This window comes from Drosophila rhopaloa, unplaced genomic scaffold (genome assembly GCF_018152115.1).
Source record: "Drosophila rhopaloa isolate 14029-0021.01 unplaced genomic scaffold, ASM1815211v1 contig_2, whole genome shotgun sequence".
NCBI lineage: Eukaryota > Metazoa > Arthropoda > Insecta > Diptera > Drosophilidae > Drosophila > Drosophila rhopaloa.
In genome coordinates this window covers 25,377,304-25,521,482 of record NW_025335083.1, presented here as the reverse complement: position 1 = coordinate 25,521,482, position 144,179 = coordinate 25,377,304, and the positions used below count along the sequence as shown (strand labels likewise).

The window sequence follows — 144,179 nt, the reverse complement described above, 5'->3', positions numbered from 1 at the left end:
TGCGCATCAGCATCAGTGAACAGCGTTGTAAAGGCATAAACGTAAATTTAAAACACAGAGCATTTATTATGCAATGAGCGAATCCACACGGAAGAAAAGTATCGATTGGTTGATAATCACCGAATTTATTTTTAATGTATTAACGTTATAGTCGAAAAACAAATTTAGATTTTATTTAACGTAATTTTTTATTATACTTTGAGTTTTTCTTCTCTTTTCTTTACCCCCCATCATTCACGCTAAGAAAGAATTGAGGAACATGTTATAATGAAAGTGTATTCCGACAGCTTTGTCGCTCTCTGTTTAAATGACCATAGAATCTGAGTATAACATTTCAATTAAGTAGCCATTTCGCTTTAAAGTTCAAGTCTCGCTTGGAATTAAGTATACGCCATGAGGGCTTCGGCGTGTATATATAAGCATGTTGATTGTTTTTAACAGGCAGCAGTAGCCGCAATTTTCCCTGTCCTTTTTTTTCGCTGTACTGGTTTTTTTCGATCTCCCCAACAGCTGTCGCATTAACCGATGTCCATTTTGTAGCCCGTCAGCCATTGTACTTCATTTTCCAGCGGCCTCATCTTCCCTCTCTTTAACATTGGCTCTAGCCATCTCTTTCGGTTTGGCTCTCGCTATCTCTTTTTAGCTCTGTCGCGACGTCGTCGTCTGCCTGTTATTAAAATACATAAATAATAAGCGGCATGTCAGCGGCGGCTTTTGTTGCTATATAGTGTATTGTTATGACTCTGGCAGAGGCACTTAAGCGGTCGCATCCTGCAATCGAGAATCCAGCGCTTTTCTCCGCGAGACTTTTCCGCTTTTCTGCTGACCGCCCCTCGATCTCGATTTATTTTCCACCGCCTTTAAAAGGCACGCAAATTAGCCATAGATAGAGAGCCACATTATCTTGATGACCGTCTACGGAAGTAAACATTATTTTATAGGCAGTTAAACTATGAACTATAAAGACGTACCTGGACATGAATCTTTGGGCAGTTTTGTCCTATAAATTATTAAGGAAAAGCAAATGGTAACTAATAGTTGATAGGTGTGCTCTCGAAATAACTTAATTTAATTGTGTGAAGCACAGAAGGAACGGTTTATTAAGAAATACCTACCAAAAATATTTATATTTAAGGATCTATTGAATGTATTCATTTTTTGATTTTTTAATTAGTTTTCATTGATGAGAACTTGATTGCGCCACTGGCGTTTTGCACAGTTCAAAAAACCGCAGAAAAATGGTTTTCAATCATGACGGGGAAAAAAACCAGCTAGGACCCTCGAAAATAATATTGAGCACCTCTCAGCTCGCACTTGTTTTTTTTCATTGCCAATATATTCATTTACCACCCACGCAAAACATGTATTTTTTCATTCATTTTATTTTTGGTAAAATATTTGTATTTATCCAAGCCCGAGCTTACATTTTTGGAAGATATTCTGTTTTTCAACCTACTTGGTGTTGTGAAATAGCCCTTGATTGCAATATGTAATTGATATGGATGCTGAAACTTTTAAGCAACAAAATCTGCACCTTATTTAAATTGTCCTTTTATTATATGTTCAGTGAAAAGATTTCAACGCCGTGAAGGGCACATCACCAGGTGAGTCAATCTAGCCATGTCCGTTTGTCAGTTTCTATGCAAACCCTCGAATGCAATATGTAACTCTTATGAATACTGAAAATTGGTGAATTTTATGGCCATCTTTTGACTTGTCAATTCTTGCATTTCATCTGATGACCTCATTTAGCCACGGTCGTGAAGTTGGCTAAGGACTTCTGCGCCACATGAAATTTCTGGTTTTTGATTTTTTTGGCACATAATCGACATGTACATCAAATTTATGGTTTTCTTATTTTTTTGTGGGACCAGACATTGGCCATTAAAGCAAAGTACAAGGTCCTTCATCTAGAAAACTAAGCATAGAAAAGGGGATGAGGGAGGTGGTTGGCGAGTGGGCGAGACGATGAAGCTGAATCAACTCTTGGCCATAACATTTAAAGTCAAATTACGGCAAATGGTCGCAAAGTGTGTGATTTAAATGCACTTGGGCGACACTTTAAGACGCTCAATTGCTCGCTTTATTGTGTGGCCATAAAAAGGCAGCCCCCACTTGCCGCTCCGAATTTCAACGCTTCCTCGGCCCACGATTTCCCGGATTTTCCCGGGTGAAAGCCGAGCAATTGTCGCTTGAGTCACGTTTGTCACATAAACTCGGCGCTTGGCTGCTAGCGGTCAAACTGAACAAGTGAAAAACTATTATTATTTGGTGGCATTCTCTTAGACAGCCACCAAACCACCGAGTTTTCCACTTTCCCACATTTTACCCCCGCCCCTTGAAAAATGGTTCTGCTCTGTTCGTAAATACATCAGCTTTATGTTTTTTTCTTTCTGTTGAAATTTTATATGTCGAAAGTTTGCCGCTCGCTTCCTGGTTTTGGTTTCTTTTCTGGATTAAAGCTTTTGCCTTGCCGACGCTGCATTTTTCTCTTACTTTTTTTTTGCTCTAATACTTATCTTATCGCTTTCTACAACTTCTTTGGTCGAATAGAGAAAATTAATTTTATAAATAGTGATCCTATTATGACATATTTGATTGAAATTGGTATTAAATCATTTAAAAGCTTTAGTTTTATCAAGGCCATACGAACCTTTTCTGAACTTTGTGTATTTATATAAACGTCGTTCAATAAATACCTGTAAAAGAACAGAACATAACAACGTAACGTATAATATGCATTTTGATATATAAGCAGTGGTCAAACTGGGCTTAATTCATTTTTATGTTAACATTTACATAAAATTGCTCCCATATTTTATTCACCAGCAACTTTTTAGTCTTATTGTGGCGTTCTGAACTGTCAGTTGCTAATTTATGCGAAGGGCTTAAAAAATGCGCAGCAGCTTAAGCCGTTTACATAATTTATTGACCGTATTGCTGAGGTTATACCTGAACCCCTCAAAGTAAATAATAATCCAGAAGGGTTTCGAGAAACTAGAGGGGGCAAAAAAGGTGGGGCGACTGGAAAATGTAGGTGAGCGAGGTACCAGGCGTTAATTGACAGTAATTTTATTAGGTAAATGAAGCCGCTGCGAAAATATAAAGCGGATCCAGCGGCCAGGACACGCTTAACAAACTCGTAAATATTTAACAAATTATGCGATTTTAATGAGCTGGAAAAGTGCAAATCACTGGCGGCTTTTCCCGCGAGTTGGCAGTATATATCCGCATGTACAATATACATATTAATTGAAATGTGGCAGCGGTTGAAATCAATTCAATGCCAGAGAGTGTGGAGTGCATAATGGATGGAAACAATCAAGAAACAAGAAGTGGCAAACACAGTTTCCACCATCCAATTAAGATACCAACAAAAAACATAAACAAAACCAGAGACCAAAATAAGTTACCGAAAGTCTGTTTGTGGTTCAAAAGCCCAACCATGTGGTATATTTTATTATTTAAGATAGTTTCCAATTGTTTGTAGTATATTTATTTTATTTATAAGCCCATAATTTAAAATATTATCGCACTAAGAGTACCGATAGATTAAATAAAAATTAGTTTACTGTCGCCTTGGCTATATTTATAGAAAAATTAAATTTAAAACATGTTTGGGTTTTTTTTATTTTCCCATGCTAAACTTCGTACTTTTAATTAACTGTTCACTGCCATAGAGCTGTATGGTGTCAGAAATGTACTTGTTTCGAAAAGGGTTAATCAAAATGTTTTGCCAACAAGTTTTTCGGCGGGGTGACAGCGATTGCTAGTCCCAGTTGTTGTCAGACATTTTCATGCGAGCTCATAACATTTTATGGACAAAATAAATTTGCATGTTGCACTTTTGAATAATCGCACGCCGCTGACAAACAACTGGATGCCAAAATCGTTCGCCTGGAAATGTAGTCCCCTCAATCTGCTCACTCAACCCCTTAACCCTCGGGGAAAATCCAAAGAGAGGAACTTTCCTGGCCAGCCGCCAGTTGGCAAAATGAAGCCGCTTTTGGAAGAAAGGAGTTGGTACACGGCAAAGGAGTCTAGCTTTGGTTTGTTTTATCAGGACATAAGGCATGTTCAAAAAATCTTTTAGTTTAGACGGAGCATTTGTGCAGTCAAATTATCTAGTTTGTACATTTTTTTTGACATTTTGTTTTTTAATATTAAAAACTATAAGAAATATTTCGTGTGTAGGAGTTGGTTTAGGAGCAGTATCTTTTCGCCAGAGGCGGCCAAACCAGACACGTAAATTCGGGACAGACAACGACAAGGACAACGACAGAAAAAAGACAACGATGAGGACGACATCCTTGCATGAATGAAATCGAGCTGAGGCGGCAGCAGCCCCAAATGAAATGCCATTAATTTGGCAAATGAATGCGGTTGCGTTGGTTGTTTGACTGACTAACTGACTGACTGGCCGAGTGACAGAAGGAGGCACCGAACCCAAAACCAGACACTCCACTCCACTTCGCAGCAATTACCCAACAAGTGTAGGCAAATTTGAACTCGAGACAACTCGACTACTGCGGCTAAAACAACAACTGGGGAAATCTTTAGTTGGTTAAATATTATTTTAGTTCGGCAGAGCTGTCGGGGATGGATTTTTAAATTTATTTTCGTTAAATTTTCAAGCAGATTTTTAGGATTTTTTTTTTGGTCTTGGGAAAACTATTGTTCAAAATGGCTGAAACAATATAAATACACATTACAAATATATACAAAATTTATATGTATTCAACACTTAAATCGGGTAATATTTCCTCCTCTTCTCGCAAAATGTTGATAATGTCGTTACTATTGGTGCCTGGTACGTGGGTACAGAGGAATTTAATACGATTGATCTTATTGCGGTAGAACGCCACTTTTCCCCCTATTGATTGAATAGTGTCGATCTTATTTCGGATGGCTTTTATTACCAGAGCGATCGATTGATCTAAATTCTCAGTATTGGCATTATCCCACTGATCATCGGAGGAAAAGTCTTTATTCATTGATTTAGAGGAAGTGTTCAAGGCGATCGCCTGATCTAAATTTTCCTTGTTATTGTCCTTATTCCATTGATCATCTTTCACTGAATCCGACATACTGGGTACTTTTCCCTGCCTGGTCCAATACTTCCAGGGCTTTATTTTACTTTTCAGACTGCGTTTACGTTTCTGAACACCTCCATAGCCTGGGCGACGATCGTTCTTCTTTGAGGTTTTCTTGTAGAATTTTTCACCCCAAACTTTTCCAAAATTTTCAGAGTGCAAATTCGAATTCAAAGGTTCTTTTTTCCCTACATCGCCTTTTATTGCGGCTAAGCCAACCAGATCTGTTTTATGTAACTGCTGGTACTCTTGGAATCGACTTCTAAGGTCCATTATCTTGGATTGAACAATATTTAACTTGCAATGCAACTTTTTGCAGTGCTCGATAAACGGGTCATTAAACATTTTGACCGTTTCGACCATGTTTTTTTTTGCAAAGTCTTTGGAAATTGATAATAAGATTGGTAGGTTTTCTTCTCGAGATCTTGGGACAGTTTTGATTTCCCATTTTGAGTTTTGACATCTGCGTTTGGTTCGATTTTCGTTTGAATGTTCGCTAGACTGAATTTCGGAATTTTCAGTAATTAGTAAAGCAGGACATTCTTTAGTAAGTCCTGGTGCTTTTAGAAAATAACTTTGATCCTGCTTGCTTGGTTCTTTAGTATCCACAACACTGACAAATGGAATTTCAGTTTTTACTAAACTTACTTCTTTTGGTTTCAGGTTTTTGGCTTTTGCAGAACTGTCTTCAGGAAGTGGTAAAACTTCAACTTTCATAAAAGATTTTGGTATGGTTTGAAGAGAATATTTATCATTTGCTGTTTGTGAGCTTTGAAGATTGCTTTCGGGTATTTTTAAAGAAGGTGTTTCCAAATGATGGTCTTTCCAATCGACCAAATTATTTTTCGCCTCTTCGGCCGAAACACATCTGCCCGTCAAAAGTGGGGATATGGGACACTCACTAGCCGACTTTGAAGACCCGTTATCAGTTGTAGATGGAATATCTACTACTCCCAAGCCAAAATCGATTTTATTCATATCGGGGGTCAATATAATTTCCTCCAATAAGGGGACAGCTTCTTGATTTAGTGGTAGTTCTTCGGTAGCACTGTTATCCTCCACCTTTCCTATTAAATTGCATTTTGAACCTACTGAATCCGCCAATTCAGTTTTATCCCATTTCGGAGAAGTTTCCGATTCCCACTGCTTATTGTTCGTCAGACTTTTCATTACCTTAAAACTTAAATATTTTTTAAGTGTTGACAAAACTTCAGTTTTCTTTTTTGTTGTTACGCCTTTGGAGGTAGATGCCGACAAATTCAATTCTATTCCATTAAAAAGTACACCCATTAGTTTCTCGATCGTTTCATTTAAAGAAAGTTGTTGTGGGAAAAGGTCCTTGCTGGAATTGTTGATCAAAGGAGTGGAATTCGTTTCTGCGTTTGGAGAACTTACATTCATTTGTGCACCTTTGAGAGCATTGCATTTCCACTTTATCGCCTCTTTGACAAAAAGCGATTTAAAGATCTTAGCTTTACGACGTGGTCTGTCGGAAAATTGTTGAACTGGAACCTCTAAAATCCAGGCGCCTATTTGAAAAACGTTGGGAACCCTCTGTCGTGAGCACTTTAGTATTGGTGAAGAATTTCCCGAACCGAAAAATTCTCTTAGACGGAACCGCGTTAAAGGAATTGTGCGTTGTTTTGCGATCTTTCGCCCCTTTTCACATGTCCTGCATCCACAATAGCTTTCAAGTTCTATTGAATGTCCACTGGAATCACTCTGGCTTTCTTCCAACATTCTTGAGTACCCATTTGAGTTTCTGGAACGTCTTCCATTCTCTTCTAAAAATTGTATTTAAATTGGAGTAGTGTAATCAGAATTATGTCATACAATTACCTGAATTTGAAGTAAAATCACTTGAATCATTGCTGCCCACACTTGAATCATTGCTGCCAACACTTGAAATGTCACTAAGTTCCGTGGAAGTCCCGCTGGTTTGTTTTGAGTATGATCCTCGCATCCTTGACCGGGCATTAGGCTTTCTTGAAGCTCCATTAGCATACGAACATGAATGTTGTTCTCTTCTGGTCCTTGCGCTATCCTCAGAACTTTCAGTAGAATCATCACTTTCTGTGAAATGTTGTTCGGCATTGGTATTCTCAGAAATATTTTCCAAAATTTCATTGGCTTTTTTCATGGGTTCCTTCTTGTCAGAGGATTTCCTCATTTGGGATATGTTACGTGGCTTGACCAAGACTATAACACCATCCTTTTTTTCTTGGACATTTTCATCCTTCAGCAGCAAGTAGTTGTGATCGTAGAAGCTCTTGAACCACTGGGCAAACTCTAGGTTCTCGCGGTAACCACCATCAACTAGGCGATAAATGGGTATTTGCTTCTTCACGCCCTGACTCAAAAGGCTCTTCTGCAGCAACTTCATATTGTGGATAAAGCCACGCTGGGCTTTTGTGGACATCAGGACCTTCTTCAAGTTAATAGCCGAAGGACGGAGCTTGTGGAGCAGCCTGCAATATTCCGCACCGGAACAGAGGTCCTCCAACCGCTCGACATTCACGTCAAGGCTTTTATTCACCCAAGCAAGGATCTCGCGACGCGAAGAACTGCACGAGTTTTTCCCGCTTCCCGTGCGATATACGTTTTCCATTCGTATCATGATGAGTTACAAATTCAAGCCACGAGCACTTGGTAATCGATAGCTGACACAAAAGTGAAATTGCGTATAAAATTATAAGAGTAAAAACTACTTTTTGTTTTTAGGGAGCGTAGAAAATAAACGTGTTAGTGGGAGCTCTTGGCACTCACAACTGAGCAAAGAAAATTTATTTCGAAAATGGGCTTGACTTTTAGAGTTTCCAGGCCGCTCTGATCTCGTTTTTAATGTTCCACATTATCTTTAGATCTATAGCAAATTCAGACAGTAAGTAAACCTAACCACTTATATTAATATTATTTTTTCCCAATAACTAAAATGCAATTTTTCTGTTAATTTAAGATGGTATATATTTTAAATCAAACTTGATTTATTTGTAAAAATTTAATTCGTAAATTTGTTATTTATATGTGAGCTTTTTAAAGCGTTCAAGAAGGTAACATTTCAAGTTAGCGCCACTAATCTAGATTCCAGCTTACTCCAGTAAGTCCCTTCACGAACCCCTCTTACCAACGCTTTTGATCTGATTAGTGCTGGCACCAAATTGGTTGTTCCTGTGTCATCTGGCCATATTTCAGGCAGCCTTCACTTAACTTCGCTCCACTTCATGTGGGGTCATCTATCAAGCAAGTGCTGCAAGTGCTGTATAATATTTCTGTCATTATGCTTAATTATCTGGTTCCTGTGCAATGCGTCAACGTTGACCTGACCGCTGACACGCCCCCGCCCACCAGCTTTTCCCGCCCCTCGTTCTCGCGTGCTGGATGGCAAGCTCCAATGTAAAATTAGTTGGGGCAGGTCACTTCAACTTCAGTCTTTTCACATAAGATTGAGGTTGAGGTCACATTACATCGCGTGTTGTGAGCAGGCGGGCCATAAATGAAATCTGCTGCCACTTTGTCGCCCATTGTTTAATAATGAAATTAAATCGTTTTGGCCGACAAATTCTACACAGTAAAAAAAATATTGAAGGCAGCTTAATAAGTGAAGAATAACTGGAAGAAAGTGGACAAATGGGAAAGGAATATTTTTAGTGAAATAAATAAGTGCATGTTTCGGTTCTGTTCATATGTTATAAATAATATAATCTATTTATAAGTCAAAAAGGCGTTGCTTATATTGAAAACCAAAGCAGGGATTTTATTATTTTCATACTTTGAAATTCTTTATCAAATTTTACAAATAATTTTTCAGATTTATAATTTGAAGGCTCCCCTGATTTGTTCTCTGTGTATAGGCTCGGAAGCTAGAAACTAAACCCCAATCCCCAAGGAAGCTTACCCCATCCGCTTTTCACTTGTCAGCGCTCTTGTGGACGCTTGACAAATGACTTTGGGTGGGGATTTGCCCCTTTATTTCTTCTTTTGATTTACTGCCACATTTTGTATACACATATATTTTTTTCCTTTGTTTGCCAAGCAGCGTGAGCGAACTAAGACTAATTCAGAGCGAAATGGATGTAAAAAGTGAAATGTGTTGAGGTTGGCTAAGTGAAATGTCAGGCAATTGTTCAACGTCCAACCGAAAACCTCAAACCGTTCCGAAATTGCATGCGATGGACGAGTTATGTGTGTTATAACTGCCTGTTATTTTCCCAAAGTGTACATGAGCTAAGGATTTACACCCTGTATCTTGCCCAAACCATGGAAATGTAAAAAAATATGGTTTTAATTTAACTGTTTTTCTCTACTGTTTTGATTGTATTTAAATCACTATTTTTATTTTCTTTGGATCAAGCAGTAATGGTCATTTTGAATTTTTAATCGCTAATATATATTTTACTTTAGTGTAAATGAAATAAATAAGTAGTGTAAATGAATAAAATAAAATACAATTTTATAATTAAAACCGAATGAAAGGGACATTTTATTTATTGCTTAGCCATGTCCATAGTTCTCATAATAATTTTTTAAAAAACCATGTAGGGTATTTGCATGCTTTCCTTGCGTGCTACCATTTTTGAATTTTTTGCGGTTCCTGGCAGTTTTATTATATTTACTTTTTTCACTATTTCCACTGATAATTTGCACGCTTGTTGATTTGGCAGCTAATTACATAGTTGTTGCACTTTACGTTTTTACATTCAACAATTTTATAATTTTACGAGTTATTTGTGTTTAATTTAATGTGCAATTTGTTGGCGGGCAAATGGCGCTCGGGGCTCTCAATGAGTTCACATGAAAACATGGAGGAAAATGTGAAGGAAAGTTCAGAGGAAAATGAGGAAAGTGACTGCAAAGGGAGGGGAAGGGAAGAATTAAGCCAAAGGGCAACAGTTACTGGCCACTGGCTGTTGTGTCAAGTGCTTAAAGTGCCCGAAACAGTTGCGCTGCGACATAAAATAACAATTACGCAATTAATTGCAGCATTTCAATAATATTTAATGAAGCGTAAACAAAATTAAATGACAGCGGTACAAAGCCGGGGCCAACATGGCAAAATAATTGCAAATGACAAAATGGGAAAACAAATTTCACATATTACTTTATGTAGTATTATAGATAGGCGAACGTGCGTATTATTTTGTGTACACACTTATTAAAATGGAACCTCGAATTTATGTATTTTGCCTTTTATATGCAAAATTATGTGCGTAGAGATGTATGGGTCTTCAAATTATAATGCTAATTAAATGTTTATCTTACGCATGGATTGAATCAGATTGAAATTATTCCTAGGATTTTTATAAGTTTATTTAAAATATATTTCTTAAGGATAACACAAAAATTTTAATTCCATTGATGATGAAATCAATGTTTCAATACGCCTAATATATCATTAAATTGTTCATCGTTAAAAGATTGGTAAAAAATCTGTGTAAATACAAATTATTGATATAATTAAACTTATTTTTCTATTTATTAAACTTCTTGAGTAAGTAATAAATTTTGATCTTACTTATAACAGCCATTGCTGTGGCTTTTGATAAACTTTGCATATTGAGTCAAATATTAATAAAAAATAAAAAAAATTTAAATGTAATTAAAATTTGCAATGCACACATACGAGCAATTGGAAGAACTCGTTTTCCGATACTGGCACATGAAAACTAAAAGGATTTTCCTGACTCGTGGCCATATTTTCACTCCTGCTGGCGGCGGTCACATAAATCTCAGCCACTTAATAGACGACTGCATAATTTAACAGATAAACAAACAGGCGAACGAAGCGACGACTCGGCAGAATGCATGTGCCAATGAGTGGAAGAAAAATGCTTGGAAAAAAGCAGAGGAAAATAGAAAATGAAGTCGGCCAGAGAAAGGAAGAGCCGAAAGCAAAAGCTAATTGCCAAATACTAAATTACCCATTCAGCAGTAAAAACATTCCAAGCTCAAGCGGCCCGTTGAAAGCCCCGAAAATGTGGTGTAAAACGTGGCTGGAAAGGAAACCAGTCGGCCAGTGGGCAAATATATTTCGAATTTGCTGTCAATGCGAAAAAACACTCCACACAAATACACACATACTTCCTATGCACCGCCAGAAAATATAAGAAATTCAATCAATTTAATTTAAATTTGAAAACATATTATCATTTGGATTTAAGAAATAAAATATTGTATATTTCATTTTCTGCTATATTTTTTGTTCTAGAATATTTAATTTATGGAATCAATTTTCATTGCTTTTAATTTAATTTTTGTAATAATCCTAAAATGTATTATTAAAATTCTTAATTCAAAATACTGGTTAATAAAGCTTAAGAACTAACAGTTTAAAATTAAACTTAATTTTATGGCTCTCTCGTTTTTCAAATACTGAAGTATTATATTTGAAATGGAAAATTGTGGTTTAAAACTTACTCGTGATATTTCGTAGTGTACATACATAAAGAGTGAATCCTGTCGAAAGAGCCCAACGAGCAGGGCGTGTTATTTGGAATGGTATGGGCTTGGATTTGCTGATATGGAGTAAATGGCAGTAACTGCGGAGAGTAGCCAAAAGAAATGGCCCCAAAAGGGGGAAACTAGGAGTATAAGGACGGGATTTGGCGAAGTGTTGAGCGCACCCATGGTTGACCATGCGAATGCGCTGCTTCGACCAAGAAATTAGCCAGAGATTTTGACTCGAGTGCCTCGAAGGGATGGGCAAATATGTGCTCATTGATATCGATGTTTTATGACTTTTTTATGGCCAGTAGCAGGGGCATAAAAAGTTGTCACTATCGAAATGATGTGGGTTCGGTATTTGCCAAGGAATTGAATATATATATGTATTAACTTAACATTAATAGTACACATAAATAATAATAAGTATTTGATAACAACTACACGCTATCTTTGTCGCTGGTAAAACGGGTAAACATTTATTTTGACAAATTATTTTTTGGGATAAGCTGTTACTGTGATTTTTTTTATATTTAACGCTTTATCTTCAGATAAATATTAAATATTATACAATGTTTAACCCTCAGCTGTGCTTAAGCCTTGTAGATGAAAAACTAAATTTGGGGTTTGGTTTGATTTGGGGGATACATTTCTAAATGAATTATTTTTAGGAATACTATAACTCTTATAGTTTATTATTCAACTTTATATTCTACAGAGTTTCACTGAAGTGCCTCAGCTGAGAAGCCACTAGAAAGTCTCAAAAGGGTATTTCTGGGGGATAATCGCTCGTTCGATGGTCGTATAAGTAAGCACATACTTACATGGGAAAGTAGTTCAAAGTGTAGTTTTCAAATGTAAAATTATAAGCAATGGCTATGCCATTTCGGTCATATCCGCTTCCTCCCGCTCGTCGTCCCTCTCTTAATGTATTTCTGGCACCCCTTTTGAGCCCCACCCCGCCCCTGTACAATCGTCGACCCCTTTTGCACTCGGCTCGTCGCTTCCGTTTGTCAACGAGTTCCGGAAATGATGATAAAAAATGGTTGCTGCAGCTGCATCTGCTGTTCAGGACTTTCTATCTTTCCCTCTCCCACTCTAAGTGTATTTATGACATCTGTGTGTGTGTGTGTGTGTGTGTGTGTGTGTGTGTGTGTGGGAGAGTGTGTATGTGAGGGGCGAGTGGTTATGGTGTCATTGTGTATGCAGAGAAAAAAAATGTGGGATACTTGGACATCAACTGGATACATTTTCTGATAATGCCCATACTCAATTCAAATATTCTGCAAATATTTTTTTTTAACTCTTGCTAGACATTTTACTTTTTTTAACGTTATCAAATTTGTAGACAATTTATAAAAATCTGCATTTAATTAACATATTTTAATTAGATTTAGAACTTAGATCACATTATTAGGTATGTAATTAAACATTACTGTCACCGAAATAAATTTGATTGACTGTAAATTGATTTATAATTTCTGTATATTTTATGTTACCTTATGCTATTTTTCTATGTGTTCATGTGGGTTTGACTTAGTAGCTGTGCTCGAAATGCCAGCTGAGGTACTAGCTAAAATTTCATTGCACTCGACTGCTGTGACTACTTAGCACAAGTGAGCCCCCGAAGGCATCTGGAATTTGTGGGGGTATAGGGTTGGACCTGGCTTAAACTTGAACTGGTGCTTTTTTTTTTTTGCTTGCCATCGAGGAAAATTGGAAGAAAGTCAGGGGGAGAAAGCAGGCCAAGACAGCTGCTCATTTCCGCACGCTCAGCGACGATGACTAGGCAATGGAAAGCTGAGAAGAGGGGGTTGCATAATAAGCAACTAAGAAAGCTTAGAACTGTGGCCATGTCCTGCTCTTTACAGCATGGAGCCCACAGCCACCCCATGACTTTTTACAGATGACGACAGACTTATAGTTGTGTCAACATATTTTAGGGTAATAAATAAACTTGCTTCTCTTTAATTTTCATAAACTCTAACAGCCAAAAAATACTGTATATTGCATTTATGTATTCAAGAACGACTCCTGATTTTAAAAATAATAATAAATGGAATTATTTAATTATGTGTAAGTGTAAAGAAGCATCATAGCCTACAAAAAATGTTATCATTGTATAGTTAATTCTAAATCAGCAATTGATTTATCCATTGATTTATCCTACTTTTTGTAAACATTTTTTTTTTGTTAATAACGTTTTCTTTAAAACAAAACCAATAACTATTAAATGAAGATTTACATGTGATTTAAATATTTGTTGAAAAAAATACATAATCGAATACATTTTGTTTGAACCTTCTTATGTTTTGTTAGTTGTTGGTAATGGTTGGGCTATTTTAGATCGTTATGTTTATCGTTTGTTTACCCGCTGCTGTTTAAATGCTTTCGGTTCTACTTTTGCTTTTTTTTTGCCTTTGCCGTGACAGGCACTTTCGGATGCATTCCTCCGCCTTCAGATCTCGCATCCTCGACTGCCACAATAAATGTAAAGTGCTGCCAAGTGTCGGCTGAGTCCACAACCCCCCTCTAAGCCTTCTAGCCCTCTTTCAACGCCCCTAGTCCACCCACACATGCATAGATTATTACCTGCCACTTGCCACTTGGCACCTTCCCTTTTTTTTCACAACTTTGAAGGAGTTTTCTTCGACATTTTTCTCTCGCCTTTCGACCAAAAAGCTGCCAACACATGTTGAAAACTTTTCGCTTCGTTTTTCCATTTTTTGTGTGTGCGACATGAAAATGCTTTGAATCCATTCAGCAGACAGACAGGAAAGAGCGGAAAAGCCAGGGGAATGGGCTTGGAAAATTAAATTTGGCAGCTGCTGCAAAACTCTGACTAATTGACATGTTGCATGCTGCAACTCCAAGTGAGAAGTAGTGAAAAGGTGTCGAATGGCGAGACCCCGAAAATGTATTTAAACATTTCTTAGCATTTCATTTTGAAATCTCTTTTGCTACCGCAGACGCATAAAAGGTGAAAGGGGAAGGCTGGGCTCACAGATTTGACTTTGAATGCCATGTTAATTACAAAACACTAGGCAACTGAACTCAGGCACGCCGTTCAGGTCGACACTGGAGAAATACTTTGGGTATAAAATAAGAAAAACATTGAATGGAGCAACAAAAATCGATCTTTTAAAATCTTAAATATAAGATTATTTTATTAAAGTCTTATGAATCCTTTGTATTATTATTATTTATATTTAAAGAATTGTCTTATCGTAGCTTTTGCTTCCCTTTAAAAATATTAAGCTATGACAGTCGATTTTAAACTTTTTGCTAAATAGATTTATTCTTTTTTCTCGCTTAGTGTACACCAGTTGAGTGTTCAAGCTGCAACACAACTTGGGTTCTGAGGTTTGAGCTTTAGCATTAGTCTACCACTAAGCGGAAACACAATGCACTTGGCCACATATCCACAGACAGTTCTCACACATCCGAGAACCGAGAATTGCGAACCCAACACATGCAATAATGTTCAAGGCTTCTAAAACACTCCCAACAACATCGGCTTGAATTCAAGTACTTTTGGGGGAGAGTGAGTGGCAAAAAAAATGTTTATTTGCCAAATTTTTCTTTGGTCTGCCTACAACTCTAAAGCTTATTTTAAAATTCAGGAAAAATGTTGTAAGGTTTTGCTCTGGGAAAAATTAAATCAGGTATTTGGTTTGGGGTTATTTAATTACCTAGAGCCTTAATAAAATTTTCAAGCAGGTTGTCGCCGGCGTTGTTTTTTTTTTGTAGCAAAAAAAATTAAATAAATTATGAAGACTTTCTCTAATATTAGTTTCATTCTTTCCCTTTTATTTACATACTTCTTCAAACTTTTGACTAAAATCCCTTCCCTTTGCTTGTATACACTATCTTCGTGAGCTCTTTGATCCTATTTAATCCCTGCTATCCTCTTTGATCGCCCAGTTGTCTGGCTCGTTTAAAAGAGTTTTAACAACATTTTGATGGACCAGAAACAGGAACATTATCACAAACCAGCTGCGAAAGCTGAAGGCTCAACACCTGCTGGAGTCTTTAGCTGGCAATCCTTAAAGCACCCCTGAAACTTTTGCAATGTTCTGCGGGTTATTTATGTCCACAGCTTGACTTAATGACCTCCACTGAGGGAAAATAAGGTCAATAGTGCAGGGAAAATAAAGTAAAAGGGGGAAAAAAGGCAAGACAAAGCGAGCGGTTAAGTCAAAAGGCGTTGAAGGCACTTTATGAGCCGGCAATCGGCTGAATCCCAAATCCTGGTCAGTTTCCATGGACTCCGGACTGTGGACAATCACTGAGCAAATCCCGGCCATTGAAATCAATAAAACTTAACGGCATCGGACGTCGCAGGACGATGACTACGATTGATGTGCCATAAAAGTCGCAATTGAGTCGCACGCCCGCAGAGAACGGCTTCGGTTGACCATCAGCTGGAAAAGTGGGGAAAGCCAGGAAAAGTACGGGAAAAAAGGCAGAAGACCGTAGACAGACAAGGATTCGCAACTGAATCAGAAGAGGATGGATAGGGAAGCGACCAAACGGAAGGGCGTCATCATAAAAAGCTTTCACGGCTCCTGAATTGCGCCAACTGCTTATTGTGGCGCATAATTTATCATTTAACTGCCCTAATAGTTCCGCTTTATTGAAAATCTTCCAGATTTGGGGGTGGAGCGTAGAAGGTTTGGGTTCTGGGAGCTTTATAAACTTGCCCCACAGAGGGGTTTTGTAATTATTGACTTTATATATGCCGAAAACTTTCCCTATGAGTTTTATATACTGCAGACTATAAGGTTTAAAGGATTCTTTCAAGTCTTAACTTAATATCAGTAATCCAAATATTTAGAGGTCTTCAATGAGATCATAGCAGAAAAAAGACAACGTTGTGTACAATCTATAAATGCTATGTAATACTTGTCCTCTTTCTACCAACGAATCTCTTTTATCCTCTGACCACTATGCCATTCTGTATTACAGCCTCGTTCGTCACTCTTTTGACTAATGACCGAGCAAGTGGTTGTGGACATAAAGCCCAGCGATTGGAAGTTTGGGGGCAACCTGACAAATTCACCTGCCAATCCCTCTGATATTTATGATTTTAACCACAAGATGACTTTACTATGTAGTGCTGCTTCTTGGAATTCATTGATTTTTCTGGTCAGCATCTTCTGGAATGGAAACGCTTTTTGTGCTATGCTGTGTTGTGTAATCTGTGAGCAGGCGACAAGTCAATTTCTGGTGACTTCCCACTTTGTTATTATGGCAGTTGACGAAATTTATGAACTACACATCCGTTTTGCTGTTGCTTTTTCTGTTTACTTGGCAACTCCAATTTGAGCTTAGTCTTCTCCCTGTTTTTTGTGTATTACTTTTTTTTAAGAGGAACTTAGCACGTGTGCCAAATGGTAAACGAAGGATCTCCCGACACCTGTATTTACATTCATCATGTACATACATCATGTCTTTAAAAATAGCTCTTATATTATTTGTGTTGAATTTTGAAATTCATTTAGTTAACCTACAACAGTTAAGCTATTAATTAAATACGTATATGTAGAAATGTTTGCTTAGCTTAAATTGTAGAAAAGTGGATCCTAGTAGCCCGCAGGTTCTTTCGGTTAGTTGGGCAATCCACTGCTGGCCGGAATTCACACAGCCACAAGGAAACCAAGGCAACAGTTCGGCCAGAGACACAGAAAGAAACATGAAACTCGAGACATGAGACAGCCCCAAGGACATTCACACCCACTCATTGATAAGGCAAAATCAGCTGCGTATGTGTGCGTACGTGTGCAGCCCATTTGATTGCGGAGATTTACGACATAACAATTTATGGAATGACGAAATGATTTCCTGTGTTTTTTACGATTCCAGCAGGGAGAAATATAACTGAAATGCCATAGAGCTGAAGGGAATCGCTGAGCCTCAAATCGCCAAAACATTTACAGAGAGATATATATGCATGACAGGAAAATAGTTTCATAATTTAAATTTAAAAAAATCACAAATATAACAAATAAGATAATAACAAACCTCGAAGAGTTTATAGTAAGAATTTAAAATAAAATACAAATAATATAGTACCATCAGTTTGAACAAAGTATATTTTTTTCAAAAATACCAGTTAGTATTTTAGAAATTTTTAAACATAATATATCATAAAGTAAAATATTTGACTTTCTTGCAATGTATTCACACGCCTATGCCTTAATCATAGCCATATCACGCCTTTGCCATATCATTTCAATCGATTTTGAGTCAAGAAATTCTTTTTTTGCAGCTCTCTCTCGTTCCGGAACAGTTGGGGGAATCGAATAAAATTAAAACGTCAGCGGCGTTCGAGATTGGGAATGTATTTCCTCTGTGTGAGTCGGTGAGCGGATGGGTGTATAATGATATACATGCCACGTATGCAATCCAGGGTCGTGCCTAGTCCACTACTGCCTGTCCCTGCCCCCTCCTCTCTTTACCCTGCCTCTTTTGATAGAAGGCAGGAAGTTCCATCGAATTTCAACGGAAATTGCCGACATTTCATGAGGTGTGAAATGATTTTATTACATCATTACGTGCAGGGAAAGGCAGAGCTTAGAAATCTCCTGCCCATTTCGCTTAAAGAACCTCTTTTTTCAGCTGTTCTAGTTCTCTTTTCCTTGCATTCCTTACTTTCCACCAAAAACAAATCCCTGCTGCCTCTATATAACATACTTTCCAGCGCTGCGTTGCATGTCGACATTTAATTATGGCCACGTACTGTCCGCGGAGTGTTGCAAATGCTGCACACACGTACACGTACACATTACCAATACAACCAGGGCAAGGGCACACACAAGAGGTCTGTGGAAAGTACAGTGGGAACTGCGTCTATTAGAAATATCAAGCTTAAATGTTTACTGATTCTTTCCTTTTTCTTAAAAATGTAAACGTATATAAGATGATTAAATACTCTGAAATTCCCTTGACATCTTTACTAATAATTTTGTATGCACTTAATGCATTTATATATATATTGGCAATAGAAAAATTAAACAATTTGGTTAAACCTTTTTGTACTACTTTATGTTGTATATGTTTTATAAATTTAAATTAAATCAAATTCGCATACTCTAAATTTCATTTGTTTAATTTTGGTATTGTAGGCCATGAATCGCATGCTGCTACATGCTATGCAGTTCAACAAATTGCAGTTTTATATATTCAATTAACAACGTTTCGCTTGCCTAGAATTTGCTTTTCTGCTGGGGAAAAACAGGAAAAAATACGTCAAATACAGGACCGAGCAGATGTGTAAATACACGTCAAAATTCTTTATGCTATGCCGCAGTCGAATATTGACACACCAGCGAATATTGAATAAATCGTAAAAACTACGGAATTCAGTTCTATTATAATCATTTTTATGATTTGTACACGGGAGTATTGCTCGTGGTCAATAAGTCTTTTAGAAAAACATTATTTACATTAGAATAATGTGTGACTTTGCTTGCTGTTTAGCAAAAGGAGTTTGATATTTTCCATTTTCCCCAGTCAATGAACTAAGAGAGGCACTAACCGAAAAATTTCCAAACCTTCACCTGAAATCCGGACCCGGATTCCGGATGCCACATTATTCACACATTCGGCTCAACTAGATTCTGGCATTATTTTTGGAGAGCCCAGAGTTCGCCCAACCGCAGTCACTTTTGCAATTAGAGCGTAATTATTTAATAAACCAAATGTGTGTGCATGTGGCTTTTGTCGAGTGTTTGAGTGTTGGCTATTCAATGAATCGAACTGCAAGCATTTGGTCGAACAGTTTGAATGCAAAGTGGGGAGCACTTGGCAATCGGCAAATGTGACTGAATGCGTTCAAATGTGACTTAATGACAAAGTATCCTGTCTACGAAGCTCCGGAAATGGCTGTCATTTGCATTGAGTCCTTGTGTGCCTGTATTAGTGGGTTAGTCATCGGCCTTCACGTGTAAATATGGCGAACTTACATTGGATATAGTAGTCAATTTTTAGCTTTTTCACAATTAAATACAGCTGTGTTAACTAGATTGAAATAGTAGTTTAATTGTTAAAAACATGTTTATTTCATAATTTACAAGCAAATCCATTGTTTTACATGTGTACATTTAGATTGATTTCAGTTGTTAAAAATCATTTAAGGCACCTTTAAAAAAAAGAAATGTTGAATTAAAAAGGGTAAAATAATGATGGTAAAATTAATTACCTTAAAGACCTGGTCGTTTCAAGATTAAATGTTAATTTATTTAATATATTTCGCTGTGAGTGAATAGCTTATTCTTCTGAAGGATAATGTAATTTCGATTCCTCTTTCTCCGGATTCGGAAATGCATCCCCTGATTGGCATTCCATTATCTGCGTCTCCTCGAGCATCTCCATTACAGTAGGATCCTTCATTATGCTGATTCCAGAGTACGAGTGTTGCGTTTTGGGTAAATCGTTGAAGGTCGCAGTAGGCGTGTCACAGGGGGCGAAAGGGGTGGGGCTGTCCTGTGGGTTGGCAGCCAAGTCTCATGTGCATAATTCAAGTTGTTGCACATGCCACACACGCGGGACTCTCGAGAGTCCTGGGCTGTGAGTCCCGGGCTTCGAGTCCTGCGCTGCTAGGATGCCAAGTGTCCTTTGGCAGGCGCAAGATGAAAGCAAAAGGCGGCTGAAATTAAATTAAAATGAAATGCATGCAAAGTGCCACGGCGACAGCGGCAAAAAAAAGGAAGAGAAATGACAGCAGCTGTATGGCCTTCGTCCTTTCTGTATACACTGCAAGAAACGAAGTGTACCCCAAAAAGTCACGCACTTGGTTGAAAAACCTTAAATGACGGCATTTAAGTTTTAATACTCCCAAAGCGTACATGATTGTTTTGATTTGAGTGCTGAATACATGTGCAACATACTCTGGAGTGTAGGCATTTATTCTCTGTGTAGTCGAGAGTCCTGAGTGTGTACTTTAAGCTTGCAATTAAATTGCAGGGCGAGTCGCACGGGGACTTGTGAAGGAGGTAAAGTGCGGGCAATGCATATGCATTGCAATTAAGCAATCAATGGCATAATTATCGACACATGAGAGTCACTCAATTTATTAACACGCCCCGAGCAACGTGCTGCAGCAACAACGAAAACAACGACAATCGATTGGCAACTTGTTCAATTTAAATTCTCGGTAAACAAAAGCCACAAAAGATGGTGTTTGCAAGGAGTGAAGTGAGGGGTTCCCAAGAAGCCCCAGCAGAAAATTTTACATTCATTAAACAGCCGCAGGCCAGACAAAAAATGTCGCGACGTGAATGCGGCCAAAGAAGTGCTGGCCTAATGCTAAGAAATAAAAGTTTGGGAAGTCAGCCGATATTAAGTGCAATGTCCTTTTGTACAAATTAAATAGCTTTAAATGCCAAGGAAATTTAAAGACAAAACAGTCGCAAACTAATAAATATTCGTGGTTTCGAGAAGCAAGATCTTTTTTTCAAATACCTTTAAAAGTTAATAAACACAATTTTATTTTGTTTTGTTTAAAAGACTGTAGGTAAGGACGAAAAAATCTAAAGTACGAACAAGTTTCCCTTTTAAGCAATTGAAGAAAAGTAAAATTTGAGAAATTTTGTAAAATTTGTGACTCAAACTTAAAAGGTTGAATAAACTCTGAGCACTAAATTAAAAACGTTTACAGTTTTCTAGAATTATATTTCAATTTAAAAAATTGATTTAATGACTTAATGAAATATTTAATATTATAACATCAATAAACATTTTTTATTAATAATCTGACGTATATAGTTTATCTGATTTATGTGTTAGATATTAGACAAATGGTACCCGCATTTCATAACCATTTCGATCCTTTGGCTTAAAACCTGCTAAAAGAAGGATTTGTACCAACGAACAATTGAACCTTAAAGCGAGACCTAAATTCCTGCTTTCCACGGTCACTTATTCTGGCTTACTGGGGCATTAAGAACCCAAAGGCAACATTAAGGGATCAAAAATATCCAGCCATCTGTTGGAATTGAATTCGAGTTTAAAGTCCTAATGGCTTGGCTCTTATCTCTGCTAATTACAAGAGAGCAGCCACCAGGACTTGACCCAAATGCTGGAGCAGCAGCGATTGATTTTGTAGCTTTCAGCCAAGAGGAAAAGGGGTTTTCAAAGTCCCTCCCCTTTCAAAAGCCATAAATGATGACAATAAAAAAGAATATACCAGGCAGCCACGCGTTGCAGCTTAGCTGGCGAAAAAAAGATGATAGCTAGAGCTTTCAATTTGATGACAATTCCGCAGATGATTTGACGGTTGCCTCAGCATTTGGCATTTTTTAATATGATTCTGCTGGTATTCCAGCTTCTGGGTATATAAAAAATCGGACGACGACAGCTGAGCTCATCTCTTTCTCGGATTTCCTCGCTTTTCGCCCCTTTTGATGTTCAACAATAACAGTTTCTGGTGTGGTTTAAGTTCCAACCCCCTGAAATGCATTCTGCAACCCTCTGCTTTTATTTCATATTACTCGTATTCTTAATCGCATAAATCGTCAAGTATGCGTAATAATCTAATCGTCGTAATTCCTTTTTTGCCGGAAAATCTCAGCAGGAAAATGCGAATATATTTCCCAGGGAAAAGGGGGATTGGCCTTAGCCTACTTATGACTTGCGGTCCTGGCCAAAATTGAATTATTCGCCCATCTTGTATTTCGCATTTTGCAAATTTTAAATGCTTTTGATGACATTCTTATTTATACGTTGGATGTGTGTGTACTTGTGTGGTTTCCTTTATTTATGTGCGAGATTTTTTTCCCCCGCTTAAGAGTCTTAAGTGCCATCTGGGGAAATCATTGCGAGAACATACCCGAGGTTGGTTTAAATGGAAAATGGCTCTCTGGGAATTCACGGATAATATCTTTAGTCTTAACGGATTCTTTCGTGGGATAATGAGTTAAGATAATCCTCGAGGTGTTTATAATTAGCAAAGAATAAAAAATATAAAGATCAAAAATACATTTCATAAGTTTTCTATATATAATATCCAATAAATTCAATCAACAATTTCTTAATTTGTTGATTGTTATTGTTATTTGTTTTAATAAATATTTGTAAATCTATTTGTTCGTTACAAAACACAACAAAATCGATATTAAATTTGAATAGATTTAATTTTTTACTCCAGCTTTAACGTGTGCCAAATTAAATTAATGTTATCCAATATTCGAATTTAAAGCATTTTCCCATAATTTACTGCCTTTGCCTCTATCTATCCCTTTCTGTCCCCATTTGATTATACTGCTCTTATAGATTATTCATCCTTTGTTTAAACTGCAAATGATTTCTTTGCCATGCTTTATAATTAATTGTAAAACGTTCGATTTGCAACGCTAATTGCAACTTTGTGTCCATTATGCCCACAGGGGCGTGTTGAAAAGGGGACCAAATTGGGCGGTGTAAATGCTGCTGATGATGGGTTACATTTTCCGACTGATATTCTCGGTTCTCAGTAACAAAGTAAATGAAATTTAGAGCACCAAATGTGAGAGGCCTCTGGGCGTTTGGATACCCATGTAGATGCTTTTCCGATTCCACACTTTTACCCCCGCAAAATAGCTCAATGACATCTATTTGCCTGTCACTATTTGAGTTGCATTGATTTGTTGACTTTGTCGCTTGCTGCTAATCGAAAACAAATGCACAAAAACCAACCACATTTCTCTAAGGGCATTCGAAAGACAACTAAGGGAAGTTTAATATATAATTAGGAAATTGTATATAATTTGCTTATATCGATTCACTTTTAGTCTCAAAGTTTGACTTTGAACTTCATTTCACAGAAATGTACATTTTTAAATAAAAATGTATAGCTGCAGTTTTATGAATTAAACTTAAAAACTATATCTTTGTTATCAAATTTTAGTTTACGTTTATATGAATTAAAGAGTGGCAATTGTGTATCATAAACTCAATTATTTTTCACGTTTTTATTGATTTAAAATTGTTTTGGAAATAATTGCTAGCTCTGCTATTATTCCGACCGCAGTTGTTCATGCATGATGTATTTGTGAAAACAAAAGAATTTTTGCCACGCGTTGATTTTGGCTCATAATTAACGCAGGACTTTGGCAAATTGGCAAACAGGACAGAAAGGACATTTCGAATGTCCAAGACAGACACGCCAAATGAATGACAATTTCCTTTGTTGTGCACCTGTGTGCGATTGCCGATGGCAATAAACAGGGCAAAGAGAATGCTGTTTTTCTCACTGCGGTTTGCCGATTGCCAAACGGGATGAAATATAAATGTTCCAATTATGTTTCGAAATTACACAAAAGGGCACAAGAAGGGACTTGCGCGGCAAAGTGTATACAAATCGTCATCCAAAATAGACAATATGACAAAAACAAAAATTCAATTAATATGCTAAATGTAAATTGATATTCTACATTGCAATGATTACACTTGTTCGTGCTTGTATTTTTAATCATAATCATTATGTGGTCCATAACACAGTTTAATGCGCCGCCGAGGACAATGGTCCTGATGAATATAATACGCTCAAAAGCATATTCAAAGCTTTGCCAATGTTGGCCACTTTCGGGCGCATCGAATTTTAATAGAATTAAGCTAATTGCCATAGAAAAGCCGCTTGCCCCGGGCCCAAGCACAAAATGCCGATGCGAATGAATCAAATGAAATGGGCAAACTGATTGAAAACTGATTGAAATTCGGTAATGGCGAAATTTTGGCATGTTCTGCAAGTAAATTCCCCAAAAACGCCTTTCAAAAAATGTAAAGATTCATATATTTTAAAGTTTGTAATGAAGAAGGTGCTGAGAAATTGATGCTTACAGATATAATCCGTAATCAAAATACTGCATTTGGTTTTGGAAATTAAAGAATAAATATAATTCACATAATTATTATTGAAGTTTGAAGGCTGTAAAACTGTAATAGTTTTAATGGTCAAAACCTTGAGCTTGAATGTTTAAAAACCTCATCACCCGAAAATCTTTTAACATATTTGCGAATTGAACTAAAAAATGTTTAGGGGAACTCCCCGGTTAGGAAAAACATGCATGGGCTCAGCAGAAAAAGAAAAGCCATTTTCCTTCAGCCAGTGCTATTTTCCGAACATCCCCGTTCGACCCTAGATTTTATTGAAAGCAAATATTTTTGCAAATTACATTTTGAAGGCTGAACCGGAAAAGACGCGGCTCCAATAACCAAATTCTCATTTCGCTAACGAAATAGAAGAGTCAGAGATCCATGGCAGAAGCAATTTGTTTGATTAATTTGAACGGCGGGAAAGGGGAGTTAGGGAGCGACCTTCATTATGTAAATTGTATGCGAAATTTAAATAATCATCTGCAATTTAAATGCACAACAACACTTTGGGCCGAGCCCCGACAATTAATCGTCGAAAACTCCCCTTCGCCCCATTATATCTCTTCATAAAATATGCCAAATGTGCGCCTTATGTTCATTTTCTATTTTAAGACAGATAATATATATTGCCTCCTGTTAGCATTAACTGCCTCGTATGCCAGTATCTGTTTCTGCTGTCTGTGTGGGCCATAAATAATTATTCATATTTGTATAAAATACACACAGAATTTAATTAAAAATTGTTTTGCTCCGGCCGAAAAGGGGAATCATCTCATCTTCAATTTCATTGGCATAATTCCCTTTGTTTTTGGACACTTCCTTACACTTGTTTCCCCCTTGTTTTTGTTTGCCAGAGAACGATGAAGTTGGTCCAGTCGAGTGCCATTGCCATTTTTGCTCATAATAAAATTAAAACGAAATGAAACGAGATGAAAAAGTAATAAAGTCCTTATGGAAAATGCCAGCCAAGATGGTCAAAGCTTCTGTTTAAGCTTTCACTTCTGTTTCCACTGCCTTTTCCACTTTTCCACTTCTGTTTCTGTTATTGCCTTGGCTTTGGCATCAAGTTCTCCTTCTGTTTCTGCCATGGCTACAAACATTGAATAGATGAGAGAAAAGCAACAGACGGTAATGATAAATATCTGGGGAGAGATGTCGAACAGACAACCAACCCATCTGTTGCTACCCAGTAATCATAATTGGAGTTATACGGAATGAATTGAATCTGACACAGAGGAAAAATGAATTGCTGTAGCTGGTTGCAAAAAATATATATTTTTCCTTATATTCCCAATAATTTCTAATAGTTGGGGAAAAGCCAATCCTAAGTTTTTTATATTAACATTTTATGGTTCTTGCTCCAAACTTGTTGATATTAACTACCTGGTAGTCTCTTTTTTCGAGGGTATGTTATGTTTTTATAGTCCCTCTTCTCATACACCCATTAATAATTGTTTGTTGCTAGTTAGGGCTTTAACTTGTCTTTGAGCTTTCGTGCACAACATTTTTGAAACGCCGAACCGTGTCCTTCACTTCAATTTTGTGTCTATCTGGGGGGATTCCTCTTTTTGGTCCTGGTTTGAGTTTGGGTCTCGGTCTAGCTTCTGCCTGCGCATAATTAAGCGGGAATCGCACTCCATTGTGAATTATACTTGGCCATTGCATTTAAGTGTTTTGCTCGTAAAAGCTACGAAATGGGGATCCGAAACGGAGAATTCCCGGGGAGGGGAGGCCAGACAGTGAATTCATTAAACCATTAGGCAGACTCCGGCTGAAATGGATGCGATTAACGAAAGACGCTTTCCGGCAAAGAGCTCCAAAACTCTGCGAACAAATCAAACGGAAATCAAAACCCAAACAAGTAAATCAAGCAAATCCAAAGCTCCAAACTCGGCCCTCTGAAAAGGGGCGGGCTATGGAAAAGGGGGCGGAACCGGCAGACACACAGACTGCGTCATCTGAAAATTGTTGCAATTACGTCGTAGTAAGCAACCAACAATGAGTGGAAAGCGAAATGGAAAGGGAAAACATGGCAGGCTAGGGAAAAAGAGAAGCTGCCCGGAATTTCCATAAACACAATGCCAAAATGATGCCCCCCAACCATTCAAATTGGAATCGCCCAGGGTTTCGAAAGAAGCACTCTTGTCAAAGAGTCCCCATGCACCGCGAAAAAAAATTAAAATGTTTTCCGATTCTTGCAACGGCATGTAATGTGTTTGAGGATAAGAATGTTATTTGACATCAGTTTTTAGTTCGAATACAAAAAGGTTGAGACCAGTATGAAAGTGCTATTGCTGATAGCTTTTCCTCAGTGTATTTTCAGAACCACAGGCAATGGCATAAAAGTGCCGTTCGCTGCCAGTTGTTGCTACGGTAAATATGGGTGGTTTTGGGAGGAGGGGGGCGTGCCAAGGGGTGCATACATTTGCGTGATTTACGAGCTGTCTCATATAGGCCGAAGGATCGCTTGGAGATGACGATGACGACGACGATGACGACGACAATGACTGTGACCAAACTCAGGGATCAAAGAAAGCTGACCGCATTGAATGGAATAATCGGCGTGACCCAAGCTGATTAAAAAGGGGAATTACTTAGATATGTATGATTGAAAACTATCAGTCATATTGTAGTGGCTTTTTATATTTCATAAATATAAGACTACATATTCCAAAGATACCTAACTGACTAGTCCGCTAATGAAACTTGTGTATTTTGACGGTATTTAATATTATGATTTTTTGTAAAATTAAAGAAAATATTTAATAAAGCTGAAATAGTTGCTTAGTTTAGCTCCTCAAGGATATTTGGTAAAAATATGATCCTATTAAAAACCTCCTGGTTTTTATGGGTCCTGCGTGATGTGATTGGCCCATCTCTATTTGCGTTATGACCTGACACACAATGGCACAATGTTGTCAACGCAATCAGCAGCCCACACAGTTGTTGCTACTCATGTTGTTCGCCCCTTGTGTTAGTTGGTGCAGAACAGAATGGGACAAGTGGACAGAGGATACTATTCCTCATCGAAGGAGGAGCTCTGGACATGAACGAATGCGTCATGCTGGCCGAATATGGCTGTGGGTGGTGCAAGTGGGTTACGAGTCTCAAATTGAATTGTTGGCAACACGTGACCGGGCGGGCGCCCCGTCAATAAAGTCGGAGTGAATGACAGGCCTACAAACAGTCTACAAGTGGCCACTCCCCGCATCCCGCATCCCGCATACCCCATCTCGCAAATCGCCTTGATGAATGGCATATTAAAAACTCTATAGCAAATGGTTTTGCCTTTTGTGGTTTCTACCGCAGGGTTTTTCGGGGTTGACCGACCAGCGAAACGCAAAATGTAATTTGCGTAAAATGAGTACGGAATTCTGTGGGAGAGAGCTTAGCTAGTTGATGTTTAGGGTTCGAGGTGAAGGAGTGGTTTTCCTATTTCAACCGAGTGCCATACACTGCTGGAAAATAATATAATAATAATATAACAATAGGTATTCATTTGCAAGACCACTAAATTTAAAACAACTTAAAGATTTCGACACAGTTTAAAGTTTTTTTCAGAAGTAAAACCTAGGAAATAAACACGTTTTAAAAACCACTTTAAAATATTTTATTTCGTATAAAATAATACTTTTTAAGTTATTTTATGTTTATACAAAATACCATCTACATTTGTATTGCACTTTGAACTTGTATTTTTCCACTTTTTGCGGTGCAGGGGACTGCACGCATTTGTCGAGTGCCTGGCGCAATCAATTCCCAAATCGCATTATGCCGCTGCCAGAAGTGAGAGTCCTGAGGAAAATTGCTCGGTGGCTTTTCAGGCAGTGGCGAAAGTGGGGAAAGTGGGGAGAGCTGGGAAGTACTGGCGACGCGGGGCAGTATCTAAAGTAGGAGGAGCACTGCCATCGACATCCTTCACAGCATTTGGCATTTTATGTGCGTCAACATCAGCAAGTCGCCAAGTGCATTGCGTGCCAAATAGTTTACGTGTCAGTGGCGACAAGAGTTCTCGATGGGTTGGGTGGTTTGGAAATTGCTGGTGGTGCATCTGCGATGTTGTGTCATTGTGGCTCTCTGCCCGTGGCAGATGCATCCCAATCCCACTACTTTATGGCATTTTGTTGCCCGTTTCTAGTCATCTCGGCATTGTCCACACGGCAATATTCCACCCAGCATGCAAATGCGATTGCCAAGCAGTCAAATCTTTAGATCGAAGACTCTTTAGTTTTCGACTTTGTTGTGTCCACAAAATCGTGGGCGAGAGGAACTTAGTTGCACAGTTGTTGAATTGAAATAACAGCTTATGATTATTTGATTAGTTTTACTTCACGTGGCATTTGTCTTTTGCAGACAAAGTTAATGGGTAAGAAACTATCGATGCTACTTTGTCTATCTTTGTTACTCTCTTCTTGTAGATTAAAGTAATTCTGCTTGATAATGGAAAAACAGAATCTTACAAATTTAATTTAATATACCATACAATATTTAGAGTACCACCGCATGAGAACAACTCTTTAAACAAAAACCCGTAAGAAAAGGAGGTGCTGGGCACGCACCCGAAAACAAACACGGGGCGTATACTTAACCTTGAACTTATGCAAACTTTAGATCGGCTGGGCGCTATTAATAGGCCGCAGGTGAATGCGATCGGAACCAACAGTGGTTATTTATTTTTAACTACAACTTAAGGGAATGGAACTGACTATAAAACGGGATTGAAGAGCCGAAGAAAGGCATCAGTCAGCGGCTCAGCGATTCCAAGTGAAGTTAGTTGCACCACCAACGTAAAATAGGAATCAACATGAAGTTTACTCTTTGTATTTTGATTGGTAACATTTTATTTGGCACCACTTTTACCCTCATAATATAACTATAATTTTGTTATAAAAGCGAGTGTTCTGGTGATCGGCTGTTCGAGTTCGCCTTCAGTTCCAGGATGTGGATGCACGGAAACAACAACCACAACAACAACACCAGCCACTACCTCTTGCACGACCACCACAACAACGACAACAACCCCACGTCCACCAACCACTACCTCTTGCGCGACCACCACAACAACCACAACAACAACTAAAAAGCCAACAACAACCACAACAACGACAACAACTTGTAAACCAACAACAACCACAACAACGACAACAACTTGTAAACCAACAACAGCCTCAACAACAACAACAACCACAACAACAACAACCACAACAACTCAAAAGCCAACAACAACGTCAACAACTTGTAAGTCAACAACAACTACAACAACAACTAAAAAGCCAACAACAACTACAACAACAACTAAGAAGCCAACAACAACAAGTTGCGCCACCACCACAACAAAGAAAACTACCACCACTAAGAAGCCCAAAACAACTACAAAGAAACCAGTTACAACCAAGAAGCCCAAAACAACTACAAAGAAACCCGTTACAACCAAGAAGCCCAAAACAACCACTAGAAAACCTGAGACAACCACCAAGAAGCCATCAGGTGGTTGCAAGGCATGTGGTCCCGGTGGTGAACCCTGCTCAGGATGCCCGAGTCGGGAGAATCTGTGCCAGGAATTGACCAACCTCATAAAGAATCTAGATCGCAAGATCAAGCAGTGCGTCTGCGGAGTGCCTTCGTATTTGCTGTAATGAAAAACACTACCAATTGAAGGTAAAACCACCAAAGTTTGAAAGATAGTGACCTAGATGAAGTTCCAAGGATACTGATCACTGATCACCTGAACGGATTATTGTTTTGCTTAGTTCTATTTTTATTGATTGAATAAATTTTTACATTTTGCATATAAAGTTGATGGTTTTCATTAGGTGTAAATATATTTATTTATAATAACGATTATCACGATTTAATAACGATTATCACGATTTAATTACGATTATCAAATGCTTAATTTGGCTATTTCTAATAACATTTGTGGCATTGTATTTTTTGGTAGATAAAGCCTTGGTTATGAAACATATTTTATTCTCATTCGCACAATTTTTAAGCTGTTCACATATCTACTCCCATCTCTTAAAATAACTGCTAAAAATAGTGCTTCTCACATTTGCCCCTTTACTGTCGCATTTATCGAAGTATTTCCGTTTCCATTGACATCTGCGCGTTTCCTCTGCTCAAACACTTTCCAAAATCCATCATCATTGAATGTGACATCACCATCATCATCATCATTGACATCTATTCCGTAGATCCCCATCCCCGAATCCATCTCTATTCATCTGTCGCCTTCAGTAAGCGTGCACGTTTTATAATTCATTTGCAGTTCCTTCAACAATTTCGTGAATATTTCATTTGGTTTCGTGTGGAACAATTTTTACAGCTCGTTTGTCACTTTCCCACCTCGTATCTCCCACTTTTCCCCGCCTGAGAACCGCATGCAGCACTGCATGAATAATGCAGTGATCCGATCTGTGGGCGGAATCTGTCACAGATACTCCCTTACCCACTGAATCCCGAACATATGCATACTTATGCATCCGACGGATACATTTGAATTGACTTGGTTTATTCACCGGCAAGAAGCAAAGACGATTAGCTAATTGACTAATTGTAATTGTATTCATTAGGGGGGAAGGGGGTTAGGTATTAGGCATTCATAATCTATCATTTAATTAGGATTCTGGTTGGGTTCATTGATTGAAGAATAGGGAATCAGTAGTGCTAACTATTTAATAGAGTTCTATTGTACAATAATTAGCTTACATATTTTGTGGAATACCAAGAAAAGTTCGAAAGTAATGTTTCTTTGTTTTATTATTCATCGAATTGAAATAAGTAATTATATAATTACAAATTTTTCAGAGCTTCACATTTTGGACTTCCTTAATCAGCCAGCGCGCAAAGGCAAAAACCAGTTCAATTCATTAGACTACCACTTGCATAAATAGGTTCCCGTTCATAGGCCTTTGTTGGTCCTTTCTACAATATTGAGCCCAAAACAGCAGCATTCAATCAGGCTCGGATTATTGCGGAGTGCAACACACTTCTGTGATTTCTGAGCCAATCACAGTGGCAGATGCACAATCCCAGACTCTCGAATCGAGCCGAACCAAATAAAGCCCCTTTGCCGTTTTTCCTCTTGCCATCAATAGCCTTCTTCCCAAACTTTTCATCTTGCTACTAATATTCAACACTAAAAAAAACAAATGAAGAAAAAGTTTCCATAAATCATAAGAACATCTCATACATACATTGTGTTCATCAAAGCATTCGTGATATCTACTCCTGTAGATTTAGGAAGTATACTTAAAGAATATTAGATACTCCGTCTTGTACTTCATATTTTCAACATTTAACTTTAAAAAAATATATTTAACGTAAAAAGGTCATTAAAATTTTAGAGAAGATTTACAAATTTGATTAAAGAAATATTTTAATTACGACGTTCTCCTCTATTTATAAAATTTAAAATTAAAACATGTTCTTAAAACACATTTTTCCTTTCCAATAAGTGATAGATCGCAAGAACAATGGTTAAATAATTCACACAGAATTAAAAAACATACTTAGTATTAAAATTACATAATCGTTATATAAAGATTATTAAAAACATAATGGTCATTTTTTGAAGTGCACTTTCCTTTCACTGTGTCCCAAAGTTTCCCCTCTTACTTTTAATTCCGAATGTTGGCTAAACACAAAGTTTGTCATGGCTTGCCAAAAGGCTTCTTCCTGAATTTCCTCCTTTGCCACCTCCATCAGAACTCCCAGAGTTTTTGGGGGTTTTTGAGGTTCATGTATAATACATGTGGCTGCAGAGGACCAAAAACCTCCAGCAAATGTCGATGGCTGTCAACGCAACTTCGGTGCGGAGACAATGTAACTCGAAGCTAGACATTGTGTTGCTGGCTTCAGGGCGGGTAGAAGGTGGCTAAGGGGGGTAAAAAAAGGGGGCCCTGTGACAACAACAACCAACCCGTCGAGTTGTGCAACAGAAACTGCAATGACTGAACGATTATGCCAATGGCAGGCCATGTCTAAAGCAAACGATTTGTCACAGTGCCAATGGAGTTGAGTCGAGTTCTCCGGCGTAGTTCAGTTCCGTATTTCGGGGGAGTTGGTAGCGGGGTGTCGGTTTTATTGCCAATAACAGGGGGTGATGTGGGGGGAAAGGAAGGCAGAACCGCAAACACTTTACCCCAAAATGTGGCAGAAAGAGACGTTTCTCCTTGGGTCCTAAATGGCAGTAAAGGCAGCTTGCACTTGAGCAACAAGAGGTGGACTTAAATATTAATTGCTATTTTTTAAAGAATTCTTACAAAGATGCAAATGGTGAAAAACAGCCTTGTATGAAGTTTTTAAACTGAGAAGCCTATTTAAAATTTTTAATTTCATAATTTTACCGCTTACAACAAACGCGGTCGTACAAAATTAAACCAGTCAGAGTGTAAGCAAAGCAAAACAAATAAAATACTGTCAGTACACTTAAACAATGTTATTTTTGACATTCGTTCCATTTTGTCTTAGTGTATTCCGTCCAGCAAGTGGGCGGGTTTTTGCTGAGTGGCCAGCCCGCTTCGATTTCGAAACTCCAGCTGCGACAACTGCAGGGGAGTCGTTCGTCCTTCGTCCCTTGTTCCTCGGCTTCGTCCTTCCCTTGACTCCCCTTTCCAGCTACTCGAACATGACACCAAGTCCAAAGTCGTTGGCTGTTCATCCTTTTCATCCCGCTGCCACTCCTACTTTTCCATCCCCTTTTCCCTTTCGGTTGTCCTTGCCTTTTGCCCAGCTGCAAGTGACAGTAATTGTTTTATTGACATTGATTGACATGGCAGGGGGGTAAAAATGGTTAAAGGAGGTTGTGCAATGGAGCAGGCAGCATCCTGCCGGATCTGAAAAGGGAAGCAAGCAGCCAAGTCAAGCCAAAGACAAACTGCAATGCCAAATGCGAATTCCAATCCCAATTTTTGTATCTAGCTACCCGCCCCAAGTATCCCTTGTCTCCCTTGTCTCCCCATTTGAGCAGCTCAAAAATGAGCAAAAGATTTCAATTTCATTTTGATGGATCGCATTTACCCACCCACTTTTCCCCGATTCATGATGCACTTTTTGACTCTTGCTTTTGTTTACCCTTGTAAGCCGCTGATTAAACCATGCAATGCTGCAGCTTTTTTGGGTTCCTGGGTTTCCCCCCAGATTTTCCTTCGGATTTTCCAACTTCTCCAGCAGCTGGTGGCTGATGGAAAAGCAACACATCAATTTCTGGGCGAACCAGCACAATGAATGTTGTGTGTCGTTGTAGCAAAGACAATTGTTTGATTTTCCATAGGTTTTAAAGAAGTTGCATTGGGAAAGTGACATTAATATCAGTCGTTGTTGGTATTTTTGACTATTTTTTGTCATAATTTACTGTAAAGTCTTTATTTAATGAAGTTGTTTCGATTTAACAGCGATTGCTACAATCTAAGTATATATTAAGCGAATGTAAAACTTAAAGCTTAAACTCCTTGAGTGCAAAGAAAGTTTGCACACAAAATTGTTTTAAAAAATTATTTTAATGTACATAAAAATGAGTGCAATAAAATACTTCTTTCCATCTAAAAAAAATTTGCCAAACTTTCTGACTTGGCTGCACTTTTCATTCGGCTGCGAATGCGGATTAGTTCTTGTGTAATGCACATCAATCCAAGAGCCATATCCTGAAAATATTGAAGTTTTCTTCTGCACTCCTGCCATTTATTTTCCCTTTTCATTTCCATTTGTTGTCATGGCAGCTATGACTTTGCTTCTCCTTGTTTCTCCTCTTGTTTTTCATATTAATTATGAAAGCGCATTTGGTGAACGGGAAATTTATTTGGCTTATATTTCGATTTCGGTTTTGTTTTTCTTTTCCTCTGCTTACATTTTTTGCCATATTATTTTTGGCAGCATACTCAGGGGCGGATACTCAGGGGAGCGAGAGGTCGAATTGGATGTGAAATGTGATGCTTAATTAGTTTTTATGCTGCTACTGGTGATTACGGTGATGATCCTGATCCCGATGATGACGGTGATGAAAATAGGAAGTGGAAAGCGGTAATCGGTAAGGAGAAGCTTAGTTTCCCTGTTTCATTTGGCTTGGCCTGAAAGCGGATTTCAAACCAAATTTGTGAAAATGAGTAAAGAATTTTGATTGATTTTAAGAGTAACATAGAAACAATTTTTTTGAAATATTATACATGGCGATGTAAACTACTTAATATCTATAATACGACCTTGATGAAAAGTTTGCAAAGTTGGAAATACTCTTTCTACTTTTACAATACAAAGAAATATATATTTCAGTGGTATGTGTAACCACACATTAAAGAAATCGTTATAGCTAGATATTTTGTAGTATTATTTGGATTTGCGATAAAGTTTAAATGAAAACGGCGGCTTCGCTTTTTATTACTTTGCTTTTCATTTGCAACAATTGCCTTAGTCAATACAAGTTTTTATTATTTCTTATTTGGCCAAAAAAAACACACATCCACAAGTTGGTCGAGAAGAGCCATTGCTAGGCAACGAAATTTTTTTCCCTGAATTGCCTTTTATGGTGTACATTTTACCAAAAACGACTCATAACTATCGGAGAACAGAATTCACTCGATTCGACTTCGACATTATTAGTTTTAGCCTTACATCGATAGCTAAAACATTATTATTTTTCAGTGTTTTTTTTGTCAACTCGGTCATGTCCTAAATTCCAATATTTAATTGGACAATGACACTTGCCCATTATTTGGCAAAGAATAATTGGTTAATAATTACCTTAAAAAAGTTCTGGTGTGCAATGGAATTATCAGCAACTTTTATTTATAGTTCAACTTTCCCAGCTATTAATAAGGGCATTTTTTCTAGTTTTCCCTTTGTGTGTTTATTTAAATGTAGTCACAGTCTTGTGCAAAAATACTGCCTGACACACACAAGAAGTGCAAAAAGATCTGCAGTCGACAACAACTTTGGAAAACTGATAACGGACGGCAACAGGAAATGTCGAGTCCAGGCAACAACAACTGCAGTAAAAAGGGGTGGTAGAAAATCGGAGAGGAAACTGAAAACTCTGGTCAAGCTGGCAAAAGAAAATCCAACAGAATACAGCGAAAAAAACAAATTATTTCATATTGCCTTATCGAAATTTCTATCTCTGTCTTATCTTAACCCTATATTGTAGACAATTTTAAATTGTTTTTAATTTGTTTATAATCTTATCTATAATAAATATTGAGCATTAAATGGAGCACCGAAATTGGTATAAAAATATAATTTAAGATAGAGAAATGCATATGATTTTCTCTATAATAAATTGTTTGAAAACAAACAATGAAATTTAACTTAATAGTTGAGAAAGCAAAAATGCCTTGTCATACATTAAGCTTATTTTCATAAGAATCTGTGTCCATCTATGTATTTTTACTTAGAGTGTAAAGGCCCAGTCCCAACGATAAAGTTGCAGTCTGGTCCGCCATAACTTGAGTGCATAAATCTTGGCCAGGTTTTGTGTTGTGCCAGGCGCACCCCCTGCAAGCCAGTACGGCCCCCTTTTAGCCCCTTAAACCCCCCGAGGCCCAACACAAGGTGACATCTTTGGTGACTGGCACGTTAAAGTAGCCGAATCTCAACTCCACTCCACTTCTACTTCCATTGACCAATGTCCAGACACTGCATAATAAATTGTAGCCGTAGTGTTATAAATATTCGGAGGCCCTCGAGTCCCGTCTTCTATATTCCCCCCTCGATTGGGATCTTAGGCACAAAACTGAAATGCTGACGCAGCTGATAGAAATAAGAAAACAATAAAAACGTAATGCAGAGACATTTTATGTCATGGGGAATATTGAGGAATGACATACCCTACCTTTAAAGGAAATAGCTGCAAAGAAGTGCACTGAACGGTCTAAATAATGAATGATTAAATACAATTTTAAGTTTTATGTTGGTGAATAAACATTTGTTTTCTTTTTGAGTGTCAGTACAGTTTTCAACGATTAGTAGATTTTTATTTTTGATTAACAAAAAATATGTTTGAAATAAAAGCACAATTTTGTATTAATTGAATGCCAGACTGTTTCAATATATCAAGACAAAATATCAAGTCTTTTCCTATATTCCAGAACAAAAGGCGTGTTGCAACTTTTTCAGGTTGGATATCGGTATCCAACACAAAAGTGCTAACTGAAAAACAATAATAATGCAGTTGCCGTCGTTTGTTTTTTCTTTTTTACACCACTTAGTGGTCAAGCCCATTAAGGGAAAATGGGGCTGAGTGGGTGTGGATTTTCCACCGTGCCGCCAAATATGCGGCGAAAACAATAAATTAATGCGATTTATTGCCGCGATAAGAACGGGACAGTAAGAGGCCTAGGGACTTGGAAGGGAATACAACAGGGTGTCAAGGGTGCGTCCCTTTTTCAGCTACGTGTGTGGGCTTGTCCGGAATGCGATAGATAAGGGACACCCCTTAAGCCCCACATTACCACGCAGTTTTCCCTGCAAAATTTGTCCCCTGAAAAATTTACGATGCAGCGCATATATACATAGATAGATCCCTTAACCATCTCTAACCCCTCCAGTTTGCAGATAAGTCGGCTTACTTACCATTTAATTAGGGCCTCAATGAGCATTAGGGTAAAAATGCGCCAAAAGCAACTTAAGGCACGCCTCCTGTCTGGCCCATCAAAATGCCTTTTTAATTAAAATCCAAAGAGGAATAAAAAAACGGAATATTCTCGCCGCCAAATGATGTGTGAGAATTCGATAGAGAGCGACGGCAGGCGTTAAATCACAATGGCAAACAGGAAGTCAGGAAAATAAAAAGTAAGGGAGAAAACCCAAAAACCGACAAGGGTGCATGCAAAACGCTGCGGAAAACTCAAGGCTGGAAAATCTTGTGTGAAAATTTGTTGAGCGTGCAAACTTGGTATTTCGTTGAGTTTCGATGGGGCTTTCGGTCTGGGATTCGTCTGGTCCAGAGGCAATAATTGCATGAAATGCCCAGAAAAATATTTCTGCTGAGAGCGGCACAAATCGTTCTTACACGTTAAGAAATTTTAATTGGGCTTTAAATAAAAAATTCAGAATTGCAGTTTTGGTTGTAAGAAAATGATATGTGAAAGTACTTTTTGGCTTTTCTGTGAACTTCATTTTTCTATTCTTAGCAAAATGTTTAGTTAATTTAAAATGAAATCAGGTTTCGATTGTAAAATGTTAAAGTTCCATCTTTGATTTTATTTATTTATTTCTGTGTAGAGGAAGGGAGTGATGGAGGTTGTCTGGTTACTGGTTGTCTGGTTACTGGTAACTGGTCTCGTGCCAGACGCTAAGCTGCCACTAAATCACAACCGAAAGCCGCTGTTAAAACACGAGCCTGCCCCCGAAAAACTCGGAAAACTCGGTTGGTGGTTGCTTTGGCTTGGGTTTTGGGTTAGGTTATTGGGTTCCTGGGTTCTGCACGTTTTTTTCTTTCATTTGGCAGCAGTCGGTGGTTGCAACAGCCGCTGGCAGGACACGTGCAACACCCAGATTCCAAGGAGAGGGCAGTGAAAATAGAGGTTATGGGGTTGACTGACTGATGGCAGCAGCAGAATCTGCAGGAGAAGAAACTGGGACTCACAACCGGAGGCTATTCCCAGTAACTGAGACTTCCCACAATATTTGATTATAGACGAAGTCTGCGCTACTACTACGAATCTCGTTAAATGCGTCCAAATATGTTTCATTCCCGAGGGTAAGCTTCAGCCACTTCCCACCTGCGTTTTGCGCATTCAATCTTGCTCTTTCATAAATACAATATAACCTAATTTGATTGGGTTATTCATAGTTATAATTGGAGGAAAGTCTGATATAAGGCCCAAATCTTAGGGAGATTATAATGTGTACTTTAAAGATGAAGAACTTGATTCTAAATTTGCATGTGAACTGCATCACATTAGATGCTTGCAAATTCATTGTAAATCAAAGTTCTTCTTCAGAGACTGTCTTTACTTACAATCTGTTTGGTTCTCATTCTAATAGGAATCATCCCTGTCCATATAATGAAAGTACTTCCGAAAGTGATAATAGTTGCTTCATTAATTCTGCACATTTGTTAACATGATGTCAAGGAAAAGGCACCAACTTCTCCCTTGAACGAACAAACGAAAGTTTTGCCCTTCACCAAAGGGGTTCGTTATCATTTGTTATAGCACTGCTTCAAAATATTTGTAATGACTTAATGACCCAACGCGAAGTATTAAAAAAACAATTTGATCTTCATATTTCAATATTAGATTAAATTCAGTACTTTTAAACACTTAAAAAAATAGATTTAAATTTTTCGTATTTTAAATATATTATTTTTTTTACTTTCTTATATAAATAATTTGTTGGGCACTAGCAATTCAGATAGGGGCCTTTCAGTTCCTCCGCTATCGGTACATTTTTATGACCCGCAACCTCACATCCATCGGTTCCATTGGACATTACAATGGCCACGCCCATCTTTTGTTTATATTTCCCTATATAATAGGCACTTAGATAGGGGTCCTTTGGTCCCCTTTCTTATTGGTTATTTGTACGTCCGCACCCCTATAGATCGGACCCATTGCGTATGTCCACGCCTGTTTCCTCAAAATAATCATCGTCGTCGTTATCGGTATCGCACAATGGGTGCTCCATGTTGTTTGTGTTCCGATTCCGCAAATGGCCTCTTCGTTTTCTCAGACTTTGCATAGCCTTCTTGAAAGTTACGGTCGTCTCGTTGTGGGGTCTGGTACCACCGTTTGGGATTAGCCAGCGATGTGTGATATTCCCCAGAACAACCACAAGGACTACGCCGACAAGTAGGTACAACGCTATTAAAGCTGGGTTGGGTGTATTCTCGTTAGTGTCCGTGTGGCCATCGATGTCCTGCGGATCAACCTTCCAAGTGATGCGCTTCCTCTGTGGTGGCGTTGTGGCGGTTCCGATTCCTGGTCGATTTTAAATGTTATTTAGAATTCACATTTTAATTTTTCGAGTCATATTAAAAAAATTAATAGATAATTAAATTTCTATTCTTACCAGCAATCTTTGGGGAACTGGAAGTTGAAGGCGTTGTTGTTTTGGTTGTTTTCTCTGTTGTCAACACTTTCTTTGTAGTTGTTGTCTTGGGTGTTGTCGAAGTCGATGTTGTTGACGTGGTCGTTTTCCGCGTCGTTGTTGTAGGTTTTTTAGTGGTTGTTGCTGTTGTTGTAGTAGTTGTTGGCTTTTGTGTTGTTGTTGTAGTTGAAGTTGTAGTTGGCTTTGGTGTTGTTGTTGTAGTTGTAGTTGGCTTTGGTGTTGTTGTTGTACTTGTAGTTGGTTTTGGTGTTGCAGTTGTAGTTGTTGTTGATGTCGTTGTAGTTGTGGTTGGCTTTGGTGTTGTTGTTGTAGTTGTTGTAGTTGTTGTTGGCTTTGGTGTTGTTGTTGTGGTGGTAGTGGTTGGTGTTGTTGTTCTTCTGGTTGTTGTTGTCGTTGTTGGTTTCTTTGTGGTGCTAGTGGTTGCTGTAAAGCTCACTTCTTCATCAGTCGTTGTGTCGAGCCCATTAACACACTCGTCCAAATAGTTTAGGCAACAATTGTCAATTAAGAGACAAGAATCATCGCAGCCACAACTCAAGATGGCATGTCCATCGTTAAAGGTGGAACCAAAATTCGTGGAACCGCATCGACCCGTACAGCTCATCATATCCCAAACCAGTGGCATTTCGCTGCTGGCTGTCGGTGGTGCCGGTGGTTCGGTAGAGGTGGTAAATCCATTTGCCCCACAATCGCTGCCTGTCATCAGCTTTACGTCATCGATGGCAATGTCTCCGAACTGCGCTCTCGCATCCGTGGCTGTGAAGATCACCTGGAAATCCTCCTGCATCTCATCTATGGCGATCGTGTGCTCTATCCACTGGGTTCCCTGTTGCCCTTCCACCTCGAATTTGCTGAAACTGGGGAGAAGAGAATAGAATTATTGGGTAAACGTTTTTATAAGAAAAGCGAGAAACTCTATTTACATTTGGTTGGCATAGAGCATTAGCTTTTACAGTTCACAAGGTCTTAACATCAAAAATGTATTTTTCTCCCAGTTTCGGGATGAATTACATCAAGAGAAGTTGATAAAAGCAAGCAGCAAGAACTTTACAGCTAAACTCGATCTTGTCATGAAATGAAAATAAGTTCCCCCCTTTTTATCGCTCTGCATGCCACGCCTTTATCGAATTGCGCATCCGGTGCGGAGAAACTCACTTGGCCCTGAACCTGTTCCACATTTCGGTCATTCGCATCGAGACGGGTTTCACGGACACCACCAGACTGCCCACGCCCGCTCCGTACATAAAGTAGTGGAACCGGAAGCAGCAGGCGGTCTTCAGACTTAGGGATCTGGGATAGATCGGCGACATAAAGTGGTAGTTCCCATAGGCCCCGCTCTGGGTCTCCATGCGCATATAGTGTCCGCCGGAGTGGCTTCTGAAGGTGTGGTCGTGGTGGGGTCCGGTTTTCAGAGAGTGAATATCGTTCACCGCGCTGACCCGCCGCCAAGGTCGCCGGAAGGTCGCCTCCGCCTCCCAACCGCACTGATCATCGCTCTCAAAGTCACAGGAATGGTCCCCTGTGTAATTACTTCTCCGACAGGTTCCCAACTGGGTGTTCCACACTTCTCCATCGCAGTAGGCAACTCGATTGCCCACCAACACAAAGGTATCTCGGCACATGACTTCCGAGCTCAAGCCACTAGATATAACAACTCCATTCTCCGTCTGTTGAATACCCACGCAACCATCCCCTAAAAGATGGAACATATGAGGGATATCAGTAATTTGCATTTAGTCTATCAATTCAATATGTCATTAAAACTTTTTTATATAGCGCGCCTGTTAATTTTAAACTCTTATTTTAATTTACCACAATTTTTACAATAGATAATGTCTCATACATAACATATCTGCACGGTGTTGCTATTAAGAAATGTTTCAAATTTTTTCAGGATTTCTTGATCCTAAAATTATTTTTTGTTTTTGATAAAATATTAACGATTTTTTTTAGTTCGTTACATTTTAAGCCGATTTGTTATAGCACTTTTGGCACTTACTGGCACAGTAGGGTTTTTCTCCTCGAACTCGGCCATCACGGTCGCAGCTGTGCAGCGGACTTCCTTGCAGCGTGAACCCGCGATCGCACCGAAATCTAATTAAATTCCTCAATCGATAACTGGTGGAGCCATTTTCTAAATTTACACTTCTTTCACATCGTCCATAGGACTGATCTATAATATATATCAAAAGCAATGGCAGAGTCCAGAAAAATTCCATTGCTGTGAATGCAGTTGATATTTGTATTAAAAAGTTGACTGAAGACTGAGCGGCGATCGAGAGCTACTAAGCAACTGTTCGTTACACTGAACTGTTGAATCCCCAGAACTGATAATTCTCGAGTAACGATGGCCGTTGAGAGGCTCAGCCCTCTGGAGCTCTCATAAGAGCGCCTGAAGATAAGCACTTTATCGTTCATTCATTAAACTCGCTTTTATTCTTTGTTGTAGTAAGACATTTTTTTGCCACTTTTTTCTTGGAATTGTGTATTTATTATTTCGAAATGTTTTGAAATTGATTAAAAAATGTATTTTTTATGTTCAGCCACTGCTGCCCCCGCTCCTTTTGACAAATAAATTTAAGTTTACTGTTAAGAAGTGTAAATTGAGATTGTGGACCTTATGTCACAAGAGATCTAAGTCTCACAAGAGATCTAAGTCCCCGAGATGGTTTAAAAAATCATCGTTTAGTTTATTCCTACGATACTTCACCAAACTGGGATTGCAGTTTCGATTTGAGTCGCTATACAAATGCAGTTATGCGCATCTCCTGTCAGAATGGATTGCGGGGAGCTGGAACTAAATGGTAGCAGCTTCTTCCTGTCGCCTTGCAGCCTAAATTATGGCCATATCCTGGAAAATCCTGGAAATAATTGCCGAGGGTGGGGTCCTTTGCTGTGATTTATGTTTACTTCCGCTTAAGTCTCAAACAACTCGCAATCACAACGGTCGCCGTCTCCGCATCTCTCTCAAAATCTCCCCCACTTTCGCCGTGTCGAGATAATCAGTCAATATTGACAACTACTTATTGGCACTTCCGATGAGCGCGGAATGGGGTGGCGAAGGCCACGTGACCGGGGATCAGGAGCTGCCACGTGTCCGGCAAAATGCAACGGAAAGTGTAGAGAATTCCCGTTCTCCGTTTCCCCGATTCCCCATCAGCAATTCAAATTTCATTCATAATTACAATCAGTGAAACAGGAAAGTGGATGGTGAATGGTGGTGGAATCTAAGCGAGGTTTCTAGGCATCAGACTCTTAACATCGAAGGGTAACTCACGGACACATAGAGAAAAAAGATAAAACTAATATGGAATTGCTTTACATAGTTGCCTTTCATTTAATAATATTTATTTTGTTTTATATTATCACTTCCAAGTGTTCATAAGAAAGCCGTCACCATCAAAATAAATTAAATATATATATGTTATTATTTATTTAAAGTTATCACCATTAATTTATAAACCACATTTATTTTTGCCCACATACTTCCTTTGGTTTATGTAACAAGATATCAAACAAATATTTATATGAATTTTATAAAATTATGAATAATTTGTCTCGTTTTTTTACATGTAGGAAGATTGTGAGTTCCGCCCTCTTAGTGTTGCCGCTTCTCTGATAAGTTTCTGGCTGCTTAAATATTTGCTCATTATTATTATTATTCTTTTATTTGCGGCTCCAGCCACTGTTGCCTTGCCGGTGGTTTTGAAACTCTAATATTTGCGCTCAAATTACGGAACCCAACCAGCGGCCGGTTGGCTGTCTAGTTGCCTAGCAATGAAGGTGGTTCGGATGGTGGGTATTCCTTTCAGAGGTCCAAAGAGCCCAATCGGTGGCCAGGATTAGCAGCAAATGAGCAGCTGTTGTCAGGAAGGGTCCGCCAATAAGAAAAATGGTCCCGAGGCCAGTTTTTTAATGGTTTTAAGTTCCGGAAAAAAGCCTCACATGGCAAAACAGTTAGTCAATTAAATCCGTTACTGTGGAAACAAACATATATTTTTGTAATATTTAAATACATATGTACTATGAAATTAAAAATCATTTCAATTCAAAGTTTTAAAGAACGTGTAATGAATAAATGTATCTGAATAGGATACTGTATAGTATAAGTACAATTTAGCTGTTTATTATGATATGGCGACCCTGCAGTTGGGCCTTCGTTTGGCTCTCCATTTTGGTTTGAATAGCTATCTGTCTTCTTCGAAGTCTTTCCAGCCTCTTTATATTTTCATTTATCTTTGAGAGATCAAAAAAATTTGACCGCTCCTGGTGCTTGTGAAAATGTTTTTTTCGCTGCCTTTAAACAAGACATGCAGTATTGTTGATAAGTCCAATGTTCTTGTAATAAAAAAATATCATTTACGCATTGGCGTATTTTTATAGTTATTTTGTTTTTTTGCAAACAAGTTTGATTTGTGTAAGAAATTTCCGGTTTCCAAATTCAGATCCGAAACCTAAGGCCCGTTTTCTCGTCTTTACGCTTATCTAAAATGTAAAAGGTTAATTTTAATTTTAAAACCTTCTCTTAGAGATTTACGCCACAAAACAACTAAATGAAATATTAATTCAATAAACCAGAACTTAACTTTCTCATCAGCTGTTCATTCCGTTTGCATATGCCACAATATAATTGTGTTTTATCGCAACTTTCGCCCCAAGTTGAGTAGTAGAATTTCGCGCCAAAAACTGGCACACACGTTCAAGTTAACGCGATTAATGGAGGCGCCTTGTTTCTGAGTGATGTGAGGCCCCAAATGTGGAAGTTCTGCAGGAGTTAGGGCGCCAAACTTCAAAGATTACGTCGATAATTAATAAAATTAAACACAAAAGCACTCAACGAGCTGTCTGTTCCCCTCACATGCCTCTTTATCCAGGGAGCACGACCGCAGACGGCCGGGGGACTCTTGCGATTTGGTACGGCTTTTGGACCCCTGCAACATTAGGCGGCCGTAGGCGTGCCAAGTCGCTCTTTGGTCAGCTTCTGGTCGCATTAATTACAAACCAATGACCACAGAACACAAACAAACATAATGGTCGATGGGGGGATAGGGCATTCCCTCTCGATAGGGCTTCAAACAGGAGTCTATAAGGTTACAGAAGAATTTTTTAAAGCAGTCTTTAAAAAAAACATAAATCTATATATAAATCCATTAATAAATAATCAATAAATTGTTATTTTTATTCGTACAACTTATTTTAGACATAATAATAACAGTCCCCAATAAAAAATATGAATGCCATTTTATCATTTTATTAATGTTTTGTAAATGTAATTAAACAGAAACAATGTTTTACAAATAATTCAATCATTTATTGTTAAATTCTATTTTAAAACTAACAATTTAAAAACTAACAATATATGTTTACTTATCTAATGAAAGGCACAATTCGAATATTCCTTTTCGACACCTCTGATCGTGTGGAATCCAGGTAGCATCCACTTACGTTCAAGGATGACTACTCATCGGGTCTTTAATTTGCGGTAATTTATGGAACTCATTATGTCCGCGGGCGTGCTTTTGGCTGCAATCGTGGGATTCAGTTCCTACGCCGCCTGGCGATCTCTTGAAAAGTTGCCATTTCTGACGGCAGTCCGAAAGTTTTCGCGTAATTTCATTTAAAGTCCTTGAAAGTTGCAATTGTTGCTGTGGACGAGGAGGCATTAAGCTTGTGGTTCTGGCTGTTTTTCCCGCGTCTAATGGCAGCAGTTCCTCGCTCATTATCCTGCTGATTTTTAGCACGACTTTTCCGACAGCCCCGCAATTCCGCGAATTTACACCTACACACATAAATGTGGCATAAATCCAATTAGGCGCTGCCGGTGCGCTTTAATTGACGGCGGTTGCCGCCTACGTGCTGGATGAGCCACCCTTGGTCACGGGCGGGTTAAGGGGGCGGCGGCCGCTCAGGGGTTAAGGATGGAGCCGAGCGGAGTAAATGAATTTCCATACGCCGCTTTTGTTTTCGCCACCGAGATATGAATAAATGAATGAGTGCGGTTCGCTTCAGTTCAGTTCAGTTCAGTGTGGTGCGGTGGCAGGGTGGTTCCCTGGCTCTTTGTGGGCTTATATAGGACAGGTGACAGCTCCTGTTCTTGTTCCGTGGCCCATATTTTACGAATTGCAGCTAGATCACAACCGCTGGCAGGGACTGCGAGAAAAAATGGGTTAAAATATTATGAAAAATTTTAGAACAATTTTAAAAATTTCAATTAAGCTTAAGTAATTCTAGAAAGCAGGAACATATTTTTATTGCCTGGATGTTAAGTAAATCTACTTTCTTTTTTTAAATACCTTATCTTCTTGTTCATTAATTGACTTAAATGGTTCTTAAGCATATCAATGGATTGAAAAGTTTGGCTATTTTTTCATTTTCTAAAAATCGAGCTGAGTTTTTCCGGATCTTGGCCATCAAAGAAATATATTGAACACACATTTTTTAAGCGTTTTTTGTTGTAATTTTGCCGAAATAAGACGCACAGCCAAGAGAATGACTGTTTCGTGCAGCTGAGAACCTATATAATCAATTCTAGGTTGATTTGACAAATTTTATTTTTTTTACCGATTTTCGCATTTTTCATAAGGGGTAACACTTGATTTTTTTTTGAAATTTGGGCCGAAATAAAATTTTTTTGCTGATAATACCGGTAAATGGGAAATTTTGTAACGAATTCAACGAGGTATGCCATTCCAAGATCTGCCCATTATTTCCAGGGGTTTTGCTTAAAAAACTGAAAAATCGAGTGGCATTTTTCCGGATTTTGGCCATTAAAAAATATATTAAAGACACATTTTTAAGCGTTTTTTGCAGTAATTTTGCCGAAATAAGAGGTACAGCCAAAAGAATGACTGTTTTGTGCAACTGAGAACCTATACAATCAATTCTAGGTTGATTCGGGAAAATTTATTTTTTGACCGATTTTCGCATTTTTTATAAGGGGTAACACTTGATTTTTTTTGAAATTTGGGCCGAAATAAAATTTTTTTGCTGATAATACCGGTAAATAGGAAATTTTGTAACGAATTCAACGAGGTATGCCATTCCAAGATCTGCCCATTATTTCCAAGGGTTTTGCTTAAAAAACTGAAAAATCGAGTGGCATTTTTTCGGACTTTGGCCATCAACAAAATATATTTAAAACACCTTTTTTTAAGCGTTTTTTGTTGTAATTTTGCCGAAATACGACGCACAGCCAAAAGAATGACTGTTTCGTGCAGCTGAGAACCTATATTATCAATTCTAGGTCGATTTGACAAAATTTATTTTTTGACCGATTTTCGCATTTTTCATAAGGGGTAACACTTGATTTTTTTGAAATTTGGGCCGAAATAAAATTTTTTTGCTGATAATACCGGTAAATGGGAAATTTTGTAACGAATTCAACGAGGAATGCCATTCCAAGATCTGCCCATTATTTCCAATGGTTTTGCTTAAAAAACTGAAAAATCGAGTGGCATTTTTACGGATTTTGGCCATAAAAACATATATTTAAACAGCTTAGAGCCTACAGGTGAGAACTTACTGCTTAAACCTCTCTGTTTATTGCATTGTTAATGGCTGCAAGAAAGTTGTATAATTTTGGGCAGAGGGTGGTTGGTAACGTGGTTGATGGTCGCATTCAAGATAATATTGAGCAAGGCCGTAGCCCTAACACTATAAAAAGTATAAGTACAGATATAGTAAAAGTAAAAGTAGTAAATGTATTTTGCTGTTTGGCCACGATTTAATTCTTAGAAGTAAAAAGTAAAAGTTATTGCCCGCATTCAAAATTTTATTTACATTTTACAATTTCAGAATCAAAAGGTCTTAAAGGGTCTGCTGTTTATAATCTGCAAAGAAGCGCTCTACGCCTACTGGAATTTCAGCCGCGACTTCCGGACGATATTGCTTATCATCATCATAACATCATAACAAAAGAAGGTTGAAATGTTGCTGGTGGCGAGCACCATCTGCGAGCTGATCTTTCAAGGCCACCTACTTCGGAATGATGGTGCAGTTTAACATCACTGAGCAGAAGTGCATTGGCCAGCAAATGTACTAGTACTTCGCCGATTTTCGATATATAATAAATGATTGAGCTTAGGTTAGCTAAAATAAAAGAAAAATTTTCATTAAATTCCTAAACTTGGCAAAAATATGGACGTTTCATTGGGCTTATGGTTTCTAGCTTAAAAAACATAACACTAATGCATACTTTTAGGCATGATAACTTAATGCCGCGTTACGTTTGTTTTCCAGTAAGAGTTGCTATTGCTATGGATTATGATCGCCTAGTATATGAAATCCAGAAATCAAACAATTTGGCAGAGAAAAATGATGTGTGGAAGTCCATTTTGTCGAGCTAATTGGGATATTTTTGATTCTAAGCACCAGGCGAACATGAGCATTAAAAGGTGGCAAAAAAAAATAACTGTTGTTTTTGGTAATCTGTAAGCTAGCTTAAATAAATTCTTAAAACTAAGCAGCTGCTTACTGGGATTTCTGTTCGCCTGGTGTAAAAAAAATGAAATTTGAAATGGTTACGCCTACTAAAATAGCCACGCAGGATCGCAAGCAGCATTCCAATTTTATTGCCTACATTTAAGGGCAGCTGGGCTCTGAGTTTGCGCAACAACCTGCTGGAATTTCTGATAGCCTGTTCTTGAGCTCCAGAAATGCCAAAATGACCGACAAATTGCGAAAAGTGGGACACAACTCAACCCCAAATAAAACAAAGGTTGCTGCAACTTAATGAAAATTTAATAAAATTGATTAAATTTAAAATGTTACTTACGCTTAAGGACCATTTAAGCCATAAAATGCAGATAAGAATATTATAAAATATCTATACTACTCAGCAAAGTCAGCATTTGATTTCGAGCTGGATGGGAGGCATTTCGCTCCGTTTTTTGCAGCTGTCAGCGGTAGTCGAAGTGGCCGACTCCTTTCATACGCTTAACTGCCAAAGTGACATGAACAGGAAGAGAAAATGGTTGAGGGGATGGGGATTTGGAGGTCCTGCGCTTGGCACTAAATTAAAATGTCAGTGTCGTGTTACTTCCGGCGCCAGGGTTGCCCACCAGAGTTGCCAGAGTGCCGGAGTGCTGCACTGCCACTTAAGTCGAATTGCATGCTATAAATTTGGTGCCAATCAACTTAAACATGGCACATTATGCAACGCCTGCAGCTGCAGCTGGTGCTGGTTCTTTGTTATTAATGCTGATGTCTGCAGGTCCCGTTTTTGGGGGAGCTATCCACAGAGAGAAAAGATACAGGTAAAACAATATTTTCTTTTCAAATTACCGAAGCCATTTCGACAACATTACCAATTAAACTAATATCTGCACCAATCCCAGCCAATCAGAACGCAGGGCATTTAATTTAAATTCTTTGTTTTTTGATGTTTTGCTTTATTTTTACCTTTCGTTTTAAAACTGAATAAAAAAATATTATATGTTTTGTTTTTATGTGTGTGACTGCATAAGAGTGTTTGTGTGTATGCATAAATATTTTAGCTAATGTTTTCTTTTCCGTTCTGTGGGGTGGCAATTTGTTGAATTGAATGAAATCAGAAATGCATACAAAATAGTTAACAAAGTGTTTTATTGTTTGAACAGCCCGAAGGCCTACAATTCTGTCTCTACTTTTTCGTTCATGTTTTTATCGCTTGTGTTTTTGTGTGCCACTTCCACTGCTGTCAGTCAAATTGCAAAATATATATTTAAAAATATTTTTGCTAAATAAAAAATCTGCTTTGATTTTTGTTTCTCACTTTTTTGTAGTGTTTGGAAATATATTTTTAATGGATTCCGGTTCGTTTTGCGCTTTTAAATGAAAAATTATGCTTTACTTATTTACAAATAATAAGTAGATGTAAATGTACGTGTATATGTATATATATATATAATGTATATCCGCTTATCTGGTTTAGAGTGTATAATTTATATAATAAAGATTCTCGTTTTCGCTCGCTTGTTTTTACTTTGTTTTGTTCATTCAACGAGATTTGTTTCTTGTTTGTTTAAGGTTTCTTAATTCGTTTTATTCGCTTTATTTTGTGGCATTTGCTCTTAAACACTTGCTTACTAGTTAAATTCATTTCGAAATTCATTAAAATTAACTACAATTTAATTTAAGTTGCCGCTACTGCTTATTTACTTTGCAAGTCAAGTAAATATATACAAATTACATATGTATTTACATTTAAGTCTTAGCTACAAAAAATGTTTTCCTCTCGTTTCTCGATTTGTGTGTGTGCCATTGTCAAAAAGTTGCAAAAACACATTATAGGGGATTAAAAACACAACGCAATGCACAAACAAAACATTTATATATAACTCAATAGGTCTGCGTGGTTAACATAACTTAATTAATCGTTTCTTAATTGGCTTAACGATAATTACAATTAAAATTTTGAATTTCAACACAAAGCTTGAACAAATGGAAAACAGAAATAATGGTTTCGTTAGTTGCTAAATTTTGTAAATTAAATTAAAGTTTTATGATTGGAGGATTTGGATTATTTTTGTTTTTTTTTACCTTACTCTTTTTTCAATTATTTTCAATAATTTTTTAAAGTTTTCTGTACTTTAGTATTTTTTTTGTTTTTTGTCATATAACTTACTTAAAGCAACGTTTTTAGTTTTTCTCAGATTTATTTAAAAATTTAAAATTAATTTAAGGTAAGTTTTGTTTCCTTTTGTTTCGATTTTTTTTAGGTTTTTCTTGATTTTTTGTGGCAGGTCGTACTGTTAATGTATATATATTACTTTTTGTGGATCTGCGCTCGCGAATATTGCACAGAACCAACAAGAATCACTTACGAGTTAATTAGCCTAAGCCTAGGTGAAAAGTGAGATTTTGTTTTCGATCGCCTGCCCTCTGAAATTCCGCCTTACAGTTTAAAGTTCGTTTGTTGCAACTGGGACCTAGATGACCATTAATATTAACTACTACTTAGCTCTATGTTACCTGGTAAATCGTAACATTTAGTGCTCGTCCATTGATGGTTTTAATCCGTGTGTATTTTGGGTTGTATTTCTCTCAGTGTTTCCCTATCTTTTCAGTGAGTGTTGTGACAACAAAGTGCTGAACTAGAGCAATGATAGACCGGAACTCTAATGCCTAGGCTATGGTATATGTTTCGTTGCCAATAAAACTCAACACACGTTCGTCGTATTCCTCAAACTAAGCTTACATCGAAGTAATATATTAAAAGAAGTATTCAAAATGGCCACTTTTCAAAAGATCTGCTGCTGGCAGTCGAGCAGGAAGTAAAAAATGAGAATAAAAAAATGGTTGGTTTGGAGTCGATGATCATGGAATTTAGCTTGTGAGTGTGAGTGGTGTTTAGAGAATAGTTTAAGTGCTGATTTCTCCGATTTTCGAACTAGAATTTCCTAGACAATAATCTCGCGTATGACGCGACGATTTCTGGCATTCGGCGTTGTCGAATATTCACCCTCGAAGCTGTCGTCGTAGCTGAGGGACATGTGCTGCTGCGGCGGCAGGACCTCGTCCTGTTCCAAATGCTCCATGTTGTAGGGATTGGGCAGGCCGCTTACGTCGTGATATGGTGAATCTGAGGGAGGAAAGAGGGAGAATTGTTTAAATTAGTTTACCAAAATAGGCGGAAAAGCAACAAAGTCATGCTCAAACAATTAAAAACAAAATGCTAATCAAAACAAACACTTGGCGAGTGTGTTTTTTGCGTGCTGGGTTCTGCTGTCTGTGCTTGGGCTTGAAAAATCATAGCAAACAAAATTAAGTCCAGGCAACTTAAAAATTCTGCATCATCACAGTAATGGAAATTAGATTTTTTTTTCGATTTTCATATGATGTCCTTGCTGACTTTAACTTACTTCAGCCTGCGCGCTCCGTTAGAGCGTAACATCCTGTATAATGTCCGCTATAGATTTGTTTTTTGAATATAAGTTTTTTGGTTTGTTTTTTTTTGATTTATGAGTGGGCAAGACATGTGTGAGAGTAGTAGATAAAAATAGCCATGTTAGGGATTTATTAATACACGCTGATGCTTAAGGTCTAGCTTAAAATGAACGCACACATTTTATTTTGACTTGAAAACCTGCTATCAAATTGAGTTAACTTATTTACTATACTTTATCGAAGCTTTAAATTGTCAGCTATCTTTCCGGGCACCAAAAAAGCAATTGTTTTAATTTACCAGTTGATTGCCCTTACTAACGACATCTAATTGCAGCACAGATTGCAGCGTTTGTCGCTCCCCCGAAATTGTAAACGAATTAGAGGCATTTGCTGGCCATCGATTTGGGGGGAAGGCTCTCTGTCCCTGGTAAACAGGACATTAATTTATAATCAAAGGACTTGGCTGGTGAAGCGCTTTGGCAAACATCTTTGTCTGCTACAAATTGTTGCATATTTAAGCGCATCCGCAGCTCTTTTGGCCATGCAAATCCGGCAAAGGGTTCAGCACTAACAACCCCCACGCATTCCCACACTTAAGCCCCCCTTTCTGTCTTTTTTTGCTGGCTGCTCTGCTTTGGATTGCTTTGTGTGCCAAATCGTTGGAAAATTTATTGGAATTTGAATTTCAAAATAAGGAAAAAAGAGGAGCGAGAACGAAATCGCCGCGTCGAAATGCTTTTTTGGCCAAATACCAATGTGTGAATGTCTCACTCCCGGCTCTCTTTTTTTGACCTGTTTCTGCACAGGAAAAAACAAGAATTTACCTATTTAACATTTCTGATTTATTATTTTCTGATAAATATTTTAACCCATAATGTTGAGAAATAATAATTTGTAAATTGCAACACTCTCAAATTCACTGCAGGGCTATTTGAAAGACAGTATATATAATATTATTTATTGTACGTGTTAAGGGTTTGGAATCTTCCAAAAAAGATCATCACCGCATTGAACTAAATTAATGTCGCTACTGCCAATTTTATTTAGCATCTGGTCAATTTTGTTAAATTCGTTATTTAAAACTTACTTACTTCCATAAGCAAGCTTAGGCTTTTTCTCGCTGTGCATCCGAATGTAAAACGTAAATCCCTTCTAACAACTGCTCTTTAACATATTCCGTCTCGTACGACTGGCTTTTCCCCAACAAACCGCACCCCGTTTTCCCCGGCTTCTTGGTCGTGTGAAAATTCCTAAGCGCGTTTGTCGCCATCGCCCCATCGCCTAGGATTTTTTTCCACTCCACTTTGGCATCTGCATAAACTTGACCCAAAAAGTGAAAGGGAAAGGGGGAAGCCAGCTAGAGAATCCTTTTTCCCAACTATTTCCTTGCGTAGATTTTCAACTGTTCGAAGATTTGGCTCCTGTTCCTGGGTTCTCATCTCCTGTCCGCATTTTATGGCCAATACGTGAGCTGTGGATATTATGCGCATAACTTTATTGTGCCACGCCCACGTTACCCAAACGCCCCCTTTGGCTAGTGGTTTTTCCTGCTGTTTTTCAATTTCCATTCAGTCTCTCTCTCTCTCTCTCTCAACAACTTAATCGTTTCTGCGTTAAGCATACGCACTGTTGCCTTTTTTGCCCAGCTGTCTTTGCATGCAAATTCTCACATGTGAGCGTGAGTGTGCGCTTGTGTTGTTTCTAGAGTCTTTTGGCCAAGTTTTTTGCCATGCTAAGCTCGTAATAACCCATTCTTTTTTAGTAAATTTTTCAGAAACGTCGAAAGTAAACAAATTGCAGATGAGTTTATCCCACCGACACACAAACAAACTGGCCGGCAACACTTTCTCATACATAGAACAAGGGGTTAAAACGCTTATCATTTGTTGCCTTTTGGCCAGTGGCTTTCTCCTGTCTTCCCCCCGATTCTTCTGGGCCCCTCAGCCCCTCACCCCCTTATCCCCTCCTCACATCTAACAAATCCACTTAGTGTGTGTTTAGTGCTGTGGAGTGTGTTTCGCCTCCTGCTGTTCATGTTGTCTGCCCTTCTTTTTTCCCTTTTGTTGCTAAAATCCTGACTCATGTGATTTATGTGATTCCCTTTTCCCACATCCTTGCAACTATTTGGAAGCCATCCAGAAGAAAGGAGAAAGCGCAAAAGCGAGGCCAGGACAAGATTCGTATGGCACTTTGAATAAGTTTTCCTGGCATTTATTGCTCAGCCCAAAAGCAAACTGCATTATGAGCTTTTCAGCGAGGAGATAAGAAGGCAAAAGGAGGCTTCGAAATGGCGAAAACAGATTTGTTCGGTCTTAAATCATCAGATAGTTGGCAAAGAAAAATCTATGATAAATAAGGGGTATTTTGGGGATTATATGTTTCTGATTTTGATATTGAATCGATTATTATTTCATTTGCCGTTCCACAGTTCCGCTTTCTTCATTTCAAAAGATGAAGAAACGAGTATTATTAGTATACTATTATAAAAAAAATGTTAGTTATTAACCAGAATTAGCCTTTACTTATCCTTAACCCTGTGTATACTCTTCCCCCAATTACATTAGTCCAAAAAATAAGTCAAATACATGTAATGTGAGCGAATGTTCCGATATTAATCAAAATCGTTTATGTATATTCATGAAGTAGCAATTTGAATAATCTGCTAAAAGCTCGGGATAATCTTTGTCTTGTTCCTCATCTTGTGGTTGGCTTTCTCTCCTCCTTGCCCTAATGATGAATTAAAGCCATTTCCTGTGGGTCCCAGTTACTGTGTGTGCGAGTCTGTTTGACAAAAGACCAAACAAAGGCGCTCAACCAACTGACACAAAAGTCTGCATAATCAATCAGTCAGTTGGTGTGTGTGTGTGTTCGTCGGTCCCCCAAAAATTTCCCTCTCCTTTCTGTTCATATATGCCCCAATCTTTATTCTGTTCAGCCTTCTTTGCATGTTAACAGATGAGCAAAAAATTTGCTTACGCAGCTTTTTGGCGCCTGCCGCAGACTTCCTTCCGGCCATGGCCAGCACCTCCCTCCCCTCTCCCCTTTCCTTGCCACATGCATTTTCTGATCACTCACTTACACAGGAGAAAATGATTGCAACTAAATTAAAGTTTGCTAAGCTCTCTAAACAAATAAAACAGATAATATCTCCCTGAAAAGACTACTTCATTTACTTGCGGTGAACATATGTATTTAATTAGTGTTTGTCAAAATCCCTGGATATTAATACATTTTAGCAAACAAACTTATGGTTTGTAGAGGAACTAGGTATATTATGTCACAGAAATAATTTGATATAGTGGCATACATTTTCAGAAGCCCCGTTTATATTGATTTTCAAATGCCTAGAGATTAAATAAAGCTATAAAACATTTACTTGCTAAATAGTTAAACTTCTGAAACATGATTTTAGTTTTAAATGAAAATTCTAGATATATTTAAGAAACATATAACATCTTTCTCAGTGCACTGACTGCATTTTGCATGGCACAAAAGTCAGCCGGGGTTTTGGATGCCGGAGGAAGGGAAAGCGGGTCGTAGAATGAGCGATGAGGGGTCTCAAATGTGAGTTTGGCAAGTGTAAAAGCTTTTAAACATACAAACGCAGACAGACCCACACACACACACACTCTTTGGAACACACACATACTGGGAGACATTCAGTTGCATTTGCAAGCTGTGCATAAGCTGACATCAATGTAATGAAGATGTATTTGCATATTGTAGCACTGTCAATCTGCTAGCTGCCTCACTCTTCCCTCGCTCTTAACCCTCCTTGTGCTCGTCGTCCTCTTAGCCCCCTACATTAACCCTCTTCAGAGGCATTTCCCCTTTATGTTTGCTTTGCTTTTGATGGCTCTCATGGGTGATCCACCTCCTATTCTGGTTGCTTGTATCTTGCTTCTGGTATTTTCCGCTTCTTCGATAGTGCTGTTGCATTTTATTGACATGCACGAATAGTTTCTTCTGTGTACTTATTTCTTTTTGTACTTTTTGTTTTATTGTTTCTCTGCGTTATGCATTTTTTGGCCAAAAAAACATCACTTTTCCCTTTGTGAACTTGCGTTTTTTCGTGTTTGTGCCTTGCGTTTAACCTCAGTAAACAAAAAATGAATAAAGGACATAGAGAGGAGCCTCCAGTGCTTTTTTCGACCTTCTTTTTTATTGCATTTTATGCGCAAAGAGTGAGTGAAAGGAGAGCGAGGAAAAAGACTAACAATATTCAACAGCAACCACAACAACAATAATAACGTTCTGCGAGTCCTGGGCAATAAAAACCCCCAAGAACAACAAGAAGCTGCTACCAAAAATGTATTTTTTTCGGGCTTTGGTGCTCATAAAGCGTAAAGATAACACACAAACACACCGCTCATAGTTCTGGCCAACACACATACCCACACCCACACACACGCTCAAGCACAACAAAAAGAGGGGGATATTACGCATACGACCCGCTGGCGCTTTACAGTCACCACTGCTGCTGATCCAACTCAAAACTCTCACTGTGGCTGTTCATCTTGGGTTTTCATTCGGTTCGGCTCGGTTCGGTTCGCTTTTTATTATTTAATATTTTAAAACACTTGCGGTGTTATTGGCATCACAATAACAACAACAAAAACAATATGAAATGTAACGCACTGCAATGGTGAATTTTAGAATACTCTGTACTAAATATTAGTGTACCAGCTAGAATACTGACTATTGGTAAGTCACTTTTTTTCATAGGGAGTGACTAAATTATTGAGGGTTAAATGTCAAATGGTTGGGAATGTCATTACTACTTGAACGAAATATAACATTCCATATTTGTTAAATGAAAATAAACTATATTGAAGTAAGGCGCATAGTTAAAATTCCTTTTTTACTAAATCTGAACTACTAAAGTATGCTTTTTCAAAAAGTAAGTAACTTTTTCATAGAGTATACAAATAATAAAACACACATAACAACATGGACCATGCGGCAGAAATGGATTCCGCAAAAATTCAAGCACACACAGGGCAGACACACTCGCACACTCGCACACCCATAGACAATTCCAAAAAACAAGCTGTGGGAGCCAAAGGGCAGCCCCGCCCCCCGAACATCCTGCCGCCCACTTGGTCCTGGTTGATTTTGCTGCTTTTGCTGCGGTTTGTGTTTTGTGCTCGGGTGAACTTAAAGCAAACTCGGCAAAGACTTTAAGCCAAGTCCAAATGTTCGAACAGCATATTGCCGAATATTATTTATTTGCAACATGTCCCGCCCCCTGACCTTTCATAATTAGCATGGAAAAGGACGCAAAACATTTTAGACTGCCAGTGCTTAACTTGTCATAACTGAAAGCGAGCCAAAGCCCAAAATGCCAACAGAAATGTTTGCCCAACGGTTTTTTCCCTCTCACTTTCTTCGGCCCACACTTTTTGACATAGGCCAAAAACTTACAGGATCTGGAAGCCAGGACCTTACTCTTTTCCTAGGACTGCCTGAAATGCTAGCAGCTTAATGTGTCAGAAAATAGAAACTTCGGGTCGTTGGTTGGTTTCTGGGCTCGGGAAAGTTTATCAATCAAAATGGGGAAAAGTTGCTCCAACAAATCTGTTCGCAATCTATGTGTAATTTTCTGCAGTTTGCTTTGCTCTCATTATTTCATCGGAATTTATTCACTTCTTGTTCACTTAGTTTTGATGAATGAGTGAAATGTCTAATAATAAGTTTCGTTATCCCTGTTTATCTTCGAAAGTATTTACATTTCAAGTCTTTAGCCAGAAAAACATGCTCATGTGGACTTTTAATCTGATTTCTTGACATTCACATACCCACTGTTCTTGTACTTTAATCAATAACTACACTTCTATCACTGACAATTCGATATATTTTGATTCTTTAACGCAAAATAAACAATTTCATTTGCTATTTCAGATAATTCACATCACTCACCTAAATGCTGATCGACTCGCTTCTTGGGCTTCTGCACGGATGCGTAGGGATCGCTGCAGTAGTCCTGCCGGGACGGATTTTGGCTATTGCGCAAGTTGTGGTACTCATCGCCCACTTGGCTGGGCGTGGCCGTCAGGTGGGGATAGGGGGCGTAGTCATCCACCGCCCCGTAGCCTCCGTGGGTCAACGGATCGTATCCATAGGCGGGCTGCTGCTCCACATACTGATTTAAGGGGGCCTGCACCAAGCCCTGCTGGTTGCCCACCGCCGCAGCCGACATCTTTACCTGCCACAGGGAGTCCTGCGAGTTGACACTGCCGCCGTTGTTCGAATTGGAGTAGTTGTTCTCCATGTAGCCCATGTTGACCCCTGGAAATAAGCGGAAAAAATGTAAATGATAAATGAATACGTTTCGAACAAGAACTGGTGGCATAAATTCATGAGAGAACTGCATTTCACAGAAAAGGTTATAAAAAAAACATGAAAGGTTACCATAAAGTGTATTAAGAAATAAAAGTTTCAAAAAAATTAAATAAAACGAACAGTGAGAGCACCAAAGAACTCAACTCAGATTCCTAATTAATTTAATATATGATAAAAATCTAAAGAATGTATTAACACCATATTTATACCCAAATATTTTTAAAATTTTAATATTTAATTTTTTTATTCAGAAATTTTTAAAATTTAATTGTATTCTATTTCTATTTTCTAGAATTGATAATTTTCCATTGAGAACCTATTAGTTTAACCTCCATTGTACACATGTAAAACATTGACTATTTGGCTTTTGGCCAAGTAAAACTTTTGCTCGTTGGCAGTAAAATAAAATTTAATTAAAATTAAGCAAAAGTTTGGTCCCCAAAACAAAGTTGAAGTTCTCTTGTAGGGCAACTTTTGGTCTGGATTTTTATTGATTAACACATAAAAATGACAGAGGCATAAAATTTATTAACTTCGACTTGCAGACAAGGCGTAATTAATAGTTCATCACATTGCGCATACGCCGCGTGCGCCACTTAAAATCTATCCGAGCGTCATAAACCCTCAAAGAGCACCAAATTTCCCCACCTTTCAGCCTCTAGCTTGACAAATTTTTATGGGGTAACCGGGTGGAGGAGCCTTTGTCCTTCGACGAGGAGCAGCTGGTGTTCCCATTTTCCCACTCCTGCCAACTGACTTTTCCATTTTCATTCATTGTTCCCTATGCTTGCTGGTGCGTGCTTGCTGCCTGGGCGCATTTATTATTATTTTTATATCGTGATAAATCACTCATAAATATTAAACGCACGCTTGCCGACAAACAAAAACTTTTTGAATTTTGAGGTGGATGCGGAAAGAGTGTTCCCAAAAGAATATAATCTTCGGAATTTTAGGGGATTTGTCACAGTTAAAAGGATTTGCAAAGGCTTTTTATTTCACTCAAAATTTAAGCTAAGGGTATCAGTGTCTCACTTTATTATTCTATCAATAGCTTGCAAGAATCGGAACTCACTTGATTTTACTTATTTTGTTATTAATTCATTTACTATATTGGCATTAAAATATTCTCTCCTCCTTTCTTCTCACGGTGCATTTCTTTATGACTATGCATAGCTATGTGTGCAGTCACGCATCAAAAAGTATGCAATAAAAATGTTTGATTTCAGTGATTTTTCACAGATTGAGTGCCATATTTTTGAGGGTCTAAAATAGCTAGTGATTCGGGAAATGGTCCTATATTCCCCTTCTAGGTCCTGACGTGTTGCGTGAGCTTTTTTGGCGACCGTTTTTATGGCAAGTTTGCGCTCTTTTCGCGTGTCCTCAGCTGGAACAAAGACTCGGGTTTAGGGCCCCGATTTTATGCCTCGTTTTGGTGGGCGTGATAATTTTTATGATTAGCCATAAAACTAAAACAGTAATAATATTAACTTCATTTACATTTCATGCGGCCAACTTTCTTTGCTCTTTATTTGCTCAGCCAATTTGCATATTTGCTTGAGTAATTTTATGCCGCAACATTCTGCCTATATACATTTTCCAATTGCAATCAGGGAGGGGAAAAGAAACAAGGACCGAAACTTTTCAATTTGATAGCCATCAAATCTTTTGTCGGCGGCAACTTTTGATTGCTCAAGTTTGCCAAAAATATTTGACCGAAATAACAAAATCTCCCTGCCTCGCTGATGAAAATTTTAATGCATTTCCATTGTCTGGAGGGAAACATTTTGCATACTCCCTACTTTTCTTTTTTTTGTATTTTTTTAGCAATTAAAGTTTGTCAAAGTTTTGTGCATTGATTTGAGCAAATAACAACAACAGTTGCGGCATAGTTCTGGCCCAGTCACGCCTCCATTTTCCCCAGTTTTCCGTTCCCCAACAGCTTATTATTAAACCCTCACTCCACTTGGAAAATCTTTTCATGTAAAAGTGCTTGGCTGGTGGAAAGTTTTCCCTCTAATTCACTCGACAAACTTTTCAACCGGAAGCGCTTACAATTATGCAACATTTTTGTGCAGCAGCAGCAACAGCAGCAGCAGACGCACAATAAAAACAGTTTCAAATGCCATTAACGGTTAACTAAATAGCAGGCCGTGGCTCCGGCACCAAAGGGTTAAGAATGGGGGCCAACTTGTGCCGTTTGCCGCCAGTTACTCGGCTTCCCCAACTAAACCCATCCCAACTCCACTCAACTCAACTCATTCGAACTGAACTCAAGCCTAGGTTTTCAGGGTGTTCGGGGTGTTAATGCCACCATTTCGCTCCTTATCTAGGTTTCCTATTTTACACAGAGGAAAACAATAATTTAAGAGGGAATAGGAAAATAATATAAATAATAGCAAAATGCATTAGGTCAATAACTTTAAGGTCACTAATTAATATTATTTACTCTCTTGCAATTTCTACAAACAACTGATTATATCTATTGTATTCCTTACTTTTCCTAAGGTATTTTGTTGGTCTTTAAGTATTTGTTTTTTTTTTAATCTATAATAATAGATATTTTAACTTTATTGTTTAGGTCTTAAACCTCCTATAGAAATTTCTCTTACTTAATTCTTCAACTAGTTTGAAAGAATGACATTATTTAAAATTCTTTTAATTAAGTTTACACTTCCAGGTACAAGATGTTAGTTTGCAACTTCTTGGAAATACCGTGAATGCAAATCTGTGGAACATATTTGGGGAACTTTTATTCTTATTTTTCTAACCATGTAGCTACGATTTTCCCTTTCCCCGGATGACCTTTTCCTTGTTGCACTTTTAATTAGCGACGCGACTCGGAGACCCCGAGAGTCGAGAGTCGGAGGCTGCTTGGCATTTGCCCTAAATGCGCTTAAATGTAGCAGGCACAACAAGGGCCGTATTTTGCAGGAAAAGGTCGAAGGGAAAAGCGGGAAAATGGTGGAAAAGGGGGACGCACTAGTGCCGAGTTCCTGCACTTGCCGTGTTGCACTTTTCCGCCGCTCCATCCGCTTTTCCTGCCAGCTTCTTTTGTGCGCCCAAGTTGGCCAAAAAGTTTGGCTCGCTGCAACAGCTTCAGTTTCTGAGATTTTTTTTGGGGGTAATGAATGAAAAGCTTGTGGGGGCGTGGTAGTAAAAGTGAAGTAACTTTGTTAGCGAAACTCTCCCCGGAATTCTCCTTGTTGTTCTTGATCAGCTGGGCATGACAGAATTTTTAGCCCCAAGAAAGTGAAGTCAGGTCAAGGGTATTGATGGCCTTTAGTAATAACTTAAAGCCTTCGCCTGCAAAATTCACCGGCGATTCGCCATATTCCCCAGATGTTGCTGCATTTAAGCCAATTAGTTTGGGCCGCTGCAAAAAACAAAAGCCAGCAAATTGGAACTCATAGATGGTGTCTTCAAAATGTGGTTTGTGTGCGGTAGGGCTTTGGTTTGTTTTGGTTTTGGTTTAGTTTGGGTCAGTTGGTTGGCCACTCAGTCAGCTGTGCCAAGGCTGTCGATGACCCCCCTTGAACCCATGGTGTTAACCCCTCACTTACAACTGAATACAAGACAAACATGTTCGAGGGGCAATCACTGCAAAAAAGGGATGAGAGGAACAAAGAGCACCGAAATGGTGGACTACATTTATTCAGAGGCAGGCATACACTCAAAGAAATATATTTGTTAGGCCTTAAAAATGGTTAAAAAGCTTACAAATTTAGAAGAGCCTTAAATTTAAAGTGCCCCAAAGTGAAATTTGTATAAAATTTTCTTTACATTAATAGGACTAAGAATTAGTTTTAATTTTTTTAGTTATTATTTAAAAATCAACGTAATTATTTTTATATGGTATCAGTGATTTTTAGTCAATTTTGATTAGTTTTTGAGTTTTTAAAAATATTTAGAACATTTTAATTTATTTTTCCTTCTTCTTTTTTAAATATTCTTGTACCAACCCACTTTTGGGCTCCGTTTTTGTGCCACGCGCAAAACTATTTTGCGGCTATTTGCTTTGCGGGGATGCATTTTAAGCCCAGAACCGAGCTGAACTGAGCAGAATGGAACACAGTACCCTCGGAATCGCATTGAAAGCACCCTCGACCAGAGGAATCCCAACCAAACCAAACCGAACTAAACCAAACCCAACTAAAACATGGCAGACATTTGTTGGCCCGTCGCGCCGGTTCATGGCTTTATTTATTTAGCGCATAAATTTACCGAGCGCGAGATTCCTTCTGTTCTTTTTTTTTTCATCCCCCCAGCTATTTTTTCTATATTTTTGTTTTTCCATCTCTGTTTTCGATGGTTGGTTGCCTCTTCTGTGTGTGCGACGACATTTGTTTGCATTTATTTGGTTTTCCAAATTGCAGCTGCTTGTTTTGCCCTGCATTTATTTGCGGGAACATGTCCTAGCCGTCGTCTAGCCGGGGGCGTATTCTATATATTCCAAATACCCCAGACCATGACTTTTGGTCCCTAATCAGGAGTGTGCAAGAAACTTTTGAACAAGTCCAAGCGGAATAACTTTAAGATTTATGCTGCTCTGCTATTCAGTAGTGTTTAACAAATTTTTTGATTCAGAGAACTTCCATTTTTTCAGCTATATACATTCCCGTTTTAAAATCCTGCTTAGTTTTAATTTAAATTTTGAAGCCTTTCCCAACCAAAAGACGACTCCTTTCGCCACTCGTTTTAGTGGCTGCACTTTCGCTCCTCGCTTGATTGTTTTTATTGTCGTCGCCGGTTTACATGCAAAGTTCATTAGGTTTTTGGCCTAGGTCGAAAGCAATTGTGGCTATGGGGAAAAGGAGAGAAGGGGAAACTGAGGGGGTGGCATGCCAAAGGACCTGAATTGGGTAGCCGTTAACGAGCCCGAAAAGTGCAGGCAACTACAGAAACGAAGAGCCAGAACTCTCAGTCGCAGGCAATGTGGAAAATGAAGGGGTTTTTACACAGAACAAATATTGAGAGATCTTTACATAAAATACTGGTTTATAATATGTTTAAGTTATTACAAATTTATTATTAGTTATGGTTAAGTATTAAATTATAGCCTTTGAAAGCTAATCATTTCATTTCGATTAAGGAGAATGGAAGGCAAAGTGGAAAAGTGTTAAATACCTATGATTCGTAATAATTTGTCCATCAAAAAGATACGAACAATAAATATATCTTTTTAACCTGTGTATATTAAAATGATATTAAGCAATTCGATATAAAAACCGTCTTTTATGGGGTATTTGCTCAGTGCAAAACAAGTCGGGAGTTCGGGTCTTTGGTAGAGCATCTGCCAAAGGACACTTTGCTTGGGTGCCGTGTGTTTCGGCTCTTCGCCTGTGGCTGCTCTGCTCCTTAAGCGGCAATTAGCGCTCACAATGCAACGGAGAAGGGACATGAAAATGGGGAAAATGGGGAGTTTCCCTACACTCTGCTTCCTTTTTCGTTTCGTGCACTTGCAACCCTTTATTATTCATGCCACTTTCACTTGGCAAATTAGCTGTTACTGCAACTCCTTCTTTTCCTTCTCCCACAATCGTTTTTAAATGCAATTAAGTGGCAACTCCCCTCTTAACCCCTTAATGCCCCGTGAGTCCGTGGCAGACTAAGCGCCTTAAAATTTTAATTGGCCTTCGAAAACAATTGAAACACGAAATTGGCAAAGCAAATTGCTGCCATTTAGAGGCTTAACGTATTAAAAAGTAAATTAAATTTTACAACGTCCAGTTATAGGAATCTTTTTTCCTATCTTTGTGGTTGGAAAAGGCATTTTTAATTTGCACATCATTACCAAATGCCAAACGTTTTTTTTTCCTCTCTTAGCATGTGAAAGGATACAGTCTTTGAAAAGAAGTAGATGTGTATGTGTGAGTAGAAAACAAAAATAAACGAAAACCCAGTACAATTAATAATGAATTGTGTAAAGCCGCGATGGGGAAAACCAGGGAGGTTTTTCAAACAGAAAGCTTCCGTCCAGTTCAAACAGAGAACAAGAGTCATGGTGAAAAGGAACAGGGGGATTCCCCCACTTGAAGGGACGCCAGAAAAATGGGAGGACAAGTGGGCGGAAAGGACGTCACGATGAATGGACGACAGCAACAATTGCAAAATGGAAAGTGTATTACAAAATGCTACAGACCAACAACAAACAGCAAGCGAAAAAAACAGCAGCAAATGTTGGAACGTTTAGAAAAAATTGCTGTTTCAACAAATTTACAACGGATGTGGAAAGTGCTTTTCCCCCAGTTTTCCAGGTGCGTAGAAGGGGGGTGTCAGAACACAAACCGCGCGCTTGATGAATGCTCTCGCCGCCATCGATTTGCACTCAACTCCATTTTGCACTTTTCCCATTTTCAGGGGCAGCATAATTTGAAAAAAAAAACCACCAGTAAAAACCCCCCTTTGGATACCACTTCGCCACACATATTTTCCTTTAAAACGTCAGCACGGATTTCATTTTGGGCGGAAGTGTACGTATTTGTGTGGACAATGAAAAATCACCGCAACCCAAACAAAGGTGAGCACCCCGAAAACCTCTGGATAAAAAAGGGACCGTAAGGACATGTCCCAACCGGAAGTATTTCTCACTTTGGTTTTCGATCTTTTAGTTTTCTCTTTAACGCCTTTAAGTGGGCAACACTTAAAGTTGCAAAAAGGTTATGAAATGTTTGCAGAAGTTTAAATATATCATGTGAGCCTATAGAGATACATAAGAAATATTTAATGTGCCACTAATTTTAAATTATATTTTCAAAAGAGGATCTATTTTAATGTTAATTTGTCTTTCGAAAATATTTTTAAAAATAAAACATTAATTATACCCCTAGAAAAATTTAAGATTTATAGGATCGAAAATGAAGTAAAGGTTTTCTTTGAACCACCGATCTGATTTGGATAGTATAAAGCTATTCTATCGTTTCAAATTGAAATATATGTGTATTTATTTTTCTAGTACTCACATTCATTTCCTGGCATAGTGTGTGCGTTGAGACCTGGTATTCCATTGACACCGACGCCTCCGCCTCCCATTCCGCCAACGCCCACCACTCCGCCCATTCCGCTGACCACGCTGCCGCCCACACCCACGCCCACCACGCCGCCCCCAAGGCCAACGCCCACCACCCCACTTCCCGGGTGATAGCTGTATCCATTTTGGGTGGCATATAGCGCCGTCTTCTGATCCTCCATGCTCAACGCCAGATCCATCGAGTGTTCCAGGGCCTTGTTGTCCAGTCCGGAGGCGGGGTAGTAAGGGGGCGGGGCCTGGTTCTGCTGGGCAGCCACAATCGAAGGTCGCACCGAGTCCATCTCGTAATCCTTCGCAGCTGCGCTCTTCTTCGACTGATTCCGCTTGCAGCGACAGAACATCAGGATTAGGCCGGCGAAGAGGGCAAAGACCACGCAGGACACAATTATCGCGATCAGAGTGGGCGTGGCCAGGGCATTAGCCTCCGCTATATACGGTCTGCCAACTATCGGAAAAGAGAGAGAAAGAGATGAGGAGTTAGGGATGGAAAACAAGGTACGATATAACATAAAACATACATTTAATACCAATTGTTAAACTAAATTTATCATATTTATTTTCCTTAAAAAAAAACACTTCTGAGCTAAATTATCAAAAATTCCATTTAAGAAGGTAATTATTATTAAATGAAAGTTGTCTTCGCGACTTTTCAATCCTGAATCTTAATTTCATTCTTTTTTTTGACTCTGTAGCCGAGAACGAGACGAAATGAAGCCATGAAAAATGCATCGCAAGGAGTTGAAGTGGATGGATGAATGGTTGAAGGGATGGTTGGATGGATGGATGGATGGATGGATGGTTGGTTGGTTGGAGGATGGTTGGATAGATGGTTCTCAGTTTGAAAGATGGGTGGCAGGGAGGGAGGAGACCACTGGCGGGATGAGTGATTGATTGTCCGCCGGCTGCCGGTCATTCAAGTGGTGCAATTGCTCGTAATGGCTTTGCATATAATGGAAATCATCAGCATTGGCAAAAGTTGCCAGCCAGGCAATCTTCGCTATTTTCCCTCACAATACACCATACATCTTCCATCCACTTCCCCTGCGTGTTATTTAATTTAAGAATCTGGCAAATGTTACTGTGGCGATTCGAGTGGTTAAAAATATATTTCTGTAGTTTATAAGACACTTAGGATCTATTTGAAAGATTATTATACCCTTGCAGAGGGTATTATAATTTTGGTCAAAAGTGTGCAACGCAGTGAAGGAGACATCTCCGACCCTATAAAGTATATATATTCTTGATCAGGATCACCTCCTGAGTTGATATAGCCATGTCCGTCTGTCCGTCTGTCCGTCTGTCCGTCTGTCCGTCTGTCCGTCTGTCCGTCTGTCTGTCCGTCTGTCTGTTTCTACGCGAACTAGTCTCTCAGTTTTAAAGATATCGAATTGAAACTTTGCACACACCCTTCTTTCCTTTGCACGCAGTATATAAGTCGGAACGGACGGGATCGGCCGACTATATCCTATAGCTGCCATATAACTGATTGATCGGAAATGCCATAACTCTGCTGTTTGTTAAGTTAGGAAGTTGGGACTCTCTATGGGTATTATATTTGGCCAATCAATCCGACGTACCAAATTTCATAAGGATCGGCCGACTATATCCTATAGCTGCTATATAACTGATTGATCGGAAATGCCATAACTTTGGTGTTTGTTAAGTTAGGAAGTTGGGATTTTCTATGGGTTATATATTTGGCCAATTAATCCGACCTACCAAATTTCATAAGGATCGGACGACTATATCTTATAGCTGCCATATAACTGATTGATCGGAAATGCCATAACGTTGGTGTTTTTAAAGTTAGGAAGTTGGGATTTTCTATGGGTTTTATTTTTGCCCAATCAATCCGACATATCAAATTTCATAAGGATCGGCCGACTATATTCTATAGCTGCCATATACATAACTGAACGATTGGAAATGCCATAACTTTGGTGTTTTTAAAGTTAGGAAGTTGGGATTTTTTATGAGTATTAAAAATGCATCATATGAATAATTTTGGAGAATATAATTTGCAGAATATTCTGCAAGGGTATTTCAACTTCGGCTCCGCCCGAAGTTAGCTTTCCTTTCTTGTTTTCATTTTACTTAGTTTATTTTGCTAATTATAGGGTATTTAAATACTGCATCCCATAAATTAAATAAATTACTTACTTTCTGCATCCGTGTAATCGCCACAGTGCTCTGGATTGGTTCTCAGGCACAACTTGACCCGCACAGTGGGACTATTGTCATCCTCGAGGGCCAATGAGTTCAGCCCATTGTCATCCTCGTCCTCGCTGATGGTGTGACCCAAAGCACGTCCTCCTCCGATTCTGCGGGCTCCGATTATCCGGTCGATGACCTTCTCCTTGTGGGTGGGTCCGTTTCCGGACAGCTGGAGGTTGTCCAGAGTGGCCACCACTTCCCAGGCTGCCATTGGGGTGTCTCCATTGACCATTGACTCCACCACTGCCACCAAGGACAGGCAAGTGGCTCCCACATCGATGCCCAGAGTTCGGGAACTGGGTTCATAGGTCACCTGCAAAGGTGGCGGAATCCTGCTGACCTTTGTCGTGACCAGAATTTCACTCGAGTAGGGGGAATTACTCTTGGGATTCAGCGCCTTGACCTTGAAGGCATAACTCTGATGCTGTTCAAGGGACGTTACTTTGCAGGGAATATCCCGCTGGCAATCCACTTCCACCCACTCCGAATTCGAGTTGGCCAATGTGGCACAGTCTGGTATCAACTGTTCTTCCCTCGGCATTGCCACACGGCGATAGCTCACAAAGAATTTGGTCTTGCTCAAGCCACCATCGAATCCGGGATCCCAGCTCAGCGACACGTAGTTGTGGCCCACATCGGTGGCCCTCAGGTTTGTGGGCTTCTCCGGCGGTCCCTTCTGCTGCAATCTAATGGGGGCTCGAATCGTATCCAATGTGTTGGCCACGCGGCAGGTGTACTCCCCATAATCCGAGTGCGTCAGCGAGTTGATCTTCAGCACAGAGGTGTAGATGTCATTGTTATCGGTGGTGGTACTAATCTCGTAATGACCATCCGAAGACATGGTCAAGGGCGAGGGGTTGTTGCCAAACTGCCATTGGAACTCGGGCTTGGGATAGGCCTGAACTTTGCAAACAACCTCGGCTGTCTCCCTGATGTCAAAGGCCACCTTATTGTACTGATGCAGGACAATGGGTTCGTGCTCTATCCTCAGTTGCATCGAAGAGTTGGCCGAGTTCACTTCGTTTTGGTACAGACAGGTGTACAGACCACGATCTCCGGGCACCAGAGCATTGCCATTTGGCCTGGCCTTGCCCCTGAACTTCAGTTGACTCTGCACGGTGACCATTCCGTTAAGGCCCTGATCGGGATTCGTTTGCACTTCGTATAGATTTTCCTCGGGCAGGATTTCCATAGCATCCTTGAGCCACTTAACACTGGGTGCTGGTTTGCCCTTGGCACTGCAGGTGACCGTATAATCCGTATCGGCCACTCTCCTCGTCATGTGCTGCTGCAGCTTAGCCAGGAATTGCGGGGGCTGATGGATCTCCAAGTCGATGGTGGCCATCATGCCGATTCCCAGCTCATTCACCGCATGACAATGGTACTTTCCCTCGTTGCCCAAATGAGCTTTGGGTATGGAGTACTGGGGGCCTTGGGCGAGGATTTTCTGCGTGCTGGAGAACTCCCCATCCATATCCCGGAACCATCTGTACTGAGGTACTGGCCACCCTGGCGGATTGGCGGAGCAGGTCAGGGTAACACCGTTGCCCACATGAACCACTGGCTTATTGGGCGTTATATAGGCCTGTCCCGGTCGGTGACGAACTAGCAGGGCAACCGTGGTGTTTCCCACTCGCTCACTGCGCTCCATCCCCTGGCTCTGCATTATGTTGACAGCTCGGCAGATATAGGTTCCGGCATGATCGGCTCGCACTGAGGTCAGGGTTAGTACTTCGCCATTGTAGCGAAAGTCGGGACTCTTCTCCTTCAGCCATTCGATGGTCACTGGAGCAGGATTGGCCGTCACATTGCAGCGAATCGTCACAGTATCGCCCTCCTCGGCCTCCCGGGTCTTGGACTCTATGACCACCATCGGGGGATATAGGATATCCAGTATCAGCTCCTGTTCCCCGGTCTTACCAAGTCCATTATCCGCAATGCAGGTGTACTTGCCAGCATCTTGAACGCTCACTCGATGGATCGTGTGAACTAATGAGGAGCTGATGAACCGCCCATTGCGATTCCAACGGACATTGGGAACCTTCGGCTTCGCATCCACGTTACACTCCAACTTGGCAGTCCGGTCACGTTCCACCCGCAAAGGATTGTCGGGTCCAACCTCGACTCTGGGGTAATCTGGATGGGGAAAAAAAAGGAAAAGCAGCGAAAATTAGTCAAGTCACACAGTACACAGGCAAAATCCAAATCAAAGCAAGTCGCTGGATGAAAATTAATAAACACGCAGCATTTTTGGCATAATCAGGCGGCATAATCCAAACTTCTAATTGAATTAATCAGGGAAAACGAGAGCAGGAGCTCTAGTCATGATTAGTCTGCTGATTAGACACGAAATTTGTCAATTATTAATTTAACTAATGAAGTGTCTGAAGGTCGGCCAATGCCAACAAGCCTGACAGAGCGTCATTAGCAGAGTTAAGGAGGTATATTGAAATAATTTGCTGTTAAAAGAAGTGATAACCAAGTTAGGAGTCATCTTCAGAGTTTGGTAGATATTTTGGGAAATCAAAGTAATTCAAAGAATAAACTTAAAAATTAACAAATGTTTCTGTTTGTTTTATGGGAGTAAAATTAAAGTAAATAAGTATACTTTAACTGCCTAAATTATCCTAAGAACCGTCATCTCATGCTATCTCTAAACTATTTCCATATCATCTTCTTTTGTTTTATGGCATCCCCCTACATAAAACCTCTCAACGGAAAGAATTTAACTCTTCTGCAGGTAATTTCCTTTCCCATTTTTCCAGCTCCCTCGGAAAACTCCGCCCCTGCACTTGAAGGAATCCATCCACGAGCTTGAGTCTTGGAGGAGCTGACTGCAAGTCATGGTCCAGCATTAGCGACCTCTTATGCACCGCAAATGGCGTGAAATTATGTCTGAACCACCGCAACCACTTTGTAATTAACTGCCCCCTGGATAAGTGTCGCCAGCTGCCTAATGACTCTGCCCATAAACCCGCACTCCGCACTCCGCACCATTGACAGTCGGCAAAAAGTGGAGGCAGTCTGGAGAACTTTACTTTGCCGCAATCTCGAGAAACTGGAGCAGGCGACCCACGGTCTTGGACTCAAGCCCTTTCCCCTCAACGGTCCCCATCTTATCCATCCATCTCCACTTGCGCAATCTCCTCCTGCAAATTATAGTAAATTGCGTGATTCCCTCTTGGCTACCTTATGAAAGGTCTGAAAAGCGGGTTCAGGTGTCTCAGCCTCACAGAGAAAAACAAAATTAAGTTGTACTTACAAGAAGTAGTTGCTTACTTGCGGTTAATATATTTATAAGTGGTTCAAAGGTCTTTTAAGATATATTTATTTAAATATATTAAACATTTTTTACATTTTAATAAAATAAATATTTTTTAGTTATTCTTTCCCTATAAAATTTATATTTTCTTGAAAGAAAGAATAATAACACATATGTTTTTATTTGTTTGAACTTTGTACCTCTGAACCTCTTAGTTGCTAGAACTTCGGTTGTCATGCAATCATTTCGATTTAAGATTGGTTATTTTAACTCCCTTTGGGGACTTCTTTTTCTGTTGTCAATTCAATTTTAAATTGATTGCTCTTGCATACTTCTGGGAATATAATTTTCAAGCAATCATGTACTCTATATACGTTTTTCTCTAAGTGCACCTTAAAACCAAGCTCAAGTCTCAGCGTCTTTTGCGTGTTTATGTGCGTGTAATTACGTTTGATTGTCTGGCTTTGTTCGGCCGCTTGCCGACCATTAAAACATTGTTTTGTTAGAAATCAAGACCTGCTTCTGTTCCATTTTGTTCCGTTCTGTTCTCTTTATAAAGGGTATATACATATACTCTCCAGTTCTGTTTGGTTTGGTTTCTGTTTCTGAGTTTGCGGCTGTTTTTGTTTGCGTTCTTGCCCGCTAAATGGCTTCAAATTGGCTTAATTGTCACTTTGCGAACATGTTTTACACATTTGGGCCAGGTCGTTTCGGCACTGCATTCCGGACATTTTCCGGGCGGTGAAAACCGCGGGGTAGTGACCTGAAAATAGGCCTTTCATTCCCTTGATTACTTTAAAATGGACCTCGGCAAACAGTCGTCGAGTGAAGTGAAGTTCCTTCAATTATTTCCATAGCCAACGCTTCGTGTTCATAAATAATCAACCAGTGAAAGAGACGGATAGAAGGGAAATGAAAGAGACGGGGGCAAACAGTTTTATGCGTGTTTTGCATATAAATTTCTTGCTCAACGCTCTCGGACACGGTCCTTAAATTATGTACGCAAATAATTGAATTAGTTTAGCGGTTCAAAAAAAAAAAAATAAGGGAAGAGCGAAAAATGAAGAGACCCCTGAAAATCGTGTTAGAAATATTTTTCCAATCAATTGCCAAATTGTTGCCAGGTTTCTGCCTTTTCCCCCATTTACAAGTACAGCTAAAGAAAAGCGCCCCAACCATTCACTTGGAAAATACTATTAACAAACACAAAGGACCCTCGCCAAAAAATAGATGGAGAGAAAAAGGAAAACCATCTTTAGGCCGACAACCCACGTAGAAAAAAAATTAAAAATTTAGTTTAGATCTGGAAATGTACATCAATTTATATGACTAATCCTAGGGGAAGCTTATTTCGGATTTTTCGCTTTCACCTAACTCGATTTCGCAATGCGACAGGGTCGTTTAATGCAATTTATCTAGGGATCTTCTTAAGCAATTAGTTATAAGGTTAACTGGTACTAACTTTCGAGTAATTAAAGGAACTGAAGGAGTTTAATGGCTGAATAAATAAAGACAAGCTAGGCTTAATATATTATATTGAAGAGCTTAAAAATTACCGCAAGTTTTGTATTACATTTCGCAAGGAAATATTTTTCTCACAGCAGGTTTAATTGAAAATTTTTAAGCAAGCAAACATCTAGCAACTTAAGCTTTGAAAATAGCTATCAAAAGAGCAATAAAATTAGAGCAAACAGCAGCCAGCTAATATTAATTTTAATTTTAATTACCAAAAGGAAAGGAAAAAAGATAATGTGGCGCGAGAACAGCAGATCCATTAAAAATAATCGACAGAGCTTTAACTCCCTCAATGGCCGTTGCTTAACTTGGCCAAATCCAATTTTGATGTGTGGGCGGGGGGTGGAAAAGCGGGAATATTGAGGAAGGCACGCGCTGAGCCACAGGCCACAAAAGCCAAGACAGCCAAGGCAAAAGCGATTTGATATGACCAACAAGCGCAAAACCAAACCGAACGAACAACTCGTCGTTGCTCCGCCGAATCCCCTTCCCCCCACCCCTGTTAACCCACAATTTCCCCTCCACAATCCATTCAAGACACGCGAAATTGGCAGGCCAGAAAACATTTGGCCCGGGGTCCAAGATAAATGATAAGGCGACTACGACTTATCCCCAGTTTTTCCTCCTTCTCCCTTTTCGGTTTCTCCTCGGGCCTTTCTATTCGTAACTAATGAATGTTAAGTTTAAAAAGATACACAAATTTTCCAGCCGATACCATAAATTTAAGAAGAGCCATGGGGAAAGATTTTTAAAACCCTCCAGGCCAACAATTAATGCTTGAATTTAAGTTGCGGATTGACTGAAAGTCAAGAAGTGGTTGCATTTTCATCGAGTTAACTTAAATTTATTGCAACAATAGTGTAATAAAATGGTAAATTGATGAGTACAGAACTTTATAATGTTTGTTTAAAAATCTTCTATTTGTCAGCAATCAACAAATTTCGCCACGTTTCAAAAACCCCATTTTGCTGAAATCTGTCTGACCAACAAAGTGCTTACCTAGCCGAACAATTAACGCTTAAATTTAAGTAGACAAGTGTCTTAAAATGTTATTGACCCATCGAGAGCTGGCAGAGCTTCCTCTTCCAATCACAGTCTTATCAACAGGAATCTCTCTTCCATTTTCCTTTATGCTCCATCCATTCTCCACCGCTCGGTTGCCAGTTGTGTGGCATCTTCAAGTTGATGTTGCCATGATTTTCATCATCTACTAAATGTTTTTCTTTGGCCTTTCAAGTTTTTCTTGTTTCCAAGCTGCTACATATGGATGTGGATCCACGAGCAGCTCCTCCAACTTCTTTCAGCATCTTCTCCAGCTGCCATTCCCCTGCACCTGCCCCTCGGAGCTGGACTCTTGCCATCCGCATCTTGCCATCTCCACCAGATGGTTTGCTTTTGTAACTTGTTAGTTTTCTTTAGTGGCCCTACACGGGCTGCTCCATCAGAGACACACAAGCCAAACAGCTGCGGTCAAAATAAATGTGCAGGTCGAAATTATGTTGTCACCTGGTTTTTAATTCAATCTTACTACCATTATAAGCTTTTAAGACTTTTTTGAAAAAATTATAGTCCACAAACGATGAGTATAATAGGCATGATTTATCAGAAGAAGTTTGTATATATTTCTGATACCTTCGATTCATTAGATTCTTGTGGAAATTACGCAAATTCTTTATTCTTTTTAAATATATTTAACTCCGCTTTTTATTCACCCTCTCTTAAATTTAAATTTTAGTTGTTCAATGTTTAAAATCATTGATATTTCTCACTGTGAAAACCAAACTAAATTCCTATTATTCCAACCGCATCTGTACCTGCGCAAAACACACTCCCGACACTCGCATAGAAACGCTTGTTCCCTGTCTTGTTTTGCTATTAAGTCAAGAATTTTTATAGCATTTAGTTGGAAAGCTGCACATACTTCAACCTACTCCGTACCCATATCGGTCCCCTTTTCCGATTCGCCCCGCCCTCTTCAAGTGGAGATACGTACGCATAACTCGTGCCTGCTGTCAGCGCATTTGAGCTATGAGCTCTTGTGGTTTCTTCTTCGGCTTTTTATTAGTTTCTTGTTTGGTTTTCCCCATCCCCTGCGAGTGGTTTTCGGGCCTCGTGTGTGAGCAAAGTGACCAGTGACCAGCAGTACCGACCGTTTCTGCCATTTCTGGCTAACTAGTTACTAAATTGAGCGCATAAACTAAAACAACTGGGGGATGGGCAAGAAAAACAGAGAGCCCAGAAACAAGAATAGCAAATAGCAGTAGCAATGGAAAAATAGCAAAGGAAACTCGTTGGCCACTGCTCATAAATTACAGGAAGACATATTCAACGGAGACAAATAAACAACCGTCGCCCCTTCCCTGCCCCTCAATCCATCCATCGCCAGTTGGTGGACAGTATTTAGCAGGCACATTAAGTCTGGTAACAAGAAAATCATTTAATTGAACAGCCCTAACCAGTTGAAGATACGTTTCAGAGGAAACGGGTGGAGATACTCAGAAGCTGTGAATATACATGGCAAGACGCTTTTAAATATGTCCATAAAAATGTCCATGACGATATCTCAAGGAAGCTCAAGTTGTCGTCGAAGGCAATAACAATTAGTGTGGAATATTGATCAATTAGGGAAAGATAGTTTTTAAAAGCAACTAAAGAAAATCCTCGCAAAAAATTGAGTATTGATGAGAAGAAAGATATGGGTAGTTGATAAATACAAATCTTGGCAATTAAAATAGGGTATCAGAGCTCGTCCACTAAAGTAAGTGTCCAGAAATACTGCCCATCAAAGGCTCTCCACTTGTATCTTTAAATTTACAAATGGATCTTATCCAGCCGAACGTGCCCAAACCAAAAATATATAACCAGCACATAAACCACAAACTGAAAAACGTGCCTGAAAAAGCAAAGCCCATAAAAAATACACTCATGAGTTTGACCAAAGTGGAAACACTTTAAAGCGATCACGAAGCGGATCAAAGAGAAACACAGCACACTGAAGATATAAAGATACAAAAATACATACATTTTCCAGGCAAAATTTAAGGCTTTGTTGTTTCAGGTTTCTGTGTCATTTTCTATGAAAAAATCTCCAAAATTCTTGGACTCTTCTCCCACCGATGAAATGTGCAAAATGCTTTTGAAAAAAGCAATAAGAGAGTAAAACCAACTGATAAACGGACAAATGTTTATTGTACTAAAAATTTTATTGGCCACACATGCAGATACCACAAAGATACATACATGTCTGACAATGGCTGGCCATAAAATGGAATCAAATTGTGCCGACCAAAGCAAATGTTTGGTCAAAAACACAGGGGCCGGAGAAAATTGTTGAGAAAAATCAAGGAAAAGATTTAATAAATGCTGCATGACTTTATGGACTCCTACTCGATTTCCCCGGAGCAAAAACATATTGATAAACTACAGACAAACAGAAGCTGGTGCAAATGAACGTGTAAACAAACAGATGTATCTGTGCATCGGCGAGAAATAAATGAGCAAACACAACATAATTGGAAGGCAGTCCAAAAACTCACACACATTCCCATCTGTCCAGTTTATTTTTATGGCACACAATTTGTGGCAAATCAATGAAAAGTTCTTCTAATTTTATGGGCCTCCACATGTTTTTAGGCGTAAACAATTTCGGATCTTCACCTCTGAGGAAAACAGACGCAATCAAAGCTGCCCCAAATTAATTTAAAAGGAAAAAAGTTTCTGTTTCGGTATTTAAACAACACAAATTTTTGTAAATTGTCTGGTTGGAATTTTAATGGTAAACAACAACAAAAAAGGAAGCTGGCAAATGGAAAATGGGAAAATCCGGGAGAATGAGGCTGCTTTAAATAGGCAGCAAAATTATTGACAAAGTTTTTCCAAGCGCACACATGGAGATCTGGATAGAAAAATGGAGAAAGGGAATAGGAGAGCCCGCAAACGATGTCATTAGTGTTGGGAAAATTGCTGAGGGAAAATGAGGGGGAAAATGCGAGTAGCCGGGCCAAAAAGTAACAGTTAGAGTCGTGGGCCAAAAACTTTTGCTTTTATTTATTTACTTGACGCGCAACAAAACACAGACGAAAAAAAATGGGTTTTGAAACGAGGGCGAAAAAAGTAGGTAAATAAAAGTTCTGGATAGGCTGGCGAAAATGTAGATGCTCTAAGGGGAGTCCCTTTCGTGAGTAGGGAATGTTATATACCCTTGAGGGGTAGAAATTTATTTCAGAGACTTCATACACATATTAACAGAAAAATTTAATTAACTTTTAGCAAGAAAACTGTGTCTTATAATATTTTAAATATTTTAAAATCATAAAATACTTTAAGAGCTTGAACAAAACAAATAAACAAAAGTAGATGGGTAAACACAAAATTTAAGGTAATATTGTAGTAGGCCACCTTACGCCCGATAAACTATCGATTGTTAATGTTAAGCTAACATTAAGTATAACATAATCTGTAAGGAAGCCCAATGTTATTGATTCTTGGTATATGCATTGAATAAAGCGGACGTGTTATAATAAAAAGTGCCTAAAGTATTAAATATACCGGTCCTCTCACAAATTCAGAAGTGGGATAAATCTACGCAATGGACGATATAAACTTCAACAATTTCTCGGTTGTTCAACTAAAAAGATGGCTTTCCGCGTTGGGAATGCCAACTCAAGGTCTTAAGGCCGAATTGATGGCTCGTCTTGGGCGTGTTCCTCCCGAGGAGCGCGGCCAGGCACCACGCGAAGACGCCAACCCAAATTCTGGAGAAGATCGACCCGTTAACGAGGATTCTGAAGAAGATCAACCCGCTAACGAAGATTCCGAAGAAGTTCAAGGCGACGCCTCCGCTCATCAACTTCAGGGCGCCGAGAGCAACGTGAACATCGCACCAGCGGCTTCTCAGAGGGTGTTCTCCCGAGATGCCCTTGAGCAACATGAACTTCTTGCCATCATAAGGCAGCTGCAGGCAGAAGTAAGTGCGCATCGCAATTTGTTGCAACAAGCGCAGACACGTGGCGCCGCACAACAACAAGCAGTTGACAATAGTGGCAACCTCGGAGACTCGAACATTCTACCGCGGTCGCCAATGCATGCATCGTCTGGCAACCCTACCAGTCTGATCGTGTTACCGACCTCAGACGACAATGCATCTGGTGGCGGCATTACAAGCTCAAACGTTTTGCCAGCCCTGCAAGGCATTGCATCGAGTGGCAACAGCAGTGGTTTGGCAGTATTTGGCTCAACGAACAACAACACCGCCGTTTTCAACGCCGACGGAGCTGCCAGCCGAGCTGCATCAGCAACATCGTTATCTTTCGCCAAAGAAGCAGCCATAGACTTTGACGAAAACATGTGTGCTCGCATCTGGGTGGAGCACCTTAAGAACATTGGTCAGGTATATGTTTTGGCCGACGACTGTCTAAGGATGCTGTTCATCACCAAGCTGAAGGGAAAGGCACAGCGTTGGTTACATGCCAACCCTACTAGAATGCTGGAACCTTTCGAGAGGCTATGCGAGCAGCTGATTATGGCCTTCGGGCAAATGTCTTCAAAATCCGAGCAGCGTCGCAAGTTCGAGCAACGGAAATGGCAACAAACCGAGCGTTTTGCCATGTACTTCGAAGACAAGATGATGTTGGCTCAACCCATCAACCTGGAGACAGATGAGCTTTTGGAACAAATCATCGAAGGAGTGCCATCAGCCAATTTAAGGGATCAAGCACGCATTCAACGATTCGCCAACCCGGAGCAGATGCAGCAAGCCTTCGCAAATATCTGCCTCCCGCAGATAATCGAGACCAACGCAGCGAAGAAGACATCTAGGGAGGCCTCTGGAAACAACGAATTGCGCTGCAGAAACTGTAACTCCAAGGGCCATTTCGCAAAGGATTGCCGCAAGCCAAAAAGGGCTCCCGGATCTTGTTTCGCATGTGGAGAAATGGGGCACTTCGTAGGGCAATGCCCTAAGAGGAAGAGCGCCAGCGACAACAACAATTATGTAAGATCTATGCAAATTTATTTCTTTTCGTTTTCTAATGTACCAATTATTGCAGAATGTCTCATAGACTCAGGCAGCGCGATTTCATTTATAAAACTTTCCAAAGTCCCATATGGAATACACATTACTAAAGTTAAGACTTCATATTTTGGTATAAATAAGAGCCAACTTAATGTAAAAGGAAAAACTTTGTGTTTTATCATGAAGAAAGGAATAAAAATTTGTTTTGATTTAATAATTGTCGCTGATGAGTCCATGAGCCATGATGCAATTCTGGGAAGGGATTTCATGGATATCTTTGGTTTAAGCATTAATCTAGACACCCTTGACACTATTAAGGATAGTAGTTGTAATATTAACAAAAATAACTCACTGTCTCACACTTGCAACTTGAACCTTTATTGTGGAACGAAGGATCAACGACATAGAATGGCTGATTTATCTGAAGATGTTTGTACGGATTGTCTAGGACATTTAACTGGAAATGAAACTTTTAAGGAGCAACTGTTAGGAAATGAAACTGTTAAGGAGCAACTGTTAGGAAATGAAACTGTTAAGGAGCAACTGTTAGGAAATGAAACTGTTAAAGAGCAACTGTTAGGAAATAAGACTGTTAGGGAACAATTAATGGAAGGAGATACTGTTGAGAAGCAACTCGTAGGAGAAGAGACTGTTAAGAACCAACTATTAGAAAATAAAACTTTTAAGGAGGAACTGTTAGGAATACAAACTGAAAAACTGACAAAGAGCATTTTAGCAGAAACGTTTGATGAGGATATGTTAAGCATCAACATAGTTGATGATCAATTCCCGGATTATAGCATTGGTAATGAAATCGACTACGAAACCAAGTGCAGGTTTGTCAAAATGTTTAAAACGTTATACGGTACTGCAAAAAGACCAGAAATACCTTTTATCAGATGTGAAATGAAAATTAACATAGAAAAATCGAAGCCGTTTAGTTGTTCACCTAGGAGGCTATCATATAGTGAAAAGGATCAGCTTCAGAAAATGTTAGACGAATACCTAGATAAAGGCATTATAAGAAATAGCGACTCGGAATATGCTTCCCCAATCGTGTTGGTAAAGAAGAAAACTGGTGATCTTAGATTGTGCATAGACTATCGCAAGCTTAATAAAGTTCTAATAAAAGACAACTATCCTCTGCCTTTAATAGATGACCTCTTAGACAAGCTAGTCAATAAAAGTGTATTTTCAAAGCTCGATCTGAAAAATGGATATTTCCACGTATTCGTGAGCAATGATTCGATAAAGTATACGTCTTTTGTGACTCCTTTAGGACAGTTTGAATTTTTGAGGATGCCAATGGGAATAAAAAATGCTTCAGCCGTTTTTCAACGCTTCGTAAACAAGATTTTTTCCGATTTGATCAGAGAAAATAAAGTTATTGTATATATGGATGACATAATGGTAGCCAGCACAGATATAGAGGAACATTTAAGTACATTAAAGGAAGTATTTATACGTTTAGTTAATAATAGGTTAGAGCTGCGGCTGGATAAGTGTGAGTTTATGCAGTCAAGCATAAAATATTTAGGATTCTTCATAACTAAAGAAGGAATTAGAGCAGATGATAGAGGTCTTGACGCTATTGAAAACTTTCCGATCCCAGAAAAATTACACAACGTTCAAAGCTTTTTGGGTTTATGCTCATATTTCAGACGCTTTATAAAAGATTTTTCTATTTTAGCCAAGCCACTTTACGATATGTTAAGAAAAGATAAGGACTTTACGTTTACAGAGAAAGAGTTTAATTGTTTTTTAAATCTTAAGAAAAAACTAATCGAGTCCCCTGTCTTGGCTATTTATGATCACAAAGACGATGTCGAGTTACATTGCGATGCAAGCTCTTTAGGATTCGGTGCAGTTTTAATGCAAAAGAAAGGGGATGGAAAATTTCATCCCGTATTCTATTTCTCAAAGCGAACAACAGAAACTGAGTCCAAGTACCACAGCTTTGAGCTAGAAACATTGGCTATCATATACGCCCTTCGCAGATTTCGAATTTACCTTCACGGAAGGCATTTTAAGATAATAACCGATTGTAATTCTTTAACCCTTACTTTAAATAGGGTCGACCTAAACCCCAGAATTGCCCGGTGGGCACTCGAACTTCAAAATTTTGATTACGAAGTAGTTCATCGATCGGGAAATAAAATGCAGCACGTAGATGCTCTAAGTAGGTGTCACATATTGACGATTGAGGCCAATAGTTTTGAAGATAATCTGTTAATCTGTCAATCAAAAGATTCAAAAATTTTACAAGTTCGAAACCAGCTAGAGAAAAATCAACTTAAAATGTTTGAAATGAGAAACGGGGTCGTGTACAGAAAATCGAACGACGACAGATTGTTATTTTATGTCCCTGAAGAAATGGAGAGTCATATTTTACATAAATATCACAATGAACTTGGACACATTGGTAGAGATAAAATGTTAGACGCTATTTTAAAAACATATTGGTTTGATAAAATGAAAGAGAAGTGCAGTAGTCACATTGAAAATTGCCTAAAATGTGTTGCATTTGCACCAAAAACGGGGAAATCAGAAGGTTTTCTGCATAGTATTCCGAAAGGGGATAAGCCATTCGAGTTGCTGCATATCGATCACTACGGACCAGTGGATAAAGGAAGAGCAAATAAACACATCTTTCTGATTGTAGACGGGTTTACTAAGTTCGTAAGACTGTACACAACTAAGACAACAAATACAAAAGAAGTTTTAAAAGCATTAAGCGACTACTTCAGGGCTTATAGCACACCAAAGTCGATTGTATCAGACAGAGGTAGTTGTTTTACCTCTAATGATTTCGAACAATTTTTGTCTCAGAGAAACGTAAAGCACTTGAAAATTGCAACAGGGTCTCCACAAGCCAACGGACAGGTGGAGCGTATAAACAGGAGCATTGGCCCTATGATTGCGAAACTTACAGAACCAGAAAACGGTGCACATTGGGACACAGTAATTGAGCAAGTAGAATATACCCTTAATAACACTATACATAGAAGCATTAAACAGGTCCCGAGCAAGATGCTTTTTGGTGTTCAACAGAAAGGAGAGATCGTAGATGAGCTTAGAGAAAAATTAGAAGAAATAAAAGATACGATTGTTACTGAAAGTTTAGAGGAAATTCGACTAAAAGCAATAGATAATCAAAATCAAGCACAGGCATACAATAAAAATTATTTTGACAAGAAAAAGAAAAAGGCCAAGGACTACGGAAAGGGGGATTACGTCATGGTAAAAAACTTTGATAGCACAGCAGGAGTTGCGAGGAAGTTGATCCCCAAGAATAAAGGACCATATGTTATAGCCAAAGTGCTTCGGAACGACAGGTTCTTGTTGCAAGACGTTGAAGGCTTTCAAGTATCGCGAAATCCGTACAAGGGTGTCTGGAGTGCTCAAAATATAAGACCATGGATAGGAAAAAAGAAAACATTGTAAAACATAAGATTACATAACAACTTTGTATTAAGATAAGAGTATTGTAATTAGCTTTAACTTTAGTTTTAAGAATCTCAGGATCAGGGGATCCAAGTCGCAGGACGGCCGAATTGTAGTAGGCCACCTTACGCCCGATAAACTATCGATTGTTAATGTTAAGCTAACATTAAGTATAACATAATCTGTAAGGAAGCCCAATGTTATTGATTCTTGGTATATGCATTGAATAAAGCGGACGTGTTATAATAAAAAGTGCCTAAAGTATTAAATATACCGGTCCTCTCACAATATATTATAAATTGAAAAACCAATTTTCGTTTATTTAATAGGCTCTGCTTTAATCTCTATGCTAAGCCACTTTTATTTTTCTCCTTTAGAGTATTCAATTAAATGGGCCAAGCGACTTGCACAACCCGTAGAAATAAAAAAACGAGAGCACACGTAAAGCAAATTTTTGAATGGCGTAATTTTGCAGCTAAAAGAAGAGGACGATGATGAAGATAATGATGATCATGATCCCAATGATGGAACAGTTGAGCAATTGCAGCCGGTTGCTTTGTTTACTATTCGAGCGAAAATGTTTCGGCCAACATGAAAAGACTGCGGAAAAATGTAGCCGAGAATTAGGCGAAAAGTAAAGCAAATAAGGGAAAGGAAAATAGGAAAAGGAAAGCAAAAGTTTTCTAGCAAAACGTGCTGGCAGAAAATAAAGAAAATTCGGGGTACCCCATCAAGCTATAACCTTGCCCTGTAATAAACTCAATTCTATTTTTTTTGCTAATGCAAAAACGGGAAGGCATTGTCCTGCCTTTTGACCTAAATAATTAAATTCATTTGGGGGCGACAAATAGGCAAGAATGGCTTACAAGAATTGAGGAAAATCCTAAGAAAATACTAGACAAAACTTTGCATTTAAGGCTGTTGCTGCAGTAGCTGCCATGCATTTTATTTGGCTTCATTTAATTTTATGTTAAATTAATTTGTTGCTGCAACTCCGAAAAAAAACACTCCACACTGAATTTCATAGCTTTTACAAATATTTAGTTAATTTGAAGAGATTTCTGCTTCTTTTGTCAGTCCGGCAAATTGCATTAGGGCGGAAATGGAAATCTGCAGTGCGTATCCTTATCTGCCACTGACACATTTACTTTAATTTCCTTGAGAGGTGTCTGGAAAAGCCCTGCAAAGTGTGTGTGTGCGATGGAAAAGTTTCCGTCTGACAGGAAGCTTGGTTTGGGGTCGGCAGATTGAGATATAAGAGCCTACTGTCTGGTTGCCAGGGCAATCCTGAATGGATTTTGCTCTCCTAGTCACTAAACGAAGGTATATAAATAGGGCTTGGCCTGGACTATGGGCCAAAACAAAGAAGAGATTACGGCTTAATTGGCGCACGTAGCTTTGCTAATATGGAAGGTGCGTGGGTCCCATTGTCTTTGGATTTTAGCATCCGTAAAGTGATTATCTAGCCGTTAGAACCTCTGAATTTTAATTGCTTTAATATTACGCAAAATTGAATTGGCAATCATTAATGAGATGTGGAATAAAAATATTATATAGATTTTTGTTGATCATGTTTTGTATCTTTTTGGGACCATTGTTCAGCAAATGCTTGGGACAGCAATTCAAAACTGTACATTTCCTTGGCTGTCCTATATTTTTCATTACAAACAGTGCATCTATTTTTTTTCTGAATTCCTTTCTTATTTCGCCATTGGTTTAATTTGGTTTTCAGTCAGTCATGATTGCAACAGCAGCTGTTGCTGTTGCCGTTGCCGTTGCCGTTTCTGTTGCATAGCTCGGGGCGCTTCATCATCGGTGTGTGATGGCAAGAACTTAACCCTGTGGGGACAAAACGCCGGCTACAAAAAACACACTGAATATGCTGCTGTTTCAGTTGGTGTTGCTCCTCTATTCCTGATTTTGCTGTTGCTGTTGCCGTTGCACTGTTTTTGTTATCAGAGGCCAGCGGGCAAAGTCGGAGCCAAAGTCGCCACCGTTTCTGCCTTTTCGATGCCCCCGGCAACGTCAGCTGCCATTTGCCTCCTCTATAAGGAGGGGGGTTGGGGGTTCGGGGCTCTATAGTTCTTGCTCGACTATATTTGCTGCTGCAAGTCAAGTAGAAGCTGCACTAAATGTAAACAAAGCTTCGGTCCCCTCGAAAGCCTTCTATTTCTCCTCCGGCTGCAACAGCAGCAGGCGAAATGTAAATAAAATTTTTAAATTAACCAGCAGTGGCAGCCACGTGTGCATGCAGTGAAAGAATACTAAAAATAGAGCTTAACTCAATAAAAATGTGCGCAAGAAATTCCTCAAGACTAAAATAGTTAAGATAAACAAAGCCTATTTAGCCTTTTTTTTATCTAAATTGAAAGTGTTATTTTTTGTTGGTTTGGCAGATTGTTAGTAATTAAATAAAAAAAATAAATAAGTTATACCTTTCCCATAAATTCTTCATGTTATACATCTTTATAATTTATGAATTCAACTCCACATTTTTCCAGCAATTTCTTTCTGTTCAGTTCAGTTTCAGCTTCAGTTGAGTTGAACTCCGGTTCAGTTGCATTTGCGACTGCTGGCAGAAGCATCTGCATCTGCCGCATTTGCTGCAGGAAATGTATCTACATATGTAAACGTGCAATATTCAAGATTGTTGTTCATATTGCTGCCAGTTGTTGTTGTCCAACTGCTGTTGGTTGTTTGCCATTTTAGCTTTTGTAAGTTGTTCCATTTGTTCAGCACTTTGCGTAGTTTTCTTGCTATGCGTTTTTCCCTTCTTTTTTTTTTTGTATTCCATTTGCTTTCTTTTTTTGGCCTTTCCCGCCCTGCAACCTCGATAGTTTTGCAGTTCGTTCTGCCACATTTGCTGGCTTTATTTGCCTGCAGATTTTTCATACTTTCGTTTACTTCTTTGGCTCCATTTCCCCCTCTGAAATTTCTTATATGCGAAACACACGCGACCGCAGAAGTAGGAACCTCCAGCCAGTTGGCTGTCAATTGTTATGCACTCTACTAACTTTGGCGGGGTATTATCCTTGGAGTTACCACACATGATAATGATGATTTATGGCCGCCTTAACTCAAGGGATTTTTTAAGGAACTTGTAGGAGTAGAAATTTATGCAAGTCTTACTCGCGAAGTTCGATGGGGGCTAAGAAATTGGCAGCAAATGTCAGGGAGCAGGCAAATATATTGAATATTTACAGACCTACTTAGCCTGTACTTATTATAAACTACAATAAAAGTTTTCTGAACATTAAGGATCTAAGTTTATTTAGTTGAACATTTTTCATGAGTTAATACATATAAATAGAAGATTTTCACAAATTTCACTTTCTAAAATAATTAAAACTGTTAATTTTCTAATATTTAGTTTACTGCTGACATTCTCGCGAAAGAGTATTAAAACTTTGAACCATATTCTTCCGAACTTTCGTTCCACATGCCCCGAGCAACATGTGTGCCCTAAAAACTTTACTACTCCAATGTTATGCCACATTCTGCAGCTTCTCCTGCCTCATCGAAAATTCCTCGTTTGCAACTCTTTTACAGGCATAATAAATTTATATGTGTGCCTTAACATGCCTGTAAATATTTTGCAGTTTTCCTCAGCATCAGCCAAAAACAACAAAACAATGAAAAAAAAATAATTTAATTTTAAATTTGATTTCTGTCCGCAGGGAAAATAAAGAATTTTACTATTTGACCAAATTAGTTTGATATGTAGAAATGATGGCCAACCGAAAAAAAACTTTTAATTAGCTCACAAAATGGTTGAGGCAAACGGAGAGACAGAAAATGTGCAAAAATGTAATTAAAACGCAATTCATTTTAACAAAAATCAAAGCAATTCATATTTCTGGTAAAGTTTGCAATTTAATTTACACGAAAAATGGACCAATCCCGGGGCCAGTTTTAGACAAAGTGCGTAATGCAATTGATGAAAATCAAGTTTCTGTGGTCGGATACCGGAAAAACTACACAATGGAGTCACCGGACAACGAAATCTGCATAGTTTTCAATTAAAATCGGAATCATCTCTTTGTTTTTTTTCTGCCATTTTCAATGGAAACTTTTTCCATCTAGTAGAAATCCTTTAGGAGTCGGCTTAAAACAGGATTTTCAATGTCCAATTGATAGGTCCTCGCGGTAAAAAGTCTTTTTCAAAAAATTCCCTTCTGATTAAGGTTTAAATTTGTCAGCCTAAGCTATAGGGATAGCAATCGTCATAAAAAAAGAATCTGACAAATAGGATTCATTTATGTCAGTTTATTTCTTGCTCTTAGGTAGTGTAGTTATATATTTTGTAATTTTCCCTTTCATTTAGTGACGGTTACACGTCAAATTCAATGAATGGACTAGCTAGATTCAAAGCATAGTGTTTATTACATTCATTTTCTGTGTCAACCTAATGTAATGATGTGAAATACCCAAATATTTTGAAAGAGATCACATGTCACCAAATGAGATGTTCATAATGAGGCTCCTCTTTGGATATTCCATTTTTAAAGGTTTGTTATAGAACTAGCCAAAAAAGAAAAAAAGCTTAACATTTTCAGTTCAAGCTGATCATCAGTTGCATTCGGTTTTGGGTCCCACTGCTCAATTCATTAGTCAGTCAGTGGAAAAATATTTGGACGGCAGCTGCAGTTGGAGAAGTGCAGAAATACCGGGATTCCCACTCCACTTTTCCCCCTGAATTTCCCCATCATTCTGTGGAGCTGCTCTTATGCGTTAGCAAAAGTCAAATTTGGCACGAAAATTTTGTAAATAAAATTTTTGGTGCGGCTTGTGCAAATTTGCACACATTGCGCAAATTGCATTGCCATTCTCTTTTTCAAAGAGGAGTTGAGAAGAGGGGCTAGGAAAGACGGAAGGGGCATCGAGGGGGAGACACAGGAGAAAAATATAAAAATAATATATAAACATTCAACAAATATAAAATTATAAACATATTATATTATAAAAGTTTTTCAAATAAATCGTAGAACTATCATAAACGTTTTAGTTTAAGTATTCCATTTGAAAGTATTTTTACTACAGAAAGTTGACTCACGAACTTTAAACATGATACAAATTAATTTAATTTACAAAGTTTTCAATATTTCAATGTTTATAATTTGGTAATAAGAAAAACAAAATATCTGTAAATAAAGATTTTGTTCCGTGTACCTGCCTGTTCTGCAAAAGTCAAACAAATGTGCAAAATTAGCATTTTGACATTTCAATTTTGAATATTATTGACATGTTTACGAGTGTGTGTGTGTGAGTGTGTGTATGTTTTTGGGAGTATAATATTTTGGGAGTGGATGGTTGACTGTTGATGCCAAATTTCCGTAGTTCCCTCAACCGCTTTCATTGAATCGCAAAATTTACTTTAATTAGCAGCAGATACATAATGATCATTGTCAATCCTGTCATCATCAGTTTGTGGGCGTGGCAAGGGCCGTTTGTTTTGCAGTCTATCCAATACAATGCCGACTCACTGTCCACCCCTTAACCCTTCTCCCTATTAAAGCCCCCGCTAAAAACCCCCTCTTAACCCTAGAAACTGCGACAAGCGACGCGTGCTGTGTGCACTGTTGACATCATACACACATCCTCATCCTCATCATCATCTTCGTCATATGTATGGCAACAATAGGACCTGATACGGGGCATATATATATCGCCATCGTGCTGACTAACAATGCAAAGTTTGTTTTGGTCGTTTGGCATATCATCGAACAGAAGAACAGAAGAGCGGACAAATAAAACAGAGGCCCGCAGCAAAATTGAAATGTTTTCCCCATTCTGAAAGGGGCTTCATGCGTTTGCTATTTGTTCAGTTGTTGTCAGCGCCATAAGGCCATATATTTTTCATGGCGAAGTTTTGTTGTTGTGTTTTAAAAAGACAGGTTTCATTCATTCAATTTAATTTGGCCTTTCTCTAATATAAACGTTTTTTCTGCATTTTTAAAAAATAAGCTTTAAAAGCCTTTACCATTTTAAAAACTACTTTTCCTGTTCCACTCACATATTATTTTCTCTTAAACATTTTTGTCTTTGGCTTTACATACATCTCTAATTTCAATCGCCTCAAATGTTAAACAAAGAAAGTACCAAGAACAAACTCGTTTGCAACCTTAGCCAACTTCTTAGCCCCAACCCAAAACCTTAACCCTGAACGCCCAAATTTGAAACCAAAACCGAAACCGATTTTACAGCCCTAACCTAACCCAAAAACCGAAAACCCAAAGTGACCTCAACATGCAAAATCGAGAGCAATGGAAATGAAGCGTCAAAATGTAAGGCGGCATTTTTGGTTTCCTTTTCGGGGTGTTCTTTTTTCTGGATGGTTAAGGATATATATTTGCGGAAAACTCCCACACCCACACATATCCATAGACATTTTATTTTTTGTTGTTCAGGGGCAGAGCAATGCACGATTATTTTGTGGAGAAGCCTTTTTTGTTTCTGCTCATCGAAGGGGGTTGGCAAGAAGTCTGACATAATGTGGCCAAATGTGTAGCCAAACAATAAATGAAAATTGTGTGCAATTGTCGTGCCTTTCATGGCAGCCTTTTGTCTTCGTGTCCCTCGAAGTATCCACAATTTCCTCAACTTGGGGAATGTCACTCAGCTTTTGTGTACCCCCTTTCGCCCCCTGATTGCTCGCTTTTTTTTGCGTTATTATTGTTGAGCCAGTTCCAGTGGCATTTTGAGTTGCCTGCGTGTCTCGCAATGCGCTCGTTATCCTTTTTATTTGAAGTTTGCTTAATGCCAAGTAAATAGTACCCAACATCCACATGTCCTCTCGTTATCCCCCACTTTCCTGCCGCATTGTTTCATCTTTCGTCCTGGCCGCAAATGGCAGATGTTATCCTGTGGCTGTTTTTCCGAGTTTCCCTCCTTTTCATGGCTTGTTGCGGACTGAAGACCGACCTTTCCGCCCCTCAACTCCCGTTTATTGACGTTAAGTTGGCTGTTACCTATGACCCCATGGACCTCAGACCTCAGAATCTCCAGACTCCAGACTTATCTGGCGCATTATCATCATCATCTTCAATTTAATGCGTCGACGATGCCACTCGACAATCTCTTTTTGTCTTTGCGGCACTTCCTGCCAAAGGACATGTTTGCGTTTATTTTCTGTGTGTATGGTTTTTTTTCGTCTTTTTTTCTGGTTCGTACTCTAATGTAATGCCACTTTATATGCCGCAGTTGATGCCTTTAGAGGCTTTTGTGTTTACGCCATGTTAAGCCTCGAATCCTTGAATGCCACAGCCGCAACATCCTCGACCATTTCTATTTTTACACACAAACAAAAATTTTTTTCAAAACTAAATTCAAAGCATTTCCAGGCAGTTTACCTAAATACATTTAGTATAAACAAACCTATTTATTTAAAATTTAGTGCATTAAATATTGTCTAACACTCGTAATGCATTATTCGTTGAAATGCTTTGTGTATATTTATAAATCAATAATTAATTACCATTAAATTGTTATTTTTCAGAAATTGTTTAATATTTCTTTTTGGTAAAATAAACTTGAAGTGGAGTAAGACAACTTAAATATTTTTTTTTATAGCAAAATGTTCCCCCAAGTTCAGTAATTATTTTTCTGAGTGCGTGGCAGCTTCTTTCCGGCATTGCATGTGTATTGGCATTTGCTTGGTTGATTTTCATGTTGTCCCGCCTATTTGCCTGTGACAATCTACCAATCTGCTCCCACTTCTCTTTCCGATTTCCCCTCCATTTTCCACCCAGCCCCACCCAATCGGGGTGCTAAGGCCCAAACACAGAGCAAGGTCGTTTCCCGTTTTTCCATATGCCGCATTTACATTTAACATTTCCATTTCCATTTGAGGACGTGCTTCGGTTCGGTTCGCTTTGGTTTTGGTTCGGTTCGGTTTTCCTCCCGGCTTTTCCTTTGGCTTTTTTATGCATGATCTCATCGCTGACTGGCAGGTCATGTGACAGGCCTACTCCTCTTTGAACCCCGCTTTTCCCACTTTTCATCCTTCTTCCCTCTCCCATCTCCTCAATGTGGCCTGTCCCCTCTTTTTTCATTCGTTTTTCTGTTGTCTACCCCTTCTCGGGGGGCCAGACAAAAGTTAATTGCCTGACATTAAACTATGGAAAATGATGGACCCCTGGGAAAGGAGTTGGGAGAATTGAGTTTCCTGAGGTTGCAAGCCTGCAGCAAGTATCTCTTAATTATGATTTTTAAAAAGAATCTCCATTAAGAGTACTCAAGTTACTTTAAACGATTTACGAACGTAAAAGCTGGGGAAAGGGCATCAAAATGTGTAAACTAAAATTAGATTGTAAAGTGTTTCGATATATTAAATCAATTGGATGGAATAAACATATATTAATTACAATTTCAAATATATCAATTTTCCTTATTCAAATAGTAAACTATCAAGGTAAAGTGCTCAATATTTACTTAAAATTGCTGTTGTTATTAATTACAATTTCAAATATATCAATTTTCCTTATTCAAATAGTAAACTATTAAGGTAAAGTGCTGAATAATTACTTAAACTTGCTGTTGAATGACTATCAAATTGACTTAATTCCATCTAGGGCTTGGGCTTGCACATCTAAAATAGGCTTCTTTTTTCCAAACCATTTACCCCTTTCTGTGAAAATTGGCTAAAAATTCCACCCTATTTCCGGATTTGAGTATTTTTTTTTACAGGCGCTAAGCCGCCAACAAACTTAAGCGGTTTTCATGCTGGGGACAAAGATTTGACAGCAGTAAAAAAAATTGAATATAAAGCCCGTGCAAGATTTGCCCCTGCCTTGTCAGCTTAGAATCAAAAACAAAAGCCCCAACCCCGTACATCCCGGTAAAGCAGCTGTCTGTTGCTTGCCTACTTTTCGCAGGTGGAAAATGGGAAACTCCTCGCTCTTCAGATCCGATTGGCTTCATCAGGAATAGAAAAGGAAAGAAGCGACCCTTCGGGCGGTAGGCAATACATTAGAGCTCCGGCCAGATTAAACTTGACTTTTGCGCTTCCATTTTATCCCGCAGTCCTACGAAATTTGAAATTATTGCCGTCGTTGATTTTTCGTGGCAATTTTGTCATTTTGCGGTTATTAGCGCGACAATTTCCACTGCTTTTCTGCGATTTATTGCCGGTCATTTGGCAATGAGTTATTGCCGGAGATTAGTCCAAGAACGTGGCTCATTTTCTGATTAATTTGTAGGTGTCAATGGGCCACAGATACAGAACCAGAGAAAAGTGAATTTTTATTGCCCAACGTAAATCACAGTGAAAAAGGATAACAGGCACGCTTGTCTCCGGTCTTTTCTCCTGTTGATTTCAATTAATTAGCTTTTGATTTAATTTCAGAGCTCAAACTGTTGGCTAAACAAACAATTCCAGAGAGACTGTCTATTTCGAGAGACTGTCTATTTTCTGCACCGAGGAAAAAGAGTTATGACTGGACTTATTTGAATTTCATAGAAATATTAAATTCTTTTGAGTATAAATTGTTTACCATTTATGTACTAAAAATTAATTTTAATTTTAAAGTAAAATTAATCGGTATGGTTCTGGAATTCGTTTAAAATCATAAAGGTGATTAAAATGTGTTGTTTATTTATAACCAAACATTAGATATTTTTAAACTGTACTTTTTAATTTATTTTAGCTGAAAAGTCTAATATATTTTCTTCCTATATTTACATTTTACCTCTCTAAGTCTACGCATTTTCTCCACATCTTCTTCCTGTGAATTTTTGGCCCCAGCAACCGCAAAATACCCAAGGGTTGGCAAAAGGAAGAGAGGACAGGACACAGACAGGACATCATTTCCCTGTTTGATCTACTTCGGGGCCTGTTCTGCTTGCTTAAAAACGCATTACTGGAGGAAAAGTGGGGAAACTAACAAAGGAAGCCCCAATGAAAACCGGAGGTAACCGCAAGAGGAAAATCCTTAGCCACAATCAGAGTTCATATATCCCTTTACCGTCTCGATTTGTTTTTTCAACATGGTATCCTTTTTAGTACTTATTTTTCCTGCAATTACTGAGGTTCCTGTCGTTCCTAAATTTATTTATAAACTTTTTTAATTTGCCGAAGCAATAAATCTAAGCGCTGGCAATTAATAAACATTTACAATTGCAAATCCCTCGAAATTTACTTTGCGGTTGTATGGTTTTTCTCGTTGACTTTTTCTAATATTTTCGTAATTAAGCCTTTTTGTTTTTGCCGACTGACTAAACACTTTAGATAAACATAATGAATTTGATGCCTGTATCTATGGACATTTATTTAATGTGGCTTATGCAAATGTGGGTGGCTGTGGGCGTTGCCCTGAGGCAAACTAATTAAACCGCAAGCGACCTATATATTCCACGCACATTCTTACATGTGTATCTATTTTTTTAGTTTTAGTTTTATAAATCCACTTCGATTAGTTGCAATCTATGTTAAGTGGGCGTGGCCGTTTGAAGAGGCGGTTAATTAGCGTTGTGTCGGTCAATATGTAGACTATATATAAATGCGTTGGTGTTGTTTTGACTCAGTTAGGTGGGCATTACTCATTCGACATGTGTGACGACGTAGGCGGTCGGCTTTAATGCATTTTGAGCCGATGTTGTTGGTGGGAAAAATATGCGCAGTGGAGTGCTTAGATCTATTTGGAATGCGGTTTTATATTGTTGTAAATTTCTAAAAGGGAAATTTTAATTTTCTAATTAGATTAGATTTGAGTGGGGAAATTAATAAAGATGTTTTCTTTAATTTATTTCATTAACCTATTGCACACATCCTTTTTTTTGTATTTAATTAACTTTGGAATTTATTACTTCTCTTACTTTTGTACAGTTTTCTCCTTCTCCGCAATTAGCACAGTCTTTTGCCCACTTTTATTTTGTCCTTCTCCCACCACTAATACTAATACGAACACTAACACTGATTCTAGGGCTATTACAACAGCCTTTGCATGTGTGTGATGTTTTCAAATTCATTACACAGTTGATAGCCATGGCTATAGGTAAGAGTAGGGCTATAAAATCGATGGTGCAGAGAAAAAAATTTAGTTGAAGACTTAAAATATATTTTATGGTCAATAATTTGACACCAAAGTTTTGCCAATACCTTTTTTTTGTACGTTATTTATTTGCAATATTCAATTAACTTTTATGTTATATATAAATTAAATACTTTTAGATTGGTGATGTCAAAAATTCTTGTCATTTTAGAACACCAAATAAATTTCTAATTTAAATGCACACAGCAAATTTCGTTTAGTGCATAGGTATAGGCCCAAACACTCGATTGCTTCGCCACGGCGGTTGGGGCAATATTTCACTTTATTTGCCTTTTGATTAGCCCTAATAGCCAGCGTTAACAGCCAGCAGGTCACACACACACACTCGCGTACATCCACTAATACACCACCACTTGTTGCAACAACAACAGCGGCAGCAGCAGCAACAGCACCAGCAACAACAACCACAATTAAACAACAACTGCGACGAGTGGCACATAAATTTGTATTCTAATTACTTGCGTTCAGTCAGCAGCAGGTCGTCGGTTCAGGTCAGCATTTGTAATTTATGTGCCTGGCTTTGTTGGCTTTTTAAAAAAGATATATGCGATTATGCGATTGCCGGTCGTGTTGCTAGTTGCTGGTGTGTTTTGTGGCATTGCTGGTTGCATCTAAATACTTTAAACGAAATGTGTCATGTGCATTTGGAGGGGAAATGCGAGGTTAAACGTCTGGACTGGCTGTTCATTGTCTTCTTCCTTCATTATGCTAATGTTCAGATACTCAGATGGTGTTACCCATACGAGCAAACTCGTAATTGTAATTACCGCATAGCATGCAAATTAAGAGAAGGTTGGCTATGCGGATGGATGACTCCGCCTGGAATCGCCTTACAAAAAATAAAATTCGAGACCCTCCCCAAGTTTCTAATTAGCAATGGTCAAGCGTAGCAATTTATGGGAATTATTTTCATGACAAAGTGTGGAAATTATTAATGTTGCTCAAGTGGATTGGGTGTGAGTAATACCGAAGAATACCAGGGGTATGGAAATTCGGGGATTATCGCTTTTTGCAGCTCTTTCATAAAAGATATCAGAAGTTAAGATTTGAATACAGTTTCGAAAAGAAAATCTTTTTGTATTTGTAGCTGAAGATTGCTTGATGTGTTCTCATCTATAGCTTATCTCTTCCGGTTTTTAAACAGAACCCGCAGATGTTTTTATGCGCCTGATTATGCCTTTCAATATAAAATAGCATTAAAACATGACTACTCACAGTTAACATTCAAGGTGGCAGTCGCCTCCAATCGTTTTCCCTCGTTCATGGCACGATTTCTGACTACACACTTGTACTTGGCACCATCATCTTCCCTTCTTGGGATAATGGATAGTGTTGCATTGGTGGGCTGGTCCTTAGTTCCGCCCTTTAAAACAGTAGCTGGCAGGGGAGAATTGGAACCCTCGCGATACCATCTAAGCAAAAAGTAACATATGGATACAAGTTTAGATAACCATATATATATGTTTATATATATGCCAACATACGTTATGGTGGGATCGGGGGAACCGCCGATGCTGGTACATGTGAGCTCCATGGGCTTATCTTCGGTGGCCACAGCTAAATTTCCGGGCGAGATCACAGGTGGGTGAGGTGGTGTGAGGACAGTGAGGTTGTGGAACTCCTGATGTACATCCGCACCCGTTCCCTTGGCCTTGATGCGGCACTCGAAGCGTCCATTATCCCGATTGTAGGACACATTCTTGATCTGCAGATCGTAAATGCCATGCTTCGGTTGAAAGTCGAGTCTGGAAAATAAATAGTTGATAAGTAAACAGAGTAAATAAACGAAGATCGGTTAATGTCATTATAATACCAACATTCTAAGCCCTAGGCCCATACAAATTCAACCTCAATATAGGTTGAAAAACAAGAAAAGGAAACAAACTTCAAAGCCTAAATGCCAAAATCCAGTTAATCAATTTTCATTTGCTTCAAAATCAATTTATTTTTATTTGAAAACTTCTAGGGAGCCCCTTACCGCTCTCCAGTAGCCCATCACTAATTGTGCTAATATTGGATTTTCTCACTCTTGTCCTTGATTCGCTTCCTGTTTTCTGCCCGCAGGTGGCCAAACTTTAAACGCTCGTAATGTAAATAAATACGAAATGGTAATATTTGACGACAGGAGGCGACAGGACGAGGAATTTCTGCGGGGGACGGAGGACAAACATAAATAAAATCAACGTTCGAATAAATGTTTGCATATTTTTCCTAGACAATTTCCAATAAGAACCTAAGTCTCAGACGCTTGGCAACCCAAGTGAAAGGTAAACAAGCAAAAAAGTAAAGTAATTTTCACACAGCTTTTAGAATTTTCCTGATGTTTACCTTATTGTTATTGTTATGTGCCGGACTATTAAGCTCTGAGGGGTTCTTTTTGCGTAATTGCTTTGCAGCTTCGTAAACCAAATTAATTGCAAAAATTGTATAATTGGAAACTCGAAGATAGCCTTATATTTTTTGCATGTCGAACCTCGCAATTAAGAAAATTTGTTGTTCAAGAAAAAAGGGTTTTTGTTTAAACAAATAAATATACAAGGTACGACTAGACAACAAGTGGATTAGTCTTTATTTAAACCAAAGAAACAGTAAATTTGTTTTAGTTTTCCATAATTCGAGTGTGACATATTATGATAGCTTTTAACGAGAATATTTTTCATTTGTGGGTATTGATTTTGCTAAATTAAATTTGTAAAAACTATTGTTTTTATCACAGGTTTTTGATAAAATTCTTTTTGTTGCCCAAGGGTCTTAATCACGTTTCTCCTTAATCTTAAAGCCCAATTGTGTCTTTAGTTTAATTCTCAATACATCGAAGTTTCACTCCTCTTTCATCTATCAAAAAAGGAAAAGAGAAATAAATGGGACAAGTTTGTCAATTTTCTGTTTTTGGTTCTTGTCAGACATTCATTTCCCCCTCCTTCACTTTTCTTGGTTTCATTTTTTCAATGTCTTAATATTTCAAGGCCACTTCAATGTCCGTTTTTTTTCGATTTTGTTGTTGTTGCTGCGATTTTCTCAATTTTTCAATAGGTTGATGATGCTGATGATTATTTGGTCGTCATTGGTTGTCCTGGACAACTACTGAAAATTGATGCCGCCCGAATTCGCTTCGCTGGATTCTTGGCTTTTCCTCGCTGGTCAGTCAACAGTTTATTAGATTGGCAAGCAAGATGCTCCTCTCCCAATCTCGCAGAAATGATTTTCATTTTCCATTTCCCGAGACTTTTCCGAGTTCATTTGTCAAGCTGCAAGTGGACTTTTGACTGACACTGAAATTGGTTCTCATCTCGAGGATTTTCTGTGAGGTGGGTGGCACTTTTCCTTTAGCTTCTCAGAGACATCTCCGAGATTTCAGCCTTGTGCACTTATAGTCTAGACACTTTTGCGATTCTAATTGGACAGGCTTAGGGCTCAGACTGATTAGCCTGGTCAGTAGTTCGTTTTATTTACTCACTCATTTTACTCGTGTGCTAATTGCTGGCAAAAACCGCAGTAGCTCGACGAAAAAAAAAGGCAAATAAAACACGCGTCTGTGTGAAAATTTAATTTGCCAAGCAGCAAACCGCAGCAGTACGAAAAAAAAAAAACTGAAACTGCCCTGGTCCTTTGCTCTTGAAATTCCTAAATAAAATAAGCAGACGAGCCAAAAATTTCTGGGGAAAAGGGAGAAGTATTCTCAAAGAGAATTGGTAGAAGAGCATAAAATGTACTCGAAAAAATTTAAATAAAAAGGAAATCCGAAATGTTATTAATTACGTATTACAAAAGAAAAATGATTTTTAATTTTAAAATACATTTTTCAGCATTTTATTTAATCTTAACTTAATATTCTTCCTATCTCTAATTTTAAGTCAGCCCCAATTTTTTCCCTCTGAAGCGGACTGAATTCTCCGCTGACTGAGCCGCTCATCTCGTTTTTCCGCCCAAAAACCGCGTGTCCCTGTCTAGTTCATTTTTTTTTATTACTACGAGTATTTTTATACCCTTGCAGAGGGTATTATAATTTCAGTCAAAAGTTTGCAACGCAGTGAAGGAGACATTTCCGACCCTATAAAGTATATATATTCTTGATCAGCATCACCAGGAGAGTCGATCTAGCCATGTCCGTCTGTCCGTCCGTCTGTCCGTCTGTCCGTCTGTCCGTCCGTCTGTCCGTCTGTCCGTCCGTCCGTTTCTACGCAAACTAGTCCCTCAGTTTTAAAGCTATCTGCTTGAAACTTTCCCAAAAGTTGTCTTTCTATTGCAGGTAGTATATAAGTCGGAACGAGCCGGATCGGGCAACTATATCATATAGCTGCCATATAACTGAACGATCGGAAATGCCATAACTTTGGTGTTTTTAAAGTTAGGAAGTTGGGATTTTCTAAGAGTTTTATTTTTGGCCAATTAATCCGACCTACCGAATTTCATAAGGATCGGACGACTATATCCTATAGCCGCCATATAATTGATTGATCGGAAATGCCATAACTTTGGTGTTTGTAAAGTTAAGTTGGGATTTTCTATGGGTTTTATTTTTGGCCAATCAATCCGACCTACCAAATTTCATAAGGATCGGCCGACTATATCCTATAGCTGCCATATAACTGAACGATTGGAAATGCCATAACTTTGGTGTTTTTAAAGTTAGGAAGTTAGGACTTTTTATGAGTATTAAGAATACACCATATGAATAATTTTGAAGAATATAATTTACAGAATATTCTGCAAGGGTATATCAACTTCGGCTCCGTCCGAAGTTAGCTTTCCTTTCTTGTTCTATTTGCAGCTGCTGCTCCTGCCTTTCTTCACTTTCTCCTCATTCCCCTCTCGAATATCTCGGCTTTTTGGGGCCGAGTCTCTGGCGACTTGCTCATTTGCAGCTGGGATAGAGAGAATTCTCAGGACACGTGCTCGGTCAAAATAAAAAAGTGCAAATTATAAAAACTGCTGGCAAAGCGCAGTCATCGTCATCGCAGCTCTGGGGAATACCCTCGCGTTTCCACCTCCTATCGACAAATGAAAAGCGCTTTAAGCGAGCAAAGGAAGTAGCGAAAGGGACGCACGTCCTTGAACATAACCAAAAAGAAAAAGTGTCCTGGGGATAAGCAAAAGGCCCCCGGCTGCCTTGTTGCAATTTTCAAGTTTATTCCCAGAAAGTCCTGGTTTTATTTATATCACCCCTCCTCTCCAGAAAATTCTCCTTCTGGATTGCAATTTTTGATTTGTTGTTGCTACCGCAGTGTTGTCCTCGACTAACCATTTTTTTTATACTTCTGTCGCTCCCTCTGGGCAAGTAAATAAAAAGTTTTTATTTTTTATTATTATTATGCGAGAACTTAGGGTATCCTTAAACGGCCGCCAATTATTCGAATGATCAGGAAAAAAATAAAGAATACCCACGAAATTACTTAACATTTCTTTGGATTATTGAATAAGTCGTGGAAAGTAAATTAAATTGGACTTTCCAAAAAGTTTGTTGCTTCACAAAGAACATTTTAATATCCCACTTTATTTGTATGTCTATCGCCGATTGTGGTATATAATTTGGAAATTGGTACATAAAATCGAAAACATATTGCTGAAATACAGTTTATCCCCAACGATTTATTCAGATTTTAGATAACCCCAGTGATTTTTCAGCAGATTTACTCGTTCGCTTTTTTTCTTTCTTCCAAAATCCCTGCACAAGTGAAATTTCGCATTCGAAAGAACGTTGTCCCTTTGTCTCCCGACAATTGCGTTGACTCCGAAATGCCGCACTCATTGTTTCTCAATCTCTGTGCGAAGAGCATTCCCCTGATGTCTCGTTAAATTAAATGTTCAGCGAAATATTAGCCCTGAGCTTTTCCTTTTTCCCTTCGACCTGTCGCGACATTTTGGCCCAGAGAAAAAATGCTGTAATTTCTTTTTTCGGTATTTTCGTTTTGTGTGTTTGGCATTGCCAGCAAATTTGCAGTCATTTTACTTTTGCACAGATAGGAATTTTTCAGGGGGGTTTTGGGTTTGGTTACTATCTCAGCCTTCATTATGTGGCCAGTTTTAGTCTCCTTGAGCCGTGTTCTCGTGTCCTGGCTGCTGTTTCTCGTCCTGTTATTTGTCCTTGTTGCCTGCTTGTTTTCGGCTCCTTGTTAGCTTTCGGCACAAATTGCAGTAAAAATATATTTTACAATTTTCTTGGCCCCGCAGCGCGATTTGGTTGGCCCTCAACGCCTCCTTATGCTGTTTCTATTTGTTGATTTGCTTTTATTATGCCCACAGTAATTCTCGTGCAGTTAAAAAAAAGGGAAAACATATGCTATTTAATATTTTCTTAATTTTTAGAAAAATGTCAGTTAAAAAATTAAAACTTGCAACTCAACCCATATTTGGACTATTGAAATCGGATTCAGAAGATCAAATCAAATGTAATTGATTTTTTTTTAGCCATCAGGTTTGCGGTTCAAAATTGATATAATTTCGCTTAATAAAATATATATTTTTTTAATTTCTGTTTTCAGATTTTGGGTAAATTTGATGTTCGAATTTTATCCTATCCGTTTTTTCCAGTGAATTCATAAAATGACTACGGCGTTACACAAAAGCTGGCTGGTGGCCATTTTATTTGGCAAGCTGCGAGCCGAATGAGACGGAACGGGATGGAACGGAAACGCAACGAAACGGAATGGAACGGACGGAGGGTTGCATTTTCCGCAAAAGAAGAGCAAGGCGAAAAGGAAGATGGAGGTCCGTGCGGCACAGTTGGCACTTAAAATTTATGCGTTGCCACATAAAGAAACCAAACCGAACATTAAAAAGCAGGCGGCCAACAGGAAACGGAAGTCGCAGGCACCAGGCAAATAAAAATACAATTGAAATCGGGGGGGGGGGAAAGGAGGCAAGAAAATGAAACATAGGCAAAAACACCAATAGGCGGAAGGCCATGTGTGTGTGTGCATGTCACAACATGCAACACGCGGCGTGGACATTAAGGATTTGGTCAGGACATTGATAATAGCGATGAGAGCCTGTGTGGCGATTAATCGTGAAAATAAAAAAAAATGTAGTACTAGTTCTATAGTTCTAAAAATAACTTTCCACTAAACTTTATAATTTCCTTTACATTCAAATATTAAAAAAAAATGTTTTTCAAATAATATTTTACATATACAATATACTAACGTAATTATAATCAATACTTCTTTAAATGAGGATGTACTTTGGCTTTCATTTTTGTTTCCAAAAATAAATCACATTTTGTTGGAAAGTTACATATTTTTTTAAATTTCCACTTTGCATATTCATAAATGGTATTTACTTTAACCCCACGGAAACTCCAGGGATGTGGCCAAGCTCGGCCTTAACTGTTTCAGTCATCCGGCATTTGTTTAAATAGCCAAGAACTTGATTTTAATTAAGTTGCCGGCCCAGTCAGTCACATGCATAAATCGCATTATCCAGGTCGGGCGGGCAAAAGGGGAGTGTGAAACATTTAATTAACTTAACAAATGGCTGCCAACTGCTGCTGCCAGGATAAACTGTACTTCTCGGTCGGCGGAAGGATAACCGTTAATGCCCCAGAAGGACAGAGGCTGCGCCTCCTTGTTTCACTTTACGACACACACACACACACCCACATACATCCATAAAGGACATCAGCTTTATGGACAGCATTTAACATCCCTCAAAGCTGGCCATACCAGCAATTATCATCCTCGTTGCTAGGTCGCGATTCATTGTCCATTTCACCCTAGGCATGCTAGAACATCGATGGTGGGAAACAAGGACATCAAAAATATCGCATCGTACTCGAAATCAACAAAAATAAAATGGAAATTTAACAGAAATTGTATGAAAATTTATATTTTAATTTATGTCTAATACCTACATTTTACAGCGTTTGAATTGATAAAGAATTGCGGGCATAAACTATCTCTTTAAAAAAAAATAATTTCCTCGATAATATAAAATGCTGTCGATTACTTACCTATATCCGGAACTCAACTGCACATCGCCGATGGCCACATTATCGAATTGGGCGGGATTTGCTGTCCAGCGGGTCCAGAAAAACGAAAAGTCATTCGCCTCATATTTGTCATTAAACCGGCACTTTAGGGTTAAGTCGGCATTCTCACGCGTGTCAATCGATTCGTCGGCCAAAATCGTGGAACTTAGCGCCACAAGAACTGGAAAAATTGAATAAAATATAAAACAATTAATATGATTGAATGGTTCTCAATTTTTTAAATTTTATTTATAATGAATCATAGTAAGTAAATGAAAATTGAAATTATGGTTCAAGCTCCTTTGCTATAAGTCTTAAAATAAAAGGAAAATTCAAAAAAATATTTTCCCCTACCTTTCCGCTTGTCGACAATTTTTGATTGTGACCCCAAAAATAATTGGTTTCCCACAACCATAAATAATTTAAATTCTTGACCACCACACGAAACAACTTTATCTTATTTTCATCAGGCTTATACCAAAAAGAATCATAACTTTTTACTCCAATCCCACACCAGGCCAAAAAATAAAACCAACGACATAAGAACCTTTTCAGTGTTCATGAAATTTTCATCAGCTGTTGCTCTTTCTTCAGCGTGGAACAAAAGTGAAAAATCGGTTTAAAATAAAAGAGCCCGTAAGAAAGACAAAGGACAACAATTTTTGTTTAATTCTTAATAATGCATTATACCTCAACAACTCAACTCGAAACTTGCCGAGCAAAAACAAAGAAAATAAAAAGGGATGGCTCCGGGAAAAAAATGAAAACAATTTCGAGTAACTTTTTCATATGCTTAGACGACAAAGTTTGAGATACATTGCCTACCTTTAAGCGCACCTTGAACACATGCGTATCCCAAGGATTCTCCCTTCCATTTTTTTTTTCATTTTTTCTGTGGACCCTTGGCGCATTACTCTTACTTTGGTGCGTAAATTTCGAGTGGAATTTATAGCCGCTTTATATTTGGCATCAAATATGCATGAGGCAGCGTTTAAGTCGCAAAAAAAGAGTGTTCGAGGGGCAATAAATTTTTGTATTTGAGCTCCAGCTCCAGATCCAGACTGTTTTAAGTCTGTGCCAAATTTAAAGATTGTTTCGGTCTGTTTCTCAGCATTTGCATTAGGGCCAATATAGTCGTTAAAATACTCAAGTTACGCAGCCCATGAAAATCGCATTAAAATTAATTTGGCACTCGTCTGAAGGCCCTTAAATATCCGTATTTAATCCGGCGGATAACGGCATCACACGTCAAGGTGGCAACTCTGGCGGCCAAATGCCTTCACTTCTCATTTTGGCCCGAGTTTTCTATCTTTTTGGGCCGGGAATTTATGTCAAAAGTTTCGTTTCTTGTTATTTTTTCCAAGTCCTGGGCGCTGTGCCCATTTCATTCATTTATTCTGGCCGCCTCTGTCTGCCATTAAAGTTACTTTTGTGGAGCTTTTGGCCTGGTTGTCAACGCATTTCTTTGCTCATTTCACTTGACTGCTTAACGGGAGGAAAACACGGGGAGGCCAGGGGAAAATCAGGGGTTAGAGACAGCGAGAGAGTTAGGACTGTCCATTTTCGCAGGATGCGTTTCTAATTAAAAACTTTATATAGAGAGAGCGACAGTGTAAAGGACGAAGAAGTTCAGCTCTCTGCACTTAGGCAAATTGCCAGATGTTGTCCTGTTCCACTGAGTTATTCTTCTGAATAATTACGGATAACATTTGAATGGATCTCAAATATGCATTTGCATGAGGAAAAATTATAATATCACTTGATCCAATTAAAAGTGGACTAAAAGAAACATTTACCTTTAACCAGTTTGAATGTTAAAGTTGTTAGCCAAGTGTCAAAATTTGTATATTTTCTTATTAAAAACTCCATTGAAGAACATATTTAAAGAACATTTTGTTTTTGTTATAACTTTATTTTTAATTTTTTATTTTTTTACTGATAACATTTTATTATTAGCCGTTTAATCTAAACTTTATCGTCTAATTGGCAAATGAAATTGAATAAATTATTACAATGCAATTTCATCATTTTGTTCCCAGCGAGAGTAGCGCATCTGTCGACATCATGGAAGTTAACCGTGCTCCAATTTAAGAATGGTGCTGGCTTACCGGAAGCCACAGATAAATACTGGCCGAGAACTTCCCGATCGTTAATGCCCAGAAAGTAATAGCCTCTTAACAACGGTTGTATGTCGTCAATCTCTTTTTGATTTCGGAAGGCCGCTAGATAACCTCCTTTTTTACGACAGATTTCTTCTGCATCAGTCCAAGTTGTTTGTATATTATTTTCGATATAAAAATATCTTGACCCCAGCCGCTCAAATCCTGGAGGGATATATGTCGGTTCTGGTGCTTTCGATGTGGTGGTTTCGATGTTGTATAAATTCTGGTGCATTTCTTGTTGAATTCTGTCTAGCTTTTCCTGATTTTCTTGTTGAATTTTCTCCAGCTTTTCCTGATACTCTTTTTTTAAATTTTCCTGTGGTTCTTTTTGTGACTCCCGAATTTCCTTTATTAGCAGGAAAAGGATATTCAGTTGCTCTTCAACTTTCTCATTGTGATCGAAGAGTGGACTCAGAGCGGCACGAAAGAATGCCCCACATTGATTGGGGGTATCCATCGGCACCCATCGTCCGACTTTCTGTGTTGTGTCCCTATTTGCCGAAATTTCTTTTTCAATTGTATCCAACTTTTCAAGTGTTTTTGTTTGAATGGCGCCCATAGAAGCCAGTTTTCCATTTAGATTGCCATCTTGAATATACAACTGCTGCCGAAGATCGGCAATGTCATGTGGAGAAACTGACTCCGGGTTATCCTGGGACTTGGCAATCCCGAAAAGGATACAGGCGACAAAGGCGTAGAAAATATAAGTTCCGTTTTGAAACATTTCGAGAGCGATGTGCTACGAGCTCGAATGTTGAAAATGTACTTATTTAAGTCGTATTCCCTTATTTATAAAGAACCCCTTATCAGCAAGAAACATTTTTACATATTTCATAAAAAATTGTGATTTAAGTAATTCTTTGGTGGGTACCAATAGACACCAAGGCCACTTTTGATTACTCGTATGCGAATAGAGCGGAAAGTGAGTTGACTAGAAAATTCAAATTGTAGATAACATGTACACTTAGAATTAACTTATTACAATTTATGGTGTCTCCAAACACCCAATTATCTTACAGGTCTTATTGTCAACATATTTCTCAACATTTAAAATGGAATTCTAGGATTTTTTCAATAAACTACATTCTTAAAAATAAATTTTCCCTGACAATTTTCCGGGGTCAATATTTATATATTTATTTTTGATCAACTGCTTATTAATCGAGACGTTTAAAGAAGAAATGTCAACAGTTCTTTATAATTTCGATTTCTCTTTTTATTGTCGGACATTAAGAATTCACGAAATGTTAAGTGCAATTAATGAAGCGAACGCAAAAGTGGTAAAAAGGCAACGGCCAAGCAACGGCAGCAGCTTGCAACTAATTAAATTATCGTTAATGGAGGCCCACCTAGGAAAAAGCTGAAAGAAAAATTTCTTATAATTGCTGGAAATTAAAAATAATATGCAAAAGGAGCGACGAGTGCAAAGGCAGCACAGTGAAGGGCTACAAAATTCAATTTCCGCTCGGGGCATAGTCAAGAGTTTACATTTTTATCCCAACTAAAAGCTAATGGAGCCAAAAAGGACAGACGCAACAGAAAGCCAAGTTTTTATTTATGTATTTAATGCAAATCAACTCGAAGATTCTGCGTAGAACATTGCTCTAAGAAACAAAGCGCAATGTTTTTAAAGGTTCATCAACAAGGAAGGTCTTATTAGACTGCATCTTTATACTTTTCATAAATAAAGAATAACAAAAGAAAAGGTACAGTAATTTAAGAGGGACAAACGAAACTGTTTCCTAACTGGAAATTTAAATAAATTAAAAAAATAAATATGCAAAACTGTAGTTGCTCTAAATCTTTAAAGTTTAGGTTTAATGTCTCGTTTTTCAAAAATATCAACATTTACATTCTCTTCAGTTATAAATGAATATAAAATATCAAAAGAGATTCAAAATCAAAGCTCCCAATTTGCCCTCAAACACAAGCTACTTAATTGTTGGGAAATAATTAATCTAGAAAATTATCCAACACATCAGCTTTTCGCATCATTAAGTTAACTCGTAGTTTCCGAAATATTAAGCCAAACTGAAAAAGTATTTACATTTTTCAAGAAATTTTAACAGTTAAATTAAAAAATAATAATTCGATACCTGAACGGCAGAAGCTGGAAAATTTTCTAGAACATTTGGTCAACGGCCTTTGGATTGGGCATTGTCTCTTTGGGCCAAGAATTCTCAGGCCAACACCTTTTGGTACAGTGAAGCTTCTATTGCTGCAGCTACAATACGCAATTATGACGTGGGAATTATATTAAAATGGAAACAATGACGACGGCAAACTGGCCGAGGCGGTTGGGGTGGAAAACACCAAGCTGTGAGCTCTTTTGTGGCTGCCTTTGAGAAACTGGAGAACACAGAGAACGTATAACCGAGAATCTACACAGATGAAAAACAGCTCGCTTTTAATTACATTTTCCCAGTTTAAAAAGATACGTTTTATTTTACAAATATTAAGTTTTTAAATATATATGTATATAAATTTAGTTTCTATTTCTATAAACACATAACTTGCTTTCAAATAAATAGTTTAAGTTTTTCTTTCTGTGTAGGAGACCAAGTCTACGGCAGTGAATTTTGCCCTTGTTAATTGCATGTTCTGCATATCACTTATAAATGCACCCACACACTATCACACCCAGTCAACTTCACACTTACACAGACACCTTGCCTTACATGTCAGGAGACAGAAGAAAGAGACGGCAGAACGGGATACGAAAGAGACGGAAATATGGATGGAGCTAACATACGCAGACTTTGGGAAAAGTTTGCCATAATTGGATTTTCAGAGTTAATTACCAGCATTGAATTTGGCCATAAAATGTAAGAAATACCTACGCTCTCCCTGCCTTTTTCTGTGTCTCCTCTGGCCGTCTCTTTCACACACTTGATTACAATGTAAGTTGGCATAGATTTTTGATTTTAATTGGAAACAAAAGTTGTTGAAACATTTTGCTTCTAGTTATAGTTTGAAATGGAGTACACAGAGGCAAATTATCAAATATTTAATTAATTTGAAAAAATTTAATTTTGTTTTGGGTAATATTACCTTTCAGTTTATTTTTCAGTAGCTAAAAAATCTTAGGAGAGCTTCTATTGTTATTCAAATAAATAAATAACGCAGAATTATAAAAATATATATTTTTTTAATTATAAAAATATCTGACTTGGTAGGTAAACTAAAAAATGTAGACTAAACTTTTAGTTTCTTAAGTCAATAAGTTTTTAAGTTGTCAACCAATACCAATTTATTTGATTATCTTTTTACTCTTTTCTATGTATTCGCCATCGGCTGAGTATCTTTAAGGTTGGTTATACCCTGATTGCAACCGCAGGGATAAATAGACACAGAGAGTGCAGTAAAGTTATGCATAATGTGGACACAGCACACCGAGGAGATGCCAAAGAATGAAGGACGAAGACCAGGACCAACAGAAGCTTAGGAATTATGTCTTATTATTTTGCCTGCAGCCTGTGGAAGAGGCCAAGAACAATGGCAAATCACACAGCCAGGACCAAAAGCAGGACTCTCAGTTGTTGTCCTGGCATTGCACCAAAGTCGCAATCTCAACGCCTTATATTTCCTGCTCTTTCCCTGAATTGTCTTTAATGTCTTTATGCTTAGGCAAAATGTTGGCTGGTGCAGTGAATTTCTACACAGGAAAAACGTTTTTAAAAGTGTGTCGTTAATTAGAAACTTTTAAAATAGCAACACACCCAAAGACATTATTTTTTGAATGCATTTGTCTTTTAGATTTTAAACCAAATTTTAATAAAACAAATAAAAAATTAAGTATTGAAAACTTCCATCTGGAAACAAAGATTTATTTTTTCGTTCTCTGTATTAGAATCCTTGCCATTTTCTTCGATCCTTGCCAACTCCTGAATCCTTTTGGCCAAAAGCAGAGTCGATAAAAACTGCAAATGCCCCTGCTCCTGGCCCATAAAATGCAACATAATTTTCTTATGACTCACACAGATAGACAAAAAGGAGTAAAAATAGCTGCGAGCAAAAATCAAACCAAACGATTGCAAAAAGTGAGAGGGGGATATGGTGTTAAGGGGGTAGAGGGTTTTGAGTCCACCACTGCTACAATGAATGTTATCTGTTTTAAACGGCGCTCCCGCTTATCCTGGCTACAAAAGGAAAAGCAAAGCCAAAATAAAAGAAAAGAAAAAGCCGAAAGTATGAGACAGCAAAAGTCAACGAAACGGAAGAAGATTGCAATTCAAAGGCGGCGGAAAACGGGTTGCGGGGGCAGTGGTGGGTTAAGGTGCGGCAAACTGGTTTTTTCTGTGTCTGCAGGGGAATACAGAGAAATATTGATGGCCAAGTTGCAAGCTTCTTGGTCAGAGAAAGAATTAAGAAGCCTCAAGTTGCACAAATTTAGAAATATTTAAAATAAGTAGCACACTTAAGCCATTCAAAGGCTTGATAACACATTAATACCCGATAAATATAAAACAATAAAAAAGATGTAATCTGAATTGCTCATTACCCTTTTATAACATTCTTAAGTAAGTAATTTTTTCATTGCACAAAACAACAATTTCTTTAACTCCAACATACATTTAAATCACTGACAGTCTTGCAAAATTCATCAGTTATTTATAGCTTGATATTTAGCAAGGTTTGGTGTTAAAGAAAAACAAATTTGGAAATAAATTATTTCCTTAAAATAGGTAAAGTAGTCCCACAAAAAAGGCAACTGAACAAAATAATCAGCAAGGGGTTTAAGCAAAGAGAAATTCGCATGTTGCAGCTGTTCCAATGCAAATATCGAAAGGTGGCAGAGGCGGTAAAAGGGGGAGCTGGGACATCGGCAGATGGGGACACCTATATCTACCTACCGTTATTTCATTACAACTTTTGCATGACAATGCGGAAAAGTGGTAGAACACAAGAAGCTGCGAACGAGAAACTCTCTTTGGAGAAAAAGAGGGGCAAAAGATTCGCAACCAGAGTCGGGGAAATATACAAGTTGTATCTCACAGAGGGAATAATAATACATGTGTGTATATAAAAAGGCAACTTTTTTGCAGCAGCGGCGGCGGCATTTATGCGTTTTTCTGCAGCGGGCCCAAATTGCTTTGGCCAAAGTGGAAAAACCAGTTCGAGGTGCAACTTTGGCTGCAAGATACCCACACATGCGAGCCGAGCCCCTTAACCCCCTGCTCTTAACCCTCTGGTGCGAGTGTGTGTGGTTAACATGGCTTAAGAAACTTTTGTGCCCCCAAAAAAGATATATAAGCAACAACAGATAAGTTGCAACTTTCGAAAGTTCCGCAAGAACTGAAATGTTTTCGCAGCTCTTTATTCTTCTTGTTTTTTTTCTGGCTTTACAAGTGACCTCCTCCTTTTTTCGTCTTCATTTTTGCATTTTTTTGCGCAAGAAAAACTTGAATGAAAATGCAATTTTCAAAAGCAAAACAAACACTTGTTGATTTGCAGCCAAAGAGTAAGGGGAAAAAGGGAGGCTGAAGCCGAACTGGTGTTGAAATATTAATAAATAAGCCTGGCAACTTTGGCAATTTTCGCCAGCTAGCTCTAGGGTAGCCACCCCCTCTTGACAAACCGCAAAAACCCCGACCCAAAGGCAGCCGAAATTTTTCTTGCTGCCACAAAAAGTTGCACATGCATGGAAAACACCCTTCTCTTAACCCCCCGCCGACCAAATCAAAAGCGGGCCAAGTGCGCCAAACTTTTGCACTCGAAAAAGCCCAGAAAAGAAGTCGAAGAAAAGGCGAAAAAAGCAAAGGAGTGCAGGAAAAGTACACCAAGAATTTTCCTTTTTTGCTGTTGACTTTTGGGTCAGAGTTTTTCCCATTTTCCCCCGCGCTGCGTATCACTTTATCAACACTGGGGAAAATTCAATTTCACTTGCCCATATGCAGGCGGCGTATCCCCCGGGGGCGTGGCACTTATCATATTCGCGCAAACTTTTGGCATTGCAAAGTTCAACACTTTAGCAGGTGGAGTTCATTAAAAATGCATTTGAAAATGAAAGGAAATACTGGCAGGGAAAAAAGAGTCGGTGGAAAAGGGTGCAGATAAAGAAAAATACTTGTTCTTTTATATTTTATGAATTTTTGTATCATTAAAATAACCGACAATGTTAAAGCAAATCTTTACCAACCATTTACATTTTCCGCGTTGCATTATATAACCATCCATGTTTTTAATAATTTTCTTTAACTCTTATTTTAAGAATTTCATCAAGTTTCCATTAAAACATTTCATTAGGAAGTGCTCCAAATAAATAAATTCTTTGTCTTAAATATAAAGAAATACATTTTTACATGAAAAGACCTCTTGTATTTCTTTCACTGCACTTCATAAATTGCCTCCAGCTTTGGTGACCACTTTATCACTTGGCACTCCCCAGATAGACCCACACACAAAATGTAAAAAAGAACAGCGGCAGCTGGACAAGAAATAGAACAAGTCGAAGTAGTTTCGGTTGAACTGAAAAATACCCCAAGGCAATCTGCAAGATACTTTTGTATCTTTTGTGCTTGCCAGTGCACTGGGATTGCGGTTGTCCGCTGGTAATGACCAGAGCACGTTTTGTTTTCCGGGGCGAGCGGCGAAGGACTGAAATATCTCTGGCAATATTTGAACATTTACGCTTCATCGATTGCAGTCCGCACAAACACAGCCGAAAGTATCTGGTAGATAGATACGAATACGAGAGTGCACAAGGTAGCAAAGTTTGCTGGCCAAACAAATAAACCACCAGAGCGGCCAGCGGAAACTTTTGTTTACCCAAGTGCAGGCACTGACAACCCGCAGTAGGTGGGTGCATAGAACTTCTGTCTTCGGGCAGCAGAGAAAAAACGATAGAAAGTCAGCTAAGGAATGGCAGGAAATCCCATTGCTTGACCAACTTCAAGTTGTTGACAATCGTGTGGGGAGAGGTCTTCTCAAAAGGTGGCAAGATTTTCTCATTACCGCCGAAGAGCCAGTACTTCATTTTCACTCAGGCACGCGGACCCTTTTCCCCTGAGCTAATTAAAATAATTCACCCGTTCTCTCCTTTATTTTTGATTGATTTCTCAAATCAGACTTTTGTCCCTCTACTTGAGAAAGCAATTAGCAATTTTATTTACATCGCTACTTTCCTTTCTGCTGGCAATTTCAATAGTTAAATCAACAGCAAAAATAAATTTAAAGTATTTAATAAATTGAATAAACTCAAAATTATATTTTACATACATATTTTAAAATACGTACATGATTATAACTCATGCTTTTATATTCTTCGAAAAACATCAAAAGCGGAAATGAGAATTCTTATTATCATTTGCCTAATCATAAACAAATAAATTACACAACCTTTTTCTTATTTTAATAATTTCTTGGTATTTATCTTTCCTTTAGTGATGCCACACGCTCTTTGATTCAATTAAAAATCAGCCTTGCATGTCATAAATATTTCCAAATGTTTTGCTTCTGCTTAAGCACGAAAAAATCAACAAAAGATGAGCGAGAGGAAAACCTGTATCTCCTCACATGCAAAATATTTTCCCTTTTTCCACAAAGGAAGCATCATTCTAAGCTCACAGGAAACAGGAAAGGAAGAGAAGGAAAGGCACAAAAAAAGTGGAGGAAAAATCACTGGCAATTTGCATAAGATACAATTGAGTGAGTGTCGTTTCTTTATATTTTCCTTCTCCATTTTTTGTCCTTTCCTGCCGCTCCCTTATTTCCCAACTGCCGTGCAATCTCTTCAAGCTCGTGTAATGAATTATCATATTTCATGTGGAAACAAGTGAGGAGCAACAAGAAAAACAACAATGTTTGTATTCAAATTTGTGCCGCCAAAGTGAAGTTGAGACACAAAAGGGGAGCCAGACTCCAAAGAAATGCCGCAAAGTATGCCATAAAAATATATCCACACAGCCGAGAGCAGAAAACCAAGCTCAACCGCAACCATATCTCATGAAAAACGGCTGAGGAAAAATTGATAGTGAAATCAAACATAAATTTAAGGAAAATATACAGTAAATTATGGAAGAACTATTTTTACTTTTAAATTATATATATATATTTTATATGTTTAATATTCGGACCTATGTAACAAAGGTTGCTATCGTTATGTTATGAAAAACGGAAAGAAGTGCTTGTTTATCTTTTAAATTACTTTAAATATAAATTTAATAAATAAATGAAGTTCTAAAAACTTTATTATATATAATAAATGAAGTTCTAAAAACTTTATTTATTCAACTATTTCATTCAGAATAGTTGTCTTTAATGGAAAAGCAGATTGAGTCGCAGTTAGAATCCTCAACATTCCTTTTTGATTTGGGTCGGGACGAGGACTTAGCAGCTTTGGCTTTAGAAAAGGGGGATCTTTTGCACCCATAACAGCTGTTTTGCCTTGCCTCCTCCTTGATTTTATCCTTTATTCCCGCTGGCATCCAGAGATCCTCGGAAATGACACTGGAAATATGTCAGTAAAGCTCCGCTCATCCTTTGTATTGTTCCCTTTCGCCTTATAAACCATGTCCGTGTTCATTCCATGGCATTTTATTCATTTGTCCTGCGGTTCTCAACTGGAGCTTAGTGCTAAGTTCTCCGCGTTGTTTCTCTATCTGTATCTCAATTTTTGTTGCCCCAACTTTCCCTGTTTTTGCGTGGTGCAAATTTAATTTTCAGCCATGCTGGCTGACACGCCCACACACACACTCCGCCGCCCCTTTGAACTCCCTTTTTTGTATTTGGCCCGCATTTATTTTTATATACATTTTTTTTGCGTTGTAGTTTGGTTACTGACCACTCGACAAGCTTTTCCACGCTTGTTACTCATGCAACTTGGTTTTTGGCCACGGCCGCCATTCACCTCGTGTTTTTGATTCCGAATGCTGGCTGACAAAAGAATTGTGGAGCAGCAGCTGCGCCTGGAAAAGCCGGAAAAATCGGTGTGAGGGTGGAGCCAGCAGCTGTGGAAAACCACAGCAGTTCATTTGGCCAAGCGCCTTTCGAATTGAAAAATTGCATAACCAAAAAACTCTAGTTTTGAAGAAGGAATTTTGGGTCAGGAAATTGTTGTAAAAGTGCATTTAAAAATTGAATTTTCATTAAGTAATTTTTAACTTGGCAAAATATAAATACTTTATATTAAAACATAATAGGAATTGTTGAAAAATTTACTGGATAAACTGTTAAAAAATATTTTTAATAAAATTCAATTGGGGTAAATGTATAAAGGAAGACTTATCCTTAATTCCCAAGCAATAATAAGCAACAAAAATGGACAAGCCTGTGTAACAAAAAATAAAGCAAAAAGGAAAACTTCTGGTAAAGAAACTAGCTCAGATTTGTGGACCAGAGACTCCTTTCCCCTGAGATTTTCTCTACTTTTCTCAACTCTGCATGCCCGCTTTGGCAATCTTGCCAAGTATATTATTTTTTAAAGCATATTTCAAAAAATTTCTTTCATTTTCCTCTTTTTGGCATTTCCCTTCCAGTTGCTTTGCGTTATGCGAGTCTCGGCGCTAAGTTGGCGCTAAATTAAAAACTTTTGCATTACATATATTGCACGAAAGGATCAGAGTCGTAGTCCCAGAAATGCAGCTGGATAAAGCTCTAGGGAAACGAAAAGGAAATCGGGGGAAAACAAGCTCCCTTCTCTAGTGCATTTTTCACTCAACAAAAAGTTTGGCTCACTGTTTTTGCCGCTTGTTTTGCTCAAGTTTTCCGCTGCTACTGCTTGTAAAACCAATTCCGAGGAAAATGAAAGTAATTTTTCCCATTTAGCATTAAAATATACATATAATAAAAGTCAGAGGGAGTAGAGAATGCAGAAGAAAAGGCAAGATAAAACCAAAAGGCAGAAGAAGGAAACTTCAACAGTTGTTGACAGCAACAAAATGTTTGCCATTAAAAAATGCAATGCAATAATACTAAAAATCATCATAAAAATTTAGCAAACTATGCTAAAAAAGGGGGAAATGATGGAATAGCCTCCAACAAAGCAATGTAGCCCGGCGTATACGCAATGTGCTACGCTATTCCACTGGCAAAACTGCCGTCCGAGGGCATCAAGTAATTAATTGGTGGAACATATCCAATTTTGTCGTCAGGAATTTGGCCAAACTTAAATTCAAACAGTTTTTTAGGCACGTTTATAACTTAGTTTCAAAAAGTTTTTTTTTCCAAGTAGGAGTGGTTTTAAATGTGCAGCAAGTTATTAAAAAGTTTGAAAAGCAAGCATTAAAATTAGAAAATAATTGTGTTTGATAACATCGACTATAAAGTCATTAAAGAATTTTGTTCACACATTATTCATTGGGAAATGTCTCGAATTTCACCATATATTTTCCAAAACCCTTTCTAAATAATGTAAAGTTTCTTTTTACTGTCGGACATTTGTAAAGTCGCTGTTATCATCGGAAACCACTCGGAAAACATTCACAAGCCGAGCCTAAAGCCCATCCATTGGCCCGAAATAGTTCAATAAAGCAACTTTATGGCGTGACATCTTTTCACGCAAATGCTGGTAGGGCTATCTCTATTTTCCCAGCCATTAAGAGCCGCTTACCTTTTGGATTTCCTCCGCTGACCACTTGGGCGGCCGGCTATTAATATTATCTCTATGGCACGCCAAACCAAAAGTGCCACAATAAATTAAAAACAAAGTACCCAGCCGAGAAATTAGAGCTCCTCGAAAACGAAAACCCAAAGACCAAGCCATGAAAAACAAAAATTCAATCCCTCTTAGCTGGAATAAAATCCCCAATTTTGTGGAAGTCCCGCTGTTGCGACACTCAATAAACCAGCGATAGACATGCCAGTAGAAAGAGATAGCTATGGGTTCAATAGAAAGAGATAGCAATGAGTAAAGTGAGCGAGATGGGGAGAGAAAAGTGGGGCAAATGCATGACAACATTTTCAGTTGTTGGTGTCGCTCTTTTTTGGCAGCTTTTGCAGCAACTCTTTCCACCGACACAAAAAAAAACTACCGGCGACAATAAATTTTCCAACTGTTTTCCCCGTCGTGTTCTTCTTGTTGTTGTGCGTCAACTGACCCACATTATTTTTGGGTTCCCTGTATTTGTTCTTTTTTTTTTAGCAGTATTTGTATGTCCATGCACTGGGCAGGGATTTGACAAGGGTTAAAGTACAATGACAACAACCGCAGCAACAACAACACAAATTGTAACAAAAATCAACCACATTGCATTCTCCTGTTTTCAAAACTGATTTATTTTATTCCATCTTGGCCCGGGGTCAAGCTCAATTTGTTGGCTAGATATTTCTTTGGTTCGGTCGGGGAATTAAGTTTTTTATCGAGAGTTTTTCCCGACTTCCCTAGATTTTTTAACACATCTATTACGCGACAGAAAGGGGAAGAACCGGATATGCTTATAATTTTTTTTGTAATATTTAGTGTTCATTAATTGTAAGCCATAAAAAGAAAACCCTATTATCTTGTAAATTCTACAAAAACTCCATTCCATATCCCTGTCATCTTTCTTATATTTAAGACCCTTTTACACTTCTATTAATTGCGGCTCCGGAATTGAATTTGGTTTTCATTTGGGCAAGACAAAATCTGTTTTTAAGCCCCATTTACACTGCCCTTGCATATACAAGCTTTTGGCTTTGTGTTTTTCGCACTCACAATCACAATCCAAATGGGAGCTTAAAGTCACTGGATTTTTTTGCATTTTAATGGCCATTTGCGGCTCTTAAAAGCCCAAAAGCAAATGGGGAAATGGCAATTGTCGGGTCGGATTTTGTTATTTTTTGCTCACCGTTCCTGTTGCACTTACTCATGCTCCTCCTGCTGATTTTTTATTCCATTTTTTTTTATTTCTTGGCCCCTTTTGCACCTGTTTAAATAGCCAAGTTAGTTGTGCAGCTAATTAAGTCAAGTTTATGCAAGGAAGGGGTCCAGAGCTTCCCCTTTTGACCACCGGTGTTCGCACGTTCTCACCTGGTCAAAGTCCCCTTCTTCTAGCCCACTTTTTTCTAGTCCTTTTTTCATCTGGTTGTGGCATCTAATGGTTTTGTTGGCTTATTTTTTCCTGGGAGGAAAAAACTCTTACTGGTTTTTATACCCGTTACTCGTAGAGTAAAAGGGTATATTGTATTCGTGCAAAAGTATGTAACAGCTAGAAGGAAGCGTTTCCGACCCTATAAAGTATATATATTCTTGATCAGGATCACTAGCCGAGTCGATCTAGCCATGTCCGTCTGTCCGTCTGTCTGTCCGTCTGTCCGTCTGTCCGTCTCTCCGTCTGTCCGTCTGTCTGTCCGTATGAACGCTGAGATCTCGGAAACTATAAAAGCTAGAAGATTGGCATTTTGCATGTAGATTTTAGGAGTTCCTACGCAGCGCAAGTTTGTTTCAAAATGGTGCCACGCCCCCTCTGACGCCCACAATCGCTCATATACGATTTTAAAAATTTAAATATTTCGGAAAAGTAAAAATGCAGTTTTATTGTGTTTATCAATACCTATCGAAATGTAGAAGAAATTTTTCAAATCGGACCATTCGTTAAAAAGTTATGCGTGATCAAAGTTTTTATCTCCATCTCCCTCGCACTCCCTTTACCTGAGTAACGGGTATCTGATAGTCGGGGCACCCGACTATAGCGTTCTCTCTTGTTAATACTGCATTTCCCAACACACACCAATGTCCTCCTATTTATACCGCCGTTAATGGACAAAAGTCTAATGAGATAGACAATGATGGATTTGCTCCGATTAATCAATACGAAATAAGGCGAAAAAGTGTAAGGATGTAAGCCCTTATGTGGCAGAACTCTTAAAACAACAGGTTTCCATCCAAAAAATAAGGACAATTTTGTAGTTTTCCCCCTTTTTTCACATCTTAAAAAATAGAAAATATTGTATAAAACAACTCAGCAAATTGTCATGGCAAAATTTTACGTTCTACTTTATGTGCATACATTTATTTAACCATTCCTTTTGGAATTTCCTAGATGGGAGATAAAACTATTTTGGGTCTTAAAGTCAATTTTCGAAATTCTCACAGGCTTCAAGCTGCAAACTTCGTTAAAAGTGATTTGAATAAAATATTTATAGAGTCGAGTTGACAGAATGAAGAAGCTTAATCAGCTGATTCGACAAATAATTATGTGTGAATCTCGGCTTTAAGAAGGCTTGGGAAACTTTTGGGCATAAATAAATTGAAATAAAATGGAGACGACACACGCAGACGTTTAAATTTGCATATTGCTCTGCTCAATTTTAATTGAAATTCATTTACATTTAAGCCGGCAATTATGTGGATTTTCCCAAGCAAAACATTTTGTAAATGATGCATAAGATAAAAACCCAAAGCAAAGACAAAAAATCTTGGAAAATTTGCATAAATTAAAACAAAGTGCTGCAGATGAATGACAACTTTATCTTTCCTTCTGAAGCAGAAATTATGAAACTTTAATCTTTTTTGTTGTTGTTGTTGACCAGCAGGACATTCTGAAGGTCCTTCTGCAAATTAGTCAAAAATCTTTTACGCACATTGACCAAATTGTTTGTGGTTGTGTAAGACGGCAAAACATATCGCACTTGTAAATACGAGATGTAATCCCATAATCGAAGCAATTTATAAACGTGTGTGTGTTTAAATAAATTGCATAAGAGACGACAGACTCTCCATCTAAATATCCGTTGTAATGCAATCAAAAAGTTTGCTAAGCGCATTATGAACGACCAGACAAGTGAAGAAAAGTGATGGAAAAGTGGTGGAAAAAGGAGGGGCGAACGACTGACCATGGAAATCTGCTCATTGTGCATGAAGTTTACACGATTTACGCTTTACATCTCATTCACCTGCGATTGCAACACATGTGTCTTCCCCCTTTCGCCTGAGGATTTTCTTCATGGCCAACTGAGCACATGGAAAACCGAAAGTGAACCCTCGGACTCAAGCTCTTATAATTTGCTCAACAAATTATAATTACCATCTTGTTTTCAATGGCCAAATATTTGGCCACTTTCACAAATTATTTGCAATGCTTAAATAGGATTTGGGGAAAGGCTTGAAAATATGTCTTAGGCTCTCCAAGATGTCGATGAAAATAGTGAATGAATTCTTGCGTAAAATTTTAAAAAAAAAAATTATTGCTAACGATAATGGCATTATTTGATATATATATATATACAAAAAATTTAAGACTGGTATAGATTTCAGCTTTAAACGATATTTGTATACTTAAACTAAATAAACGATCAAATAAAACGATTAGTTTTTGAAACAGGACCACGATTTGACCGCAAACACTTTGCTCGAAAAGTACCAGTTTGAATGAAAAATGCTTCAAAACTGTCATTCTTGCATAATTTAATTTGTGAAATATTTCAACATTTACCACGCGAAACGACAATTGTGTAATTGTGCATGCGAAATTTGTGCGGCCAAAAGTCAATTTAGTGTAAAATTTGAAATGTTTTTTTTTGTTTTTTATCTGCGATCAGAACGGACTTAAAAAAAAAGGTTGATACATGGGTTACTTGACAAAAATAAAAAAACAGCGCAAAATTTATGCATATGGCACAGAGCTACGTAATTTATCCAACCGAAATGCCTTTCCAAATTTTCAAAGAAAACAAGAAGCTGTATCTGAATCAACAATCAAACTACGGAATAACGTACATGAAGAACGCTGAGTAAGAACAGAATTTTAAATAAACAAAAGTCCCGTGCTTTCGATAAGTAAAATTAATGTAAACATCGGGTCGAAGTCGGGCAGCGAAATTTCAGCTGAGCAACTAGGAAAAAGTCTACGTCAAAGTGAAGCGTAATTAAAAAGACCCAGAAAAAAAGGATATAAATACAAGAACCGGGAAACGTGAGGAGCATTTTAGTGAGGGGAAAATGTTGCAGCAAATTGAAGGCAGCACGCAGCGAAATGATAAACAACAGGGAGAAAGTGCAAACTCCAAACAGCAGACCCACTCCCAAAAAGTTGAGACAAAGAGCAAGCCACGTGCCAAAATGTATTGCATACTTTGTGGCGCAGACAACAGCATGTTGCCACGCCCCCAACGCCCATCACTCATGCACTGGCACGTCAAGTGCACTCAGAAAATAAATAGGGTCTAAACTTAATAATTGGAAAATTTTCTCTGCACACTTGCATCGAATTTAAAATTTAAATTCCGTTGGCTATAATGTAGTCTTATTTATGCCATTTTAAATACTAAATTGTTAGCTTTAATTTTTTGATCGCTTAGTTTTCATATTTTGATATTTACATTTTCCTAAACTTTTTATTTGGTTCCAATTTTGAAATATGTTTTTCTAATTCCCGTTAAATTTTTTCAGTGAACTACTGCTTGTGCCAGGGTTGTCATCATCAACAAAGTAATCATGCATCGTCGTCTGGCGTAAAAGTTTGCCCAGCTGCCATTTTTTTTCGTACCGAACGAACCATCCTGTTTTTTTATTTAAACTTTCTTGTACTTTCTTTTTTCTGCCCTGCTGCTGTACAAAATTTTATTATTAAAATGCAAAATTGAAAATGGCAGCAACGTGCTAGAGAACTATAGAGTGAGTTGTGGGCCCCATATAAGTGATGCGTGACAGGAGACGAGGGAACACAGGGGGGAAAAGGATAGCCAAGGCTCCAGGACGAGGCACTAGAAGCTGCTTTGATATTAAGAAGGAAAAAGAGCACACTAAGCATCCTTCCATTGTTGATTCAATTTAAGTTTCACTCAAAGCTATAAACAAAATTGATTTCGCCTAAGCCCGCTTACACATATAACCTCAATCTCCTCCTTTGGTGTCCAATAAAGCGGAATCAATTCTTACCTGAAAATAAAATAAGACAAAGAGTATGTAAGTAAATTGTATCAGATAAAAAGTAAAGTTGTTCTCCCTACTCAGTGGAATTTGCATTAAATTAAAAGATTACTGACAAAATAGATGGGCAACCAAAAGTAGGGAGAAAAGAGAAACAGAATCGTTGTTTGTCACCTCAAATGGCGAGTGTAAAATATCATTTAATTACATAAAAATACCCCAGGTGCTTAGTGGTTTCGGCGTGGGACGGCATGAGGGCGAACGAAAGAGACGGCTATGCAACACGTATGTATGTGATTTTGCTTAGCTGACATTGAACAGGAAGCTCGGATTTCAAACCCAGATGCAGGCAAAAAGCAGCAGAAAAAATGTAATGGGACACTACATGAAAAATTAGGAGGCGTGGAAACTGGAGGAGGGTGAGGGCCAAGGAAAACGACGGGGAGAACGAGACCAGAGCTAATAATAACATATACTTGTGACAGACAAGCAGGCAACAGGATGAAAAGAAATATGAATATGCACCATTATGCAGTGAGAACACAAACAAAAACTCCCAAGCCACAAAAGAAATTTAAGCGGCAAGTAAGGCACTTGGAGAAAAAATAAAGCTTAGAAATCAGATTAAATCGTGTTTAACTTTACTGTTAAAATATTAAAAAAAATTGATCAATTATATTCAAAAATTATATATGTACCCACTTTCAAAAAATTGTAAAGGAGATTTGCTGATTTTTTTTTGCTTTCGTAAATACAAGAATATTAAAAATAATAAAATGTTATAGAGTTTCGTTGTAAACATTTTTGTTAAGTTAAATAAATTTACTAAAAATTTAGTTTTTCTCAGTGTATAAAGAACAATAAGAACCTGACACCTTAGACCATGGAATGTTCGATGACGAAACCCCAGGGAAAATTCAACAAAAAGAATAGGGAACCAACTCAAGTGGATGAAAGAAAATGAGAAGCATCTGCACATATTTCTTTGGCCTGCGGTGTCTGTTTGGCGATGACAAAAGTTGATAAACTGGAACAAAGAAATCAACAGAGAGGGAATCAAAAGGGAAAATTGCTAGATGCAACAGCAAGTGCAAACTGCAACTACTGATGGGGGCTGATAAAAATTACGATCCTATCCGACCCGCAATAAATATTTATGTATATGCAACTCTAGACCACAAATCATTTCAGATTTTCACCCGTTCCCCTCGCCTGGCAATTAAAAAACAATTTCCGGCAGATAGGGAGAAGAACAAAACAAACCCAATCAAGAAAAGAGGAGCCGAAATCAAATTAAAATCAAAATTAAATTTCGAAAAAGGGCAGCACACGTTTTTGAGCAATACAAGAGATTTCGGAAAGGTGGAAGGGAAATGTTTGGTGGCCTAGGTAAATTTTGGACAGCCGAAAACAAAATGAGGAGTCCCAAACAGAAACGGGAATAAAGAACAACAAGAACTACAAAAAGGGAGCAGATGTTTTTTTTTCAGGCACCTACATAAAAGAAAGATAGGAAGACCAATGGAAATTGTTTGAACAGGTTCTTGTATATTTTGAACCAATTCGGGTAAATTGGTCATAGTTTATAAAGGTTCACAAATAAACGGAAAGCCGATAACATATTAAAAGCAATCAGATAATTAGGTATTCAAATACCCTGATAAGGCAATTTAATATAATAAAAAATATTGATACCATCAATATTATGATTTTTTTATTATTGTTTATTTAGTAATTTTTCATGAGTTGTTTCGACACATGATCCTATGTTGAGAAGAAAATAAATATAATAGTACAATATACTATCAATATTTATTTAGTTTTATTGCTTTTATACTTAATTGAATATCACTTAGAGGAATTAAAAAGTTCCTTGTTACCGTGTAAAAGGACTAGGACTTACTTTCCCTCGAAGTTTCTCTTCCTCGTTGTCTTCTATGGTTATTTATTATAATTTTTCGTCGGATACCGATACTTGGAAGCCGCGAAAGACCCAAAAATAATACAGGAGGTAAACATTTGGCAACCAGCTAAGATTTTAAAAACATAAAAAACGATGCTGACGATGAAGATGATTATGAAGAGTTCCTGGAAGGGCGTATCCTATGTACTGCCCCTGCTTCTACCGACTTCTCCATCCCTCCTTAACCACTTTAAGCTGAAGCGAAAAATTCCACAGGCAGATGTTTTGCAAGAGCAGCATAAAAAACTTAATTACACTTAAGATTGGCACTTTAAAGCTGAGATTGAAGGCCGAAACGGAGACAAGGAGGAGATATATAAAAAGGAGATCAGCGGAAAGAAGTGGGTACCACACTTTAAACAACTTTTAGGGAAGCAGCTGCTGTTCCTTTTTATGTAAAATTACAAAAACAGGTTAGAAAGCTGCAACGGAAAATGCAACTGCCTCAGATGTTGCTGCCGTGTGTTTTAGTGTTGCTGCTGGGCTGCAGTGTTGCTGCTGTGCTGCATCATCAACGAATCTTAATAAACGCCGGCGACAATAGCAGCAACAACAATTTATGTTTGTCTCCTTCGCTGGCATTTTTTAACAATTTGTTTTTGTATTCGTCGTTTTCTTTGGCTTGAGCGTTTTTTAGGTCAACGAAATGCCAACAGATGAGGAAGAAGCAGCAGCATCAGCAGCAGCAGCTGGAGAAGAGGAAGACGACGATGCGAGCAAACATAAATAAAAAAGAGAGTTGGGGGTAGAAAAAGAAAAGGCAGCTGGAAACAGGTAGGTAAAAGAGGAAGAGAACAAAAAGTCAAGTCATGAACCATGTTTGTAGTACACAGAAAAGAATAAGATGAAGAAATAAATTTTTGCAAAAAAATATGAGGTGAACAGCGTTTTTTAAACCAAATTCGTTTCAAGGAATTAGTAAAATAAAATGAATACCACAGAAAGTAGAGTTTAACAAAGTAAATTTCTATGCCTTGAAAAATATAGAGTTTAATAAAATAATTAAATAATTAATAATTAAAATATGTATTTTGATCATTTAAATTTTTATCCAGAATTATATAAAAGTTTAATCACGCTCAAACCTATCGGCTTATATCAATCCATACTAAATGTTAAACTTTAACTACTAACTTTAACACAATCACTTTTTTACAGTGTAGCTGTTGTTGTCTCTGTTTTTGATCCTATTGTTGTTGTTGCTATTGCTCCTTTTTGTCTGTTGCTCGTCTATAAATCTCTTGGAGAATAGAACAGAAAGCCAAAGGGAAACACCAAAAAAGCGAGAAAAAGAGAAGAGTATGATAGAGAAGTGATAAAGTCATTTGCATAGTTCAACAACAACAACGCAGATATAGAAGCTAAAGAAGAAGCAGCACCTCTCCACACCTACAACAAATAAAGAAAAAGAAAAAAACTAAAAGAAGGCCCAAAGAGCACGATAACCTTTCGAAAATCAAATTAGAAGTTGAAAAAATACTGAGGAAACGGACAACACAAAAGGCCAAAAACAATCAAATTTAATCAAAAGCTGGGATAGTTGAAATTATAGGAAAATACAGAAGAAGCTATATAAGTAATACCTTAATAAGTATTTACAAGCTTTCTCTAGAAAGGCGGTTGATAGTATATTTTAAAGAAGATGGAATATTGAGAATGTTTAAGTATTTAAGATTCCTTCTTAAATAAAATCAATGTATTTATTGCGGGGGGATTTTTCATAGCTTATTCCAAAAAAACACCCTCAACACAGAAAACTAAAAACTTTTAAGCAAATTAAATTTATAACCCCTAGGCTTAAAATCCTCCAATTAAACTAAGTAAAAGCAAAACAGTTTTACTATTGGTGTTGCCCAACCTCTTGCTTCTTTTAACTCAGCAATCCATCGATTAATCCATCATAATCATCTTCTATAAACTTGCCCCGAGGCTCCTGCCTCCCACTCCACTTTTAATAGTCCGTTTCTAATTTGTTTCTTATGTGTGCGGTTTTATTTGGTCTTTGGCAGCCAGTGTTCAACGTATCCCCCATCAAAATCCATCAGAGAAGACGTCTGAAAGCCGTCACAACACATGGCAACCCATTGCCTCACTCAGCGTTATTATTTCTCCACATTTTGTATTTTTTCTTCATTTTTTGACTTTGTCTTTTTTATGACGTTTCATCTTACACATACGAAAAAATACCGGAAAAATGCATGAGAAGTAGTCGCATATGTATGGCTAAATTTGAAGACTACATTTTATATTTTAATAGTACCTCAAGACGAGAGGTATTATACAATTTGAAAGAGGTTTGAAGCCATTAAAGTGGTATTTATTTTGGTAAAGACATGCGAAAGTCATTAGTTTCAATTAATTGTGGGACAAAGTAAACAGTTTGGTCCAAACAACTATTAGTTTATATTTAAAATCCATCTTATGCAATCTTGTTTTGACTTATTTGAGTTTCTTATGTCATATTTTTTGTTCAATTGTGTTGAAGGTTTTATTGTCTAGGGCATTAAAATCTTCGTCTTAGCCAGATAAAACGGATTTTTTTGTTAAAGACACAATGCTTGCCTTTTGTTTTCGTCGGGGGACGGGTTTTCAGCGATTATGAAACCGCCAGATAATAAGCCAATGTCTCAAAAATTTGATATTTACGGCTCACATCACACACACATATGAAATGCAAACCGAAGAGCAGGTGTAACCGAAATCATCATTAACAAAAGAAGTCGAACGAGGCAACGAAGAGAAAAAAGAGCCCAAAGACGCTTAAAGTTAATTAGTCATTTTATGGATCCACGAGATATTTTTGGTCATCGACTGTCTCTAATGGGAATTTTATAGAATTATGTAAATTCAGACCATTCCGATTCTGACCTGCTGCTGATAGGCATTTGATGGGTCACAGAGACAAAGGCCAAAGAAGATCCAAGAATTCCCAATGCGATGCTAATGCTAATTGCGCCTTAAAGTCCCCAGAAGAAATGGAAATATAAATTTATAATTTATGGGAGAATTTATTTTGAAGCGACGACTTGCCCGGGGAATTAGTTACAAATTAGAAAATGATGTGACTTGTCCCCCCTTGTCTCGTGTCCATCATTTTCCTTTAAAAAAAAAGGCAAGGAAGAGCCAAGAAAAACGAAGGAGATCCTTGAGTGAGAGGCAGACACTTTGTTATGGCACCCAACAAATCCTTGGGCTACCTGGGATTTTACCCGACGATTTTCCCAAGCCTTTCCCTTTTTTCTTCCTTTCTGAGGCCCGAGGCTCCATCTAGCTGCTTATCCTTGGCTCAGCATCCTTGTCGCTCCATTTGCGTTTAGATTTTCTCGCTTTCACTACGCTCGCTTTTCACTTTTTTCCGGTAATTGTGGGAAAAAAGGTATTCTTTATCTATAGACATATTTTGTAGGGAGTTTAGAAGGTATACTGCTCAGTAAGCCTTTCAAATTAATTTAAAAATTCATAGACGCTGTCCGTATTAAGCCCTTCAAATTATAAAAAAAAGTGTATACTTCAACTGCACTATAATAATCAAAAATCAACATGATTTTTAAATTATTTTTCTCTTGAACAATATGTTGCTTTCAACATAATTTCCTCTTTTGATAAATGCCTATATTATTAAATGAATCATATTAGGTCATTTATATTCGGCTTATTACTTCGTAGATTTGTTCGAGGCTTTCCTGCTTTATTTTTGCTTTCTTCTAGCTTTGCATTTGGCTGCTCTAAATACTTCCTGAATGGTCCTTGGCAAACAATCTGGCTGCACCTGTGGTTGCGCAGCAGGAGGGTTTTCCACTATCCTCTCACGCTTTTCCTTTTTTCCCCAACTGCCTGCCTTTGCTCTAATTTTGCCTTTCCTTTAGATGAGGATAGAGGCACCGCAGGCTTTACTCGGCAATTTCCACGCGTGGCGTCCGTTTTCCTTTTTGTTGTTGTGTGTGTTGCACTTTCTTCGCGTGTGGCATCCTGGCAAATCCTACGGATCCTTAGCATTTAATAATTAAAATATCCTGGCCCAACACCAAAATGATTTAAAGTGTCAACGCCTACACGGCTGGGCCAGAAAGGGTTTCCTCAGGATATCTTGGTCCTTGGTCCGTTTTTCACCCCGCTGTTTCCCCTGTTTTTTCCCCTTGACTCCTGTACTTTCCCCTTTTCCCACCGTTTAGTTTGTTGCCATTTTTAACGCCTTTTTAATTATTTTTCACTTTGGCAAATGAAAATGGTGACAAAGAAAGTTGAGGATAAAGGGGCAAGCGTGTCGGGGGAAAATAGTGGAAAATGAGCAGGGCAGAGGAGTTTGCTTACAGGGATTTTCCCTCGCATTTTCCTCGTGTCCAGCTGCGCTTTTGTAGCTTTTGCCGCTTTTAACTGTCATCAGTTGCAGTTTTTCAGCAGCAAAAGTGGCGAACTCAACTTTAGTTAATTTCGGCTAAGTGCCACGCCTGTTTTGCACGCGTTCCGGTTGACACCTCCCTCGCTCAGTATCTCCCATTTTTCCGCCGACTTTCCCCTTTCTCCCCCATCTTTCTAGCCTGCTATCCTGAGGTGTTTTTTAATATTTGAATGCACTCATGTGACCCATCTCTTTCTCTTCCCCAAGCAAGGGCTCCTTTTCGCACACACGCATATGGGGAGCTCTCTATGCTCCCACTTCCTGATTTTCCACACCCCCTTCTCCAATTCAACATCCCATTTTCCTCTTATTATGCATGACGTGAAAAGCGAGAAAAAAGTTTTTTCTTTTCTTTGGCAGACAGGCGCCCGTTTTGCCTCCTTTTCGAACACCCACCTGAACGAATTTTCCAACTTGACACGGTTTTTCCAACAATCTAGGCGCCTTAAAGAACCTCTTTAAAATTTCTACAATTTTAAACACAAGTTTTTTGATTTACTTAAACGTAAAACAGTAATCAAAAGGTTTTTTTCAATGCAAAAGAAATGTGACTCATTAACAACTACCTTTAAGCCAAATGTTTAAACAGAACGTTTTTTCTGGGGATTTCGTAATTTAGTGACTCACTGAAAGCGGAAATGTCTGCCCGTTTGGTTTTATAATTATAAACTATATTATTATTATGTGTGCCATCTAAAGTTGGCCAAAATAGGCGGCTGACTAAGCCACAAAATATTTTTTGTTTGCTTTTTATTGCTTTTCGGTGACTTCTGTAAGCTTATGCTGTAGTTTGTTGGGTGGAGCCAAGAGAAACTCTTATTTGGGTAGCATTTTAATACCAATGTCAAGCTGACTAAGCCGAAGAATATTTTATTTGCGAATCACACATGAACACTTTGTGTAGTAATAAATCTTAAATAAATTTAAAAAACGCACAAAAAACACTATTTATAACTGATTTTCTATTAAGTTATTTTAAAATCAGTAGAAATGGTACATAAGATTGCAATACATTCGTTATCAAAATAAATCAAAAGTAAAGCAGCTGCTACTGCAATTGATTCTTTTGTTCTCCACTTTATTTAATGTTATTTCTTGCCTTCTGCGGTTATTGCATTCAGTTCTTTATGGTTGTAATTCAATAAACTGAACTCGAAACTCAATTTTTTCTGGTTGGATACCGAAATCGTATCTCTTCATTTGTATTGTTTTTTAGTTGCATGTTATTTTTTTTTTTATAAATCGTGTGTCGTGATCGTTGTAATTGTGTTTGTGTGTCAAACTGCTGACAGTTACTCACACGACGGAAGAGACGGCTATATGAGGAATAAAAGAGATGGCGGCACACAGAATGCACTTGGCCACAAGATTAGAAAAGTAGGAAAAACTTTAGCAGCTTAGGAGGAAAATTCTACTCAGCATTGTTGCATTGTTTGTGCGGTAAAATAGATACGAAAATACCTAAAAAGAGAGGCGAATACCCCACACAGATGCAGAGGAAAAGACCAAATGACATTTGTACACAATAAGAGGACACATCGTGTGAAAGAGAAAAACAACACAGTCAACAGATTTCTATCAACTTTTGGCTCGGCTTCTTTATCTTTCCAGACGTTTTTTTTGGTTCACCTCTTTTTTTAGTGCGTGTGGGAAAACAAAATTTTAAAAGCTTTGTCTTATCTTAAGCCAACAATGCAGGTGAAGTGACGTTCCATGGCTGATGCACTGCTTCAAAATATGCAACTAAAAAGGTGATTAGAAAAATGCTAAAGCAATATCTAGGAAATGTTTTTTAAATATTTTATTTTTTAGAAATAAAATTTGTTTATGAAGAAAAATGACAAGCGACCAATAAAAAATTTAACAAAAAAAAGGGAAGGAAAAAGGGACATGATCCACTTTTTGTAGTGCCCCCTTTTCCCACTCAATTTTCGGGTGCCCAAAGCATTTTGTATGTCACATTTGTTGTGCTTGCTGTGAAAAGTGTGGGAAAGGGGGCGCGGCAGGCAAATTGGCAGTCACCAACAAACACAAGCAACAAAAAAAAAATGTGCAGTAGCAGAAAGAAAATTTTACGCGACACGCATTCCGAAAAATGCAAAATTGAGGCTGAAAAATAAAAGTGAAAGAGCCAAAGAGTGGGCGGTGGAGCGGTGAATGCTGCGGGGTGGGCGTGGACCTTGTGAAAATTCGTATGAAATTGTGGTTTTGTATGTGGTTGGGGGCTCATCAGCGGGTTTCCCCCAAAAAAAAAAAACCACCCACTTGGCTTCGAGAGAGCATCGAATGCTGGCAGCCATTTTGAAGCGGCATCCTTTTAGCCCACTTAACACCCATCAGCCCCTCTTTTTCACCCATCACCCCCTCTTTTTCACCCATCACCTCCCCTTTTTCACCCACCACCCCAAAATATACATGTGTCCATTGACAACGACGATTTTTGCCATAATTATTATGATGATGCTTGGCTTCTGGCACACATGCAACGGAAAGGCGGACATGGGGCGTTAGAAAGGGGTCTTTGGTGGTTGAGGGGCTGTAAGGGGGCGTGGCACAACAAGGACATCGCCAAATGCCAACCATGGCACACGATGGCCGACAGATGAGCCATTTTATTGCCTGTACATTTGCGGTTAGATCGTCGCCCAAAAGGAAAACACATGGGCTGTATGGGAAAATTGTACGAAAGAGGGGTCAATTGTTTATGCGCGAATTCGGTACGAATGCAAAACAGAAGAGAAAACTAGGGGGTAACGGGGAAATGAGCACAGTGCATTGCCATTTTGTGATTTACGGAACTGTTTCTGGAGGCTAAAACTTCTGATTGAAATTCAAAGATGAAATTGTATGGAAAATTGAATTATGTTTCTAAGGACTTTCGAAGGTACAGAAAAACGTTGGGTAGTATTGTAAACCGAGCTTTATGGCACTTTAAAAATAAATTAATTTGCCACACAGCATGTCTGTTATCCATTACTTTTATTAAATTAAACCATGTAAATTAACAATAGATATCGCTAGAAGTCGGAGCGAAAACAACAAATATTAAATAACTCAACCCTTGCATATTAAACATTACAAATTTACAAGCTATTGAATAATTTAAATTTTGTCTTAACATAAAATAACCTCTTTTTACTTATCATCTCTGAATATCGTCAAACTTGGTTCAATTTTGCTTCTCAACTTCCCTTTTTCACCATCAAATCAGCTAATGGTGAAAAAGTTCAAGCAAAATAAAGCGCGAAAACGAATTTTCTCTATTTGGCACATTTGCAAATGTTCTGGTAAACGGAGGAAAGCAGGAAAAATCATTGTTGATTTTCCAAATGCAGCAGCATGGGGGAAAATGTACTGGATGCATCTGTTTGTGATTTGAAAGACGTCAAAGGGGGAAATTAAGGGGTGGCAAAAAGGAAAAGCCAGTGAGAAGATCGTGTAAACTTCCAGGAACGAACGATAGCTGCGCTAATTATTGCGCATCATTGATTCGAGAGCAGGGCGATGAGGGGGGTTGAAAGGGGTCGAAAAGCGGGGGTTAAGGGGGGTCAAGACTCATATCAATGATGGCCACTGTACTGAGATGAAACCGATAGCAAACTTCAACTATCTCTTTGCAGCTCTCCTTTTGCAGCGTTTCGAATTTCGAAATTTGAACTCCAAGATAGCTTGTTTTGAAGGGAGAAGGGGGGTATTTCAGGGGGTATTTGTCATGAATGAAATGAGCTTTACGCATGTGACGAAGATGAGGAGATTGATGTCTGTTGCCTTCATTTATAAAGCAGGCGAGCGAAAAAGAAACTAACTTTTTTGCTACGCCATAATCTGATTTACTCCTCTTTTCCTCTTTTGGTTACACTTGATTAGGATTTATTTATGTTTTTCTGTCTTTTTTTCTGCCAATTACAATTACATTTGGAGCAGCTGCTGAAAGCTACTTAGCAAAGAGAAAAGGACGGAGATGTGTGGAAAAATAGAGATAGAGCGACAACTTTTACTTTTTCGCTTTTGTAATAGAGAAATATTTTTAGTTGTTTAGTTATTTCTGTACTGCCATTCAGTTATTTTAGTTGGCACTTTCTTTTATTGTGAAAATAATTTATAAACCTTGGAAAAGCATTGTTAATTAAACAAAATGAAATGGAAAAACTTACAACGAAAACCATAAAAACCTTTCACAAGCCTTTTTTGCTTTTTATTTTCATTTCACATCATTCAGTGGACTTACCTAAAATGAGATAAAAAAAAAATAATTAGTTAATGCTTGTGAGAAATCGGATTATTTCATCATTAATTAGTTTTGTAAAAAATATATATTTATATAAATGAGGAAAGTTATGGGTGATAAAATGATTCATGGAAGAAAGACCATTAAAAAATTTATCATATTTTATAAAAGAAAAAGCTAAATTAGTATGTTTTTTAATTAAAAGCGGATAGAAAGTAAAAACATTTTATTTTGTTTGACCTTTAAGACGTATTTTAGGAATTTATATGCAAGTATTTATTGTCAATTTAATCATCATTGAATTAAAGATTTATTTATCTTGCTTCGTATAAAGTTTTTTCTGAATGCCAAGACTGAATGAATAAATATGATGTCAGCGCTATTATCTCTCGAGAAATAATCGATTTTTCTGCATAAATTATAATAGCACACGTTTAGGCCAGATATGTCTTCTGGCTGAAGCTTAATCTTGACAATGGAACCCACATCAATTATGGGAACTGTCTTTTATCCCCGGAAATTTTCGTCGGTGAAACACCTAAATCCAATTTACCAAACATTTTTGCTCAATCTACGGGCGGAACTTTATAAATAGCCGGGAAAACAATGCAACAGGAAGGCAGGGGCGTGGAAAGGGAGAAAGATGCATTTCCCCCCTGCCCCCCTTTGCTCTGTGGTACATTCCCCAATCAATTTGGTTGGTTTCCTCTGCCGTCTCCATCGTTTTTCTTATTTACATTGCATTAATTAAACATACCCTGCCACCTACTCAGATATCCCCCGCCCCTTTTCTCTGCCCCCCAAACTCATCAACTTGGTGTACATTTTTCGATTCTCCCTCTTAAGCACTGGAGAAAATTTAAATCGTCATTAAATTCTAAAGATACATTTTTTTAAATATTACTTATTACGTTTGTTTCATTATCATATACAAAAGAAAATATATATTGTTATAAAATTTAATTGCAAATATGGTATATCAATTTGAGTTTCAAAACATAGTTTACAAACCAAATTGGCTTTTTAAAACCATATATAAATTTTAAATTAAAGATCACGATTTCTTGAAGTGCACCAGTAGCATCTGCGGCAATCTTCGGTTTATATTTAAATGTCTGGCAGAGACGCACGTGCAGCACTTCTTGCCTCTCCCTTCCACCCACTATTCCCTTCTCTTTCGCCATTCGTCTCTGTCAAGTGGCAGTGCATCTTCTCTCTCTATTCTTCCCCTTGCATCACCACCTCTCTTTCGCACCGCCAGTGCCACATTGCAGTTTGTCATTGTAGCAATTTCAATGTTGCGCTTGTCAATTTCGCTGTTTCTCATTCCTGCTTTCTCCCTCGAATGTGAATCCCCCTGCTAATATACCCACCCACCGCCCACTTAAACACCAATCCACCCCCATTCCCCCACATGTTGCTGTTGCTTTTTCCAGTTATTTTGCCACAGCAGCAGAAAAGCCACTTAAAGTAAGCGGCAGCAACACAAGATGCATGTTGCTAGTTGCAAGTTGTTGCTGGTTGACTTTTTTTGGATTCTACATGCAGAAGCATTTAAAAAAGTCCCTTCAAAATGATAATTCTCTGTATCTCTTAACTAGGAAATATTACCAAAAATATTTACCTATAAATCTGTGATGTGATATTCATGATAATAAATATCTAACAATTAGTACGTAATCAAACATTTGTTATATTTTTTTATACTACCACAATGTTTTTAACCTCTTTCAAATAATTTATTTTATTTGAAACTAATTCTAAGTTCTTTACAAAAAACAAAATTCAAACATTAAATAAAACAAACAAACAAACAGAAAAAGTAAAAAAGAATTCTATAAAAACCATTAATAATAAATAATATACCTTTTTAGTTCGCAATTTTTTTTTATCATAGAATCGTACACAAAAATGGCAGAGTTGACAATTTAGATAAGATCTTGCCGACTCTTCGAATAATTCTTCATTGCCGCACAGCATTTATTTGTGCTTAACTTCCCCCTCATTTTTTTCGAGACTGCACACAGACAATTTAATTTCAATGTCGCCGCAATTTTAAAAGAAATGCAACGGGGGAGAAAGTGGGGAAGTGGGGACGGCTCTCTTTGTCTTTGTCGCAGCGAGTGAGGGAAATAAATAGTTTTGTTTTGACACTCTTAAGGCGGAGATGTCAGCGGCGCATCTCCGGCTCCTTTCTCCACTTAATTCTCCGATCTTCTCTGTCCAGTTTCCCAGCTGGAGCTCCCAGAGTTTCCACCCTCACTCCACCCCAAAATGTACCCTCGCTGTTTGCGCGCCTGCATTTGACAAGTGGATTTAGCATTGGTGGCACTCAAACAGCAGAAGCTGACACACAAGCCCACAAAAAATGATAAACGAATTTGGTAATACCCTTTAAATCGAATATTAAAGATTGGCCTAAAATTAAAACCTGTTTGGGTTATTTTTTATATTTAAAATCTTACAACAAATGTGATAAAGAAAAGACATTCTGTTAATAAATTTATTTTATCATTTAATTTACACTTACAAATGTTCAAAAAATATAAAGATGTTTTAGTTTTCAATCTTTCAACATTATTCTCTGATACAATACATTCCCTATAATCTTTTTTACCCTTTAAAAGTGTAGAGAAATCAAGAGCTAGAGAACGAGGTTTACTAAACTGTTGGCCAACTGTTTTAGGCAGCTGCTGGAAGGCTTCTGCCACTCTGTGTTAGTTTTCTTTCCCCACTTTTTGTTCTTTTTTGTGAGATTTTTTGCGGTTTATAGGCGTTATGATTGGATGTTTTTTACTATTTGTGTTTGTGTGGGCGTGGCTGGCGCAACAAGTTGACAATTTTGCTGAATTCCATTTCCTTTTCTCTTGTTGTCTTGCTGTTTTTCCAATCTTCCGCTTTTTTCCGTTTGCTAATGACTTTTTAAGTGTCACAAGGCGGTGAAGAGAGTCTTCGGTCTTCAGTCTTTTCGTTATTCCCATTCTTCTCGCAATGCTTCGGTGATAAACATAAACTGACTAAGCAAAAGCAGCAACAACTACCGTTTTCCCACTGATTCTGAGCCACTTCTTACAACTCTTCTTGTATGTTCTTTTATTTTATTTATTACTCTGCTTGCGACATTCTTTTTACAGTTATAAATCAAGCGCAAGTCACGTACAGTGTTCATTACCTTTGAAGATTATAGAGAATGTTGCCAAAGAACAAATACTGTTAAGACTGTACTCGCCTTTTTAAGGGGGTCAACTTGTTACTAATATTAAAAAAATAAATTATTTTTAAATTTTTAAATCCCCAAATCAAGCTTAGGAAGTTAAGCGAGCAAAGTTGAGCTATAAATTTTTATTTTTCTGAGTAGTTATCGATCGTTGGCATTTTTTTTTTTACAGGTGCTGCCCTTAATTTTCACACCTTTTCCCGCTTTTCTGCTTGAACAGCTGCACTTCTATTCAGGTTCTCCCTCGTGTTTGTGTGCTGTAATAAACCCCATTTACACCGACAATTTTATGCTTTTGTTTATTGTTTGCTTTCTCTCCCAGAGTTCGGGTTCATTGTAAATTGGTAACGAACAAGTCAGGCTGAAAAAGCCAAAAACAGGGCCACATATAATTAGAAGGTGGGGCACGTCAACGCAATTGCTTAGAGCCTATTAAACATTTATACATTCCGCTAATAAGCAATAGGGAAGAATACCAAATATTGCAGTTTGTTTATTTTTTATTTCGCCGGCCACGAGGTGTAAAATTTTTCGCTTTTTATCCCCTCTTCTCGCTGGCTCATAAAAATCTACCAACAATGAATTAATTAGCATTCTAGGGAAATATTTTTTTACGCATTGCTGTAAAAAAGCGCAAATAAAAACATAGTAAAACCTCCAAATTGCATCCAGCTTTTTTGTGACTGAAATCTCGCAAATTTACCAAAAAGACGGTTTAATGTCTGTTAAATTGTTACGAAATTTAGTTTAGAACTTAGTATTTCAGACATATTATTTAAGAGTTCAATTAATGGTTTTCAATAAATGATTTTTCCATTTTTATTGGCCCAATAAAAGCATTGAGCGTTCATTAAATATGCATAAAAAGTGCAGATAATTTCTGGCTTTGCCAGTTAAATTTGCGCAAAAAAATAAAGACTTAAACCCGTAAAAGAAATTTGTATGAATAATTTACAAATATTTTCTTTGAGCCATTTTCAGCTCGCATAATTAAATTATTCTTTGTGCTCGGAAAAAACGTGAGCACTTTCAATAAATTTGTAGTTCTAATTAAACAAACAAAATAAACACACATTAAACGCAAATAAAAAGCAAAATATCAATGTAATATGTTTTATTTATCAATAATTTGCCAACAACCAAGGCAAACTTTTATCTTGGCAAATAAATAAATTAATTTGCTTATGTCTGGCATTAAAAAGGCTAAAGTGTCTGTTGCAAAGTCAATTCATTGAAATTTATCTGGTCTATTAAATATTTATGTAAACATTGACAAACACAACAATGTGGGCGGGATGGGGACTTGAAGGACATTCACAGACCCTGACAAACGCATCAAATTGTGCAAAATTAATTAAAATGCATTTCATTTTTGAAAGTTTACAGAAGATATGCTTTGGGGGCAAATTCGACAAGTTTGATACTCTTAAAATATTAAAAAACGGCATTGTATGATAACTCTAAAGTTATGAAAACTTTTTTTAATATAATTCTTTAAAATGTACAATGGTTTTGGTGCACTTATTTAAATTATTATATAAATCAACTAAGTAAATATTTGTTTATTGTTAAGTAAACCTGTCTGTTAAATAACTCTTTAAATTCTCTATAAATTTGAGTTGCCTGTAGATAGTGAAGCTACACCACCTTCACAAATGACAAATTAATTGAAATTAATTCATATTTAATAAGCTTTTGCCATCGGCAAAAAAGTGATATGCTTAAAGGTAGATTTAATTTTTTAATTTAGTGGATATTTTCGCGCCATCTTTTTGATATTTTTAACGCTCGTGCGTAATCAATTTTCAATTATGTGCAAAATTAATGGCAATCGTTCTGGAAACATGTTTCTCCCAGCTATTTAACCCACCATTGGCAGCTAACACTCTTGCCATTTCAACCCTCTGCTATCGTAAACTGACTTTTGATTGATTTTGTGGCACTATTTAAGCTTTTTTTTGGCTGGAATGTCTTTGGGGCACGCAACAGCGATTTTGCCCTAACCGCTTCGTCCTTGAAGTGTTAAGGATTATGCTGGTTAGCAGGAACATTTACCCCCAACAATCCCCTAGCCTTCCATTCGGAAAAGCAGACAAAGACAAATTCCTAGAGTAGATGGAAATCAAAGGACAAAACACAGACAGGAAAGTACGGGAGGGAAAAGGAGGTGGGGGCCCAACATATCGATGACTGCCAAGGTAGGGTGTTTAAATGGGAGGTTTACGGGTATTTTCCCCCCACACATTTTCCTAATGGCAATTGACATAATTACGCAAAGTAGTTCCTCTCCATTTCTGAGACTTTCACCAAGGGTAGGCAAAAGTTTTTGAACTTAGATTAGACCTGTGCCACAACACCTCCTCGTTTCCTTGCTATTCCACCTGCCTTTACCTTCAACATTGCCTCCTCAAAATGAAAATTAGGCTTTAAAATTGCCTTGGAGGCGTCTTTAAAATTTATTACTGCCTTTGCAGAAACTGAAATTCCCAACCATTTCCAAATTTATTCTGCCTGCTTGAATATTTTCCCGGCTTTTTGGAGGCCATACACTAAGAAAACCATGGCCAAATCATTAAATACAAAAAAAAGCTTGCCAATTTTAAAATATTATAACAAAGGTAAGACCATTTTTAAATATATATTTCTTAAAAAATAGTTTCTTTTAGTTTTGATTTTTATTTAATGTCGATTTAAATTTTTTGTTGAGTGTTTTCTTTCTCTCCAAAGGTAAGTGTAATGAAAATTACCTAAACAAAAATAGGGGGCGAGAAAATACAACTTAAGGAAGGAAGAAATGTTTGCCAGTCCGAAAAGCGAAAGAAAATCAGCCAAAAACAGAGGTTATAGTAGGAAACAAGAACAGAAACTTCACTTTTTGTTTGTTTGTCCTTGAATTTAGCTTTCTATAGCCGCAAAAGCCAACCCGAATTTCCCCAACTTCCCTAAAGTTATTATTACAAGCACATTTTCATTGCCAGACAAAGAAGGAGGAAAAATTCGGGGAGGGCAATGAGGGAAAAACCAAGTCAAATTGGCGCCGAAAAAATGTTTCGCATACATTTTCACTGGAAATTGATTTTTTTCGCCCACTTCTGCGTTGTCAATTGAATTCATGGCGTTTTATTTGCTTTCTTTCTTATTTTTATTCTGGTATTAATTTGGTTTAAAGAACCTGACACTCAAGCAAAGTTAAGAGATAAACAGCAGGTGATTAGCAAGGAGAAAAACCAATAAAAAGCTTTTTTTTTATATTGGGAAATCTGACAAAAACAAGAAATTGGGTATTTGATAAAAATAAATTTAATAAATATAATATTAATACACAACTTCTGTTAATACATCGATGCGATTGCATTAATTATTTATTTTTTTGACACTTCAAAATAAGCATAGATAATTTACACATTAATAAAGAAATTAATTAAAGAGGTGAATTCCATTTGATTTATAAGCATGTCTAATTGCCATCTAAGTTTGTCTTTTATTTTCTTTTGTCATCATAAACATAAATTGAAATTTTATCCGGCTCATAATTTACATTAATCATTTTGATCTTTAAACCCAGCTTAACAACAATTATTTAACGCATTCATAATTCATTTTTAATTTATGGGAGCAACTTTTCTCCACCCAAAATGCTCATCTTCTTACTGTTCTTCCGCATCTTGTGGATTAATTTAACCCTCAACTTGAACTCTCTCCTCCCGCTGGTTAAGAAAACTTTAAAGTTTTTAATTAAAAGCACATTGCTCTGTATTTCCATTTATAATCCAAAAATTATCAAGAGAAGAGAGCGGGGATAGAGCTGGGTTTATATTCCATTCATAGACTTTTATTGCCATTTCATGCGCTTCAATGAAACTCAATAAAAATACACATTTTTTCCCCCATTGAAAATGAAAGCCCATAGAAAAAGTTTAATACAAAAAAAATTTTAAATAAATCGAGGCTTGGGATGGAAGATGCAGAGAGTGCAATGAGTGTTATATAATAAATGCAAGCGACAAACAATGGATAGAAAAAATATTGGCGAAATGATTAAAAATGGAAATAAGCAAATGCAATTTTTTACACTTTTCCCGCAGGTTTTTTCACCATTCCCATTTTTTACTTGCCGTTTTCCGTTTGTGTTTTCTCTTTGATTCCGTAGTGAAATCAATTTTGTGCAATGCATAAAAAAATAAAAATATTCAGATGCAAAGTGAAATTAATAAAACACTTTTGGGGGTTGCCTGATCGATTCGTGAGGGTTGCAAATTTATATCCAGACTTTTTTTTTTAATTTCCAGTTTAAGAATTTATTATTTGTTCAAATATTTTTATCGAGTCTTAATTTGTGTCGGGCAAATGAGCATTACGAAGGGTGTTTTTTTGTATTTGGCTGACAGTCAGCAGCCGGATTGCAAATGAGTTTTTTACACTTGAGACGAAATTAAAACTTCAACTGTGGCCAAAGACAAAAACCCTTAAAACACAGCCACCCTTAGGATAAATCCTACCCCTCTTCGTCTCGATTGAACAAATGAAATGGAATGTTTGATTAGAAAAATGTTTTGCATAGCGTAAAATTTTATATTCCTTTTCTCGTTGGTTATGGGCGTGTCAAAAGGGGGGTTTTTAACCCCCGTGTGACGCCTTAAACGTTGAAACGAAATGCGTTTCACAAAAAAGGTTTTCACAGTTCATTTTGTGTAATTTCTACAATGTTGCTTTGCATTTTTCTCAGACAGAAAAGGAGAAGGGACACCCCCTTAACCCCCTAATCCCCCTTAACCCCCTGCTGCCGCCCCCTTCTCCCTTCAGACAGATGCACACAACCCTAAAAAAGCGAATTGATATGCTTGAGAAACCCGGTGAAAGTAACAAAAGCATAGGATTGGATTGGATTTTACCAAAGGGGAATTGCATTTTATTTTTTTTAGGTGGTGGAGTGGGTTAAGGGATGCACTGATTTCGGTGTCTTCAATTTTCCAGCAAGGGTTGGGCCGCAGGCAGCCACTGAACCACCGAACCACTGGGAAAACTTTACACCGCCGTTGTTGTCCTTTTCCCTGTTCAACTGCGAGACGAACAAATTCGAGTGCTAAACGATCGTTATGAGGTTTTAACCAGCCGAGGGGTTGCAGAGAGTTAAGGATTGTGCCTTTAGGATTTGACTGCGAAATTGAAACATTCAGATGAGGTCTAATTAATCTATTTATCTATTTGGGTTATAATATGTCCTTTACCGCTACAGTTATAGTATTCGAATTTATTATATGAAAGGCATCGTTATTGTTTTGTTATAAAGGAATGACAAATTTTTGAAAATTAAGGAACCTTTCCTTATCCTTATTGTAGCAAAAAGTTGGTATTAAGCCCCAAAATAAACTCTAAACTCCGCCATTTCCTAATGCGAATAACTTAATTTTCTTTTTCAATGGGTTAAAATATAATCATACTTATTTCTTAAGCACTTTACAAAGTCTTTTATGAAAGTCTGAGGATAAACCCCTTTTCAACTCAGACTCATCTCAGTTGATCTGGACTTGACCAACTTGTGCATAGATTCTCCCATCCACTTGGTCAAACCTTCTTCAAACTGAACCCTACTCGACCCTTAACCGCCTAAAGCCCCAGGTCCACTTAACCCGCTAACTCCAATCAACGAAAAACCAGTGGCGAAAAACAGTCAGCCATAAATTTATCAGCGAAACATGAAACGTGCGAGTGGAGAAAAAAAATATACTCAGATGCAGATACAGATACGTTTGTTCAGTTTGAGATACTCTGATAGCGATACCCAAAACAGATACAGATACGGATCCAGATAAAGATACATGCAAAAGCAATCAGTGTATTGACCACAACGATTTTTGACATGTTACGCATACAAATTAGAGCAGACTGCCCCTTCATTTTTCCCCATCTTTTTCTGATTTTTTTTCTCTTTGGCTCATTTGAAAGCGAAGAAGCAAAAAGCAATCCCCAATAAAGAAGCCAACAAAAGGCAAAAAAGGAGAGCCGAAAGCAGAAATCGACAAACAGAAGCCAAAGAAAAGTTGAAGCAGTTAAAGAAAGAATTATATATATAAATAAAAACAGCATGGGCAAAAAAACACGAATGGAAAAAGTGCTGAAAGGGGGAGAATAAGTAACGCAAAGTCCGAAAAAATAAACATACAAAAGAACCCACGACTTATACGATCGAAAATGCTCTTCAAAAGGCAGTAGTACAAAATACAGAATAAAGTTAAAAAACTGACAAATTTTAAGTAATTTCTTTCATAAAATGTATTTATATTTTTATTTTGTAAAGAATATATATTGACAAATTTTAAACAAAGCACTTTTTCGGCTCCCAAATGTAGAATTGTACGTTTTTTATTCTATTTTTTTATTGTATTCCTTTATTTTAGATATTTTTTTAAATCACAGGTAACTAAATTCTAAATAATATAAGATGAATTTTATCTGAGTAATACTTCCCTATAATCAAGAAATCCGAAGAGAAATTCAGCGGAGCAGAGCAAAAACTATTGGCCATCAAGTACCCACAACACAATCAATGCTAATGATCCAAAATGTCTTCAAGACGAATTCCACCGAATCCAATTCCAGTAGCCAACGCAATTAGCCAAAGGTGAGAAAGGTGAGGGGATTTTCAGGTGAGGCTTGGCCAGTAATTCAGGCGTGACAATCGCTGCTGAGTTGGTCAAGAAATGCCATCACGTCAAGCGCGACCCCCTGGCGTTTTTCCAGCGAGTTCGATTGTCCACAACGCATTTGGAATGCAAAAAAAATATTTTTAAATACGGCACAGAACGTACAGAATATATGGCGAGTTAATTAAAATTCAAAAGCTGTTGAGTCAGTAGCTTCTAGACAGCTTTAGCAAACCTGCAGCAGTTGGAATGCAAATACAGTTACAACAATCAGGAGATTAATCAACATTTATTGATATTCAAAAGCAATTTTCTATCAACGATTCATGCAAATATTTACAAAAATTAATGTTTCACATACACTGAATCGTCAAAGCGAAGAAATTAATTGGCTTGGTGTCACAAAAACTATAAAAATAATAAAATAATATAATAAAAACGGAAAGCAAAACCCCCACCAAAACTTTAGAAAAATATTTATTTTCTGCAAATGTTCGCGAAAATTTTTCTGTAACTAAATCCAATGACGAGGTCGTTTGGGGGTTAAACAAAAAAAGCGCTAGCTTCGTCATCAGTCAGCAAATATTATTGAATTTTTATTTATTATTTTATTGTGTTCGACACGCGCTATCTGTGTGAGCACCATCATTTAAATGTTGAGGAACTCTGGCTGCATTTTGGATGTGTGTGGAAGTTGTTTAAACAGCTGCGAGCTTAAATCCGCCACCCACCTCAAAAAAAAAAATTAAAGTGCATTACATAACTACAAATATACGAACCGAGAGATATAAATTCTCCGCATGCGAGTATAAATTCCATATGCCAAAGCATCAAAACAAAAATGAGTACTGCTTTTTTGTTAGTTTTACTCTACCAAAATAAAACTTTGAGGGATTTTGCGGAGCTGCAGTTGTTAGATAGATATTTTGGTGAACATACGCTAAATTTTGGAACAATTTAAAGTCTTTCCAGCAAGGGATGAAGATAGATATATTAGTTCATATCTTATGTACTTTATATCAGTTCTTGATTTATATTCCGTATGCGACAGAATTGATTTCAAAACTGTGTATATTTTATTTCTTATTTTCGATAGCAGCTTACAGTTTTATTGTCTACAAACTTTACAGACCCTTTCAAAACCATTGTCACTGCTTTTAGAATATATGCTCAATAAATGCTGGCAAGCATTGACATTTTCATTTATTTTAACTCATACCATTGCTTATCAATATTTCCACAACAGACACTGAACTTCTACCATACTAAACTAATTTATTGTATCAAAATCACCTTTGAATCCAGTGCCTCTGGCCATCTCTTTTCCACTTTTCCATGCAATCCAACTTTGATTTTGCAAATGCAAATTGTGAATATATAAATTTTCCTCTGCAGGAAAAGCGCTTCCATTTTTACTGCATCTGTTGCTAAGCTCCATCTCTTTCAGCTCCACTCTACCTGACTCTTTTTGCACCCCCTTTCCCCCTCTTCCAGCTCTTTCACTCTTTTTTGGGGCAACACACTTCCGCACACGTCGCTGAATTTTGCACGTAAAAAATGTTTGAAACAAACAAAATATTTGTTTAATTTATTTTAATTTCAAAGTTGCAGCAGTTGCAGATATTTTTGGATAGCGGAAAGGGGGCAAAGTGTGTGTGTGGAAAAGGATACGGCGTAGGGGAAAAACCAACTACAATAACAACTCTGGAAAAGTGAGAAAAACTAAGCCACAATCATAATTCACGCGCTGAAAACACCAACAGAAAAGCAGGAAAATGGAGAGGAACAAGAAGTTTTTGAAGCCAGGCACTTGGAAAAGCCAGGAAATGAAATGAATGTAAAAAAAACTCAAAGGGAAAACGGTGTGGAAAAAGGGAAAAGGGCGACAGTTAGCAGGTAGACAGACGAAAATAAAAACCAAAGGCAAAGGAAATAAACATAAAAACCCCAGAAAACGTACACAAATTGTTGCAAAGAACCTTTCGAGCACTTCTTAAGCAAAATCCTGCCCTTCTTCATAAGCATCGGATTGCACACACACTGAATTTTCCGAGGAAAACTCAACCAAATTGGAAGGCACTTTAAGGATCAACAGGAAAAATATCGAGAAAATGAATGCCTCGGCGGAGAAAAATAAAATCACAAGTGCTGCCTAAAAATATAGAAATAAAATGGGGCTTGGAAAATGCGGTTTATATATCGTATTATTTAATTAGTTTAGGATTCCTTGAAAAATATTTAATGTGGTTTTTAAAAGCATAAGTGTGTTTTGCACACAAAACATATAAACTAATATTTCGTCTAATTTGGCATTACCTCCCAATTATTCATCTTAAGCCGCAAAAGTTCTTCAATTTTCCCATTCCTCGTTGCTAATATTTTAATGTCTTTTTAATGCCAGTGCCAGCATTTAACCCCTCACCCCTGGAAGTATTCCCTCTCGGCCGCTGTCATCAAATCTACTAATGCCCCCGAGTCGAGCAATTCCCCAGAAGCTTGAGGCCAAAAAACCTCCGCAGAGAGTTCATTGATTTCTGATTCTGGCGACTTTTTGAGTCGAGAACTCAACTTTTACGAGTAGTTCCTATAAACGCGTAAAAGAACGCGTGTCAAAGGCCCAATTAAGATGTCAAATCAACACGTTTTATTTATTAAATGATTACGCACACAAAACACAAACAGAAAATGCGCGAAGCACCATAAAGTTAATGGTGCAATATATCTTTTGAGGGGGGAAAACTCAGAGGAACTACCCCCAACTAATCACAGACAAATTAATAAAGGTTGCTCCCCTTTTGGAGTTCCCTTGACCGAATTGCCCGATTGAGTGGATATAATTCACATTTAAATTTAGACCCAGCCCCAGTTCTTTAAGTATTAAAAAGCATTTTGTAAGCAAAGTATTATATGTGAGAGGGGAAAAACTTTGTTGAAGCGTGCCAAACCAAAGTTTTCTTATATCCTACAATGTCTCCCTGCTTTCCACCTTCTATTGTGCCACTTTTCTTCGCGACAGTGAATATGCTCCTATAATACACAAGTATATCTTGATTTTTAAATATTCTTGTAACTAATTGGATATCACTATTTTGAAATTTTTATATATTTGTGAAGTAAAAGAGGAATATAATTAAACAGTAAATAAATAAATAATCCTCTTTTGTCCCAGTTCGATTTATGGAATAGTGACTGTACTTTAAGTTGAGATTCAATATCGGGGCTCTTGCTCACAGTAAATGCTGCCAATTGACAGGAGCCAAAGTGAGTGAAACAATGAGGGGGGTGTGGAAAATCGGGTGGAAAATTGGGGAGGCTTGAGTATCAGATAAAAAAGTTTATGCTGACGTCAAGCTGCAACAACAAAGATCAACAAAAAACTAAAGTGACGTCGCAAGGTGACAACAGCAAAAGCGACAAGGAAAAAACGGGGGTAAAGTGCTAAGGGAAAACGGGGAGCTGTCATAAACAGGGGAAGTCAAAGGAGGAGCCGAAAGTTTTAATTGATTTCTTATATGCGTGTGCCAAAAATAAAAAAACGAACAAGGATAAGATTAAACATTTTGTGGATAGGATATTGCCAAAAAATGGGGTATAGAATTGGCGTTTCTTATAAACAAAAACAATTTAATCTCTGGTTCATGGTTCATGGAATAAAACGAAAACAAATATTTAATCATAAAGAAATATCAATAAATTATGTCTATAAATTTGTTGTTCTTTTCTGAAATCAAATTCTAGTATAATACCATTAATTTCAGAAGTACGTGGTATAATCAGTGGTAAAAAAAACACAACAAAGTAAATTGAACTCACCGATAAGAAATAAGTGCCAAATATTTAGCGCCGCTCTCCTCGCACACCTGCTTTCGACTATTGCCGTCTCCGTCATGGCCGTTTTTCGCCTCATATTGTCACTTCGTTTATGTTTTATCTGCTAGTTTTCCTCGTTTTTTTGGGGGCGCTATAGCTACTTCCGACTTTCGTTAGCAAAAATATGTTTCTTCCAATGGTAACTGCTTCTTGTAGCTTCTTCTAGCTGCTGCAGTTGTTGTTGTTGCAACGCTCCATTGCGTTGGTAAATGTTTTTTTATTTATATTATAATATTTGTTATTTATTGCACATGAGATTTTGAATGGGATTTAAAAACGAAGAAGAACAACTGAAAAAAGTTAAGAATATGATAGTTGATTAGAACTTAATTTGAAAATCTAGAGCGCTTTATTGTTTTTTTGCATTTTAATGTTTGGTGATTTGTTGTTATGATCTTAAATATGTTTTTTTATTGTATACTGTTTCTTAGGGGTTTGCAAATAAGTTAATATTTTAGTATCCTTGGGAGACTTTAGAGAGTAAAATTTTGTGGTATTTAGGACGTTGTTTTATTTGGCACTGTTTGCTTGGGGCTTATAAAAGACTTATGCCAAGATCTTTAATGTTTTCCTTGGCTGTGAAGATTTTCCCTTCATTATTTATTATATTTTTAGTGTTTGTTTTAAGCATTTATCACATTAAATTAGGGTAAGAATTTTAAGAACTTTTAACAATTCTTGTTTATATCTTTCAATTCCTCTTTGTCACTTTATCCTTATCTTTGCTTCACCTTTTCTACCTCTCCTTTTTTTCACAGTTGTAATTGCAATTACACTTCACACTATTTCGTAGTTGTTTTACTTCAGAGTTACAACATGTTTTTATTGTTGTTGTATTTTTGAGCAGGTAAGAAAATCACTTAAAAGGTTTCCAAGAAACCTACACTAAGACACGTTAACACACACAGACACAGTGGAAGGGGCAAACCTGTTTTCCAGGTAAATAGGTAAAGGTGTGCGAGTGCGAGCTGGACAGAGCGATCGCAAGAGATCGCGGAGATGGAGAACGAGAGAGACAGAGACAGAGATGACGCAGATGCTGTGTTTTTTCTTATTTCTTTCAGCTTATCTTGGTTTTTTTATTTAAGATTTTACTGTTATTTGTTTAAGATAACTTTTTATTTAACATATTTTTGTGTTTGTTTCTTGAATTCTATGCCTTTGAAAGCTTACTTGTATATGTCAATATAAAACACTCACTTTGCACCTTAAAATGGGTTTAATTTTATTTTATACCTTAAACTTAGTATTTTCTATTTATTTTGTAGCAATATTTTAGAGTTGTTGTGGTTGTTGTTGCTTGCACACACGCGAAAATCGGAGGAAAACGCGGAAAACTCAGCGACGACGCGCACTCAATTTGTTTCCAAGCGTTCGATTCGAAAATGGAAAACACACAGAGAAAGAGAAATGAAATTTCAAGCCACAAGCCACGCGGTTCGACGTGGACGTTCGATTCGAACATGTATGAAGACAGCGAAAGCGGTTAACAGCGATGTTAGCCTGGGCTTAAGCCGCAATCAACCGGTTAACAGTGGTTTGTATGGAGCTAGCATGTGCGAGCGCAGCCATTTATCGGTTAACAGAGGTTCGAACGGGCTTGATGTTCGAATGCCGTTGCACAAGAAATACACTCTTTTTTGTAGAGCGCTCTCTTATAAAATTCTCTTTACCCTTAACAGATCACGTTTTGTTTGTCAAAATTCTTCTTAACTAAAAACGATAAAGAAATGGTCACAATAAACATATAACTAAATTAATAAAATAATCATAACTAGCTTT

The 144,179-nt window shown here is 37.9% G+C and overlaps 5 protein-coding genes across 8 annotated transcripts; 2 read left to right on the top strand and 3 right to left on the bottom strand.

The window, feature by feature from the left end:
* Positions 1 to 4,593: 4,593 nt before the first annotated feature.
* On the bottom strand, positions 4,594 to 7,843 carry LOC108050704. 2 transcript variants are annotated; one of them, XM_017132501.2, is made up of 3 exons: positions 6,933 to 7,843; positions 6,489 to 6,877; positions 6,283 to 6,435 (listed from the first exon to the last, which is right to left on the bottom strand). In XM_017132501.2, exons 1-3 carry the CDS (start codon positions 7,708 to 7,710, stop codon positions 6,400 to 6,402), a joined length of 1,203 nt encoding a protein of 400 aa, XP_016987990.1. In that variant the 5' UTR covers positions 7,711 to 7,843; the 3' UTR covers positions 6,283 to 6,399. The 2 variants fall into 2 exon arrangements, with proteins under 2 accessions (XP_016987989.1, XP_016987990.1); XM_017132500.2 differs by having other exon boundaries at positions 4,594 to 6,877.
* A 19,589-nt stretch (positions 7,844 to 27,432) lies between these two features.
* LOC108050684 (salivary glue protein Sgs-3-like) lies at positions 27,433 to 30,022 on the top strand. Its single transcript, XM_044459414.1, has 2 exons — positions 27,433 to 27,466; positions 29,280 to 30,022. The coding sequence occupies exons 1-2, from the start codon at positions 27,433 to 27,435 to the stop codon at positions 30,020 to 30,022; spliced, it is 777 nt and encodes a 258-aa protein (XP_044315349.1).
* An 8,635-nt stretch (positions 30,023 to 38,657) lies between these two features.
* LOC108050691 lies at positions 38,658 to 41,752 on the bottom strand. The gene is made up of 4 exons (XM_044459415.1): positions 41,431 to 41,752; positions 40,587 to 41,124; positions 39,393 to 40,288; positions 38,658 to 39,301 (listed from the first exon to the last, which is right to left on the bottom strand). The coding sequence occupies exons 1-4, from the start codon at positions 41,648 to 41,650 to the stop codon at positions 38,919 to 38,921; spliced, it is 2,037 nt and encodes a 678-aa protein (XP_044315350.1). The 5' UTR covers positions 41,651 to 41,752; the 3' UTR covers positions 38,658 to 38,918.
* A 7,674-nt stretch (positions 41,753 to 49,426) lies between these two features.
* LOC108050690 (Down syndrome cell adhesion molecule-like protein Dscam2) lies at positions 49,427 to 143,786 on the bottom strand. Of its 3 annotated transcripts, XM_017132476.2 has the most exons (10): positions 143,634 to 143,786; positions 142,341 to 142,687; positions 100,110 to 100,308; positions 93,646 to 93,906; positions 93,377 to 93,573; positions 66,826 to 69,015; positions 64,598 to 65,110; positions 57,216 to 57,584; positions 51,272 to 51,318; positions 50,886 to 50,991 (listed from the first exon to the last, which is right to left on the bottom strand). In XM_017132476.2, exons 2-9 carry the CDS (start codon positions 142,432 to 142,434, stop codon positions 51,290 to 51,292), a joined length of 3,852 nt encoding a protein of 1,283 aa, XP_016987965.1. In that variant the 5' UTR covers positions 142,435 to 142,687; positions 143,634 to 143,786; the 3' UTR covers positions 50,886 to 50,991; positions 51,272 to 51,289. The 3 variants fall into 3 exon arrangements, with proteins under 3 accessions (XP_016987962.1, XP_016987964.1, XP_016987965.1); XM_017132473.2 differs by lacking the exon at positions 51,272 to 51,318 and having other exon boundaries at positions 49,427 to 50,991; XM_017132475.2 differs by lacking the exons at positions 51,272 to 51,318; positions 143,634 to 143,786 and adding an exon at positions 143,598 to 143,624 and having other exon boundaries at positions 49,427 to 50,991.
* LOC123037698 lies at positions 76,046 to 78,062 on the top strand. The gene is made up of 2 exons (XM_044459416.1): positions 76,046 to 77,648; positions 77,704 to 78,062. Exons 1-2 carry the CDS (start codon positions 76,245 to 76,247, stop codon positions 77,713 to 77,715), a joined length of 1,416 nt encoding a protein of 471 aa, XP_044315351.1. The 5' UTR covers positions 76,046 to 76,244; the 3' UTR covers positions 77,716 to 78,062.
* Positions 143,787 to 144,179: the final 393 nt, after the last annotated feature.

Bases quoted from the DNA above. Each gene is read 5' to 3' on its own strand.
- LOC108050704 (XM_017132500.2), bottom strand. From the start codon at position 7,710: ATGATACGAATGGAAAACGTATATCGCACGGGAAGCGGGAAAAACTCG. The intron at 6,878-6,932 runs GTAATTGTATGA...TACAATTTTTAG, and splicing joins TGATTTTACTTCAAATTCAG to AAGAGAATGGAAGACGTTCC.
- LOC108050684 (XM_044459414.1), top strand. From the start codon at position 27,433: ATGAACGAATGCGTCATGCTGGCCGAATATGGCT. The intron at 27,467-29,279 runs GTGGGTGGTGCA...TTGTTATAAAAG, and splicing joins CATGCTGGCCGAATATGGCT to CGAGTGTTCTGGTGATCGGC.
- LOC108050691 (XM_044459415.1), bottom strand. From the start codon at position 41,650: ATGGAATTTTTCTGGACTCTGCCATTGCTTTTGATATATATTATAGAT. The intron at 40,289-40,586 runs GTGAGTTTCTCC...TCTTCTCCCCAG, and splicing joins TGGAACAGGTTCAGGGCCAA to TTTCAGCAAATTCGAGGTGG. The intron at 39,302-39,392 runs GTAAGAATAGAA...AAAATCGACCAG, and splicing joins CAGTTCCCCAAAGATTGCTG to GAATCGGAACCGCCACAACG.
- LOC123037698 (XM_044459416.1), top strand. From the start codon at position 76,245: ATGGACGATATAAACTTCAACAATTTCTCGGTTGTTCAACTAAAAAGA.
- LOC108050690 (XM_017132473.2), bottom strand. From the start codon at position 142,434: ATGAGGCGAAAAACGGCCATGACGGAGACGGCAATAGTCGAAAGCAGG. The intron at 100,309-142,340 runs GTGAGTTCAATT...CAATTTTTCCAG, and splicing joins TTGGCACTTATTTCTTATCG to TTCTTGTGGCGCTAAGTTCC. The intron at 50,992-57,215 runs GTGAGTGATGTG...TTCCTCCCTCAG, and splicing joins GCGAGTCGATCAGCATTTAG to ATTCACCATATCACGACGTA.